Below are 144,179 nucleotides of genomic sequence, written 5' to 3'. Positions count from 1 at the left end.
TCTCCATCTTGGCCACCTGCCTTGGGAAATATTGTGACGCCAGCTAACTCTATAACCTTGGACTTTTTATCCATTATCAGTTGGTTCTCAAAATAGTCTTTATTCCTAGACTTCCTCTTTTTTGAGATACCAAATTTTCTCCCATGCTTCCCCCCCCCCCCCCCCCCCCCCCCCCCCCCCCCCTCCCCACGCTTTGGTACATGTACTGTCCCGGTCTTTTCGCCAAAACTATCTGTAGCCTGAGACTGACCCTCTTCCAATAACCTCCAGGAAGTTACCCTGTGTAATTGATCAGCAAGTCTTGCCTGTTTAACCTTGAGCATCTCTTCCTGTATATACCTGTGCATCTCTTCCGTAAGCCATAGTTCTGATACTTGAGGCAGGCTTTTTGTTTGGCAAGTTCATAACCACTAATAGGAAGCGGGCATTTAGGTAACTCCATTGAAAAGAGATGTAAAACTAAATCTGTGTCTGGAAACAGAAGAGAAAGAAAAGATTTATCCCTCGGTATTAAAACTGCAAAAATAAACATCATGTTTTCTATCACACCCAAGAATGAGGGGGGATATGCAAGTCGGTTCAATAATCAATCCTCCTACAACTAAAACCACTACATAATGAAGAAACTAGGCCATGCGACGAGAGACAAACACAGGACGTCATGTGTGATTCAACAAAAACAAAAAATCATATACTTGCAAACTATAATGTGAAGTGTTGGGTTAGTCACACTCTAGCATTCATGCAAACTCAACAGGAATCAGCCACCAGTATGGATGTAACAACTAAAACCAAAAGAAGCACTAAGCATACTGATGCACACATATAATCCTGGTTGATACTTTTTTATAAGCTCAGGTTGTAACACCTTGTACCACTCTCCATTTTGGACACAGCAAATGAAAATTAATTTTAAAAGTATCTTTCAACAGTGAGGAAAAAACATATTTAAAGCATAGATCGAAGGTTGACATCAATCTGTGCTGGATCATGTATGTATAGCAATTATGAGATGGAAATCAATCAATAACAACATATATGTAAGTAAACATATCGAATAAAAGATCATTCTGGACAACAATACGAAACCCTAGAAGTAAAAATTAGGACGCAAATTAGGGGGGGAGAAAGAGAGGGGAAAAGGAATTAACAAAAACCAGTTGCAGCACTTATATGATATACATACCTAAATCGGTAATCAGAAGAGAGATCTCATGCGTATCGTCGCGTCTTGCTCTCAGCAAGAGGGTTGCAACTTTCCCTCTTAATTTTCTGCTGAAAAAAGAACGAGAAGCGGAAGATTGGATTAATAGAACACGCAATTAGAGTGGGGATATGAAATGGTATTCCATCCATAGAGTCCTGTTAAGGGGTGTTTCTTCGGGGACGAAATTACTAAACCACCCTTTAAAGGAGATAAAAGCATAAGTCTAAAAATCATCTATTTCTCTCAGGCCGAGCACTATGGTCGTCAATTTCCCTTCCCTTCTTAAACGTAGGATATCCCTTCTCTACAACTAAAAATGGATCAGATCTGATCCAGGTAGTAGGGAAGGGAAATATCATGGAAACTCAGTTTACGTGTAAAATTGTGCTTTACGAAAATTGAGTATCCGTTTGGCAGATGAAACAGATACTCAGTTTCCGTGACATATTACACATAAATTGAGTTTGCTAAATATTTTTTGTTTGACATTTTTTCGTTTACACTTTTCTCACACCCGATTCTAACCATCCATCATTCACAACGGCTCTATCTTCTCCATCGTCGGATACCAACGGTTTAATTGATTTCTTATTCAAATACAACTCTAATTCTCTATTAAAATCACTCCAAATCAATTGAGTTTAGATGATTTCTTATTTCTCATTTCTATTATACTTCTTTGATTTTTTTTCTAACCTTCTACCACTCAAGTTCTTATATTTTAGTTTGATTCAAAATGGTTAATAATTCTTTACAACGGAAAGAGGTTGATCTTAATGTTGCATATATTTATGTGATTTGTGATGAAGTTGTAGGTGCGCAACAAAATACATATTTATTTTGGAATCGTATTCACCAAATTTTCATCGAACGCAACGGCAATCTTAATGGAAGGGATTTCAGTGCCTTAAAAACAAAGATAAAAGCGATAAAAAAAGATGTGAAAGAATCTGTGTCGATTCTTAACGCTATATATCGGCAAACTAAAAGCGTTGCGTCACACGAAGATTTGGTAAGTTCTATTAATTTATTAAGTTTTTTTTGTTTGGTGATAATAGTAATTAACTAAAAAAATTACCAAATATTTTAGACACGAGAAGGTCGGGAACAATTTCAGAATCAAACTGGACAACCATGTATGATGCATGTTATGAAATGTTTAGAGAAAAGGTCCCTGGGTTTAATTATGAACTTATTGTTGCCTAAAATAGTTAGTTGTTTGACAGTCATCGTAATTTTGTACCATTCGAAGATGGGACAGATGTATTACCTAACAGAAAGACTCATTGAAATTACATGTATAATGCTCGACTTATAGGAACTAAAAAAGCCAAAATGCAAGCTAGACTGAAGAAGGATCTCGAGTAAGGTATATTCATAGAAGTTGATAAGGAGAGTTCTTCGGTTAAGATAGAAGAAGAGAAGATCTATCGACAATATTTAAAATATCCACCTATAAGTCCTCTTACTGAAAGTGATTGTCTATGGACAAAGTCGAGACAATACTAAAAATCGGTATTCACACTTTGTGTGATCGTCTATGGATACGAGATTGAGACAATACAACAATCAAAGTGTGATTACTTGATACTAGGTTCAGACTTAACCAAACTTTATAAGATCACTATCAAGTAATACGGAGTTAACGTTTGTGTAATTTACTTTTAATTATAATAAACAATTATCATTGCTGAAATAAAAAAGTAAAAGACACAGCAAGATTTTGTTAACGAGGAAACTATAAATGCAGAAAAACCCCGGGATCTAGTCCAGAATTGAATACTCTCATAATTAAGCCGCTATACAAAATCTAAACCAATTTCGTATAGTTGAGACCAAGCAACTAAACATAGTTCACTTAGTTTCTTCAGTATCCATGCGCTTCCGACATTCAATAAGTGACTCAGTTAACGAAAAACAAGATGAAAGACCAGCACCTGAAAATGACATCTTATATGAATCTACTGAACAATCTGATCCTTATAATGTAGATTCTGATGATTGGCAAACTTGCCTTGAAAAACAACTTGATAAAATTTCTGAAGATGGTGACTCAGAAATCGATCAAGATGTTGAAGAAGATATGTCTGAATTTTTCTCATTACTAGGTGTTGTATCTAGAAAAAGACTATCTACCTCAGATGTGATTGGACTCCTTGCTCCTCTTTGTAGATAAAATAGGAAACTAAAAAAAATATTCTCTGGCTTGTTTTATGGATGTCAGAGTACCAGATATCTTCTTAAGGACTGCAAAGAAAGCCTGAACTCAAAAATTCTAAAGTTTGAGAATCTCAGCAGGAAACATTATTTTTTTAATAAAAAACTTGTTGAAACTGAAGCAAGGATTAGTTCTCAACATTTAATGAGTAAGGAACAAGATGAGTCTGTTTCCTTCAAAGAAAATCCACTTGAGGTCAAATTAGCTAACGCTCTTGAAAATATCAAGGTCTTGGAGGAAGAAGTTGCAAGGCTAAAAAGACTCAATGATAGCACAATCAATTTGTCTTCTATTTTGGAGGTAGGAAGAAATCATGGCGACAAATGAGGATTAGGTTATGATGGTATCGATACTTCTTCAATCAACAAAGAAGTAAAGTTTATATAATTCGTAAGCTCATCATTTTTATAAAATCCACCGAAAAAAATTGATGCTCCTGATCCACCTAAGAGATCAAGTGAGATTTTAGCAGAAAACATCTTTGAAAGTAATCAGAGTAAGTTACCAATTAAAGATCAGCATAAGGACAAAACATCTCACAAAGGTAAGACTAAAACTTTTACTCCTTTAAATAAACATTGTTATTTTTGTAGAGATAAAGGTCATATGCAAAGGAATTGTAAAATTCGAAAGATGCAAGATGCTCTATCTTTTGTTTCAAAAGAACTGATTAAATACCCCTAAAAAATATTCAGATCACCAGTGTCCTATCTTGAGACAAAAGAATTATTTATGTAATTAGAATTCCTATCCTAGAAGGAACAGTGATATAAAGGATAATACCTTTGTTAATAGGAATATGAGATCTGATGCTTCAGCTTGGAAAAATGCAATGTTGCAAGAGATGAAGAATCTTCATTCAAAATCCACTTATTTGTGGATGCCAAAGTCTGAAGTGAAAACAAAAAGTGGGTCATCTAAAACAAGGTCTAAGAAAAATAATCATGTTGTAATCTTAGATAAAAATTATTATGAAAGTCTAATTTCTAGACTCAAGAAGGATTTAAGAACATCCAGTGATGTTGACACATTGGTATCCTTCAATAATCTGCTACAAAGCAGAAAACAGAAAAAGAATGTTCGAAAACACCAAGATAGATCTTGCTCCCAAAAAAATTGTGAGCCATCAAGTGTTCATTTCAACAACTAAGATTGTTGATCAGAATTCCCCAAACTCGTGCTTTATCTAAATAAATTGTAAGAGCACTGAAACTTGTGAAAAGTATAAAAATTGTACTTGATCTATCTACATCATGAATAACTTAAGTACTTTTTTTCCTCTAAAGTTTGGAATTATATTATAAATCAAGAAATTACTTTCATATTAGGAATGTTCATGATAAAATTGTTCAAGAAATGCAAATTTTCCTGACAACAATATTTTCGAAAAATTCCTCTGATTCGGTTTCCGAATGTGCATAGAGTTATAAAAAGAATACCCGACTAGGTATTCCAAAAAGGGAAACTTGGAATCAGGTTTTGGTTGACATATAAAAACCATCTATAGAACGATACTTCCTCCACAAAAGTCTGCGGTTCAGAATGGGTGAAAGTAATATTGATATTGACTCTCAATTAAGAAAACTTAAAACCTTTCAAGTTGAGCTCAAATGTTATTTCTCAAAAGAACATAAGAGGAAACATATTTCTTTTGATCTCATGCTTATGATGATGGGAGATTATGAAGTTACTCATGAACTTCTAAAAACTTCTGTCTTGAATGAAATGATGCTCAAGTCAAATCTTTTAAAGCTGATTCTGGAGGTAAATCTCTTGAAGAGGAGACGCAATCATCTGAAACAAAAGAGAAGACTCAAGAATCAAAACACTGAAGAATCTTCAGTGAATAATAAGAGAACTTCTATGGATTAAGTTATATGTTGTAACACTTAATTCAAGAAGAAAAAAAAGACATCAATTTTTGATTTATTTCAATTATTGTATAAGGTATATTACTGAATAAAAACTATCTATTATTAATGAATAAAATTATTGTTTTATAATTTTTCTTATGATAGTTTTCTGATTACATAGCATGTCCTTGAATGCTTAATATTATTACTATGTGTTTATGGGATGTTTGATTTCGGTATTCATAACCTTAATATTCGATCTCATATGAAATCAACCCTTATGCTTTGTGTGGCTTTTTGATTTAGCGGGATTAAGTTATAACCCATGTTGGTAGGCTTTATCAAAGGATCATAAGGTGTTCTGATTGAGACTCATATGTAAAAAGTCAAATTGTGTTGAATCAATTTGTGTTTACATGAGTTGTGTTTAGCATAAACATATGTGTTTTGGGTTTTCAACTTTTTCTATTGGCACACATTAGTTAAAACCGATTCAACCTTTCTATGGTAAGGTTGTTTTGTTGTTGTTCTTTTGTTCTTGGGAGAGGATGACAACATAATGGGGGAGAGTTCTAACTTGAATTTGCGCTTAATGACATATCTTTCTGGGATAAGAGGATGCGGAATATGAGGTAACGAATTTGTTAGTTAATCATTTTCCTGTTTAAGAAAAGCCTGATTTTATTACATATATTTTGCTTTTTCTTAATAAAATTTTGGTACAATTGATGTTTATTCCATTATGTGTGTATGGATGTGTGTGTGTGTGTGTGTGCGTATGTATATGTGTGATTCAATTGTTTCCGGTTAAGACAAACTATTGTTTGATATCTTCTTTATTGTTTGGTATCAGGTGTTTTTGGATTAATGAAATTTCGGTGCAATCGCGGTGCAATAATGTATATGTTTTTTTAAATTACTTTCGGTTAAGATAAATAATTATGCAAGTCAATTTACTTGGTTTATATGTATTGTTTATGGATTAACAAAATACGGGATCATTTGTTTAGTGCAGTTCGATTCCGGATAAGAGAAACTAAGTTAATTATGATCTTAGTTAGACTTATCAAATATTAGGATTCGGTTATTCAAGTCTAATTGAATGCCTTGACAAGAAATACTATTTAACTAACCTATCACTTGTCTTGTCTAAAGTGAAAGGTCGAATTTATTGTCTGGATAATTAGAACCTGATGAGAAAAATAAAGTTAATTCTGATCTTTATTTTGGTCTTATCGAAATAAGCGATTGTATTTGTGCAATCAGTTTAGCAAGGGAACTAAGTTTCTTAGTCAATTTGTTAAACTATTAGGGAAAATTGCTTCTGACAATTGTTTCCTTGATAACATATTAAAACCAAATTACTTGTAGTTTCAAGGGAATACAGATGAACCAATTTTGAACTTGTTTGGAAGTGTGGTATAATCGATTCCAAGATTTTAAATATGAAAGAGGATTTATAAAGAAAAGATATCAACATACTTTGAACATGATCAGTAACTCTTATATTTTATTGCTCAAAGATATTCCTTAATAACTCAAGGAGATCCCGGTCCGAAATAAATTAAGAATCTTTTAATTAAGGTTGTTAGTTTTATATGCTTTAATTACTAGCAATTAAATGCATATCTCTAGAGAATAAAAATTAGTAATGTGCATTTACTAATTGGAGATTTTCTATTGAGAGATTTCAGAAATATTGGACAAAGCATTCCCAGGAATTATGAAAACCGATTTTGGGCATTTATTGCATATCTTGAGAATATTCGGTTTTGGAAATTCCTTGGTATCCAAACATCTTTGGTCTATAAATACATAAGTTTTAATCTCTAGCAAACTATCTTAAGAGCCAGGAAAACTTCATCTTTTTGTTGTTTCTGGTAGAGTCGTCTATCTGGAAAGGAAAGTACCCTAATTAGGCGAAATCTCTTACGACCGCTCGTTTAAAGACTTTTGCGGGATCAAGAAGCTCTACGAGTACCGTTGGTGGCAAACTAGATAATTGCAATTTATTTTAGTTTTTAATTGATTTGATTGACTAATGGTTGTTGAACTTTGATTGCACCTAGTTTGTTTATTCTTGAGAATCTTCTCTTCTGATATAAGATTCACTCAAACTAGATCAAAGTCGACGGGATCTTTAGAACTGTTTGTAGATCTAAAGACGTCTTGTGATAATCCATTGTTAACAGACTCCGTTCTGTGCGTGATTTATCACAAGAAATTCAAGTGGTGTTGTGCAGGTGTTTATGGAAGATTAAGAAATTTGAAGACAAAGAAGATTTCTAATTTGGTTTTTATATATTTGGGTATGCACAAACCTTGATCGATTGGGATCCAACTAGAGTCGGATTTATTCGACTGATTAGTTGTATGAGATCATCATCACCTTATAGTTTCTTGTTTGAATCTGAATTAATTGATTGCAAATATAAACTCTGCTACTTCGGTAGTTGTTGGATAGATTGATCTAACCATGCAAAGGAGTTTATTGATTAAACGGAAAAGCCTTTGCATATGAATTGAGATATCTTTATCTGAAAGAATCAAGAGAGTTGTTACCAAATATATTTGTTGTTCCTTTACTGTTTGGAATATGATCCAAAGGAATTGCTCCAGTGCGTGCTCTTATTGAATGCCGGAAGCGCAGGGATACTGAAGAAACTAAATGAACTAAGTTCAGTTTCTTGGTCTCAATTATATGAAGTTGGTTTAGATTTTGTATAGCGGCTTAATTCTGAGAGTATTCAATTTTGGACTAGGTCCCGGGGTTTTTCTGCATTTGCGGTTTCCTCGTTAACAAAATCTTGTTGTGTCTATTACTTTTCTATTTCCGTAATTATAATTGTTTATTATAATTAAAGTAAATTACACAAACGTTAACTCCGTATTACTTGATAGTGATCTTATAGAGTTTGGTTAAGTCTGAACCTATTATCAAGTAATGACACTTTGATTGTTGTATTGTCTCGATCTCTTATCCATAGATGATCACACAAAGGGTGAATACCGGTTTATAGTATTGTCTCGACTTTGTCCATAGGTAATCGCTTTCGGTAAGAGGACTTATATGTGGATATTTTAAAGATTGTGGTGTATTTGGGTACCCTCGTATTTTCAGAATGATTTGTTACCAAGGTAACATTGATTGCAAACTCTAATTTGAAGACTATATAGGGGAGAATCTAGCAATTGGGAAACCTAATCCCCACACCTCCTGTATGATATAATTTGTGACTAGGTTAACGAGTCAAAGACTTCATTGGGATTGTGAAGCCAGACCCAACTATTTTCTCTGTAGTTGCGTATTCTGATCTTACTTTGTTCTTTCGTATTGAGTATTATCTTCTCTAAGATTTGCTCGAGATTTATTCTCCGATAGGTAAGATAAAAAGTAGTCACAAACTTCTTTGTCTCATCGTTTGTGATTCCACAATATCTTGTTCCGCTACCATATGGTTAAGATTATTGTGAGGTGATTGATATTACTAGGATGTTCTTCGGAGACTATAAGTCCGGTATATCAATTGGTTCCTTTTTACCTTGATTTATCAAAAGACAAAACTAAACTTATAGGTATTTCTGTGGGAGATATAATTATCTATTCAATAGACTTTTCCATGGGAGACAGATTTGTTTATCAAGTCTTCGAATTTGGGTCGTAACAAGTCTTAGTTATGGGTGACATCAGCTAAGGGAATCAAGTGCGAAGAATCCGACGTGATTCTAGAGGCGTAAGGAACGCGACTGTAGCTTGATCAGTGTGAGATTGGTTAGGCCAATATTCTAGTACGAAGTTAACTTGCAGCAGGCTAGTGTATGTAGCGGCTTAATACAGTGTGGTGTTCAAATCTGGACTAGGTCCCAGGATTTTTCTGCATTTGCGGTTTCCTCGTTAACAAAATTTCTGGTATCTGTATTATTTCTTTTCCGCATTATATTTTTTTATATAATTGAAATGTCACAGGTTGTGCGTGGTTCAATCAATTAGATAATCCAACCTTTGGTTGTTGATATAAATTGATTGACACTTGAACATTGGTCTTTGATACCGTTCAAGTTGTTTCTCATAATAATCAGGCTCACGAGTTTTATCTGTTTGATTTGCTGATTACATTGAGAAACAGAGATACAACTCTTGGGTATATTTCCATTGATTGAGTCTGGTTGTCTAGTTGATTCTCTTGGAATTATATTGGAGGTTGTCCATACAGATTGCCTGAACGAAATATTGGGTGTGGTTGTTAGACGCCCGCTTTTTCAATTGGTATCATAGCAGGCAAACACGTTTAAGACCTCATAAATCTGTGTTTGTAGCAATATGTTTTTCTGTGGATAAAAAATTGTCTCAGTGTTGCGCACACAAATATCTTCCAAATTTTTTGATTATGCCAGATGTCTTGTGTTAGAGCATAGCTGGGTTGAACCCACCAAGCGTTGGTATGTCAAGTTTGGTTGTCATATTTTAGTAAATCAAAACTCATCTAAGAGTTTCTTGATTATGTACTAGAGACAACTTCGAATAGGTTAGACTAGAAAGTCTAGGAATATGAGACATACAAGTATTACTCGAAGACCGAAGAATGTGAAGAAGTAACGAGCTAAAACAACGACATCATCCTTCCTCTTGAGGTTAGTGAAAAAGCGGGGGTATAACAACCACACCCAATATTTCTCTTAGCAATATGTATGGACAAACTCCAACATACTTTCTAGAGAATCAACTAATACAGTCAGACTCAATCTAGAGAAAAGTATATCAAAGAGTTTATATCTCAGTCTCTCGATTTGATCTTTACTCAAGCAAATATAAATCTGCGAGTCTTTATCAAAGAGAGATAACTTGGATGGTACCAAAGACCAATATTCAAGTATCAATCAATTTAAATCAACACCCTAAAAGGTCGGATATTCTAATTTATTGAACAACGCACAACCTGTGATATTTAAATTATATAACAAAATATAATGCGGAATAGAAATAACACAGACACCAGAATATGGTTAACGAAGAAACCGCAAATGCAGAAAAACCCCGGGACCTGGTCCAGATTGAACACACATTCTATTAAGCCACTATAGACACTAGCCTATTACAAACCAACTTCGGTCTGGACTGTAGTTGAACCCCAACCAATCTCACACTGATCCAAGGTACAGTTATGCTCATACGTCTCTGATCCTAGAAGGATGCTACGCACTTGATTCCCTTAGCTGATCTCACCCACAACTAAGAGTTGCTACGACCCAAAGTCGGATACTTTAATAAACAAATCTGTATCACACAGAAAAGTATACGGTGATAGATAAATCCGTCTCCCACGCATATACCTATAAGTTTTGTTCCGTCTTTTGATAAATCAAGGTGAACAGGAACCAATTGATAATATGGTCTTATATTCCCGAAGAACAACCTAGTATTATCAATCACCTCACAACAATCTTAATCGTGTGGTAGCGAAACAAGATGTTGCGGAAACACAAACGATGAGACGAAGATATTTGTGATTACTTTTATCTTGCCTATCGGAGATATAAATCTCAAGCCAATTATTACAATTGTACTCGTACGATAGAAACAATAAGATCAGATCACACAACTGCGATAAAGTAACATCGGCCTGGCTTCACAATCCCAATAAATTCTTTAATTCGTTAACCCGGTTTGAGAAAAGAAAAACCATAGGTTAAAGGAGAATCGACCCTAGCTTACAACCAGTATCACACGTAAGGTGTGGGGTTTAGGTTTCCCAAATGCTAGAGTTCTCCCTTATATAGTCTTTCAAATCATGGTTTGCAATCAATGTTAGCTTAGTAACAAATTATTCAATATTCACTGTTATATGAAAATCTAATTAGGTTCAAGATAATACTTATCAACCGTTAGATCGAAAACATAGCTTGTTATACACAAATGAAATGCACGTTTCTAGGCTCGTGTAACTGTACCCAAACTTGTATATTAGTTGGTTCAACAATAGTTAACCAAATGGTTAGCCATATGATCACTTTCATATCAACCATATTCTTCTTCACCATAACTAGTTCAAATGACTCAAATGAACTAGTTAGAGAGTTGTTCAATTGCTTAGATCTTATGTAACTTCACAAGACACAATCGAAGCAAAAACGATTTGATTCACTCGAATCGGTTCATGAACTTTATATACACGGTTTGCAAAAGCATTTCTTAATCAATATAAAGATGAGTTCAATAACAATCGTTTTTAGATATAACCTACTCAAGTTCGCGGACTGGGTTCGCGGACTTAACTTCCGGAAAGAGTTTTCAAACTCCAGCAGAGATATTCTCGGGTCGAGAACTATCATCAGTTCGCGGACTGGGTTCGCGGACTGAGTTTGCTTAGTGAGTTCTCAAACTCCAGCAGATATTCTCGGGTCGATAACTTCCGCCAGTTCGCGGACTGAGTTTGCAAGCTGTGCAAACTTCCGGTTCCCTTGATAAACAAAGTTCACAAAATTTGGTTCAAGGAATATGACTTATACATATATGTGTTTTTCCACAACAATGCTTATATCCATCAATGGTTTTATAATCTAAACTCTCATTTCAATCATTAAAACATTCTCAGAGAACTTTATATAGTTTTTATTCACAAACCATTTTTCGTCAGAGCAATTTTCAAAGTTATTGAAACATAACATGACTTTCGTCACTAGGTAAAGATGAACTTGGTTAAAGCGAAATATTACCAACACATATTTCGAGAAATAGATAGGCGAGATAAACTCGGCTCGAAATATCAAATGTGTATAATCTAAGTCTATATAGCAAAACGACTTTTGTCTCAAGATAGAAGATAAATAGACTTTTGAGTGATAGATAAGTTCAAGTCTCCATATACCTTTTAGTCGATGAGGATACACCAGTTCCTTGAGTAGTCCTTCGTCTTGTATGATGATTTCCATGGAGTTTTTGAGCTCAACTAAACTTTCTATCCTAGTCCGAGACCTTAGCTATAGTAGACTAGAAATCAAGACTTATAGTTTTGATCACTAACATTGACAAACATGCTTGAGATAGCAACGCATGCGAGTTCGACCGAGAAATGCTCTAACAATCTCCCCCTTTGTCAATTTTAGTGGAAAAATTATTAATACATATGGAATACGAAAAAGATAAATACATTTTTGAAGCTCCTATTCCACATGCCTAATATTCAACATTACTCGAAATCTTCTTCACTTCCAAGTACCCAATGATCCCAAAGGTTGTATGTTTAGCATCATCGTTGTTGAAAATCCTTAGTTATAAAAATGAGAAAACAGAGTTCTCGATCATTGTTATACAGTGACATAATATCATTACACAGTATCAAAGTTTAATTGTATCACAACTTTGACAACAATACTATGGTGATATGTATCACTCCCCATTAGTCAATACTTCATCTCACATGGAAACCACTCTCCCTTACATAATGATCTGAAAACCATATGTATTTGTAGTGTGAACTACTTATTAATTCTCCCCCTTTTTGTCAATAAAACTGGCAAAGGTACAAGAATGGGATCCTAATGAAATTTCCTAAATAGATATTTCATGTCCAAAAGAAAGCATATATCAACTTGTTCTTTAGATGCAATCATAAAGCCGAAGCTAAATGCATTCATTAAGGAGTTTAAAGATACAAGATAACCCAAATAATATTCCACAGCCGCACTCCCCACAAAGATTTGACAATTAAGCACAAGTTCAATTAAGAACTCTCCCCCATAAAATGTCATTCCTGAAAGACCAACAAGAGCGACCTTAATTTCAAAAGAAAAGAAGGATTTCTTTGTACATAACAAATGACATACGAATATGAATTTGAATCCAAAAATACTCAATTAAATTAACCACAAGAGAACCCATGGTTTATTTAATCGGAATACACAATCAAACTAATCACAAAAGTAATCAATTTAATTGATCATGCTCGACATAAGAAAACTTATGGAGACTCAAAATTACTCCATTAGATTAGCCACAAGAGAACTCATAAATAATCTAATCGTAATACACAACCAAATTAACCACAAAAAGTAATCAATTTAATTGGTCATACTCAACATAAGAGAATCTATGGAGAAATGACTAAGTTAATCGTGAGAAAACAATCAACCCAGTCAAAAATGCTCAAACATAAGGAAACTTACGGAGCGATAACTGAATAACCAAACAAGATGATTATGAACAACAACTAAGCTAAAACAATAACTCAGTCGATAGAGATCAACATGAGACACTTTATGGAACAACACAGTATATACGCAAAAATGTGGATCGGACATCGACCTAATACCGTGGAATAATCAAGGACTCATTATATTTTCCATCACTATTTGCATAACGACATACAATAGACATAATCCTTGCAAACAAAATATTTTAACCTATCTTCCATCAATAATTGACATAATAGGCTTAACTTTTGTATTTGTCAAAAGTCCATTCATTCTTTTATCAATACATGCATATGAACATACGAAAGACTTTATTTTTGACAAGGTATGGGACAATCATAGTTCGCGGACGCAAACACACATACCCCATAAAAAATTGCAATATATAAAACCATAAAGATTAAAACTGCGAAAATCATCTTCCAAACAATTTTAGAATTTAAACCAATAAATCTAAGAACATGAAGATGAAAACGCTGGACATAGCTATGTGTAATCACAATAATGGCTATTACAAACTCTAGTAATCCTTCTCAAAAAAAGAATAAATTCTCATAAGAAGTTTCTTAGGCATCGAGACAAACTCGTAATGCACATATAAAATGATTTGTCCTTAGAGGGTAGAATCAATCTTTATCGCCCGGATTTACGGCAAGAATATCTACCAAAGGCGTATAAAAAGATTTTCTTAACAAGGAAGAACATACAAAGTCAATAACGACTATGCACCATAGTTCACAAGGGATGATTGTGAACATTCAAGAATTCCATTGCACTGCGTACTACTTTCCATTCTTGAACTTCCTTCTTTGTGTTTCACCAACAATATTATTGTAAAAGCTACAAATTAGCTTAGAATAGTAGTACTCCAAGAACCCCAAGTGCCCAAGTTCAAGAGAAGTGGAAAAAGTGCAACGAAACGGAGCAAAATACTTAAAAACAAGAGACAGGACAAATACCAATCTTAACTCATTCAAATTCTAGGTTTCTCAACTCCATTTTGAATAAAATTTAAATAGGAAGAGATTTCAAAAAGAATGAGGTAAATCCGAGTTCGGACGAAGAAGTTACGTCCAAAACAAGTTTACTGAATATCGACGTCAAGTATGCATACAGGTTTGCAAACGAATTTTCGTACCCTGGAGCAGTATGCAGACGGGGTTTGCGAACTTAAACCCCTGGATTTTGGTTTTAAATGATGTTATGCATACTTGGTATGTGTACCATGAAGTCCAAACATCTGGAACTAATGTTTTCAAACCTAATCATTTAAGAACCTTAAACACAGATCAAGTTAGGTAGAAATGAACAATAATCAAGGTACATGGATCATTATAAATACTCAAAAAAGTAAAAAAACATGAAACTTTCTCAAGTTTATAGACATACATTTTTATAAAAGTCCAACTGAATTCTACAGCCTTACCGAATATAATATGTACGCCCCAGTTGTTGTGTTTCCATCACCTTATACATAGCAGGACATTTCTTGTTGAGGATGCACTTTCAACACAAACAAGTTGTGTTGAGGTGAACAATGTCTTGCTCACCATGGCACCAAGAAATAGTTTCTTTCCAACAACTCTTAAATATTGTAGTGTTAAGAAACACCCAAGGAACTGTTTTTATAAGTCTATCAAAGAACTTCAAGAGAACCCAAAAAGATTTGTGTTTCTAATTTCTTGTTTTCCAACTTATAGAAAACAGTTTCTGCAGATAGTTTTTAATACTGCAAAGGGAAACACTTTTGATAAAAAGAGACGTCCTAGATTCTTCATAAAAGAAGACAATACTAATATCTTGATAGGAAGTATCAGGAATTGAGAAACTAATCAATTCATGCCTTGAGGTGATACACTCAGATGACATAGGTTTAAACTCCTCTTGTAATTATTTTAGTTTATCACAACTAATTGGATTACGCAGAGGAGGAGCATTGCTCTCACTGATTAGTAAATCAATATCAACCTCAACATGAATATTATTCATCATAACTTTATTTAGCCTGTCAAGAGATTCTTGCTCTTTCTGGAGGTATAACTCAACATCAAGAGATAAGCTCTCAAGCTTCTTTTCAAGCCCTGAAAACACTTCGAGGGATTTTAAACCTGGTGGAGGTTTAGATAGAATTTCTTCAATAGATTTTATTAAATCAGTCATGGAATATAATTCTGAAATCCCTGGATCTGGTGGTGCATTTATTGAGATAGCACTACTATCCAAAGAGTCAGATCGCTACAAACACAAACTTGTAAGGTCTTGAATTTGTTTGCCTGCTCTGATACCAATTGAAAAAGCGGGGGTATAACAACCACACCCAATATTTCGCTTAGAAATCTGTATATACAAACTCCAGTATACTTTCTAGAGAATCAACTAGACAGTCAGACTCAATCTAGAGAAAAGTATATCAAAGAGTTTATATCTCAATCTCTCGATTTGATCTTTACTCAAGCAAATAGAAATCTACGAGTCTTTATCAAAGAGAGATAACTTGGATGGTACCAAAGACCAATATCCAAGTATCAATCAATTTAAATCAACAACCTAAAAGGTGGATATTCTAATTGATTGAACAACGCACAACCTGTGATATTTCAATTATATAACAAAATATAATTAGGAATAGAAATAACACATATACCAGAATTTTGTAAACGAGGAAACCGCAAATGTAGAAAAACCTCGGGACCTAGTCTAGATTGAACAGACACTGTATTAAGCCGCTACAGACACTAGCCTATTACAAACCAACTTCGGTCTGGACTGTAGTTGAACCCCAACCAATCTCACACTGATCTAAGGTACAGTTATGCTGCTATGTCTCTTATCCCAGCAGGATGCTACACACTTGATTCCCTTAGCTGATCTCACCCACAACTAAGAGTTGCTACGACCCAAAGTCGAAGACTTTAATAAATAAATCTGTATCACACAGAAAAGTCTACAATGATATATAAATCCGTCTCCCACGAATATACCTATGAGTTTTGTTCCGTATTTTGATAAATCAAGGTGAACAGGAACCAATTGATAATCCGATCTTATATTCCCGAAGAACATCCTAGTATTATCGATCACCTCACAACAATCTTAATTGTATAGTAGCGAAACAAGATGTTGCGGAATCACAAACGATGAGAGGAAGATGTTTGTGATTACTTTTTATCTTGCCTATCGGAGATAAAAATCTCAAGCCAATTATTACAATTGTACTCGTGCGATAGAAACATCAAGATCAGATCACACAACTACGAGAAAGTAGTATCTGTCTGGATTCACAATCCCAATGAAGTCTTTAAGTCGTTAACCCGGTTTGAGAAAAGAAAACCATAGGTTAAAGGAGAATCGACTCTAGCTTACAACTAGTATCACACATAAGATGTGGGGATTAGGTTTCTCAAATTCTATAGTTCTCCCTTATATAGTCTTTCAAATCAGGGTTTGCAACCAATGTTAGCTTAGTAACAAATTATTCAATATTCACCGTTAGATGAAAACCTGATTAGATTCAAGCTAATATTTATCAACCGTTAGATCGAAAACATAGCTTGTTATACACAAATGAAATGCACGTTTCTAGGCTCGTGTAACCGTACCCAAACTTGTATATTAGTTGGTTCAACAATAGTTAACCAAATGGTTAGCCATGCGATCACTTTCATATCAACCATATTCTTCTTCACCATAACTAGTTCAAATGACTCAAATGAACTAGTTTGAGAGTTGCTCAATTGCTTAGATCTTATGTAACTTCACAAGACATAATCGAAGCAAAAACGATTTGATTCACTCGAATCGGTTCTTTATATCCACGGTTTGCAAAATCATTTCTTAATCAATATAAAGATGAGTTCAAGAAAAATTATTTTTAGATATAACCTACTCAAGTTCGCGGACTGGGTTCGCCGACTTAACTTTCGGAAAGAGTTTTCAAACTCCAGCAGAGATATTCTCGGGTCGAGAACTATCGTCAGTTCGCGGACTGGGTTCGCGGACTGAGTTTGCTGAGTGAGTTCTCAAACTCCAGCAGATATTCTCGGGTCGAGAACTTCCGCCAGTTCGCGGATTGAGTTTGCAAGCTGTGCAAATTTCCGGTTCTCTTGATCAACAAAGTTCGAAAACTTTGAGTTCAAGGAATATGACTTATACATATATGTGTGTTTCCACAACAATGCTTATATCCATCAATGGTTATATAATCTAAACTCTCATTTTCAATCATTAAAACATTCTCAGAGAACGTTATATAGTTTTTATTCACAAACCATTTTTCGTCAGAGCAATTTTCAAAGTGATTGAAACATAACATGACTTTCGTCACTAGGTAAAGATGAAATTGGTTAAAGAGAAAGCTTACCAACACATATTTCGAGAAATAGATATGAGAGATAAACTCGGCTCGAAATATCAAATGTGTATAATCTAAGTCTATATAGCAAAACGACTTTTGTCTCAAGATAGGAGATAAATAAACTTTTGAGTGATAGATAAGTTCAAGTCTCCATATACCTTTTAGTCGATGAAGATCCACCAGTTCCTTGAGTAGTCCTTCGTATTGTATGATGATTGCCATGGAGTTCTTGAGCTCAACTACACTTTCTATCCTAGTCCGAGACCTTAGCTATAGTGGACTAGAAATCAAGACTTATAGTTTTGATCACTAACATTGACAAACATGCTTGAGATATCAATGCATGCGAGTTCGACCGAGCAATGCTCTAACAGTTAGTAATATTGACTTGAATTGTTTTATTCCTAACGTATCTTTCAAGTCGTGTTATATTGAGGACATAAATGCGAACCTGTGAATGATTATTTTACTCTAGTAGTGAGACATGATCATATGATCATAGTATTAAGGAATTAGACTACGAAGTATAACTCTTATCTTTTGAACTTCGTATATATGACATCGACATAATTGCATGAATGCTATTGTGATTATGTGTATCGGTAAAAGGTGAAGATTTTATCCTATGAAACGATTTTTACATTTGTTTAAAGGAATGACATTCATGAACTTGTTTTATGAATCAAAAGCGAAATCGCTAGGCTTATTGGTATTGTTATTCATTGCATATCTTTGGATTACCAATATGTGTGAGTTAGTAGAACCGATTATAACTTGTTATGTATCTCGGTATAACTAATCACAATGCCTGACTTATGATTTGGTATGACTAGTTTTTATTAATTAGTGTAGCCGATCCTAAGTAATCTCCTGAGATGGTATGATCTATATTTGTAATTGGTGTGACCGATCCCTGTAATTGGTGTGACCGATCACAAAAGAGTTGTGTAATCGATCATTGTAATTGGTGTAACTGGTCCTGGTAATTGGTGTAACCGATCCTGGTAATTGGCGTAACCGATCCTTGTGACTTGTGTGACCGATCACAAGCAATACCATGAGTATATGGTAACTGGTCCTGTTAATTGATATAACCGATCCTGGTAACTGACATAACCGGTCCTGATAACTTGAGTGTCCAATCACAAGTAATCCATATTAAAGTATAAAGAATCCTAATGATTGGTAGAACCGATTGAACCCATGATTGCGATTTGATATTTGATCAATCACATAGTTGTCTTGGAATACAGATGAACCAATTCTAAACTTGTTTGTAAGTGTGGTATAATTGATTCCAAGATTGTAAATATAAAAGATGATTTACAAAAAAAAAATGTCATCATACTTTTAACACGAACAATAACTCTTATCTTTTATGGTTCAAAGATATTCCTTAATTACTCAAAGGAATCCCGGTCCGAAATAAATTAAGAATCTTTTAATTAAGGTTGTTAGTTTTATATGCTTTAATTATAAGCAATTAAATGCATATCTTTAGAGAATAAAAATTAGTAATGTGCATTTACTAATTGGAGATTTTCAATTGAGATATTTCGAAAAATATAGGAAAAAGCCTTGGAATTATGAAAACCGATGTGGGCATTTATCGCATATCTTGAGAATACTTTCATTTTTGGAAATTCTTTGGTGTCCGAACATCCTTGGTCTATAAACACCTAAGTTTTCATTTCTAGCAAACTATCCTAAGAGCCAGGCAAACTTCGTCGTTTTGTTGTTTCTAGTGGCGTCGTCTATCCGGAGAGGAAGGTACCCTAATTAGGCGAAATCTTTTATGACCGCTCGTTTAAAGACTTATGTGGGATCAAGAATCTCTACGAGTACCGTTGGTGGGAAACTAGATAATTGCATTTTATTAGTTTTCGATTGATTTGATTGACTAACGGTTGTTGAACTTTGATTGCACTTAGTTTGTTTATTATTGAGAATCTTCTCTTCTGATATAAGATTCACTGAAACTAGATCGAAGTGTCGACGATATCTTTATAATTGTTTGTAGATCTAAAGACATCTTGTGATAAGCCATTGTTAACTTACTCCATTCTGTGCGTGATTGATCACAAGAGATTCAAGTTGTGTTGTGCAGGTTTAATTGAAGATTAAAGAAGATTCGAAGACGAAGAAGATTTTTTTTTGGTTTCTCATATCTTTGTGTAGCACAAACCTTGATCGGCTGGATCCAACTAGAATCGGATTTATTCCATTAATTAGTTGCGTGAGATCGGTAACACCTAATAGTTCACTTGAGTTCTATTTTGATTGTCACAAATCCGAATCTTATTACTTAGGTAATAGAGATTGGATTGATCTAACCATGCAAAGGAGTTTATTTGTTTAAATGGAAGAGCCTTTGCATATGACTTGAGATATCTTTATCTGGAAAGAATCAATAGAGTTGTTACCAAACGGATTTATTGTTCCTTTATTGTTTGGAATACGATCCAAAGGAAATGTTCCAGTGCGTGCACTTATTGAATGTCGGAAGCGCGGGGATACTGAAGAAGCTAAGTGAACTAGGTTTAGTTGCTTGGTCTTAACTATACAAAGTTGGTTTAAATTTTGTATAGCGTCTTAATTCTGAATTATGGACTTGGTCCCGGGGTTTTTCTGCATTTGTGGTTTCCTCGTTAACAAAATCTTGCTGTGTCATTTACTTTTTTTCCCGTAATTATAATTGTTATTATTATAATTTAAAGTAAATCACACAAACGTTAACTTTGTACTACTTCATAGTGATCCTATAGAGTCTGGTTAAGTCCGAACCTATTATCAAGTAATCACACTTTGATTGTTGTATTGTCTCGATCTCGTATCCATAGACGATCACACAAGGTGTAAATACCGATTTGTCGTATTATCTCGACTTTATCCATAGACAATCACTTTCGGTAAGAGGACTTATAGGTATATATTTTAATGATTGTGGTGTATTTGGGTACCCTCGTCTTTTCAATTGGTATCAGAGCACGAAAACACGAAAAGATCTAACAATCCGTGTTTGGTGCGATCCAACCTATAAGAATGGAATCTAATGGATGATTCAGTTAACATTATGGAAGAGTATGAATGGTCAAATGTTAAAGATGCTCCCACTTCGATAACACATGATCCGGGAGTCACGAAAGCATCTGAGTCTATCTCTGATGGAAAAGAAGATGTTGATAAAGAGTTGGTAAAACTCCTAAAGCCTATAAGATCTCTGTCTTCAAGGATGCTAATATTAAAGATGGAATATAATCTTCTTAAACAAGATATCAGAGAAAAGGACATTCAACTAAATATTCTAGCCAAAGAGAATACGGATCTCAATGTCAAAGTAGAAGCTCTTGGTAAATCTCTTAATCAAGATAAAAAGATTCATCCTTTGACTCTAACTAATGATTCTATTTTAATTTCTTCTGATGAGGAAAATAAAAGTCCTGGCTCGAATTTTACAGATCATGATAACAAGACTTTGATCACATCTGAAACAGATAATGATGATGGAAAGTTTTCTAACCACATCAAGTCAGAAGAGAATGAAGAACCATCTTCTACAACTACTGATGATCAAACGAAATCTTGTCCAAAGGAAACTTTGAACCGATTCCGTGAAAAAGATCTTAAGGAATATAACTTTCAGTCACTTGACATGAAACTTATAGTTCTTCAAAATATTTTAGTAAAAGAATTAAAGGAAGTTTCTTGTCTTAAAAAAACTTAAATATCATTCCTCAGTAGAAAGACAGAATATATCCCAAACTGATAAGATCAACTTAAAAGAATCATAAGTAAGAATTGATAATCACTTCTGTAAAAAGGTTCCTCCTCACTCATGTTGAAACAGACTTTGTTTACATGAAGAACGACTCCAAAAGAAAGGGAAGTAGAGAGTCTCTGCCAAAGGAAACAATCAAGAATTTTCGATAATTGTTTCAAATAATCATACTGATGTGCATAATAAGGAAATCCTTAGAATGAGAAAATCTTATGAAAATCGCATTGACAGAATTAAAAGAGAATTATCTATCTCTGAAAATTCTCACATCAGTATAGTTTCTCCTAATGATCATACCTTTAGATCAAGGAAGGATCATCTTCTTGGGAGAAAATATTTTGGGCAGAAATTTCCAAAGAGAAACATGAACTATGTTTCTGATACTCGTTGTAAGCAAGAAAAAAGGCTTACTCCGATACAACCTAGTTATATGGAGATTGTGTACTCTCATCCTAGTTTGTGCTTAATTTTTGGATGAGAAAGCACATAAAACGAGAGCACAATTTTATCAGAAAAATTATATGACAATTTTTGGATAGTTGCGAATCCATTTTTGTCTAAAAATTGTTCATTTTCATCATGATCTTCCAAAAATAGGTTTTATTTGAAATTTTCGAATTTTAATAAACCTTCCAGCATGAGAAGTTCGGACATACGAAACAAAATATATTCTCTATATATTTTCGGAATTTCCTGAGTATTTTCGGTCCGAAAGTTGTCTCTTGTTAAGAGAAACTTTCTCTTGCTTGTATTGAGAAACCCTGATTAATTCTTATTTAAATCCCTGAGCATGCCTCCAATAACTCGCAGTTTTACAAAGGCCAATAAGGAGGAAGCTCAAAAAGTTAAGGATTGTCAAGGAATTAATACAAAAAGGAAGAAAAAAATCATATCGAAAATCACGTCTGACTATGATTCTGATAGTTCTAATGGATCTCAAGATGGTCATGTCTGTTTGCTTACAACCTTCAAGATCCATCAAAAACCAAGTGGATACCTTCTGATAATATGATTGACTATATCCATGGTTTTGATGAACTAAGAACCAATCTTATAATGAAGGTTCGAAATCAAGATTGGCTCAAGGATAGAATTGAGAAAACAAAAGCTGATCTTGCAGACATGAAGGTTCAAGTTGAAAAGCTTGAAAAACAGGAAGTGGTTGCAGAAAAGTCTCTCGAGACATTCTTCAAGAGTTTGAACACTGAAGAAACCTCAGTGAACAATAAGAGCACCACTAAAGATTAAGTTATATGTTGTAATACTTAATCCAAGAAGTATCATTGCTATGTGTTTAAGGTTTATGAGATGTTTGATTTCGATTATTGTATAAGTTCTATTTTTGAATAAAACTATCAATTATTTATGAATAAAATTATTAGTTTATAATTTTTCTTGTGTTAGTTTCTGATTACATAGCCAGTGCTTGAATGTCTATATCATTGCTATGTGTTTAAGGTTTATGAGATGTTTGATTTCGGTTTTCATAACCTTAATATTAGATATCATATCATGTGAACCCTTATGGTTCGTGTGACTTTTTGATTTAGCGGGATAAGTTCTAGCCCATGTTGGTAGGCTTTATCAAAGGATCATAAGGTGTTCCGATTGAAACTCATATGTTAAAAGTCACAATGTGTTGAATCAATTTGTGTTTAACATAAACATATGTGTTTCGGGTTTTCAACTTTTGCTATTGGAACGCATTAGTTAAAACCGATTCAACCTTTCTCTTGTAAAGGTTGCTCGCGTTGTTGTTATTTTGTTCTTGCGAGAGGATGACAACATACTGGAGGAGAGTTCTAACTTGAACTTGCGCTTAATGATATATCTTTTTGGGGAGAAGAGGATGTGGAATCTGAGGTAACGAATTTTTTAGTTAATTGTTTTCCTGTTTAAGAAAAGCCTGCTTATATTGCATATACTTTGCTTTTGCTTAACAAAATTTCGGTACAATTGACATATATTCCATTATGTATGTATGGATGTGTGTGTGTGATTCAATTGTTTCCTGTTAAGAAAAACTGTGTCAATTTATTTGGCTTATTGTTTGGTATCTTCTTTATTGTTCGGTATCACGTGTTTTTGCTTAATGAAATTTTGGTGCAATTGTGGTGCTATAATGTCCATGCTTGTTTCAATTGCTTCTGGTTAAGAAAATAATCGTGCAAGTCAATTTATTTTGGTTTGAATGAAATTTTTATGGCTTAACGAAATACGAGATCATTTGTTTAGTCCAATTCGATTCCGGATAAGAAAAACTAAGTTAATTTTGATCTTTGTTAGACCTATTAAATTGAAGGATTCGTTTATTCAAGTCTAACTGAATGCCTTGACAAGAAATACTAGTTAACTAACCTAGTACTTGACTTGTCTAAAGTGAAAGATCTAAGTTATTGTCTGAATAATTCAAACTTGATGATAGAAATAAAGTTAATTCTGATCTTTATTTTGGTCTTATCGAAATAAGCGATTGTATGTGTACAATCGGTTTAACAAGGGAATTAAGTTTCTTAGTCAATTTATAGCTTCGGGCAATTGTTTCCTTGATAAAATATTAAAACTAAATTACTTGTAGTTTCGGTTTTAATATTGGTTATCTAAAGTGGTATGTGAAACCTTTGTGCTTAACTCTTATAGGTTGTACAAGTCTTTTAGATTTGTAAGATCCTTTTGGCTTGACCTTTATTTTCTCGTACCTTTGCCATTTTTTGACAAAAAGGGGGAGAAATATATGGACTAAACAAGTTATTTTCAATCACTAAGGAAAGGACCATTGTGCTTAAACGTTATATCTAACGAAATAGTAAAGCATTGACTAAGGGGAGAAACATATCATATTGTTGGGTAGTTATCTTAACTACAAAAGTGGAATAACAAAGATGTTCGGATTAAAAATATACCTATCTTACCTTTAGGGGGGGGGGGGTATAAGCTTTGTTATTCAGATGTTAACAACGACATTTATTAATTGAATATATGCAGGTTATTGTGATGTTGAAACTTGAAAGCGTATGTATAATGAATTTTTGTAATTTGTTTATCCATATGTATTAAGAGTTTTGTCACTAAAATTGACAAAAGGGGAGATTGTTAGAGCATAGATCGGATGAACCCACCAAGCGTTGTGTTAGAGCATTGCTCGGTCGAACTCGCAAGCGTTTCTATCTCAAGCTTATTGTCAAGTTTAGTTTCCAAAACTATGAGTCTTGGTTTCTAGTCTACTTATAGCTAAATCTCGGATTAGGATAGAAAGTGTAGTTGAGCATTAGACTTCATGACATTCATCGATTGAAGACGAATAACTACTAAGGGGATCTTGTGGAACTTCATCAACAAAAGGTATGTGGAGACTTGAACTCATCTATCACTCAAAAGTCTATCTACTCTATCTCCTACTTGAGACAAAAGTCGTATAGCTATATAAACTTCATTTATACACATTTGATATCTCGAGCTGAGTTTAACTCGCTTACATATTTCTCGAAATATGTGTTGGTAAGCTTTCGCTTTTACTAAGTTCATCTTACATTCTTGACGAAAGTCAAAAGATGATCATGTGAAAATCGCATGGTAAAATCTTACATGATTTATGTGAGACAATCATTTGATGTAGACGCGGAATGTTTCGTATTGATCATTCGATCACTTGAAAATTGCTTTAAAGCTAATCGTTTGTGTGAGACAGCTATTCTCGTCTTCCGAGAATGTATCAATGGTTTAAATGAGAGTTTAGAACAATTGTATTTGAGCATAGTATGCGTGCTTGCATATATGTAATCCATGTCTGGGACCATGGTATGCATACCCGTATGCGTACCTGATTTTTGAGAAAGTCCGGGAACCTGGTATGCAAACCGGTACGCGTACTGGCGTAAGGTTCAGGTCCGGGAATTTCTGCTGAGTTTGGATGGTATACGTACCAGTTCGCGTACTGGAGAAATCCAAACTTGGTCCAGTTACTTAGGTACGCATACCCGTACACATACCTAAGTAGATGATGTTCTAAAATCGGTTTGTTCATGAACTAATATATTTGTATAATAAGGAATGCAATCTTTTGCAAACTGTGTCTATAATGTTCATGACTTGATTCATGTGAATCAAAATCGATTTTGCTTCAATTTTATATTGTATACTTCTATGAGAATATAAACAATTGAACAACTGTATAACTATTTTCATTTGAGTTATTTGAACTAGTTATGGTTAAGATGAATGAGGTTGATATGAAAGTGTTCATAAGGCTAACTTCGGTTAACTATTGTTGAGCCAACAAGATGTACACGTTTAGGTACGGTTACTCAATCTTAAATGAAGGTACATTTTATTTGTGCGTAACAAGCTAAGTTCGATATAACGGTTGAAAGATATTATCTTGAGTCTAATCAAGTTTTCATCTAACGGTGAATATTGAATGTTTTGTTACTAAGGTAGCATTGATTGCAAACCCTGATTTGAAGAATATACAAAGGTGAACTCTAGCAACTGGGAAACCTAATCCCCATACATCCTATGTGATATTAGTTGCGCCTAGAGTCGATTCTCCTTTAACCTTAGGTTTTTCACGAAACCCTGTAGGTTAACGACTTGAATACTTTCCTTATTTTGACGAGTTGGACCCCTTATAATCCGAATTAGTCTTTGGTTCATTCTACAAAGTTATGGATACTCATAAGAATGATCTAATGGACTGTAGAACCAATCCAATTGAATTAGTAAATCTTTAGATGTGCTAAAGATAGATAATGAAAAGGTATATAACGATAAATGGGCTTAAAACCAACTTAGCTTATAACTAGAGAATTGTATGAATTATGTTATGAGACTTGTGTGAGCCTTTTGGATAATCTCTTAGAGTACTTATGTGATTAACAATTAATCTTTACTAACAATGATCGATCTAAAGAACGAACCAGTAGATTGTGGTTCTCGAGGTAGGCGAGGCTTGTCATCAAAAGAGGTGGGAACTCTTGTAACCTTCTTGTAATCATTAAATTTATATTTAAATTACGAGTATGATGTGTCTTTACTATATGTCAGCATGTTTGATGTACAATTGGATGAGTATGAGATGTAATATGCGTTGTTTAATTTCCCCGCGAGGAGTGCCTGTGTATCCCCACAGATCCTTGCTAAGTTAAGTAGTGCGAGATGTGCAGTATTATTAGTAGCGCGAGATGTGTAATATTCATTTACGTATTTTATATTGCCTTAAGTAGCGCGAGATGTGCGATATTATTAGTAGTGCGAGGTGTGCGATACTATATATACAATATTCTATCTGGGGAAATTACGCAAGTGCATGTTATGTTTGATTGATTGTAGAAAGTGTAGCATGAGATTTCATTATGTCTTTTCTTCTTGATTTCATATTCTCGATGTTGTGATTGTTTTTTGGTGTATGTTATGATCGTTGTTTTCCTACATTGTTGTACTTAATTTGTTTATCATTTTAGAGTTTCTTAAGTGATTACTTGAGAGTTATATGTTTCCAGTGATCACCCCTTGGGAACGATGTGCTCACTTGTTTCCACTTCAGTTTCAGTTTCCAGAAGAGATGGTGTACGTGAAGACATTCGTCTCTTAGAGTTGTCGATACAGAGATGTAGTGTACCTTTTATTATATTGTCTTTCTTTATTCCGTAAAACAACATATTATTATATTCATATCACTTGAGATCTTTTGATTTGTATAATATCAGAGTGTTTGGGTTTATCTTGCGATTAGTTTATGTAATTATGATTCCTAAAATAGATAGATAATCTAGATTTGATGCTTCAATTAGGTTGTAATCATATTACCCAAGCAAGTGATTAGGTTGGGGCATGACATAATCAATCCCACACAAATCAAAAAAAGGGAGAGAAAGTCATAACCAAACACACAAACAAGCCACTGTTTCAAAACTACCCACAAAGAAAGAAGTCAAAATTAAACATCTAAAGTGGCAAGCTCCGCTCTCTTCTTGTCAAGACGCGCGTGAACCTCTTCAGCAGCATTCCGGGCAGTCTTTAGCTCAGCAGTAGGACGACCAACATTCGCCATCATCTCATCATACACCTCTTTCATGGCCAGCGGACGCGTATATTTTTGATCTAATTCATCGATCTCCCTGGGAAGCACATGGTGCGCGTTGTGACTCGTTTTTGCCACATCCAACAAATCCTTCAGCCATTGAATTGGGAATTATAGAAGCAAATATGTATGAATAAGACTTTCCCACCGCCTCGGCATAGTCAGATCAATAGGAACCTCCCCTGCATGAGCAAGACCATCCATTATATCCAACAGATCCTCATTCGTCACGACCAAATCACTAGCATACATCTCCTCATGAACGCACATATGACCAAATTTATCCACTATACGACAATAATTAGCGGCTTTGGCAGAAGAAACCAGAACCCGTGCACTAGCACAAAACGACCATCAACACCAGCATCCTCCGCCTCAATAACACGAGGATATCGAAACTGGGGGTCCTCCGAAGTAGCCATTAGCTCAGTATCAGCATCCACCCTACGCGAGACCTTAGGAATTATCTTTGGGGAAGGCTTTTACCGTTTTTCATTATAATTTTCCGATTCGCTACCTTTGGCATGTAAGTTCGAGCCGCTTCCCTTATAGTGCACATTTTTCCACTTTTCCGTGTCTTAGAAAAGGGAAAGAAAGAGAAGGAATAAACAAACATTTTTTTTTCTAAATGGGGGTAAAAGAAAAAAAAATGGAGAACATACATACCGGATTAGAAGTAGAGAGGCGATTAATAGGAGAACGAACGGAGAGATGAAAGGATGACGAAGAACTCGACGCAGTTGGCTCCGGGTGACCTAATAAAAAATGAGAGCGAGAAGGAAAAGAAGAAGTAAAATAATATATCAAAGAATATGAAACCTATAAGGATTGTAAGCATATAAATAGGTCAAAAAAATCATTAAATAATCACAACAGAATATTTTGACTGGCACTTGTCAATTCTAAAACTAACAATTTCCATAAAAGAAATACTCACGAGATTCGGAGGAAGAGGAACTCTGATTTTCAGTATCGTCCTTAGCATCACTATCACCCGAAGAATAATCATGTACGGAATGATCCGAGCCGGACATACTCATCGTGCCCAAAATGTCAGAAGGAGTATGAAGAGGATGTTTAGGATCCGGTACCGTTTTCACAACCAAAGGATTGGTAGAATGCAGAGTCATGCCGGGAGAAATCACCTCAAAACCACTTTTTCTAATTGGTCGACCCAACTGACGCTCGACAAGATCAATGAATGAGCTGAAAGAAGGCGACCCCACTTTTGGAGCCTGTGGAGAAAGCGTAGGGGAAATATTAGCAGAATAAATGGAAGGTAACCGCGGAATAAGTAGTATACCAGCGTCTCGTTTCATCTTTTTATCTAGTTGATTAGCCCTCCACTTGTGAGAAGGTAGACTAATGTATTCTTCAATAAAAAGGGACCTAGGTTTCCAGCCAATAGGCCGAGAGCTCTAAAAAGAATATAACACAAAACCAATAAAAAGCAAACTGATGCAGAAATCAACCAAAAAGAAAGAAGGAAAAGAAAAAAAAAAAAAAAAAACTTGGCAGGTGGAGATTTGACAGGAATCTCCAATTGCTTCAGTGTGGAAGGTCGCTTTCTCTTCTTTGATCCGGATAAAGGAGGCAGAGAACCACCTTTTTTTTGCCTTTCTGAGGAGATTCATCATCCGCGAGGGGATCCCAGCTAGTTACTAAGGATTTAAGGGGACGACCCTTAGTACTTGAAAAAAGCTTATATTATTTGGCGATTTTATCGCTCAGCTTCACTCGACCCAACGCATGAAGTTCCTTGAAGTCCGAACTGGTTAAGGTTGGAGGAGGAATGGCTTTTCCAAGAAGAGAATTCAACATTTTCTGGTTAACACCATCACGATCCAAAAGCCACTCACTGGTAACACTCACCTTATGATTCTCAAGAGGCTGGTAGAAGTCGAAATGAGATTCCCAATCACTCATCTGAAGGCCCTCCTTAAAGACAAAACGATTAAAGCTCTTGCGAATTTCCAATTCCTCGTCAGAAGAGGCTCGTGGCGGATCATACGGAACTCCCTGATCGAAACCAAGTTAACAAGCGACATGAATAATATTATATGCCTCAGACGAAAACCTACCCCCATAAAAGCCAGAGAGACGACCCGGCAGTATAGATAGGATGATATCAAAATCTTCAGAATTAACCTCATCCAATGAACTAAGCCTCCGAGGGGACTTGATTACAAAATTATAATGCAAAGGACCTGAACAACCATCACGATATGACAAAGTATTAAAATCACTACCCCTGTCCATATTGTCCTTAAGCTTGTTCTTAGGAGGAGAACCCTTCTTGTGATATAAATCCATCCGGGGATGAGAACATGGCACATTTACTAGCCGTTTGGTACCATAATCTTGAACAATTTCTTCCCTCTTTGAGAGCGCAAGAGGATTTGGTTGAGGCTGTAGATAGGGAAACGCTCCCAAACCCATGTCTGAATAAGGTTAGCAGGAACAAAAGTTTCCAGTTCGTGAGCTCCATCCACGCGACGAATGTCACGCGCCAGCAAATCCAAATAACGAAACAAAACACCCAAAAACATGGGGACGAGCGGAAAAGAAACGCCACGGGACATCAATACCGCCAAAGGGATCAACTCGTTTTTACTAGTATCCCGAGGACTGTGTTTGAACACATCATGACATAACCAGAGAAGACGGAAGTCTGTCAATTCTTCCCGGTCTGTTTCCTCTTTACGTGGAGGAACGCCCTTTCGCTCGCCAGAAGTCAAGGATCCCAATACTTTATCCATCATGATAACGAAGCACGACATTGCCCGGACCTAGATTTTTGACTAATTTTCTCCCCCTCCACTTCTTGCACATCGTCAAAATCCTCAGTCATGGCCCCCTTCGAGTAAGCTTTAATAGCAGATGCCATGAGTTTAGGCGTGGATGAAGTATTGGCAACAGAATCATGTGCAACGGTCATGGAAGCTTTACCTTTATTCTTGACCATTGACGCCTCCTCAACCTCCCATTTTTCCGGAGCTCCAACATTGATCTCATACGGAAACTGAAAATTTATTGACTCCGTCTTAGCTAGGATTAAATGGTCGCGGATCAGAGCTTTATCACTCGGATTCATAGCCTTGAAAGCGCAACAGTTAGCAAAATAAGTGTCTCCATGGATGGGAAGCCCAGTGAGCGCAACCACGTCCTCTAAAAGTGGGGTCACTTCGCCCCAGGAGAATAAAAATATGTGAGGATCAATCATCCAACGAGCGAACAAACGCGATAAGACGAACAGACCTATACTTTGAAGCTTCTATAGCAGCCTCTATGCCTAAAGACCGGAGAGTTCTCCTTTAATAGGGATTGGAGAAAATATAGTTCACCCACGGATCCCAAGCGGTAGGAGACTCAGCGGACGACGGAGAACAATATAAGGAAAGATGTAATACCCCCTATGAGTCGCCAAGCGAGGTAATTCCTCTGAAGCGGCAATTGGAGATACATCCGCCTGAGGACGAATGAGCCAACTATCGGACGAAGAATGAGAGAAAGGGTTCGAGTTTAACATGTGAGGAACCCAGTAATGATCCGTTGGGAAAAAGATGGAACCATCCGCTTTTGTAGGTGATCGGAGGAGATCTTTAAGCGTTTGACTCCTCATTTCCTCGAGTGTGTGAGCGGTCCTGTTAGGCGGATCCCTCTCAGGCGACTCTTCAGCCATAACGATTAGATTGTTTAAGGAAAAGAATGAGATGAAAGAAAGAAACAGAAAGAGAATATATGAAAAATAGAGAAGTGAGGCCTCTCTTATTTATAGAGGGGTAAAAAGGCAGAAATACTTACTGAATGGTTTAGTAACCGCTGCATCCCAAGGGTCGTGGCTATAACTTCCAAAGAATCTTGTCAGACCCAACCATTCAGGGGTACATCAACATGACTTTTGACCGGAAAATAATCAACTTAAAAGGGGATAGCCCCCTAATCTATTAAAGGTTCCCCTTTAAGGGATAAGGGGAATAGGCTTCGCCGATAGGATAATGGGTAGGTCTAACCCAAAAAAGAAGGGTCTTAAGTTAGTTGGGATTTGGTCAATTAAAAGGGAAAATACCTTTCTCCTAAAACCCTAATGACTTGGATAAAAGGAAACGGCAATATTTAAATTCTATGGGTACTTATCCATAAGTAGGGAAAGATTATTATAAAGGGGGAAAGAAAGTATACCTAGAAGACACAATTAATTCACCTTACCTCCATTAACCCTCCATCCTCTTGGGAGTACATGTTGTGATTATGACTAGTTCCTGCTCTACACATTTACCCCATCAACACTTACAAACACGTATTTCGAGAAATATGTAAGCGAGTTAAACTCAGCTCGAAATATCAAATGTGTATAATCGAAGTCTATATAGCTATACGACTTTTGTCTCAAATAGGAGATAGAGTAGATAGACTTTTGAGTGATAGATGAGTTCAAGTCTCCACATACCTTTTGTTGATGAAGTTCCATAAGCTCCCCTTAGTAGTTCTTCGTCTTCAATTGATGAACGTTGTGAAGTCTAATGCTCAACTACACTTTCTATCCTAATCCGAGACTTAGCTATAAGTAGACTAGAAATCAAGACTTATATTTTTGGCAACTAAACTTGAGAACAAGCTTGAGATAGAAACGCTTGCAAGTTCGACCGAGCAGTGCTCTAAAAATCTCCCCCTTTATCAATTTTGGTGACAAAACTATCAATACATATGGATTATAAAATAAATAAACTTTGTCACATCCAAATGCTTGATTTCCTTGGTTCTTCAACATTACTCGAAATCTTCGTCATTTCCGAGTACCCAGTGATTCTGAACGTGTTCAACTCAGCATCATAGTTGTTGAAGATCCGTAGCTATAACAACAGGAAAACAGTAGCTCTCGATCATTGTTATACAGTGCCATAGTATTATTACACATCATCAAAGTCCAATTGTATCACAACTTTGACAACAATACTATGGTGATATGTATCACTCCTCCTTAGTCAGAACTTCATCTCACATGAAAAGCACTCCCTCTTACATAATGATCCGTAAATTATATATATTTTTAGTGTGAACTACGCATTACTTCTCCCCCTTTTTTTCAATATAAATTGGCAAAGGTACGAAAACTAGTGGGATCATAATGAAATTCTCATAGAGATACTTCATGACTAAAATAAAACATATCAACTTTGTTTCGATGATCTCATAGAGATACTTCATGACTAAAAGAAAACATATCAACTTTGTTTCGATGATTTCACATAGTCGAAACTTAGTGTATTCATTAATAAGTTTATAAAGATACAAGAAAACTCCTACAATATTCCACGGCCGCACTCCCCACAAAGATTTGTCAATTAAGCACAAGTTCAATTAAGAACTCTCCCCCATAAAATGTCATTCCCGAGAAAACAACAAGAGCAACCTTACTTTTGCAAGAAAATAAGGATTTCTTTGGACATTAACAAATTACATGAAACATGAATTTCTATCCACAAACTCAATTAAATTAACCACAACAGAACCCATGATTAATTTAATCGGAAATGCTCAACATAAGAGAACTTATGGAGCCGCACAATACTTTCACATAGAAATGGATCAGGGAAAGATCAATACTGCGGAATATTCAAAGATTCATTCTATTTTTCATCAATATTTGCATAAAGACATGTACTATACTTCATCTTTGCAATCAAAAATTCATCCTATCTTCCATCAATATTTTCATAATGACATAATAGGCTTAACTTTTGACATATATGGGACAATCATAGTTTACGGACGCAAACACACATATCCCATAACAATTTTTGCAATATATAAAACCAATAAAGATTAATACTGCTAAATCATCTTCCAAATAAACTTTAGAATTTAAATAAATAAATCTAAAAACACAGCAAGATGAAAATTGTTGGCAATAGCTAAGTGTACTCACAATAATTGTTATTCCAAACCCTAGTTATCCTTCTTAAAACACAAGAATAAATTCTCATAAGAAGTTTCCTAGACAAAAATCAAGTATCTTTCGTAACATCATACCTTTGAAAGGGTCCATCATAAAAGGTACCATTGATAGAGTAGTGTTGTCCCGCGCAGCTGCGCGGGACGTCAAGGTAAGCAAGCAGGCCATTTACCGTCGGATTTTGTTATCTACGGTTGGATAAAATTCAGTTTATCTATCCTTAAAAACTACAGCTGTCAAATACTAGATATTAGAAATTAGTCCCTTGAGTGTATATTTATTTATCTTTCTGTCTCGTTAATTAATCCACTGCATACATTAGATACAGACCTACTAGAGAAAAAAAAAACATTTCTTTCTTCTCCTTCTATTGTCCACGGTTCTATTATACGTCAAACTATTTTTTTTTTAATTTGTTTGATTTTCTCTGTTCCGGTGATGTTAAGATTTCTTTTTGATTGGTTGGCGATGTTAAGATACGATTAACCTAGGGAAGCAATGATAATTCTTTTGAAAATCCAATAGATTCAGTGATTATCATCTCATGGACTGATCAAAATGCAGTAACTTTTTTGATTATCATACTGTTGAACATATATTATGCCAATTGCCATGGACAGTGAGAGCATATTTGTCTTCTTACCTAGAAATTAAAAGATTCATACAGAACTGAGATTGGAAGTTAACTTGATTTTTTGGACCAAAAAAACCCACTAATTGAATAACACAATAACATACTCAGATTTTGCCAATTTTTCCCTAATTTAACTTCTTCTTCTTTTTGCATAATCACAAAATTAATGTATCCCTATATCCTCAAGATCAGATTACCCCCTAAATTTTCCCCAACCAGAACCAATAACCCAGATGATCGGAATAACATAAGTACATGACTAACCAAACAGGCAGAAAATCTAATGGTTATCTTCATAATCATCATCATCTTTAATTCTATTATAATCTTCTTCAACCATATAATATTTATCCCACATTTTTGGTATCGGGTAATCTCTTAAAAATACTGTGAACCGAGGAGGAAAGGTTTATTTCAAGGAAGAAACCTTTGATTTGTGGATGATACTTAACGAGAACAATTAACATGTCGGTGAGGATTAATTTTATTTTGTATTATAAAATAAAGGACCTATTTTTAATATCAAAAGTTTATATGTTGTAGTTTTCAGGGAAAGATAGACTAAATTTTATTCAACCGTCGATAACAAAATCCAACGGTGAATAGCCTGCCTGCTTATGTTGATGTCCCGCACAGCTGCGCGGGACAGCACTGCTCTCATTGATATCCTTGATTCTTTTGATCGTAGAGACTCCATGTTCATGAGTTAGAACATTAACTTTCCGATCAACAATGCAGCCAAGATGCCTAGCTTTGACATAATCCATGATGAGTTTCTTCAGATTCTTGATCAAGATCTTTTGATTAACAAGGATTGTGGTCTGGCCATCAATAAGATGATTTATTTGTAGTTGAAGATTTGCAAATTCGACCCTAGAGTCATTCTGAAAAGAATTAAATCCTTGACAGATTCTCCAATCCAGGAGTTGTACTCTATCCTTTCAAGTTTCAATCATATTTTTCAAGACAAGTTCTTGAACAGAATCACATCCTTTAATGTCTTCTTCCATCTCAAGATTCACCACTTCTTGAGGTTTTGAGAGTTCTCCAATTTTTTGTATTAGGGAAGGAAAAAACAATATACTATATATATGTTTACAAATAAGAGAAGGACACCCTTGTTATGGAAACCCTTATAATATACTCCCAAGAAAGACACGGGCGTTCATGGGCTAGGTATGAAAAGGAAATGGATCAGAAAAGATCCAAGAAAAGAAATACTTCTCTATTTTCAGATATCTCTTACCATCATGGCTCAATAATTAAAATATTTAATCGGAGTCATAAGGAAGAGATACACTAGTTACAAGGAGTCAAGAAATGACTCAACCTTCACAAGAGAAGAAAACAACTAAATAAAACACAAGACAAATGGTAACATACAGTAGACTTGAGCATCTCGCAAAAGTCATTCTTGCAACTCTCAAGTTAGATACAAGGATGAAATTACCTAGAGCTAGGTAAAAAATTGAGATGTAATCCCACCATGAGTATTGAGAGATGAGTTGTAAATACCATCTGAGAGTTTGAACCCAGTATTCCTTACCTTCCTTTGGCTATTTCTTATTCCATATGAATTCGATCTAACCTTTTTAGAAGATCCATCAGAGAGATTTTTCTGAGGGTTTAGTCAAGGAACTCTAGAAATCGGTTCCATAGGATTAGAAGAGAGAGATCTCCACCTTATAGACTTATATCTACCAGACTTATTCTCATAAACACTAGGAATGTGTATTTTTGTGGTGTAAGAATTTGCACCATAAGGTGAAAAACGATTCATGTAGAGATTTCGATATGAGTGATCATTGAAGTCTCTTTTATGAGAGTTCTGGTTTTCTGCATGAAGGGAATCCATTGTAGATGTCGTCAGATAATTTACTCTGTCGACAATAAAAAGAAGTAGATTTTGAAGATCAGAAATCTGTTTCTTTTTAGCAAAACAATGTTGAACATAATGATTCCTTTTCCCACAAAAATAACATGTTCATGGAAGAGAAACATCTGAAGGAACCTGTTTTAAGTTCATAGCCCTATTAGAAGACTTCAAGTTATGAAAACAATTCTTAGCAGAAACTTCCTTTGGAGAATTTCTTCGTGTACTAAAATTCCGACTGAGAATTAAAGATTGGTACATAACATTTTCTCATTAAAACAGAGTTTTCCTTTTTCAAGGATTTGCATTGTTCCTGGGCTAGAAGAAGGGAAGCAACCAATTTTTCCTTTTCAACACGAAAGCTGTTTAGATCAGTAGAATGAGTCTCGATCAAACGTTTTTCTCTAATTGAATCTTATTTAACAATATCCTCAAGAGAAGTAATCTTTTCACGTTGTAGAGTAGTTTCTTGAACAGATTTTTGATATTGTTAGAGAAGGACTCAACTATGCTATAGAGTTCTCGTTCTCGACCAAGAAACTTCTCAAGATCATCGATGAGCTGATCATGTTTTTCTTTCAAGGGCCTTTATCTTAGCTCCTTGAAAATCAAAAATCTCAGCAATTTTTTTTATAGTTCTGGTGAGTTCCATTTCAGCTTCAGGCATAGTGTTAAATGTCATATCATAGGGAATGTTAACAGAATCTGACAGTAACAAATTCTACTTCGGAATTCAGAAGAATCAGCAAAGGAGTTATCCTTGGAGGTAAGCCCGAGACATTTAGCATAATCAAAACTTTTTGTGTGCGCGAGTTTGAGATAAACAACTATCCACACAAATCAGATTGCCACAAACACGGACTTATGAGGTCTTAAACGTGTTTGCCTGCTCTGATACCAATTGAAAAAGCGGGGTCTAACAACCTCACCTAATATTTCGTTTAGCAATATGTATGAACAAACTCCAATATAATTCCAAGAGAATCAACTAGACAATCAGACTCAATTAATAGAAATATATCCAAGAGTTGTATCTCAATTTCTCAATTCAATGTGCAATCAAACAAAGAGGAATTTGCGAGCCCGATTGAATATAAGGAATACCTTAGACGGTATGAAAAACCAATATCCAAGTTTCAATCAATTTAATCAACAACCCAAAGGTCGGATTCAAAAAACTGATTGAACTTACGCACAACCTGTGATATTACAATTATATAAACAAATATAATGCGGAAAGGAAATAACACAGACACCAGAAATTTCGTTAACGAGGAAACCGCAAATGAAGAAAAACCCCGGGACCTAGTCCAAATTGAACACCATACTGTATTAAGCCTCTACAGACACTAGCCTACTCCAAGTTAACTTCGGACTGGAATGTAGTAGAGCCCTAACCAATCTCACACTGATCAAGGTACAGTAGTGTTCCTTATGCCTCTGAATCCTAGAAGGACTCTGTGCACTTGATTCCCTTAGTTGATCTCACCCACAACTAAGAATTGCTACGACCCAAAGTCGAAGACTTGATAAACCAATCTGTCTCACAAAAAAAAAAATCTACTAAATAGATAAATTTGTCTCCCACAGAAATACCTAGAAGTTTTGTTCTGTCTTTTGATAAATCAAGGTGAACAAGAACTAATTGATACATTGGACTTATATTCCCGAAGAATAGCCTAATAATATCAATCATCTCACAATAATCTTAATCGTATGGTAGCGAAACAAGATATTATGGAATCAAAAACGATGAGACGAAGATGTTTGTGGCTACTTTTTATCTTGCCTATCGGAGATTAAATCTCGAGCAAATCTTAGAATAATACTTAATCACGATAGAAAATAATAAGATCAGAATACGAAACTACAGAGAAATAGTTGGATCTGGATTCACAATCCCAATGAAGTCTTCAAGTCGTTAACCTACAGGGTTTTGGAAAAAAACCTAAGGTTAAAGGAGAATCGACTCTAGTTGCAACTAATATCACACGAGAGGTGTGGGGATTAGGTTTCCTAGTTTTCAGAGTTCTCCCTTATATAGTCTCAAATCAGGGTTTGCAATCAATGTTACCTTGGTAACAAAGCATTCAATATTCACCATTAGATGAAAACCTGATTATACTCAAGTTAATATCTTTCAACCGTTAGATCGAACTTAGCTTGTTACACACAAATGAAAATTGACATCATTTAGATATGAGTAACCGTACCTAAACATGTACACCTTGTTGACTCAACAATAGTTAATCGAAGTTAGCCATATGAACACTTTCATATCAACCTTATTCATCTTAACCATAACTAGTTCAAATAACTCAAATGAAACTAGTTTTGGAGTTGTTCAATTGTCTATATTCTCATAGAAGTATACAAGACACAATTGAAGCAAAATCAATTTTGTTTCACTCGAATCTATTCATGAACATTATAGTCACAGTTTGCAAAAGATTGCATTGCTTAATATATAAATGTATTAGTTCATGAACAAACCGATTTTAGAGCATAACCTACTCAATTATGCAAATGGATACGCATACCTAAGTGGCCGGACTAAGTTTGGGTTCGCCAGTATGTGAACGGGTACGCATTCCTTCCAAACTCAGTTAAATCCTGGAACTTGAAACTCATGCCAGTACGCATACCGGTATGCATACTAAGTTCCCGGACTTTCACTAAACCAACCAGTACGCATACGGATATACATACTATGGTTCCCGAACTTGGAATAACTTGCAACAGTTAGCATACAAGTATGCATATTGTGATATATCCAATCATGGTTATTTTTTCTAAACTCCCAAATCAATCATTGGTACATTCTTAGAAGACCCTAATAATTGTCTCACATAAACCATTAGCTTCAAAGCAATTTTCAAGTGATCGAATGATCAATACGAAACATTTCGAGTCTACATCAAATGAATGTCTCACATAAATCATGTAAGATGTTACCAGGCGATTATCACATGATCATCTTTTGACTTTCGTCAAGAATATAAGATGAACTTGGTTAAAGCGAAAGCTTACCAACACATATTTCGAGAAATATGTAAGCGAGTTAAACTCAGCTTGAAATATCAAATGTGTATAATCGAAGTCTATATAGCTATAAGACTTTTGTCTCAAATAGGAGATATAGTAGATAGACTTTTGAGTGATAGATGAGTTCAAGTCTCCACATACCTTTTGTTAATGAATTTCCACAAGATCCCCTTAGGAATTCTTCGTCTTCAATCGATCAACGCCGTGAAGTTTAATGCTTAACTACACTTTCTATCCTAATCCGAGACTTAGATATAAGTAGATTAGAAATAAAGACTTATAGTTTTGGAAACTAAACTCGACAACAAGCTTGAGATAACAACGCTTGCGAGTTCAACCGAGCAGTGCTCTAACAAATATCATATAAATAAGTAGTAGAATAACAAAATGGTGAAGAATCACTAGTAACAAAAATCAGGAGATTTCCAAAAGCAATAACAGATAAACGTATTATTCTTCTCTCGATCCATCTTTTTATTTTATGTTTTTATGTTCTATGATGATATAACAGTGTATAAATATGCTAGAAAAATGTTGTTTGTTTGATTTTTCATATGTGCAATTGAAGTTTCTTTTATGATCCTAGAGTGCAGATAGCATATACCGTGGCTATTGTATACATTTTATGTGATTCTTTACATATTCATCAAACGCGGTTCATCAAAATATCAAAACACCTATGAGGGTGCAAAATACATAAACTATATTAATTTTTATGTTTATCTAATATTTTAACAGTATAGATTGCTCATACCGTGGTTGTTATAAAGTAGTGGTTTTTATTTATGGATGAAAAATTATAAGAAACTGGTTGGGAGTCTCGCGACGAACTGAGCTACTACTCCCTTCTGAATAGCAACACTCAACCCATGAGAAAGAGAACCACCAACTTTGTTGTTTATGTCATGGCTTGTCAAGCAGTTTTTAAGCCTTTTCAAAATTACAACAACATCGTCACTAAATTCACCAATAGTGGTAAAAGCAAAAATGTTAAAACCATAGTCGTGGGCCAAGCATTTATATGTTTCGTTTTTATACATGTGATGGAATAGTACATGGAGAAAAATGCCTGCCGATTTTTTTCACATGATTAATCATACCTCATTGTATGTTTCGCCTATACAAATGTTACTTGTTTGAGTTTTGAGACATGCAGTGGAAGTTTCTTATAGGATCATAGAGTGCAGATACCATATACTATTTTTATTTTTGTATGCATATGAAATATTTTAGCAGTAAGGTTGGCTATGAAGTAGTTAATACGTTTATTATTGTATCTTCATCAGTGCATATACCATATACTAGACATCTAGTTTAGGTTGGTATTAATATTATACATTTATGTCTTATTTTGATAATTAGAATAGTTTTGAGACTTATACCTGTGTGATTTTTTAGAAGTGCGTATTGGCTATACTACAGTGATTATACACAGTAGAGATGCAAAACTATTCTGAGTATTATACCTATATGATTTTTTATAAAGCGCATATTGAATATACTGTAGTGATTTTATATATATATTTCCAGAAGTGAAGATTCGGCTATATTGATTCTACACCGCTGAGATGCAAAAAGAAATAATTTATTTTCATATGTGATTTTAAGAAGTGCATCTTGAGTATACTGTAATGATAAGGTAAAAAACTTTAGTGCATCATTTTTGCATTGGTTTTTCCTTAGTGCATTATTTCTGCACTGTGGTTTTTCAAGAATATGTAGTTTCGTTCTATGGCTTTCCGAAGTACATAGTTTTCTGCACGTCGTCTTCTGGAGTGGACTATATCGTTATTTTTATCATTTGTCGTGGTTTACCTCGTCACTCGGATTCAAACTGTCTCCTTTTATATTTGTTAAGAAGGGAAATTCTTGTATTTAATTGTGCATATATACAAAAATGAAGATATGGAAATCTTTACTCTGTAACTTATTCTTGTCAAATTTATTCTAATCAAGAAACCAGATTTATAATATTGAAAGATAGAGTGTAGTTAGGCTGCACTGATTAATTACAAAACGAAGTAGTGCTATTACAGAGACCCTGCTACGGAAATGATGCAAAGATAAGATTATGGAGGTTTCCAGCCAGAATTGCATATCAAGAGTCCATGATAGTGCAAATCATAGTTCACAAGTAATTGACATTCCTCATGGCCTCGTGATTAGGATATTTAATTCTCCATGTAAGGAAGAAACCTAGCGCATGATATGGACAAAAATAACCTGTAGTACAACCAAAACCTCCCTATAATAATCAATCTTCATTTAATATTCAAATATAAAACTCTTTACAATATACAATTTTCCCCAAACACGCACCTCAAGTAAAAGGTCCCAATCCATAATCTACCTACATATACATAATCAAGAGAACCCCAGTCTTTCAAAAAAATCTAACCTTAGTGTTTTCTTTTTACAGTAATTAAGTATCATTGGAACGAATTCTTCAAATACTTGAGCATAGCTAAAATGCATTATTAACATAAACGAGTGTAGTTAAAATGCACCGTGACATTTTTTATGCAATAACTTTTCATTGTACATTTATGCTATCAAACAAGACAAGTAGGAATCTAATAAATTATCTAAAGTTTTCAGGTATTTTATTCTAAATCACAAATGTTAGTACAAATAAATAAGATAAAACAAAATTCAGGAAAATCTTTTATAGTGCAAAGATTCTTCTAGTTTGTCTTTAGAATTAGCAGCAACTAAAGCTTGGTTCATATGGAAAGAAAGGTGTGATAGAATTTTTTCAAATAAATCTAGTACTAGTATTAGTTTGTCGATCCAAATTCAGAGATATATTCAGTTTTGGACCCCCTATGGGATGACTGATCTACCTACTGCAAATATGATCACTCCAAGTACAGTTAAGCCTTTGCCTAATAGAGGATGGGGGAGACCTTTAGGCTGTACTTCTAAGATCAATGTGGATGCGACATGGATATCAAGTGTTACTAATACAGGGTATGAGTTGATTTTTAGGACTGCAACAGGTTTTGAAGGAGCGAGAGGAGGTCACTGTAAGGCTTCTTCAGCTGAAGAGGCGGAAGCACTAGCTGTTTTCGAAGGCGCGAAATGGGCGAGAGAAAGATCTTTATCAAATTTCTCTCTTGAAGGGGACTGTAAAAAAGTGATGGATTGTTTGACTGGATATGAAACTTCAATCTCGTGGCAGGTTCAAAGGTTATTAGAGGAGGTAAAAAGAATGATGGCGGAGGTTACACAAATTTTGGGCTTCCAGTTCATTCATCGAACTGGTAACAATTCAGCGGATCTTCTCGCAAAGGAGGCTAGGCTGTATAGCTTTTTTCAACAAACGTAGGTGTAAATTCCAGAAATGATTAGGCGATCTTTATAATCTACATAAAAAGATTTGGAATACAACAGTATTGCCCTCTACTTCTGCCAACATCTGGAAAATAACAAGAGAAGCTTGTGCAACTGATGAAAATCTGACTAAAAAGAGCTTCAATATGGTCTCTAGATGCTATATTTGCCAAACTGATAGTGACTCTATGAACCATATCTTATGGAACTGCAATTTCAACAAGTGTCTATGGAGCTGGCTGGGATGTATTTTTTATTTTATCAATCCACTTTCATTTGAAGATGTTTTAAAGAGCAGCAAAACTTCTAGTCCTATGGTAAAAGAGTTATGGTCTATTTGCTCTTATACTCTCATTGTTGAATTGTGGTTCTTAAGAAACATCATCTGTTTTGAGAATGACAAACCAAATCTTAAAAGGATAAAACACAAAATCATGAGAACTGTTCAGGATTTTAAGAGAAGAATGAAAGGTATGTTGTGGGGAGCTGATATTGAAATCCAAATCTTGAATTTCTTTCAGATTCATTACTCTAAACTAAACACCATAAGAATTATTGAAACTTTCTTTTATATCCCTAATATGGATGAGACTCTTTTATGTTGCGATGGTGCTTCAAGGGGAAATCCAGGTCGGGCTGGATATGGTTTTTTAGTTAGAATCCATACAGGTTCTTTTATATATGCTGAATCAGTTGGTTTGGGGATTCTTTCAAATTACATTGTTGAATTTATTTCAAGCATTATTGCTCTGGAATGGGCATTGAATAATCAGAAATTCAAGGTAATTTTGCAGACTGATTCTAAAGCTTGTGTTGTTGCTTTGATGAACAATAAGATACCTTGGTTTCTGGTAGGTAGATGGCAGAGAGTTGTTGCTGGTCTTCATTCCATTTGTTACAAACATGTTTATAGAGAGGTGAATTTCTCAGCAGACCATTTTGCTAAGAGGGGAGTGTACCTTCCTAAAGGTCATGTCCAGAGATATATTGAAATACATACTTCTCTTACTCATATGGAATTCCTTGACCAACCTAACTATATGTTTGCTTAACTTTCTTTTTATTGTTTAGCTTTAGTTTAGATATTTGTTTCTCCTTTTTATAATGGGCCTTGTTTGGTCTTGTATTTCTGCTATTTGATCTTTAATAAAAAAGTTTTTTTTTTAAATAAAAAATAAAATAAGAGATCTTTGTTAATTGAATAGTTTAATGAAATATCTTCCATTTCTATTTCTGAAACATCTTGTAATCTTAAAAACTTGGTTATTTAATTGAATGAATGTTTCTGTTTCTAAAAAAAAAAGTGCAAGGTTATGTAGCGTTTATACACTACACCAAATTTAGTGTTTAGTAACAGCCAGCTTCAGTTGCAAAGAGGTGTTGCAACAGTTTGAATCTGTTAAGAAAGTCGATGTTGCAATTTTTCGCAACTGCGCCTAAGCCGTTGCGAAATTTTGGTTGCAAGAGTTTCAAACTGTTGCAACCTAAAAATGACGCAACAGTTTGAAATAGTTGCGAAAGTTTATGGTCGCAACAGTTTCAATCAGTTACAAAATCTGGAACCAGTTTTTTTAAAGAACGGACAATTTTATCCGAACCGGCTATAATAGTTCCGATACGAAGTTTGCAACAAAATCTAGCAGTTACGAAATTTTTGTAACATCAAAAAATATAGTGTCAGGTCTATTTGGCCTGGTCAAAATTAGTTTTCTTGCAAAACAGTATCTACTGTCTAAACAGAGTTTTGCTGCAGGTTTCTCAGTAAAACACATCATTCAAGTAACAATTTCTACACCACACCATTTGTGTAGATTGAACATAGAGAGGAGAACTTAGATAAGCAAGCGTACAAGGATTTTCTTTGCAGTTTATAAAGAATGAGAAAGGATGTAACTAAGCAAACATAAGACTCATTTCCTAAGTTGTTCAATTTTCAACTAATGACAAGTAACAACAAAAAAGCAGAACATGTAAGTAACATTAACAATGCTCTTCTCATATTCTACATCCTCAACTTTATCCAGAAAATCTAACTCAGAATATGTGATACCCAAGAGAACCTTCACAATGAAATCCCATTTATGAGATACAATCCATGACAGCTAATATTACGAAGATAAAAAGTTCAAAATATGACATACCAGTGAGCAGTGAGTTTTTCCTAGTTCATTCTCGGACCTTGGGTCACTGTATAAACATCAAAAAGTAAGACGTAAGTTCTTCAATAGAGATACATATACGTTGGATGAGATTAACATTGATAATTCAACTAACTGAATTGTGTCACACCCAAAAAGTTACAATTTCATAATAACCAAATACAAAGTAACAAGTAATGTTACAAGGTAAAAACTGTCACAACGGGAAGTTTCATGATTTGAACAGTAAGCAGAGTAACCAAATTATTCACCATGATCCTCATACTACGTAGTAAACCTGTTGGAACTAGTTGTCTTACGCTGACCATAATTCTAGTAGTCATGCTCAAGATAGTACAAAGGAGCCACTCAGTGTCCACTGGTTTTGTGTTGGAAGCCTAGACATCTACCATTTTTTTTCTTCGAAAAGGCACATCCAACATATAATCAAACCTCGTCCTATACAAGAATGGTTAAACCAAGAACATGTTTAACAGATACGAAACATCAACTGCAGTTCACATCTCTATTACAGAAAAGACTATTAAAGGAAAATAGGAAACTCAAGTACACAAGGAATGAAATCATAAGACATACCAGTGAGAAGTGAGTTTTTCCTTGTTCATTCTCTAACCTTGGGTCATTGTTTAACCATCAAATGAAAGACATAATTTCTTCAGTAGAGATAAGGAGTTGTGTTTAATGACTCCTAAAATCAATTTCAGAATGGTAAAGAAGAATTGTACCTGCACAAGTTGATGCTGATCCCACAACAGTTCACTTCTCACTCAGCAAAAATCAACATTCAGCACAATACCTCGCAAGTAGATAGAAGATCAGATTCCATAAACATAAACTTAATAATATAAGTGCAAGCAAGTGGAGTACTTACCAGAGATTGATATTTCCCCGGGTGGCTACTAGTGCTTCAATTGACTTTAAATGAAGCCCCCTGCAGAATCACATACAATAGAAAGACCACCCACATATACATATATACAACAAATAGAAACAAGGCAATAAAAAGTAGATATAATTCATAAACCGTTTCTGTTCACATACATATATCAAAAAGATCAGTTGTTTCTAGGTGTAGTTAAATACTTCTTATTCGCAACTGCATATAAGTTTTCCTTAAGCACAATAGGATAAGACTCTTCCTCATGCACAAATGCATAAGAGTATGCATATTAGTGAGTTCAGCATACATACAAAAGTGTGAACAGAAGCAAAAAACAAAAAAAAAAAGTAAAGCCATGTGTTAGCTAGACATTTATATAAGTGATGCAAGATGGTTGAGATATCCATGAAGAACTTCATATCTTATCTCCAAAAAAGTAGTGAATTCATCTTAATCATATGTGACGGTGAACTTCTTTGGATGAACCACAAAACCTCCAACTCCAATATCTCCAAAGGTCGGTGCGAACGTGTTAGCTTTCACGGTTTTTTCATCTTGCAAGAGAATGTCGTCAAGCAACACCTTCAAATGAGTAACAGGTACAGGTGAGCCATGAGCCATAAGTGCTGAAACACCAGTACAAACTTTACCAGTTGCAATTATATCATCATCTATGTTCAGCAATGAACACTGCTGCTGCGGCATATCACCAACTGCTGATCGAGCTGGTGATATGGCATGACTAGGTGAACTTGTGTGAGTATATGGTGGTATGACATGACTAGGTGAGCTTGTGTGAGCAACTTAACCTGGTTGAGGTGAACCATCATGACCTTGTTCACAGTTCTCACCACGTGAAGTGCTACACATGTTTGAGCCAACAACTGACGGCATTGAAGCTTGAATATCCTTCACTGTGTAGCATAATGTTTTTAAGCCTTCAATAAGAACTTCCATCTTGCCACCTAAGTCTTACACCTTCCTGGTAATAACTCCATCTTTAGACTTGAGTTCAGCTAATTTAGCACGAGCAGGAGCAGAGAGTTCAACTTGCATACGAGAAACAGGACCTGCAGCACGAACACATCCTCTTGAATACTTCCCAAACAACTTAGTCACTGCACAAGTTTCTTCTACCGGAGTACCTGCATCGAGTTTTTCCTTGATGCCTTCTAGCATATGAGTAAGTTGTTCCTGTAGTGTTGAGCATATATAATAATCACTTGCTTATAATACTGATCACTAACTAGTATACATATAGTTAAAAAAGACTACATATAATTGAAATGAATCTGAATCACATAGTATGGTTGTGCACTAGGTAAAATTACCCCACCCTCCTGTGAATGAGCTTTAATCCACACATCAGAGGTAGTAATTTGTACTTCAGGGTTCGCAATCACATGCATTTACAAATACAATGAGTATGAATCAATCATTGCCCACAACAGTTTCAGGTATGAGGTAAGTTGCATCATTGAAATGAAAGACCTACCAGTTCAGCTCTCACTAAACAATGAGGCTTGCGGCCGGAGGTATGAGAGTAGTCATATAGTTCTCTTTTCCTCTTATTGGCAGCTCTTTTTTGTTGGACTGAGTCATCTTTCTCATTTTCACAGAATTTTATCCAGTCCTCTGATTTGACACCTGGAGGAGTATTCGTAATCGCAATCCTTTTTTCATGAGTATCATATATATCATAATAGTCGATTCGCAGCTCAGACTTGAATCTCCTCCACGGATCAGACATCCCCTTCAACATAATGGGCTTGGAAGTCCCAGGTAAATCAAATGATCTCTGAAAATACAGAGGTAATCGGTGGGTTCCTAAATGTGTAATCCTTCAAATAAAGTAACTAAGAAGTAGAGCAAAAAGCATTTCATGAGGTAAAATTTGTACCTTAAGTTCAGTCCAAACATCTTCCTTGTACTTATCAGGCACTTTCCTCCAGGTTTTGTACGAAATAGGAACATGGGTACGAACCAATGCGCCCTTCCTGTGGCCTCCTTTTGTTGCATTGGCAGAAATTGGTAGTCCATATTCATCGACCTCCACTGCTGCTTCCATAATAACCTGTAAAATACCAAATATATAAGATTAAGATCGTGTAGGTGAAAACAAAGCTAAAAAGGAACATCAATAGAACATAACCATCCACATAAGAAAACAGAGAAAACTTCTCAAATAAATACAAAGTATTAAAATAGTGCAAGTCATCAAACCAAACAATTCAGAAAAAGAGCGCATTCACAAATCCTTTAAACTACAGAATCAACACAAATAAGATTTTTTAAACTTTCATTATCAGTCAGAGCTGAATGATAAACTGTGGGAAATTCAAGCTTATCTACTGCGGGCGTTAACTTCTGAGATGAATGCAACACCACATACCATCTCTGTGGAGAAAAAGATCCATTGAGTAGAACACTTGGGTTGCTTCAGATGCGAGGATAAACGGCTCATCAACCACTCTGTTGATACTTTTCAGCTTAGACAAGTTAACCTTTATCACATTTGAGTTTGCATCAACTCGGCACCCATTACTTTTATCTTCAACTCTGACCCAATCACAATAGAATACTATTTCTTCAAATTCCAAGTAATTTAATTTGATGATCTCTTTAATGACTCCATAATAGGTAATTTCATCTTCTTTGTAATTTTTGTCCGTCGACTTAGCTTTATGACTTGTAATAGCTTTCATCGACACACCAATGTTTTGTGATACCCGCTTCACATCACAATCTTGTGGGGAGAAAGTAAAGCCATTGACTTGGTATTTTGCATATGATTGTGCTTTGAAGAGAGGTCCTTGCACGAGTCGCCAAAGAACTGAATCAGTTTCATTGGCTTCTAACAACTGTAAAAGAACATGTTCAATTTAGTTGCATAACCAAAAAAACAATTGATTTTAATACAAACCAATCCTGAAAACCTAACACATTACCTCGCCGCGCAACCATAAATGAAAAGTCTTTGTGGTCTGGTTGGACGAATGATTTCTCTGACTATGAGACTTGGCATGGTCAACATAGGAATCATAATTCCTACAATCATATAAAAATTCAAGCAATATTAGATCAATAACCTCAATTATCAACAGCAACTCATCGTGTAAAACTAATACTTTTACCTTTGCAGTCATCGATTCCTACATACTTAGAAAGTATCCATTTGCGAGCTTGTTCAAACTGCACTTTATTTATAGTAATGTCCTTGGCATTACTTAAAGGCATCTCATCACCAAACTCGCCAGCATCATCCAGAAAGGCCTGTCGAGTATGTTTACGAGTACCATCACTATCTTTTGATATGTCCTCCATACAATATAAGCTAGCTTCTCGCTGCGTATAGCCTCTTTCAATGCACCCGTCAATGTATCTTTTGTTGCGCACCAATCCTTTGAAACCTTTCATTAACCGGAAGAAATCAGTGACAAAACTTAATTAGCTCTAGTAATGCAGTTAATTAATACCAATTGAACAAGTTATAAATCAGAAAGCCTGATCATGTGTGGCTCATAAAAATTCTAAAACAGCAAAGTGTTTCTCAGTACAAGTTATATATATATATATATATATGTGTGTAAAACTTGAAAAGTCATTAACAATATAAAAGTTAGTCTCTTATATGTTCCTCAGTACAAGTTTAAATGGGACATCTTTCGCTGAATATCAATGCACATCGAATGTGGCAGTACCGAAACACTTGGAAACCTAGCATGTATTGATTCGATTCACTGTTCAAAATCTACACAGATTATGTATTTTTGCACATGTCAATGCTAGCTATGCTCTTAGCTTATGTATTCACAGCAGAACATGGACTACCCCTATAATAACAAAACAAACGATAAGAAAAACATGATATTTCTAACTAACAAAGTAAGTTGCGGTAGTTACCTCTCAAAGGGGTACATCCACCTAAATCTGACAGGACCGGAGATTAGTGCTTTATCCGCTAGATGCACCATCAGGTGAATGCTAATTACAAAAAATTATGGAGGAAAATGTTTTTCCAGTACACACATTGCTTCCACTAGACTTGCCTTTGCTTTTAAAAGATGTTCTCTGTTAATGACCTTCGCACACATGACTTTGAAGAAGATACTTATCCGGTGAAGTGCAACTCGTAGATCTTTAGGTAGGAAGGTCGCGACATGAACCAGCAAAGGAAATAGATGTTGCATTAGAACACGGTAATCATGAGACTTGAGGTTCTTTATCTCCGGAGGATTGATGCTGACGTTGTTTCGAAGATTGGAAGAGAAATTTGAAGGGACCTTTAAGTTCTTCAAAATAGTACAAAAAGTAACTTTCTCATTTTTCGTCATTGCAAAACTACCCTCTGCCATTGATGTCTTACCAGTCACTTCATCTGTGTGCAGCCATAACTTCTTTTTAATCCCCATAGCCTCCAAATCTTTACGCGCATTAGCACTATCTTTTGACTTACTACTCCCCATTACAGTATTTATAATATGTTCAGTTATATTCTTCTCCGTGTGCATAACATCTTTGCAATGCCGAATAGAGTTTGAACCCCAATTCGGTAAATCATTTAGGATTGATCTTCTTGAAAACAACTGGTAGTCAGATACCTCTTCTTTTTCATCAGCACCATGTTCAGATCCTCTTTTATGTTTTTTTGCTGGTTGTTTTCCTTTCCCTCGTTTGCATTTCAGATTATGTACCATCTCTTGAACCTGCAACCCTGTCAGTGGCCATGGAGTTGCACCGCGTTCTACCCCACCAGCAAAATTCAATCTATCATCTCTATACTTGTGTTTTGCTGGTGGCATCTACGGTGTCCCATGTAACAGATCTTCTTACTGAACGGCAGCCAATCAGCAACTGTCTTGTCTCCACAAGTCGGACACGCATAATACCCATGATTCACGCATCCAGATAAAGTACCCAAAGCTCGAAAATCATGGATAGACCATAACAGTCGCGCTTTCATCAGAAATTCAGTCTTAGTGGAGGAGTCGTATGTTATTACACCTTCATTCCATAAAAGTTTCAGTTCATCTATCAATGTCTCTAAATACACATCAATATCTTTACCCGGTGCTCTTGGGACATATATCAACAGTGCCAACATTGAGAATTCCCGCAACATACAGTAAGAAGGAGCAAGGTTGTAAGGCTGGAGAATTACCTGCTAACAACTATAATTCAGACCGAAACATCCATTAGGGTTGAAGCCATCCGTTGCTATCCCAAGTGTAACATTCCGTGGCTCCTTAGAGAACTCTGGAGAAAATTTATCCGCACACCGCCAAGATGCAGAATCAACTGGATGTCGCATCACATTCATATATGACTGCGCTTTAGAATGCCAATATATTGCCTTTGTTATCCATGGAGTACTGTAAAACCTTCTCAGCCTTTCAACAATTGGAAAATGCCTTAAAGTCTTTTGTGCAACTTGGGTCAGTTTCCTCTCATCATTGAAAACTTTTATATATCTAGGTTCTTCACAAATAGGACACTTCAACAATAGACTTTTATCATTCCAATACAAGACACAGTCATTTACACACGCATCATATGTTATATAATCCATCCCTAGTTCTTGAATCATCTTTTTAACTTCAGCAAACTTACACGGCAAAGTATTTCCTTCAGGGAGCAACTCTTTCATCAATTCCAAGACTGCAGTAGCACCGTTGTCTGAGATTCCATATTGGGTCTTTATGTTAGTCAGCATCATAGCAACGTAAAGGGATGTTTTTCCTTCAGGACATAGATTGTACAAAGGTTGTCTTGCACGCTCATGTAGAAATCGTCTTCTCTTACTCCTGCTAGTTCCAGCATTCTCATCAACTCTATCTCCAACATTCACATCTACACATTCTCCAACATTCTGATTTGCACCTTCTGTTGCAGCATTAACTGAAGGGCCGACAACAGGGTCCGCTGAAGGATCAACTACATGTTCAAAATTTTCAGTTGCATCTCCTACGTTGGCATCTACACCTTTTGTTAAATTATTACCCCTATGTGCTTGCTGCGCTTCAACCACAAAACTTTCACCATGAAAACGCCACATTTTATATGATGATATAATCCCATGTTTGAACAAATGGTACGAAATCTCACCAAGTGGCAGCGAGCCTTTACCATTGTTACAGCGTTTACAAGGACATGAAAACATAGTACTCTGACCACCATTATTCTTGACAAACTCTATAAATGACCTTACTCCTTGTATACTCTTCAGACTTACGAGGACAATCCATCCACCTCTTGTCAATACTAGACGACATATTACCCTTCAAAATACAGACTTTAAAAGATTAAATGAAGAAGTCTTAGTGGTCCAGGGTTGCCGAAACCCTGTCAGTTAACGACGCTACTCCCATCTTATAGAAGAGAGTATAAGCTAAAAGTAGCTTATGTAAAACCATTAGGACTATAGAACCACCATATACTTGGTTATTGACTACAAGATAGCAAGGATACACTTAACTGAACCATTAAAGCATATGGTAAATGTACAGAACTGAAGTAAAGACAGAGAGAGAGGGTTCTTGCAGTTTCCAAAATCTTTTTATTTTTTAGTTTCTATGTGATTTTTTTATATTGAAAATAATTCAAAATCCAAAATAAACAAACACCCAAATCTTAAAAACCTTAACATAGAACATTCATTTCATATCTAATTTCAGTTACCTAATACTATCAGCAATACTCTTCCTTACTATACTATCATCATACTTATTTCACAAGCACTTCTATCATAACCTTACAAAGCAATTAAAGATATGATTTTATATTACAATTAACAGCACCACAGTAAAGAAAGATACTTGATTATCTTGATACCCTAGTTCTATGTGATTTTTTTTATTTTGAAAAAAAAATCAAAATTGAAAATAAACAAATACCCAGATTAAAGCAGCTTAACATTAAACCAAAACCATCATTCAACCTCTGATTTCATTTATCAAACCCTCAAATCTAACAGACAAAGCAACTTACCTAATATTGATATCAAAAACCCTAAATTTTAATTTTGCAGATGACAAGAAAAAATTAGAAGAAACCTTACCTAAGATTATCACGATTAATTGCGGTTGAAGATTAATTATCCCAACTGCAGCAGTACAAGTGAAATAAGTTAGACCTAACAATCGAAAAATAAAGATTAAAATCAGACCTAACAATTACAGATGAAGTTATTTCGGTTGATGTACTTACACGGTGAGTTTTGTGAGATTTTATTGTTGTATTGAGGTTGAGTTTTCTTCTCACTCAATTTCTAGATCTAGTTCACAGAGGGAGGAAAGAGAGGGCGAGAAAGAGAGATAGATAAAGAGAAAAGAAGTGGTGGAGAATGCGTCGTACAAGAAAAGAGGGGGAAACTTAGGAAATATCCCGCCCAAGTGGGGTATAAACATCGAAAGGCAATTTCTATTTGGGTGGAAAAATTTTGGAAGTGGGGGATGGCATGGTGACGACTCGCACGCGTACAACTCAAAAAAATTGTGAATCGTAACTAACTCAAACAGTTACGAGTTTTGTAATTGAAGTGAACTGTTGCAAAATTTTCGCAACTGAAAGTTCTCAACAGAAGCAATGCAGTTGCGAATTCTAGTTACTAATCCTTGAATTTGGTGTAGTGATATATTGTGATTTTATATTAAATTAACAAACAAAATTAAAAGATGTAAAGTAAACGAGCACAACGTGCTATGTCGAGCAACAAATACAGACCTCAGATGTCATGAGCCTTATGCGAATACTTTCTATCAGCAAATCTCAGGGTAAATAAAAAATGCTCTCTTTCATAGTATGTCAAAAATACTCTTTGCTAGTTATTTTTTCCCCGGACTTATAAAAATTGACTGAAAGGATGCCGCTTTTTTACATAAAAACTCTCTACTTCGAAAAGGTTATGCTCGAAGCTGGTATACAGGGCAGTCTACATAATATATAAACAAAAGAATATAAGCTATGGTCCGGGGTTCTGGAACCGTGTACAATGATGGTTCATGGTGGCTCAGTAGTCTTTCAACCCATAACCATAGTTGGTGTTCAATAACAATCAAGACTTAAACCATGATTCACAAACACAAATTAATTTACTAAACAGTTTTCTTAGAAGTTTTTATGACATTTAAACCATTGCCAAACATATCTGTGAAAATAGTTTATGAGCATCTGCATAATTCAGAACTGGCTAGGTATGTGTACCTAGTATGCATACCTATGGGCAATCGACAAACTCAGGCTCTTGTGGTACGTGTACCAGGTATGTGCACCCTTAGCCATTTGGAAACTCGGATCCCAGGGGTACGTGTACTGGGTATGCATAACTTCCCCACAACTAAGAACCATGGGGTATGCGTATTGGGTATGCATACCTATCCCATTTTGGAACTCATATCACAAGGCTACGCGTACCGGGTATGTGCACGTACTCTGTGTCAACAATTCAATATGTTCTGCAAACTCTATTTAAACAATTTGAGATATTCCCAACGACCATAAATAATAAATATCATTGCTTGGAAATTTTCCAAATGATCAAATTGAAACAAAAATAGTTCATACACAATAAATTGTTCTTAATCAAGATTGTTAAGGATTTTCGAACATCCATTGTTTGAATCATATTTCGAGAGATTTATAAAGACATGTGTGACTCATAATTTGTTCCTTGTAATTTTAAATCTACTAAAACCATACTACATTTTATCATAAGATAGAATGGTAAATGACGTGAGTAAATAGAATGCTTCAGTCTTCACATACCTCTTTGTCGATGCAATTCTCTAAATGTCTTCGTTTGTTCTCCAATATTCAACCTTCGAGGATTGTTTAGTGATGTTTGATACTCAACTACCATATTCTAATTCTAATCCGAGACTTGGATTTAGTATACTAGAAATCAAGATATAGTTGTTTTATGCACCTAACATTGACAATAAGCTTGAGATAGCAAAACTTACGAGTTCTACCGTGCAATGCTCTAACAGTACCCCTGGAGTAGCAACATATCATTAACTCGATGCTCTATCAATATTGTAGATATGTAATCTTAGCCTCAAACTTAAGAATCCTACATCTCATTCTTTACTCTCTCAATCACCCCAACTTGAAGATTTTATCAATGAAATGCAAGTTCTCTCTTTAATGTCTCTTTACTTATGTTCTTAGCTTAGTAATGAGTTTGATTCCTCTTGGGTGCACTATTATATTTCTAACAACTACATGTTTCGTACTTCCGAGAGGTATAGGAGATCAACACAATATGAAATTTGAGCCACACCTTCCTCCAGTTCTACGAAAGTTTGGAATTTGAAATTTTCTAAAGCCAAAGCCACCCCTACTAATGATTCTCAAGTTGTTTGTGAGTTTGTGAAGGAATATATTTTCTCTAGACATGGTACACCATGAGTGGTTATCAGTGATAGAAGCTCGCACTTCAAGAAATCCTTCCATGCTCTCCTCAAGAAGTACAACATTATACACAAGATTGGTACGTCGTATCACCCACAAACTAGTGGGCAAGCTGAAATTTCAAATTGTGAGATTAATTCTATCCTTGAGAAAACCGTTAATACTACACAGAAGTATTGGAGTTATATACTCAACGATGCACTTTTGGCGTATAGAACAACAAATAAGACACTGATTGGTATGTCTCCATATCGATTGGTTTATGGAAAAGCTTGCCATCTCCCAGTTTAACTTGAGCATAAGGCATTATGGTCGGTAAATATGTGCAACATGGAGAATGATAAAGCGGGGAAACATAGGCAACTACAAATCAATGAGCTATAGGAGATGCGTAATGATGCTTACGATAGTTCTCGTATATACAAGGAAAAAACTAAGCTTTTCCATGACAAGATGATTTCTCGGAAGAATTTTGTTGTGGGACAGAAAGTTCTTTATTTCATTCTCGTCTTAAGTGATTTCCTGGTAAGCTAAGGTCCAGATGGATTGGACCATATGTTGTTACTAATGTTTATTCTCATGGTGCAGTTGATATCACTAGTCTTAGAGATGGGACTACTTATAAGGTCAACGGCCATAGATTGAAGCCATACTACAAAAACATCGCTTATGTGAATGTGGATGAGATAGAGCTTCGCGATTTTCTCCCTCTGGAGGATTAATAAGGAGAATGCCAACTCGGGCTGACGACTTTAAACCAAACGCTTAATGGGAGGCAACCCATAGATTTTGTATCTTAAACCCTTTTATTTTTTGTTTTTATTGTTTTCATATCATATTTGCATCCCCGTGTTTAATTTTATTGAGTCCGGAATCTATCTTAGAAGAGAATTATGACGAATACTTTTTCGTCAGAAAAATTCAGACTGCGTGTAGTTCAGTCCAGAGACCATAACTGTCAGAAAGTTTATCAAAACATTGTTCCCTTTTAACACTATGTAGAAAACACGTTTATGAACAACTTTTGTGAAATGGATTTTTTCCAAATTCCTTACCAATTTGTACAGTTTTTGCGTTTTATCTTCTGTTACGTCAGAATTTTCGGTTTTACACATTGAGGACAATGTGAAGTTTAAGTGTGGGGGAGTATTTTGCATATATATTTTTCATTTTTTTGTACATATTTGCATGAAAAGCACCAACTTGTAGTTAGTTTAGAGTCACATAGTATACATGTCGCTAAGATTACATCGAAATTCTCACAAGAGTGACTGAACTTAAAGATGACAAAGAACAGGATCGGGTTTCTTTCTTGTTTGAGAGTTAAAGTTGGATTTAACAATGCCAGTGGAAAATGAGGTGCAAAATGAATTCGGTATTAGAATTTTGATCCCCTATAGTGGAGACTACCTATTGTTACATCATGTGAGGCACCAGACCAGATTTCTTTATAAATGACTAAAGAGCTTTCTTGAGTGTGTGTCACCGTACGTTAATTCCGGGTAGAATGGTGAGATACCCAACCTCCCACCAATATAATCACTACTTTGATATCTTGAATTTTATTTTATCAATCATGATGGTGACATCGAATTGCTAACTTACATACCACTTGTAATCTTGTTCGCAGTTAGCACCATCCACTTTATCTCTCTCTACACCAACATGCCCATAGAAACACATCGTCATCAACAAGATGAGCGACATCAAAATCTACAAGGAAAGTTGAAGACGTTTAAGGTTTACAGGCAACGGTACAGAATTGAGCAGATTTCAGATTCAAGTAAAGCAACAAGACAAGGAGCAGAATTTCTACATGTTGAAGACTTATGTACAAGAGCGAGAATTATCAAGATGAGAGTTCAAGAAGTTTATGATATCAAGACATACGAGTTGTGAAGAATCAAGCGCTAAAGTACTTACACCATGGCCTTTGTACTTACATTTTTATTTTATCTTTATTTGTATTGTTTTCTCTTGTTTTCAAAAAAAAAAAGTGAAAAAAACGAATAAATAAATTGGGACATGGTTATCATTATGCTAGGTCCCTTATCAAAAAAAAAAAAAAAAAAAAATCTTGTTAGGTTCATTATTAATTTTGTTTTGTTTTCATTTTGTGTATTTGTGTATTTTTCTTGTCTCAATAAAGAAAAAAGAAAAAGAAAAAAGAGACAAGAAAAATGTGTTGTATCATATTTTGGTTTGTTTTTAGGTTTGTTCTTTCAATAAAGCCAATGGAAAGAAGGAATATCCATAATGAAGTTTCAAGCATCAAGGATTTGAAGAAAAAGAGTTACATTGTGAAGATTCTACGAAGTTCAAGAGTTATCATCAAGAGTTGAAGACTGAAGACGATGATGAAGACAAAGTTTGAAGACCAAAGACGTTTCTATGGATGTTGTGAGAGTGGTGCTAACTGCACATCGAACGGATAAAGAGGTAAGTAAGCATATTCCCACCTTCGCTAAGAGGTTGATTTCCTTTCGTAGAGATCGTCAGACAAATGGGTTTTTCAAAACAATAAAAGATGTGGGTTTTCAAAACAATTCAGAGGGTTTTGCCTTCCTACTATTCAACATGTCGCAGGATTCTCTCTTTATTCCTACCTGGACACATGTGTGACCCATAAAAAAATTGTTTATTATTGAGAGAAACTTCATAAAACCCTTTCTGGTGAGGCAGAGTCGAGACTTTCGATCACTCTCGAACCTGGATTCTTTCGAGAAGGGATGGTTATTTCTCTCTCAACTTTTAAGGACGAGATTGTGTTCATATATATGTCTAACTTCTTATGACTAGTGTGCAGAATTTTTATGTCTTCTTAGCGCGTTGGATGATATCATTTCGGGAGAACTAGTAAGTTGGAAAAGTAGGTTTTGTGGGTATATCTCTAGTAAGCCATCATGAGACTATAACTCGTCCACTAGGGACACCTAGGGGTTTAAAGGCTTGTTGCGCATGCTAAGTGCAACTGTAACTTCGACGACAATGAGTTGTTGTATTTTAGATAGTTTGCTCGAGGACTAGCAAAAGCCAAGTGTGGGAGAATTTGTTAAGTGCATCTTTTGCATATATTTAGTGCCGAATCCATGCTAGTAATTGCTTAGTTTCTTACAAATTATTGTATATTACGTTTGTTTTTCTCTATTTGTGTTTTATTAGGTGAATCATCCAAAAGAAGCGAATTGTCTCTTAATTGTGCAAACAAAAGAAGTTAGCTACAAGTGGAGAAAGGACAAAGACCATGGAGCTCGCTCGAATCTAGGAGTGCTTGCTATCATCTTGAAGATGGCAAAAAGACGAAGCAAACGGCGAAAGAATGGAATCATTCTGACATCGTATGAAGATTTTATGGGCGTTTGAAGCAAGTCAAAGTTGCGAAAGGTGTCAAAGCACAGAATTACTAAAGACACCCATTGTTTTACTATGGGCAGCCCATGTCACTATTCAGAGCAGCTGTATTTAGGCATCCTTACTTCTGTTAAAAACTGCCACCTTCTTCCTCTTCAGCTTTCACGTGAAAATGAAGACCGTTGATCCGGACATTGATGGTGAAGATGAGCTCGAGTAACTCAGACGATAATGGTTAATTGGCAGTCGCAGCTGTTCTAAGGCTGTGATGATCATGGTGATCGACGGTAACAGAGAATGAAAGAAGAGTTTTCCGAGAGAGGAGTTTCAACTGATGTTTAGGGCAGCAATGACGAGAAGCTGATGGAATGGCAGTGATAATGGTGAGTTGGAGCTTGACAGTGGCATTGCTGACAGTTCAAAGAGAATGGTGATGGAGTTTTCAAGAAGATGGTGATCGGTGAAGCTCAGTTAGTTGAATGGAGCTGTGATACTCGAGATTGATCACGGAGCTGGTGTTGCTGTTATTCCGGGATAATGAATGATGGTAGACGAGATTGGTGCTGGGATTGAAGCTTGAGCTTGACTGTTATAATAGTTCAAGGAAGAGAACAGAGTTGTGGCGATGGAATAATGGAGTTGGTTAGTAGCAAAGAAGAAACAATGGTGCTCTGTGGTTGTAGCGGTGAGGCGATGAATACTAGAAGAGAATACTGGTGATTGAACTCAAGCTTGGCAATGGTATACTAAGATCGGAAGGAAGACGAAGTGGTGTAAGAAGATGGTGATAATGCGCTGTTGGTTGCCGTTGTTGAATTGGTAATGAGAAGCTGAGGAATCCAGAAGAAAAGGAAATTCTCGGAGGGCCTGGTATACGTGAGTTACGGCCAAAAGGAAGAAAAGTCAGGGAGTTTAAAACCTCACGGCAACCAGACTGTCCGCGATTCTTCCGAGCGATAATAAAAAGTCAGGGGAAAAATATTCTCACGGCGACTTGTTGGTCCGTGATTCTGGCGGGATGAAGTTAAAAATCCAGGGAAAAAAATATTTCACGGAGTGTACTGTGTCCGAGGAAGTGAAGAGAATTCAGAGAAAAATATAACTTACGGCTAGGTGAGTGGCAGTGGTTCTATCGATAGGAAAAGAGGAATGTAATGTCAGTCATCCGAGACTGACAGTGAAACGAGTTTATGGGCTGGACTTCACCAGTTTTGTAAACAAGTCCAATAGCTGTTTGAGTTGGTTTTGACGCGCCCAAACCTTGGACGTGAACTCTCTTTGGACTTTTGGTGTGTTTTTTTGGAAAGTCTTGGCGACTATTTGACCGGGTTTACGTAAGGGCACATCTACACTTTGGATATATCTATATAAGAGATATTTCTTCTATATTTTAATCTTTTATCAAGCCATTGGAGAGACGAACTCAAGAGAAGAAAAGCTAGGGTTTTGGAGCGAATCATCACCGTAACTATTTCTTATGCTTTTATCATATGTATCTCATGGGTTTCATTAGTACCATGAGTAGCTAAATTTCTTAGTGATTGGGGATGAACTCTAAGTTTTAGACATGATTTGAATTGTTATATAAATCTATTTTGAAGTTCTTCACATGATTTTTGATTGTTTATACTAATTAGAATACTTATAATTGATTGACAGATTGTTTAGGTGGCCAACTGAATTAATTTATTGATTCAATCAAATGCTAGTATTGAGTTAGGAGATAAGTAATAGTCGAATAATTCATACAAAAGTAGAAAACACAAGAACTTGCAGAGGTATTCTGTGTAGCGATTATGTGTATAAACAACACTAGAAAGTGGACCTTGAGTTAAGAGTCTAACTACTAGGATCAATCTATAATTCACAAAAGATAAAGCATTCAGACAAATTACACCTTGAGTGAGCTACTACTAGGTGGTTTAGACGAATAGAATATGGTATTGGAGAGCTTTCGTACCCAGTGATATAAGAAATTTAGGGGATAGCACTGAGCTAGCTGTTATTCCACGGTTGGTAATAATCTGTGATTAATTGTATTAATGGATGAATATAATAACTTGATGAAGGTTTAGTAATGATGAAGGATTCCCTGATCATATTTCTCTCCATTGCTTGCAACTTAATTATTTTAATTTCTTTGATTTTACTTTGAATCTAAAACAAAATCCCCTCATTGTGACATTTTTGACAACTAAAACTCTCTACTCTTCGTGGGAACGAACTTGACTTCCATTATATTATTTTTAATTGAATGGAAATAAGATATTAATTTGATTGCACCTATGACACGCATCAAATGTACTTTCCAACCTACTCGTTGAGTGAAATTTCTTAAATGGGTCGGAATTAATTTTTTCTTTGTCGTGTAAAGCTTATTTATGAATAATTGGATCATTGCTAGTTATGAGGGTGTACTTCCCATTTTTATATTATCATACCACGTGAATGTGGTATTCGTCGGTAATTTAGGAAACTCTCACAAGCAGAGATTTCCATCTGAGGAAAGAGCTTCATTGATGATGAGAAACAATTAAGGTGTTCTCGGGCCTTCCCTCGATCGTTTTACGTCTTGAACTTCAGAGAGGTGTAATCCTCTGAAATTGGTAGTTGGCTACTTCTATAAAGTACAGAGGATCCACTGAATCATAAATATCATCATTTATCACGCAATAATTTGCTTATGAAAACTTGGCGATCGCGTCATCCGAAATTCAGCATGAGAGACTTTGGTTCGTTATAGCCTTCCCATCACTAGCTTTGCTTGAGGGGACGAATCTCAGTGAAATCCCACCTTGGAACTATTCTTGCAATTGCTTCATCAGTTTGAACATCTCCTGTTGTTGCTGAACATGACTCTCGAGTTTATTATGCATGTCTTGTGGACTAGGGCGAGTTAACACCCTCATTTATTGTTTTCTTTCCCTATATGGACGTTGCCTCTAGTTCTGACATCGGCATCCCCTGTAATACGAGCATAGTGACCACAATGCACGTTTGAAACTCTTTCTAACTACCTTCGCTCCATTCATGACTTCAAATATCTTTATGGCTTTGTAGGACCTGTCGTTACCGCAATTGAGTATTCAAAGAAATTTTTGTTTTCAGACCAATCATTTGGTGCATAAAAAGAAAGCTTGGATACTTTGAGGCCTACCATTAGAATACAAAAAGGGACATTTTGAAATAAAATCAGAAACCTTTTATTAAATTATTTTTATTAGTAACTAATTTTTCTCTAATTAATTAATGTTAGTTTGGTTGTTTACCAGTAAAAAATCGTGTTAGATGTGAAATTAACTAGTATTCGGTAATCATCAAGATAAAAACAAATTTGAAAAAACTTGACCTTTTTTAAGAATATAAAACCAGAATAGGTAGACGTTCATGCTATTGTAGGCCGATTCTGCGTTAATGTTCCCCATTCACAAAGAACTTTAAGAATCAATAGACATTTATTTATCTATGGTACGGATATAACATTCAACGAATGTGGATTTTATTTATAAACCGACTGTGACATTTATTTATATAATATTTGATTGTAACAATCTATATATGTGGATGTTTACTATAAACTAAATGTGTTAGAGCACTGCTCGGTCGAACTCGCAAGTTTTGCTATCTCAAGCTTGTTGTAAATGTTAGTAGCAAAAAACTGTAGCTTGATTTCTAGTCTACTAAAGTCAAGTTTCAGATTAGGATCAGATTATGGTAGTTGAGTATCAAACATCATTGGATAACCCTAAAAGATTTAAATCTTGAATATGATTTAAGTAATAGTCGTTCACATACTTGACAAACTTAGTTAAGAACAATTTACTATTTATAAACTATTTTTGATTCAAGTTAATTTATTTGAAAATACCCCATGCAATGATGTTCATCATTTATGGCTATTGAGAAAATTTTAAATTGATTAAAGAAAGTTTATAAAACCACTGAATTTTGGATACATGTGTTGATGGTAAAAACGATTCGTTAGTTTTTTGAGGAAAATTGGAGAGTCGTGCGATTTGAGACTCCTCAATTAAGAAAATTGCCTAAACCTTTAACAGATGCACTGCACGGGAGTGATTTGAGTTTGAGAGATTGATCTGTATGACTCCGGCCTAAACCAAGAGAACGGTCGTTCCAGAGTCAATTCAGTCACTAAGAGGGATGAGGGTTGATCTGAAGAAGGGAAGCCGAGAATTGTGTGAGATCAATGATGATTTATGGATTGTGGAAACTTCTGCAAATTTAATGGATTTTCGGTAAATCCTAATCAAATTGATTGATTTCTTTCAATTAAGTTCGACTGAGGTTCGTTGAGTTAAGTTGAGTTATCAAATCATAGGCCGATGAACCTATTTATATTGCAGAAGTAGTTAACACATTGATCTCCAGTAAGTGTGACGGTTGCAGAGGAGTGAAAAAGAGAAGTGGGAAATCATGGTTGAACCAGCTTCACATTGCGCGAGAGACCTAATTGATTGTCCACTCATTATTTTGCTAATTCCTTTAATTTCTAGCATGACTTACTCACAAATCTCATCGTGGATGTACTGTTACATCGGGTTTGTTGTAGGCCGATAGACCAAAACCCTGGTAAATAACCCCCCATGGGACATGATTGATGTCTTATGTACGTAGAGTCTACATGGTAGATGTGTATTTAATTGGTCAATTATTGACTTGGATAAACCGTGATTCTTAGCCTTGATGAGTCGAGCATAACTGTCGAATATGATATGCTCTGTGACTCATGGGTTGAGCATAACGTGTCTGTTGGGATATCAATAATGCATAGACGTCGAATCTGATGAATTGTGATATATCATTGTAACGGCTGAGGCATCAATGATACTCTGATATTTTGGATTGATAAATCTTGGTCTAATGAGGTTGCTCAATCATGAACCTATTCTTATATGTCGAGTATTTGATAGGAAACTGCTGAGTTATTATAGAACACCCAATCCACCATGTCATGAGTTATCGAGTGACAAAGTAGGAATTAGAGTATTAGTAAGTATTAGACTCGACGTCCGTCCAATGAAATATTGGATGGTCGCCCAAGTGGATGGTCGTCAAATATCATGTTGCTTCTTGGACAATTGAGCAACAAAAATATTGGTAGGGAACCAAACATTAAATATTAATTAAAATATTGATAGCTGGATCAATATAAAAATTATTGATACTCAGACTTAATCAAATTTGTTATCGAGTCTGAAAACCTAATTTTAGGAAACCCTGGATCCATGAGATGGAGGACTGTTCAGGGTAGTGGAGGGACCGGCTATGCAATGTACGGAAGATTTTCCAACTGATGGAAAGAGGATTGGAGGATTGTCCAAAATACGGATAAGGAATGTGGGACCGGCTGGCCATGGTGGTGCACGGTCCACCATGTCGACGACCGTCCATTCCTGAAAATTTTGGTATTTTTGTCTGACGTTTTTGCAACATTTTGTATATTTAGGAAAGTTTGATCTTTACTGAAACTTTCAATTTTGCTTGAGTGAGCAAGTGGGGTTTTGCTCAAAAGTCCAATATTCTAGAATATTGATATTGTAATGTTTATTGGTGAAAAAAAATCCCAATGATTGTGGGACCAATTGATTTGTAGGCTTTTTGAGATTTGAGCGATATTTGACAAAATATGGAGAACCGATGGTTCGCTCGAATGTGGGAGTCAAGGATTATGAAATAATAATAATATAAAATAAAAGAAACAGAGAGGTGTGGGACCGGCGCTATGGCATAGATGGCCGGCCGGTGGGACCAGTCCCATGCCTCTATTTTTATTTTCTTTTTCCTATTTTGCATAGCTCTTCATATCCTCATTCGTCCATATTATTGGGTGCTCGTTTGTTCATTATTACTAAGTAAAAGAAACAGAGAGGTCTGAGACCGGCCGGTCCCGTGCCTTTTTTTTTCCTTTTCCTATTTTGCATAGCTCTCCATATCTTCATTCGTCCATATTTTTGGGTGCTCGTTCGTGCATTATTACTAAGTACACCCGCACTATTTTCTCGGGCTTACTCGGTGGTGACCCATATGCCCGAAAGATAAATATTTATTACTAATCCATGGAATTCAGTTGAGAAAATCCGTCAATTGAAGTAATAAAATATTATGATGAAAATAGAATATTATCTAGGAACTCAATTGGAGGATGCTGCACTAGAAATAATTAATTTATGGCTCTAACTAGCAGTCAATCTGTCCAAGAGCATTTGATTTATTTGAGAGTCGAGGTATGAGATGTAGAGGCGTCATACCCGTTTTGAACATTTATTAGCATAGTCAGGGAATATTTGTGACATCTTGAAAACATTATTGCTCTATACTAGTAGTTCATTCATCTAGGAGTCGTCCAATCATTCTCGATTTATATAGAAGTGCATACTAGAATTTCTCAGTATAAATGATGAAATATGCAGAATATTGGAAGCTCAGCAGAGAGACTTTAATAGTTACATATTCATGCATGCTCTGAAGAGGCTACACAATCAATAAGAGATCATACTGGCATGAGATTTCATGCCGTTTGAAGCTAGGCAAGAAACTAACAAATACTATGATTTTACAATATTAGCCTTCATCAAAAATCCACCATCAACAACAGGACAATACGCGTACCATCGTCATCTGAGTTCCGAAATAGAGGTAAGTACGCGTACCCTGTACGTATACCTCAAGGGCCCGAGTTCATCAATTTCCTAAAGGTACACATACCTAGTACGCGTATGTTGGCCATCTGAATTCATGAACTGGTCCATAAGTACGCGTACCTTTGCATACTTGTCCATTACAAACTTAACAGATGCATTCAGACTATTTTCTAAAACACGTTTGGCATTTCTATGACTCTCATAAGCACCTCCGAAATATCTTGATTAGTAAAACACCTTATGTATGTGCATCATAATTCAATTCTTAAGTATTTAAATGAACACAACTTTGCTTATAAGTTAGAAAGGCATATTTTCCAAGAACTATCGTTGCACACGGTTCCAGTACCCTGGACCATAGTATATATTCTTCTATGTTATTTCAAGAAAAACTTCTTAACTCCTAACAAGAGTTTCATCTAAACAAAGAAAATGTTTGTTTGAATATCAAGTTATATTAATTAGCTTGAATTTTAAGCAACCTGGTCTTGAAAAATCTATAAATAGACAGACTCAAACAACAAAGAAATTTAATCTCTTGTACTTTTGTGTCATAGTTGTTTGCTAGATTCGTCATCTATGAACCTAGGTTTCCTCTGAGATTCATAATTAGGTTTACAACTTAAAGACTTCACTTAGGGATTCGTGAAGCCGGGTCCGATTATATTTTACCTTAATAGTTCTTGTATCCTCATTTTGTTTATTATGTTATCAAAGTTTTAGTAGTCTCTTTCGGGAACAAGAGAGATAAAAAATCCCAAACTTCTTTTCGTCTAAGACTTTGTGATTCCTTAAGATAGGTATCCAAATTCTTCTTAATTGATCGACTTAAGATTCTTATTGAGAGGTGGTTAATTATCCAGGCTTCTCATATAACTGAGTGTATGTGTTCCAAATTCGTGAGGTTTGTTATGTTTGCTATTGCAAACAGATTTCCAAGCATGGATCCAACGATCTAAAGGGACATCAAATAGACTTATCTGTTAGGGGCAGATTGGTATTGAAAATCTCCACTTAGGCCGAAACAACTCTTATGATGTAAAGGGAACCAGCTAAGTGAATCAATTGCGTAAAGATATAAGGAGCACGACTGCAACTGAATTGCGTGAAGGGTGAATTCGGTCTCAATTACATTCTATTCCGAAGTCTGATAGTAGATTAGTGTCTGTATCGGCTTAATATTGTTCGGTGTTCAAATCTGGACATGGTCACGGGGTTTTTATGCAGTTGTAGTTTTCCTCGTTAACAAAACTCATGGTGTCTTGTGTTCTCCTTTCCGCATTATATTGTTTATCTTTATAATATGAATAACACCAGTAGTACATAATCAATTCTAGTAGATAATCCCTTCTTAATTGTGATCAATTACGAGACTCGTTCTTATAGAATTCGTATCTTGAAAGATAGATAACAAGTTTCATACTTGGAAGAATTCAAATTAAATTATTTGGATACGACTAGATTGATCTTGGTTATCGATTTTTGAGATCGTCCAAGTGTTATTTTGTACAATCAGTTTCACAGACTTTGTTGTCTTGACGTTCTGATTGTGAAGAGGTAAAGATACAAACTCTATATACATATTGTTCAACGATCATTACGTTGTTCTACTTGCAATTGTATCAGGTCTTATTCATACCGGTTGCCAAACAAAAAATTGGTGGTGTACTTGGTATCCTCTCCTTCTCGGATTGTAATAGTCGACATATTTAGAGGTTTATATTGGCCGATTGTAGTCTGTAAAACATGCAGAAAAATTGGGCATTTTCTTTAACCAGAATCGATCTATATGAATGTCCATAATGACAGATTCTGGGTTGAGCTCGGGGAACGTGTATGTGCATATTAGTCGAGTGTTTAGAATCGGCTAATGTGGATATTCATATCATTCGATTCTTGATAAATTCAAGGGAAAAAACAACGAAATTTCTAAAAATTTCAAGGGTATAATGCGTTTCTTACCCATTAAAGATTGCCAATTAAAAAAACCTCCCTTAGAGATTCGAGATTAACACATCCTCCTATCTTTAAGTTATCTATTTAGATTGCAAATGAATTTCACGTAAACCGTGTATGGATGGCATACTTCTGGGTAACTGGAAAAAAATGATATACCTCTCAAACTATCCAGAAAGAGAGCCTAGTGATTTCCTTTCATGAGGTTAAGTCTATGGTGTTCTAATCTAGCATCTAGATTGACAGCTAAATCCTATATGGAACAACGAAAAGTAGATGCGCTGATTGGAAGGACGAAAAGTAGAATTAGGTTGCGCTGAGTGGAACATCGCAACCATCTCAGCCGTCAGATCAAAAATAAATCAATGTTCACTGAACCATTTTGCGAAAAGGTGATTTTGGCTGCGCTGAACTATTCAGCGAAACTATCTCGTTACTAGTTCACATGCGAGCTGGGTTGCACGGACACGGACGTGGTAACGCGGACATGAAACGACACTGACGCAGACACGATCAAATACTGAAAATACTAGGACGCGGACACGTATATATAAATATAAAATATTATAGAGGTACGCAAGTATAAATTTCATGTCCAAAAAAATAAATAATATGTAAATGTTAAGAAAATCTAAACTAGGATGCGACTAATCTTAGTAATTATTGAATGCAATAATGTAAACCTGACTAAATTCAAATATATACAAACAATACCAAAAAAGCAGCGCTGGTGCGTCATACGCGGACACTCCATCAAATCCTGCGCGTCCGTGCATCCCAGCATATCTAGAGAGAGAAATAGTGTTAACAAATAGATAAAATTTCTTTTTAATATGCAACGTTTTTTTGGCTAATCTAGCAGCCAAATCTAGCCAATAAGACTTACACCATGTTTATTTGCATCTGATCCGCGATCTGGATCTGAGTCAACCCCTAACTCGTTGCGAACCAGATGTCAGTACGTTTCTTTTCCATTTTGAATCAGATCTGACTCGACCTCATACCTAGCCCATGATTTGGACCCGTTTGAATTAGGTAACAACATATTCCGGACTCGTAAGACCAAACCACAGACTCATATATTTTTGAGTCAGTCGAGTTAGATCTGACTCAAATCAGGTGATTTCAATCAGATCCAGACCACTTAGATCCACATGAGTGAGGAGTAAACGTTAGTGTGAGTGCGTGACCCCGAAAGAAACTCTACCTTAGCTGTAGGATTTGCTATATCGTATGAGATACGGTAAACCTCCAATCCCTTTGGTTCATGTGCCCAGTTCCTTTTTTCCCTCCAAAATTGGCATAACTTCCTGGTTTTCCCTCTAAATCTACGACATTGTTCTCCAAGATTTTGCAGAGAGAGAGAGAGAGAGAGAGGAGGGTTTTAGATTGAGACTGCTGGTCTAGGATTTCATTCCTTTCTCGCTCTAGTTCACTGAACTTAATCACCGTGGGTAAGTTCTTCCTCTCTTTCTGGGAATTTATTTTTTAGACTCTTTTAGATTTATGAGTATATATAATAAGATTGTGTTCATATTCATTGTATTTGTTCAAGTTTATTCCTCTTTTTAGTTTGAATCGTGGTAGAAGTTTGATATTGCTATTCCGTTTCCTAGGGTTCCCAATTGAAGGGGTTCGGTAGGGTTTGAAACCCTTAATATTGGGTGATAGTTAAAAAGGAACACATTTTGTTCCGTATTATCTGATTCAGTTGGCTTTGGAACGCATAAAATTGATTTTTGGATACTCGTGGATTCTTGGATTAGTGACTTATACCAGTTAGCACTTAGTATTTCATTTCTGTTTTCTGTTGGATAATGAGGATACAATATTTTTCTATACAGGATGGCAACTCAAGAAGAAATTTATTCTCAGCTTGATATCTCTATAGAGGTATGCTTTAATATACCTTCATTGCCTATTTTTGACATAATTGCATCGAAAAATCCCCAGGAGGTTGATGTTTCAATTGTTGTTTTACAGGAAAAAGATAAGCTTGTTGCAGATGTGATACATTATGTTCTCTTTAAAAACCACCAGAGTTCTGGTTGTCCTATTAAAAGAGAGGAACTTACTTCCATTATAACTAAAACTTATCGCCAGAGAGCACTCCCTGCGCTCGTAATTAATGAGGCTAGAGAAAAGCTTTCAAGCATTTTCGGATATGAATTGAAGGAGCTTCAGCGTGCTCGTCCTTTATCTGCGAATCAGAACCGGTCTACACAGCAAAGTAAGATTGTCAAATTTACTTTTCTCTGAATGAAGATTCCACAATGTGATTGGTGGGGGTTTCTCCCAGCTCAATATCCATGTGACTGATCAAGGCTACCTAAGAACCTCATATGCACATGTTTGACCTTGGTGGTCAGTGGCACAATTGCAATGGCTTTCGTTATTTCAGAACTCTTATTATGACTTTACTAATCTTTACAATGCAACTGATCCAGGTCAAGCAGATGTAAAATCATATGTTCTTATAAGTAAGCTACCTCCCGAGGTGTTTCAGAAGTATGTCGAGGATAAGGGAAACATGCATGTGACTGGTTTTACTTTTATAGCTATTAGTATTGTTCATCTTGCTGGGGGTCAAATATCTGAAAGTATGCTATCTGATGTTTGAGTAATTTCATAATTGATATCTCATAGGACAATTTTCCAGAGCAAACTTCAGGTGCTGCATTGTACCCATAGGTAGTAATATAAGAATGACCTCATTGAAGATGCTAAGCATGGACATGTTAGTCATTCAAACAGTATCCAGGTCTTTTAATGAGAATGAGCATGTTCCCTCGGTACATGTTGTTTGATTATCTGAATTTTGCATCATGATCCCCTGAGACTGAACTCCTAACCAGCTACTGGCATGCTCATTGGATTTCAGGTCAGCCATATCTGGTTTCCATCAAAAAATGACATAATTTGCTCCTAGATGGTTATGATCATCATATGAAGATTAGCTTCTGTCTATACTTTCTAGATCTGACTGGCATCCTTGTAGTTGCAAGAGTACACTTCTCTGTTTAGTGCCACTATGTCTAGACTGTAGATTCAGCCTTTTGACCATTCTATGTGGTGAATCCCAGATTTTGTGACATTTGTATACTGGAATTATGGAAACTGCAGAAAATTTGTGGCAGCATTTGAAGCGTCTGGGACTCTTCGAAACAGATCAAATGCACCCAGTCCTTGGAGATGTCAAGCAGGCATTAGAGTCGCTTGTTCAACGGAGGTTTGAGCATATCCAAGTATTGTTAGTAGAAAAACGAATTTTACCAGATGGGATGATGAATTTCTAAAATAAAATCCGATGCACTCGCTATGGTTAACATTTTGCAGGTATTTGCAAAAGAACAAAGTTAACGGCCCAGAAGGAAATATTTTGGTATATGAACTTGCAGAGAGAGCATTAGACAAAGCTAATTTTATTTTGGTTAATGCAAGGATGAAAGAATACATATCACAGGTTTGCTTTTCATAGGATAATTTTATTTTTTTTCCTCAAAATAGATAGGTTCAACTCAGAACTAGATATACTAGCTTCGAGGAAAAGAGAGGCCCGGCACAAATTCTGACTATGGTTAGGACTTGCTGCCCAAAACACACATAATCTTGCTAATTTTGAATTTTATTTACTGACAAACACGGCATGAACAGATCAACAGAGTTTGTAACTTCCTTGCTTTCTTGTAACTTCTGTGCAAAATAGTAATCTTGTGAACAATTTTGTTTGAGCGGCAGAATGCGAATAAAGAAGTTCAAACTGGTGAAGATGACGAGGAGCAAGAGGAGGATGACTGATGTGCATCGCCAAGTATAGTTGTACATAAACGAAACTACACTTGTTTCTAAGTGACTTTTGCTTTCGATTATTTTTACTCAATATGTACGAGTTTGTCTTATAGATTGTAGTTTGAACTGAAGTTCTTGCTTCGTCCTTTTTTGGGGTCACACATGTGTCAAAGTCTTTTTGGGTTGGTGATAAGAATTTCTAAATAGATGATTTCTTTTTCTTTCTTTGAGTGCATGTATCTCTGGGTACCGACTACAAGCAGTCACTTCTGCTCAAAATCAAAATTCTTGGGGGAAATGATAAGTCTTCCCACATAATACTACCTGCCCCACAAAAAGTTTTTAGGCAATATTAGAAAAATGAAAGATTCATTTTCTGAGGGACTGAAAGAGTATGGTTTTAATGAAGCAGAAAAAGAAATTTAAACTGGATATAGATAGAGTTGTTAAATACACATTGTCACACCAGATCACATTATTTCAAAACCTTCTCAAGTTGTTTGTATTTCAGCACACAATCAAATGAAGTTTATCTATGTCAATCAGTTTGATACTCTATGTCAATCAATTGTGACAAAAGAAACCATGGTTATTATGAAAAACAAATGAGTTAGAATCAGACTGCATTTGCTACACTGCAATCCCAAGGCCAAAACCCATTACATCTGGATCAATTTGGTCTAAGGACTTCCTTGGCAATAACAAAATGTTGTGAATGAACAACAGATAATCTAGCAAATCAAATAAGTGAATGGATAAATGGTGAAATCACCTTCTAAATCGAAGATCCAGACCTAAATCTGTGCAAATGCGCGCAGCCAAATAGTTTTAGTTTTCATTCATTTTCAGATAATCGAACAAAGGGTTTTCTTACAGATTAAATACCAATGATTAACCCTACTAAACATACAATGGATGGACAACATGTGTCGCCTATCTAACGGACATAGCTTCACCAATAGCTAACAACTGAAAATACTAAAGGCACCTAACTAAATACTTAGAGAAGCCACTGAGTTACATGTCACACTGTGACATTGCCTCCCCCAAAACACCATCCTTGTCCTCAAGGATAAATTTCGGGTATTGAGCTTTTATGTCAGACAGGTCCTCCCATGTAGCATTTTCAGGAGATGAATTAGACCATTGGAGTAGTATTTGTTGCACCAACCTGCGGCCCTGAAGGATGGTTCTGGTGCGAAGTATCTTCCCAGGTAACATTAGAATCTGACCTTCATGATCAACCACTGGGAAATATGGAGATGGAGTGTGTCTGAGGCCAATGTGTTTCTTCAATTGAGAAACATGAAAGACTGGATGAATATGCGCATGAGAGGGCAGTTGCAACTTGTAAGCTACGTTACCAACTTTCTCAACAACTGGGAAAGGACCATAGAATTTAGCAGAGAGCTTAAAGTTCTTCCTGAGAGACTCAGAGGCTTGGCGATATGGTTGTAGCTTAAGATATACCATATATCCCACTTCAAAGCTTCTATCTTTGCGTGACTTGTCAGCATAGAGTTTCATTCTCTCTTGAGATAAGTGAAGTGATTCTTTGAGAAGGTCTAGTAGAGAATCCCTATCTTTCAGATAAGTTTCAACATCTTCTACTAAAGTGGTTGCAGTGGTAGGGAAAGCTAAATGAGGAGGAACATACCCGTAGAGTGCTTGAAATGGAGACATTTTCATATTAGTGTGAAAGCTTGAATTGTACCACCATTCTGCCAAATCTAGCCATTGGCTCCATTTGCCAGGTTTATGACCTGTTAAGCATCTCAAATAAGTTTCCAAGCAGCCATTCACCCTTTCAGTTTGGCCATTTGTTTGAGGGTGATATGTTGTGCTTAAATTAAGGCTTGTACCCAAAGCTCTAAAAAATTCCTTCCAAAAATTGCTGGTGAAGACCTTGTCCCTATCTGAGACAATTGATGATGGCAATCCATGCAATTTGAACATTTGAGAGAGAAATTCCTGAGCAACTTAGGCTGTTGTGTATGGATGTTGGAGAGCCAAGAAATGTGCATACTTGGTTAGTCTGTCAACAATGACAAGGATGACACTCTTCTTGTTGCTGACAGGTAGGCCTTCAATGAAATCCATTGTAATATGTTACCATGGTTGATCAAGAACAGGGAGAGGTTGAAGTAGTCCTGCAGCATTGGTGGTGTCACTTTTGTTTCTTTAGAAAATATCACAATTAGAGACAAAAAAACACAATATCTTTATGCATTCTTTTCCAATAGAAGTGGCTTCTTGCTCTCACAGAAGTGGCTTGAATGCCAGAATGCCCTCCAATGGCTGAAACAATAGAGAAGATAAGAGTGTTTGTATCACATTACTCCCAGTTCCAATGTAAAGTTTGTGTTTATACCTTAAAACTCATTCCTTATAGGTAAAGTGTGGAATACTAAGAGGATTGAGGAGAAGTGAAGAAATAATATCTTGAGCTTGAGTGTCATTTGCATAATTACTTGTAACCCCAGCAACCCAATTTGGTGTTGATAATGACAAGGAATTACAAGAAACAGCATCCAATGGTCTTCTGGATAGAGCATCTGCAACCACATTGTAAGCTCCTTTCTTATACTGAATATTATAGTCAAAGCCAAGTGGTTTGATCAACCATTTCTGTTGGAATGAAGTGGTAAGTTTCTGCTCCATGAAGTATTTTAGGCTTTGGTGATCTGTCTTAATTGTGAATTTGTTTCCTTGCAGATATTGTCTCCACCTTTGAACAGCCATGACTATAGCAAGAAATTCCTTTTCATAAGTAGACAAAGCTGAAGCTCTTGGACCCAAAGGTTTCCTATAGTAAGCAATTGGTCTTCCCTCTTGTAATAAAACTGCACCAATGCAAGAATCACTAGCATCACTTTGAACCACAAATTGCTTAGTGAAATCAGGAAGTGCCAAGACAGGAGTGTTGCTCATTGCAGTCTTGAGGTTCTCAAAGGCAGTAGTAGCAGCATTGCTCCAATGGAATGCATTCTTCTTAAGTAGATGAGTGAGAGGTTTGCTGATGGAGTTGTATCTGTGAACAAATTTCCTGTAATAACCTGTGAGGCCAAGAAACCCTCTGAGATCTTTAATAGACTTGGGAAGTGGCCAGTTCTTCATGCATTCAATCTTGGAAGAATCAACACTGACTCCTTCAGCTGTGGTGATGTGACCCAAATAGTCTAGAGAAGATTGTCCAAAGATGCATTTAGACATCTTAGAAAATAGTTGGTGTTGTTTGAGGAAGGAGAAGACAATCTTAAGATGTTCCAAATGTTCCTCCATGTTGTGGCTGTAAATAAGGATATCATCAAAGAAAACTAAGACAAATTTCCTCAAGAATGGCTTGAAAATATGATTCATCAAATCCTGAAATGTTGTAGGTGCATTTGTAAGGCCAAATGGCATCACTTTAAACTCATAGTGACCCTGATGAGTTCTAAATACTGTTTTGAAGATGTCCAAGTCATGAATTCTGATTTGATGATAACCAGCCCTGAGATCTATCTTGGAGAAAATAGCATATCCACACAGCTCATCCAATAATTCATCTACAATAGGAATTGGGAATTTATCCTTGATGGCGATGCTATTTAGATTCCTATAGTCTACACAAAACCTCCAAGTGTTATCTTTCTTTTTGACCAAAAGAATTGGAGAGGCAAATGGACTATGACTTGGCTGAATAATACCAGAATGGAGCATCTCTGTCACTATTTTTTCTACTGCATATTTTTAAATATAGGGACATTTGTAAGCTCCGAGATTAACAGGTGTTGAATTTGGTTGAAGAGTAATTTTGTGGTCTAAATTTCTCTTTGGAGGTAACTCAGTAGGTTCCGGAAAGATATCTTGAAATTTGTTGAGTAAAGGAAGTAGGATAACAGGTGTTGGTGGTGCAGGAGAAGAAGAAATAGAAAATAAAGTACCCACCAATCCATGTGAAGTAGCAGAATTTTTTTTTTGTGATGGCTGCACTACTCATTTGAAGTAAGGATACTTTTGGAACAACACCTTGTAAAGTAATTTTCTGATTGTTGAGCTTGAAAGACACACAGAGCTTTGAAAAGTTAAACACTACATTACCTAAAGTTTTGAGCCAATCTGCACCAAGGAAAATGTTACATCCTCCTAGTGGTAGAGTTCTCAAGTTCTCCTTAAACTGATTCCCTTGCATACTCCATTGTAAGTTAGAACAAATGCCAGTGCTGACTGTTCTGTCCCCATTAGCCACAGTGACCATCATTGGTTTGGTTGCTTCAATGTTGTAGTTCAAGGAGTTGGCCAAATCAGAATCAATAAAGATGGTGGTGCTCCCAGTGTCAATGAGTATAGAAACCTTCGTATTGTTTATTAGACCAGGAATTCTAATTGTCTCTCCAGCTGCATTGCCTGTTAGTGCATGCAGAGAAATCTCAATATCAGATTGCACTGGAGATTCTTGTGCTTCCTCATATACATCTTCCTCCTCTTCAGTGTCTTGAGGTGCAGCAGTCTCCATATGCATCATGTAGACTTTTTGTCTCCCTTTACACAAATGGCCTGGTGTGTAAACAGTGTCACAATTATAGCACAACCCTTGAGCTCTTCTCTTGTCCATTTCCTCCTGAGAGAGTCTTTTGACAACGAGGTTTTGAGGATTGGTCTTTGGTGGAGGTTGAAAGAAGGATTTTGGGGTTGTTGGGAGGGACTTAGGTGATGTAAGAATTCGTTTAGGTGACACTGGTGCAGAGGAGTAGTGTCTGGTGGAGGAAAAAATTGGTGAGAAATACTTAGTGAATAGCTTAGAAGTTGTACTGGTCAAATGTAGCTTTTGCTCTTGTAATCTGGCTAAATTGAAAGCATCAGCCAAAGTTTGGGGATGAAACATTGAGACAGACTTTCCTATTTCATCTTTGAGGCCACTAAGAAAGCTCATAACAAAATATGTTTCAGTGAGAGATGGGTTCATATCAAGCATCAATGCTTTCAGAGATTCAAATTCTTCATAATAATCATCCACTGTGGTGGTTTGGACTAGTTTATTAAAACTTCCCACAAAATTTTCATCCACAGGGTTTTCAAATCTAGCACATATGCTCTTAGCTAAATCAATCCAAGTAATTCTATGCCTATTAACTTGAAAGTTTAAAAACCACTTTTCAGCCTTACCCTCAAGGTAGATTGCAGCTATATCCACCTTTTTGTGTTCTTCAATGTCATGTAATAGAAAGTATTTATCAGCTTTTTGTATCCAGCCACAAGGATTTGCACCATCAAATCTTGGAAAATCGAGCTTTGAAAAACGATTAGGAGGGATGTATTGACGATGATGAGCAAAACTCGGTTCCTCTGTATCATGACCATTAGATCCAGAAGCATCTTCAGTATGTTGTTGATGTTGATTATTGTAAGGTCGACTGAATAATCTCACTAGATTTCGATTGTTCTCCTGTAATGTGCTGTTAAGATTTGTTGCTAGGGAATCAAACTTAGTAGTGAGTTCAGAGGATAGGATATTGAAATCAGCTTGAATCTGAAATTGAGAAGCTTTTAAGTGAGCTACCTCTTCTTCTACAGCTTTAAGAGTCATTGGAAATTTTTTTTGATGGATTCAAACAACTCTGAATACCAATTGTTGTGAATGAATAACAGATAATCTAGCAAATCAAATAAGTGAATGGATAAATGGTGAAATCACCTTCTGAATCGAAGATCCGAACCTAAATCTGTGCAAATGTGTGCAACTAAATAGTTTTAGTTTTCATTCATTTTCAGATAATCGAACAAAGGGTTTTCTTACAGATTAAATACCAATGATTAACCCTACTAAACACACAATGCATGGACAACATGTGTCGCCTATCTAACGGACATAGCTTCACCAATAGCTAGCAACTGAAAATACTAAAGGCACCTAACTAAATACTTAGAGCAGCCACCGAGTTACATGTCACACTGTCACACAAAAATCTATAGAACGAAACAAAAGGCAAAGCCCCAAATTTTGACCTTTCTATACACAAATTCTAAGGACCATTACTTACAAATAACTGCATGAAGATATCAGCAGTATACTAGGTATCACACCCCAGAAACAGTATGTTAGCATACCCATCATTTTCTTTTCCTACTGAAGGAAATCACCTTTCACTCAAAGAAACTGACGCTAAAGATTTGGAAGCCCAGGACCTAGCATTCATTGCTCTTTCCTGCAAGTTGCTTGCCTTGGCAAAAGGTCCCTTAAGTGCATTCAGTACTTGTATAGATGTTAGAAGAGGATGCTCCCAGAAGTTGACTAAGCTTATGTCGTGGATATTGTACTTCATCCAAACACAATGGGCACATGAAAGCAGTGATGGATAACCTAAATATAGCAACCTCAGGATCACAAATGTGGTTGCCAAAGTCAAGTACATCTCCTCTTGAAACAGATTCTTAGGGAATCTTTCCCACGACAATGGGTAGTTAGCATCCTGCGCTGCATCCTCCTGTAGTTTTTCAACATCCGCTGTGTCCACAATTTTCTCCAAAGGTATCTGATCTTGCGATGCAGGCTTAATACCTATAAGACCAAATACATGGATAGTTAGAACCACACAGTTTGAACCATGGAAACAAGTCGTGGAACTATTTCCAAACAGCAAAAAGAAATGTTGTTCATTCCAAACAAATTGTATCCAAAAGAGCGACAACAGTATCGAAAACTAAAGAAAAAACAGGACGTACCAGTAACATCACTGTAGAAAGAGTTAAGCGAACTGATAGTACGAGACCCAGGATAACGAATTCGATGAGTGGAATTAAGGAGGAAAAGGGTCGGCAAACCACGAACTCCGTACCTAGAGAGCGTGCTGTAAAACACATTATGTAACATGTTACAACCAATATATGGATATACTGAGCAAATACAACGCAAAATCACTAATGCTTAGTTATTCTTTCCAAACCTTGGCTTAATAGAAGATTCTTTGACAGCAAAATGGTGGATTGAGGGATACAAGGATGAAAGGTGAGCAAAAGTCAGTCTAAACGTTTTAGAGAAATGACACCGAGATCCATAGAAAAGCAGAGAGACATATTCTTTACTGTTCTGATGAACAAAATTAAGTGCCTTGTGCAATGAAGCCTCATCACCCTGCAAAAACTAAACACGATAAATAACTTGTCGGAACAGTAAACAGTCCATCGACAAGTTTCAGCATCATTTGAGTCATGCCATTTTACAATTCCGTCCATACACACCCACTTTGTGTATAAGATTTACCTAATTAACCGCAGTTATTATCAACTACAAATCATCGCAATGAAATAAGGAAAATCAACTACTGTTTTTTTTTTAATTGAAAACTTTCTTATTCAACTTTCAAAAACACCAAAAACAACACAGTAGATGGGAAACATACCAAAAACAACACAGTAGATGGGAAACATTTTAGAGATATTGTATCTTCATTTGAAACAACAATGCCATCTAAAAGCATGGGCACCATTATAACCAACAAAACACAAAGAGCATACAAATTAACTATGTCAAATCAGGTATACTTTTATCATGAAAGATATCTACTTTGTGCAAAATCACTAGATAGAAAAAATAAATAAAAGTGTTTGCAATAATAAGTCAATTGATTCAAGCTCAATAAAAAAGAGATAATAAATTTGAGCTTTTTTAATAATAATAAATAAAAAAAAATCAGCAAATAATACCTCAGTAAGGACGCAATTTGTTCCTCCAACAGATTCAACATTGAAGGAGGAGTTGACACACACCTCCTCTTCAAAAATCGGGATCGAATCAGTGATAGAAATCACAGGACAAACAGGTGAGGATGAAGAAGACGTAAGGGATTTACCCAACGGTAGGCTCCCAAATGAAAACAACATAAGAATCCATGTAAAGCAATACCTGTTTTTCTTCATTAGGGTTTCACAGGGAGAGGGGAAAGAAAGTCTTAGATAGAGAGGATTTGGAAAAGGGTGGTGGTGGTGTTAGACAGCGCATGTTAGTACGGAGCAGTTGTAGTTAAAGACTGGAGGAAAGGTATTTATTAAATCATGGCTGGCGCCCGACGAAGATGCTACGAAGTACGAAGGAGGAGGAGGGGAGTCAAGGAGATAACACTAGTGTGCTGTAGCTAGTACCGGACAGCATTCACTCGTGCGCTCTTCTTTGTTATTTTGCTGTAGAATGAGATCTGGTACCAACTAACAGTTAATTTTTAATAAATTAAAACGAAAATTCTAAATTTGTGCATGGTAATTGAAGTTCAATTTGTGGAATACAAGCTCTTATTTCCGTGATTTATATGGGTTGATACCAGCTCTATTAGGAGCCGATATCAGTCCATATAGGATAAAATGATCCTGGCGATTTTGACCATTGGATCGATGGACTGGTATCAGTCCCTAGTAGAGTTGGTATCAACTCATATAAATCATGCTTATTTCGGCTATAGGTTTGAGTCTTAAAATTATTTATTTCGGAAGGAATGATGTTAAATCAAACGAAAATGATTAGCGTATCGAAGAAAAGGTACCGCAGTTTACAATGTGTGAGTGGGGTGGTGGGCCCACTCCTGCCCACCCCTATCCCAATGCACAGAACGCAAGGCTTGGACCGTGCAATCCCTCACAGTGTAAAATCCGGTGCGATTTTTCGGTCAACGTAGAATCATTCTAAATCAAAAGTGAGTGACTTGGTTGTGGATGGTGGATGGGTTATTCTTTTTAGAACTCGTAATTTGATGGATAAATGTGACACTAATGTTAATTCTCTTCCACTCATTGTTGGTGGAGAGGATTATAAATTACGGGACTTGGATAGCAAGAGTGTTTTCTCGGTTAAGTCTGCCAAGGATGAAATTAAAATCCCTTATGAATAATAGGCTGTAACAAAACTCTTCTCACGATCTGTTGTGCATCCAACATTAGTCGTGCAGTACTGGAAGATCTGGAGGAAGGAATTTTGTGTAACTAACGATCAGATTATTAAGAAGATGGGTAAGGAAATGCCAACTCGGTTCAGCATATGCAAGAAGGACAGTGAGTCTCTAAGCTATTTTATGGCATTGTAGAGTTGCTGGGAGATTATGGGCATGGACTGCTAGTATTTTTAATCTACATTCAGCTGAAGATATTGTGGCTTTTTATAAAGCTGCAACTGAAAGGAGTGGACTTGTGGATTGTTATTAATTTCACAATTAGCACAAAAATATGGAAATTGCGTAAGAAAGCTTTCTTTGAAGGCGCAAATGTTAATTGGCTTGAATTCTAGGGTAGAGTTTATCAGGTAATACGTGATAATTCTATTAGAATGAAGGATTTCATGTTTAACACTATGGATGATTTCCGCATCATGAATTATTTTAAGGTTAAACATAGAATGTGAAAGAATTCTACGCATGTCGAGATCAGTTGGTCTCCTTCGGAACAAGGTGAGATTAAGATTTTTTGTGATGGTGTTACACGTAGTAATCCTGGCCAGGAGGGTGAAGGTATCAATTTCAGGGATGCTAGCTCAAAGGTGCTCAGTGCTTTATGTGTTGGACTTGGATGGCAGACTAATATTTATGCTGAAGTGAGTGCGGTTATTTATGGCTTGATGCTTGCCAAGAGATGGAATGTTAAGTAGATTTGTGTTCGGTCGGACTCTATGAGTTGCATACAAGCTTTATAACAGGGAGCGTCGCCGTGGGAATTAACTCAGAAGTGGAAGATGGAGCGTGGATTTTATAACAATACATGTTATCTGCACATCTATAGAGGAGTAAATTTTGCCGCAGAAAACTTAGCCAAACGAGCTTGCTTGTTGGCTGAGAATATTATCGAGTTTTTGAAGGTAGGCCAATGTTCCTTTTGTCTGTGGAATATCATGGTAGTGTTTTTCAAGTAGCCTGTGTCAGTTTGGATGGACTTTTGGCTAGCCTTTCTTGCATAGTCTAAGCTTTGTAAAATTTTGTATTTTAATGAAGTTGTTATTGACCAAGTAAAAAAAACTATTAATCCCATCGAATGTGTTGTTAATTATTTATGCAGATGCATTACTAAACTTGTACACATATCGTGATGTAATCACACAACAAAATTTAAGAATCTTCAAGAGTTGTGATTATATATAGGTTAATCGGAATTGGCTTAGTATCCATGGAATCTCTTTTTCTTTGATTAAGAAAAAGAGCAGACTACCAGGAAGGTAGTTACTCGAAAGTTACATTATGGTCAGCAGAGCTGCCTCTAGCACCATGCAAAGACCTATGAGTTTCATACAGAGCAATGTCACTATCTAGTGTTTCTACTAGTTGAAGATAACTTAATAAACATTCCAAATTTGGTCATTTCCAATTAAAAATTCTAAAATGACTAGAATTCGTAGCTATATTAGCTAGGCTGACTGCCCTTATTTTCTAATCTTTAGTGACTTTGATCAGATCTCCAGGACAAAAGAAACTGTCTCAAAATTTTCATCTCTCATCTGGTGGAATCCCAGGTTAAAATCTTTCTTGAACTTCATTACTGTATTCTTTTTTCAATTCCATCAGAGTAGCGTCATCTTTAGCTTTAAAGTCGATGTTGGTTCTTTTCAACTCGTTGTCCCATCTTACTGCTAGTTCTGCTCCATTTCTAGATCTGTTGACTCTAGTGACACGGTCTTTGATGTTCCTTGCTCTCACATATTTTCCTACAAAATACATTGCAATTAAGGCATTGTTCGTATAGAATTAAGAGCTAGCATATCCTTCTATGTTAGGAGGTAACATGGAGCTGATACTGATAGTTATTCTAAATTTCTGTCTATGAGTTCTAACAATCATGTCCGCATTCTCCTGTTCATTTCTCTAGTGGTAGAGATTATTTAGGATGTGGCTTTGATAATGCATAAATCTATAGAAAGAGCAGAGGTGTTGTTTTATCTTGTTGGCAGTAGAAGCAGTCATATGTTGAACTTTCTGGAAGACAAATACATATTTGGATTTCCATGTGAACCGGCATATAATAGCAAATATGGGAATCCAGTTTTTAATATGATTTGAGATTGAAACGAAGAGTTGAGCCATTTAGAGAAGCAGGTAGAATATTGATGACCAAATAGAGTTATCCAGACAGCGGCATCATGGGGTCATGAGATAAGAGTATGAGTTATATCCTCCTTGGAACTTTTATAAAGACTACAGGTGGAGTCAATGTAGCTGAGGATGCTAGTTGTTTTATCATTGGTAGGTAAGATTCCGTGAGCACATTTCCATGCGAATATTTGAATAAAATGTGATGTGTCTAGTCTCTACATTCTTTCCAATAAGGATTATAGGTGCCTTCTTAGTATTTTTCATGACTTTTCCTGTCATATAGAGATTTGACAGTGAACTCTCCGTTATCAGTGAGGCTCCAAACAATCTTATCTTCCTCCTAAATATTGATGATGGTATCTTGAATTGTTTCGCGAACGTCTTTAGGGAACCAAAGAGAAATGAAGGACAGGTCCCATTCCCCCTAACATTGATGAGTTGATTGAATGTTACCAGATCATTGTGGCATATAATAGGTCTTGTAGGAATAATGTTAAACTTGTCGATCCATCTGTCTTTCCAAATTCTGATGTTTTGGCCATTTCCCATAATCCAACTGTAGTACTTCTGAATGTTTTACGCTCCTTCCAGGATACCTTTCCAGATCCAAAAATCATTTTTTTTGTTTGGTGTCCATTCTGTTGGCTTTCATGGTGGAGGACCATAAGAGATATGGTTCAGAGACAAGTCTCCGGTCTATTCTAGTGATCATGGCATTATTAAAGAACTTCATATTTATGAAACCCGGGACACCTACCTCTTAAGGTTTGCAAACAGACCCCCAAGGAACGAAGTATAGTCCTTTAGGTTTCTAAGGGTCTTTTATCCAGAAAAAAATACCTTTGAAGTTTATCAATATCTTGACAAGTCTTCCTTGATATCTTGAAACAATTCATCTGGTATATACTTGAGGTGGACGTGACACTGGCTATCATAGCGGCTCTTCCATTTGGAAATATTTTTTCACTTTTCCATCCATCTAATCTGAACGTTAATTTATCAATGCAAGGTTTGAAGGCTTGTATCTTGCTTCTATTTGTGAAGAGATCTAAGTATTCATCTTTGGAGTCAATCTTCAGGACCTTCATGAAGTTGTTAATGTTGTTGGCTATGTCAGGGTCAATATTTTTGCTGCAAAAAATTCCAAATTTGGAGAAGTTAATCATTTGACCTGAAAAGCTACTCAATATTTTCACTAGATTATTGCATGTTAGCCTTACAGAAGACTATACAATCATTAACAAAAAGGAGGTAACTTATTGGAGGGGGGGGGGGGGGGGGGTCCAGAGCATATTTAGGTACCATGGATCATACCAATCTGTTCAGCATTCATGAGTCTTCTTGAGAGAGCTTCCATACAAAAGAGGAATAAGTATGGGAAGAGAGGGTCCCCTTGTCTAAGACCTCTGGAAGGGTTGAAGAATTTATCATGAGCACCATTAACCAGGACATCTAGCTAGGTTTTTGGTAGGTGCGCTGATGAATGAGATTGTATCATTTGTCACTGAAACCCATCTGAGTCATGATAGCAATCAGGAAGTTGCAATCAACTCTATCAAAATTGTTGGCCATATCTATTTTAATTACCATAAATCCTTTGTCACCTTGTTTTACCATTTATGGTATTCATATATTGAATAATTTCATGAAAAATGGATATGTTGTCAGAGATTGGTGTGCCATGAACGAAGCAGACTGAAAGGAGAGATGAGTTTGGGTAGAAGGGGTTTTAATCTTTGGTCGATGAGTTTAAATATGATTTTGTAAGCGGTATTGCATAAGGATATATGTCTGAAGTGGGAGAGAGTGTGGTGAGGGTTTCAGTTTTGGGTTTGAGGGAGAGCTGAAAAAATGTTGAACCATGTTACAATATCCTTTCAAACAACATTCCAATTGGATTGAAAGAAGTTTGGTGGGAATCCATTAGGTACTGGAGCTTTGTCTCCATCCATACTAAATAAGACATTCTTGATTTCAGTGCTATCAGGTATTGACATAAGATGTTTATTTTCAGTAGGGGAAATGGAGGTAGGTATGAGGTTGATGATATCAGAGTTGATATTGATAGTATCAGCAGTTGCCATTCTCTCAAAATTGTTAGTGAAACAATTGGTTATTATGAACCCACCAAGCGTCGGTGTGTCAAGGTTGATTGTCATATTTTTGTATCAAAACTCATAAGTCGCTAGATTAGATTACTAAAGTCAACTTTGTTATGTTAGACTAGGAAGTCTAGAAATGTTGAGACATACAAGTACTACTCTGAAGACCTGAAGATTCCGAAAACATATCGACATCAACGATAACATCATCCTTCCACTTGAGGTTAGTAATACATGGCTTGACTTGTTTCCATTTCTATATCGTAAGCTTTCAAGTCGTTTATGATTGAAAATATAGCATGCGAAGTTATATAAATGAAACTCTAGTATAAGAGACTTGATCATCATATTGTAATCAAAGTGTCAAGGAATAATATATCAATAGTGATAAGTGCTTTATTATTGGTATACTGAATTACGAAGTATAGTTTTTATCTTTTGAACTTTGTAATTATAACATCAACATAATATTTGTAACTCATTACTAGATTATGTAGTGAACATAGTTTTGATTTCATACCTAGAAAAATAGGTTTAATTACATGAATTAAGGAAGTATACGTACAAACTTTTTTCGTAGTTGAAAGAAAATCAAGAGGATTGAAGCTTCGGTTTTCATTGAAGATCTTAAGGTTGGAATGATCCTTACCTATATAGGGAATCAAGGTAGAATCCATCCTAGATTATGTTGGGAGTCAAGGTAGAATCGGTCCCTACCTATATATTTGGAGTCAAGGTATAACCGATCCTAACTTTTTTTAGGAGTCATGGTCGAACATGTCCCAATAGGAAAAACCGCTTTCTCTAAGTCACGTACATTGTAGGGTTTGTGTGATTTGGAAATTGGGTTTGCAAAATAGGAATGTTCAAGATGTCGGCATAATGAGTAATTTGAACATGTGCTGAAATCTTATTTCTTAATTTTTCAAAGATATTCCTTGATACTCAAGGTGATATCCCAAACCTAAATAGTAGAGAATCTTTTTGAGATTTTCGAAATTAATATGTTTTGTTTTACCATCAATCAAAACATATCTCTGGAAAGATATATTAGTTAAGTACTAGCTAATTTTGAGTTGTTCATGAAGATTTCGGTTATACAGTTGGATATTGGTTGGAATTAGCTAGACAAAACCGAATTTAGGTGTTTTATTACATATCTTAAGAATATTTTAGGTTATGGAATTTCCTTGGTGACCAAACTACCTTGGTCTATAAATAGTGAAGTTTGTTCTTCTTACAAACTTATCCTAAGGAAGACACTTCATTTCTTAGTCACTGTTGTAGACGACTAATAGTATTTTCGTATACTATCTTGGAGAGGATAGTAACCTAATTAGGCGAAATCTCTTACGTTCGCTAGTTTAAATACTTCTTTGGGATCAAGAAGCGTCTACTAGTACCGTTGGTGGGAAACTAGAATTGCATTGTTATTTAATTTTCAATTATTGATTTGATTGACTTATGGTTTGTTAACTCTTTATTGCACATAGTTTGATTATTCTTGAGAGCCTTCTCTTCTGACATAATGTTACTCAAACTAGATCAAGAGATTAGCGGTAATTCATATTTGTCCTTAGACATGACGTTGACTTGTGATCATCCATTGTTAACAGATTCCATTCTCGATCACAAGTCAGAATCAAGTTTGTTATTGTGCAGGTACAGAAGACTATTGAAGATTTTAAGACAAAAAGATTGTTCTTATTGGTTTCGTATCTTTATGATTTGCTTCGTGCACAAACTTAATCGGCTAGGATCCGACTAGATCTAGTTTATCTTTTTATATACTTGTTATTGCTAGTCGTATTTATATCGACAAGCTATCATTTGGTGGTACTCTTCAGTATTCGAATCTAGTAGTTCTGTTTGACTCGATCTGGTTAACTTGTTAATCCTGATCTTGGAAGATTTAAACCCGACAAAGGAGTTCAATCGATTTTAAACAGGAAATCCTTGGTCACGCTCAACACAAATATCTCTTATTACTTTCCTAATATAAGAGAGCGGTTACCAAACATATTAGTCATTTACTGTTTGGAAGACGATCAAAAGGCTTAAGTGCTTAAGGTCTTCAGACAGGCTTAAGCAATTTAAGATAGTGGACTCTATCTTAGGACTCACATGTGTTGGAAAATTTGGTTGTAAGCGCAGGAATACTGAGGAAACTAGGTAACTAGGGGTAGTTTATTTGGTCTCGACTATACAAAGTTGGTAGTGTCTTTGTATATCGACTTAATTCTGAGAGTATTCAAAACTGTGGACTAGGTCCCAGTTTTTTTTTTGCATTTGGGATTTCCTCGTTAACAAAATCTTTTTGTGTCTTTACTTTTACTTTTGCAATTATAATTATTGTTTTAATTATAATTAAAATTAAATACAATGTATGTTAATCCCAGACACTTGAATTGATCCATGTAGTTTAAGGTTCAATTTCGAACTAGAAACAATATACCAAGTGTATACTTGTGGTTGCTATCTTCTTGACAGTTTATATCTATATTGGATCACGCAAGGTATAAGACTTATAATCTGATATCGAAAAGATTGTGGTGCACTTGGTACTCTCATCATTTCAGCGTCAATCTTATTTCTTCTCATCCTTTTTCTAGCAGAGTCATGAAAGAATTTGGTGTTTCTATGTCCTAGTTTAATGGATTGGTCTCTGCTTTTAGTTTTCCAAAAACTTTCTTGGATGTCATACCAATGCTTGATGTTTTCCTTAGATTCTCTGATAGCAACACCTCTAGTGTTGTCAAAAATATTCTTGGTAATCCAGTCAAGCTTAGCTTTGCAGTCCTCAGGATTAGTTTGTAATGCTGCCATAAACTTCTTTCTTCCAAAGTTGAACCTTTATTTTGACATCTTTTAGCATTCTAGCAATAATATAAGCAGAAGAGCCAGAGTGATTTTGTTTCCAACAGGTAGAGATAATATCCTCACAATCTTTATGGTAAAGTCAGGGACCAAAGAATTTGAAAGGAATATAACCAGGATTTCGTGTAGGATTAGTATTAAGAAGAATGGGGTTGTGGTCAGAGATGTAAGGAACACAATTATAACATAATTGCTTGGATGGTTAATTCATTCTCAGCTACATTCCAATCTGAAGTATAATAGTATGCTAGCGACTGTATCTATTTAACACAGTACGGTGTTCAAAGATGGAAGAGGTCCGGGGTTTTCCTGCATGTGTAGTTTTTCTCGTATACAAAATTCTGGTGTCATGTGTTTTTTTGTTTTCCGTATATTATTGTTTATCTTTGTAATATGAACAACACAAGTAATACGTAATCAATATCGATATTTAAGTCCTTATTGTTTGAGATCAAAAACAAGATTTGTGCTTGTTGAATTCATATCTTAAAAGATAGGATGTGGATCATCATAATTCAGATACAACTAGATTGATCTTGGATATTTATTCTTTTTGATCGTCCAAAAATATTTCTACACAAATAGGCACACATATATTTGGTTTATACATATTGATTCTGAAATAGAAAGATAAAAATTCTATATACAATCTTATTCAAGGATCTTTACTTTGACGTGCTTTTGATTGTATTAGATTATGTCCATACAGGTTTACGAACGAAAAAAAGTGATGATGTACTTGGCACCGTCTCTTTTTCAATAAAAAATCCGAACTTACCAGACTAAGAGAATCCACCAGCTCTTCCTTTTTGTTCATAGACACCCACTGGAAGGTACTCAACTAAAAAACCAGAAGGTCTACCTTCGAACCAATGTTAAAATCACATGCAACGACTAGTAGCAGACAATCATTCCACTTATATGGTTAATTCTCGAAGTCCAAGCATCCTACCTGTATTATCATTATTTCCTCCGTTAATCATGTTATATTCTCATCAATCTAGCATAGATCTCGTGCTATCTTTTCATAAATCTTGCAACATCCATAGCATAATATTAAATTTATTTACTTTTTTGATGGGTGAGAGACGAATTGCCTATAGCCTCCATTTATGGAGTGGTAGAATAATATAGCTATGCAGTATGAACTATAACTGCGTTGCCCGTATGAATAAACTAACTTTGCAGAACCTTTCACCTAATTAATTATGGTGATGTCAGCAATGGATTTGAAGGATCATCCATGTCATGCCAGGATTTTGGAATAAAGATTACGAGAGTGAGGTGAGTACACTACTATCATTCCTTGTTGTGTGAAGAAACTAAAAAAGCTCAATCCCAATGCATGTGTGAACCGAAATGATATGAGTGGATAGTTATCACTGGATTTGAGCCAATAAACACATAGTGGGCAGGTTAGTGTTTTAAGAATAAAACATCCATGTACGATAGTGTCATCTTTCCAAATAAAGAAAAAAGATGCTTGTGCACGCTGATAGGACTCGGCCACAAACGTGACCAAGGATGGCTTATTAGAGTTAGCGCGGCATTACTGGTCCATCTGCTTGGCTCAAGTGTTGGTTATTTATCGTGTATTTATTATCCTAGTCATGTAATATATTGTCCTGGAGTGTCTTGTAACCAGTTATATACCCAGTTAGAGCAACTACAATGGGACGATCAAAATCAAAGATCAAAAACTAAAACAAACAACCAAATTTGAGTTTAGTCTGTGAGGCTACGCTACGGTAGCAGAGTATATTTAGTCGAGCGTGGATATATCGTTCGCTTTCTAGTGAAGCGTGGATATAATGCTGGCGTTGGTATACTTTGCCTCAACGGGGCGTTGATATACTTTGTGCCTCAAATGGGGCGTTGATAATACGTGTGCCTCAATGAGGAGAATACACCTGCTTCATTCCAAGTGGGATCTATACCAACGCCTATTAATAAGCTAACGTTTTATATTCACTCGAACAAATTTGGTTTTGGTCCTGGATCAAGACCAAATATAGTCGGAATTATAGCTTAAGTCTTGTTTTTGATTTTTAGTACCTTCCACTGCGTCTCATTGCTGGACCATAAATTTGGTTTTGATCGTCCATTGTGGATCCTTTTAGGAAAATTGAATTATTGTCCCTCCTTCTGATGGGCCTTCACAAATATCCTTAACAGACTTTATAAATGTCCCTGATGGCATAATTGAAATTTTCGGTAAAAACACAATCTTTATGATTCCACTATTAACCTTCTTATCGTTCTTCCTTCGTTTTTCTTTCTTTATATCACAATCTCGAAGTTGAGAGAGAAATAAAATCCCCCACCGTTGCCTGCACCACTACCAACACCTTACCAGCTCCGCCACCTCCATCAAATTTATCATCAGCTCCGGCAGCACCTCTTAGTTTACTGTCTCTACAATTCTTTCATCAGCTCTTAAATTTCCACCAAATCCACCACCTGCAGCACCACCACCACCTCCTAAACAACCGCATTGGATCGATTTTCACCCGATTCAACCATAAAAGTCAAGGCTAGTGACGAATTAAAGAGAAACTAATCTTTATAATCTAATCCCAAGCATCAGAAGCGTTAGATTCGTATCGATTTTCAACTGAATTGTGCATGATTCCATTTTCAAACCCTAACTTTAGATTTCATTTTTCTTCAGATCGATGATTGATTCAGGTAATTTATATCTTTTTATTCATCAATTCTTAATTCTTAGTGAAGCAAGATTATCATTGATTAATATAAAGAAAATGGTATAAAGCAAGATTATCACAGAAAGACTGAAAACCAGTCAAGGAAATACATAAATTATGGAGGTTCAAAATACGCATGAGGTTATTTTCGGTCAGATTTAGAGCATTATATGCGATTCTGTGAAATAACTTCTTCACTTATTGTTTACTTTTGTTTGATTGTTGTTGATCTTTCATTTTCTTAATGTAAATTTAACCTAAATTGACTTTAGAAAGTTAGGTTTTGCTGAACTTTGTCTTTGATTTAGTGTATTAGTACTAAGTTGTTGGCTTCGATATTATTGAGTAGTAGTTGTTTTTAAGTTCCTTTTTGAAATGCTTGGGTTCTGCTTTATAGTGATCTAGTCTGCCAAATATATCTACTTTCTCTATAATGTGTTTCAGGTTTCTTTTGTTATTAATCAACCTCAATGTCATTTTGAACTTGTTTTGTCAAATATTTATTTTATTTTTCCTGTTTCTCCACATCTCTATAAGGTTTGGAATCATGAGATGCTTCACACAGTGTTACTCTTATTGTAAATTTCTTTAACATTTCAATGTCACACGCCTGAGTAGAATTTTGAAGTCAAATATGCCTGTAATAATGTTAAATAGGTTCCACTGGTTGCTAAGAAGGGTCCAACAACTAACCCTGTGTTTTGGTGGCTTTGCATACACAGCACTGGTAGTATATGTAGTGTTAGGGAGGTAAAGCACTGGTATTTGGAATTTTTTGCTATGAATCACATTTCACGAATTTACTCATGGGTGAATAGCATAGTTTACTTTGATTAATCCTGGCAAAGATCTTATATGAACGGATCACACTATATGGGATTTCAAATAATATGGCATCAGGCCAAAAGCTTGATATACATTTTACTTATAGATTTTTTTTTTGAAGCTTGATATACATTTACTTACAGATTTGGGTTGAACTTATGTATATACTTCGTCAATTTTGTTGTTTATGCTCTAGTACTTGTGTGATATACAATACATAACCTGGACCTTAACCTTACTGTGCAGCGAAGGAGATGGGGAGGCTGCTGGGGTGGAGATTGGGTGTGAATTTAGTTTCATTTGTTGATGGTGTTCCAGGTATAGCAATTGTCCTTTCGGTAAACCTACTTACTTCAGTTTTTACGGGATAAACTACTGTTATTGATCCAATTTATGGGATCAACTTCTATAGTTGACCCAATTTTTTACGGGATCAACTACGGTTGTTGATCCATTTATGGGATCAACTCTTGTTGTTCACCCAATTTTTTATGGGATCAACTACTGTTGTTGATCCTTTGAACTCCTATTGTTGATAATATTTTCTTGGATAAATATAATCATGCTTGTAATTTAAATCATGTAATTTTTTCCAATGTGGAACTTGTGGTGTAACGGTAGCATGACTGACTCCATGTCAGATGATGCGTGTTCGACTCATGCCAAGTTCACTCCATTTACATGGATCAACTTTCATTGTTGATCCAATTTAGTTGATCAACTACCATTTTTGATCCCCTAAATTGGATTAACTTCTACTGTTGATCCTTTTTTTTGGATCAACTACCGTTGTTGATCCCCTAAATTGGATCAACTTCTACCATTGGTTATATTTTTATTTGGATCAACTCCTGTTGTTGGTACAAAAATATTTGAACCAGTGGTGGCGGCGACAATGGTGGTGGTAGCGGCGGCGGACTAGTGGTGGTGGAGGACTGTATGTAGTGTAATTGTGGTGGTGAAGGAGTGGTGGTGGAATATTGGTGGTGGTTGTTGAACGGTAGTGGTGGAATGGTAGTTGAATGTTGGTTGTGGTGGTGCTAGTGGTTGTGGTGAAGTGGTAGAGGAAGAAATTTGTTGCATTTTGAAATAAAGAAAACTATTATATGGTTGAGGGTATTAAGGGAATCTAATTTTAAATGGATAAGGTTATTAAAAAGTAGGGACATATTTATTGTTGTATAAGGATATATTTATTGGGTGTCAAAAGCAGGGACATATAAATAATGTATCCCTTAGGGTATTAGTCTTGGGATATCGAATAGTTGAATCAAGGTTTATCCTTCATTTCTGGTCTGTCTGCCCCTTCCGGTAAGAACCCTGGCTAGGTTCTTATCAATTGGCATCAGAGCCGCCGCTGCCGAAACTCAATGAATAACGAAGTGATGAAGAAGCATCTACTAGATCTCACCAATCAGGTATCATCTATGGTTGAATCTAGCAATCGATTTATAAGAGTGTTAGAGTCTACATATTCATCTGTGAATACAAGATCCAGTGATAGAAAACACATTGATGGAGTTAAGAAATTAGTTCTTCCATTCTTCGATGGAACTGATCCTGAAGGTTGGATCTATAAAGCTGAATTGTATTTCGAATTTTTATGAAACACCGCCACTACAACAAGTTAAAACTGCAAGTTTTCATCTTGATGGTAAGGCTTTACAGTGGTATAAATGGATAAAATCAGTTGATCTAATACAAACTTGGGCAGGGTTTTCAACTGTTTTGCTTAAAATATTTGGAAGAAATCATTATGATGAACCAGCTGGGTCAGTCACAAAATTGAATCTAATGGGTTATATAGATGATTACAAAGAAGAGTTTATAGAAGCAACAAAGATTGAAGAGGAAATTGTCAGCGAAGAATTGGTAACACACTTAATTAACTCCGAGGTGGTAACAAATTTCAGCAGAGATTCTTCAATTCCGTCTGAAGAAAACAAGGATAATTCTCTCGACTTCGAGTTGATTCCTTCGTTTTTCTGTGATGAAGAGGATTTAGTAAGTCTAGACTCACAGGAAGCAAACCCTATCACTCCCTTGGATAATTCAAATGGAATTAGGGGTTCTCAAATTGAAATTGCTTCATGTAAGATGGTAAGAAGCTACAACAAGGAGATCCAGTTTGCAATTGATGTGAACAATTGCGAGTACTCGAAGGCGATAAGCAGCAACCACGTCAAATTAATCAGTAAGAAATGTTTCTCTCTTGCTCATGTTTATACTCGAATGTTATTCGATCGCGGAAAAGGATTTGATCTTATTAAGGAGTTTCCTCATTTTGCTAGTTATGAATTCTCTTTTAAGATAACTACTTCTGGTTCATTGGTATATATTGTGTGTTCAATCTTAAGGGTTGAATGCTACGGGAAGTCTGTTCGTAAGATAGTTCTTAATCAGGGGTATACACTAAATTTGTTGCTTATGCATTCCATCGCTTTGGTGTTGGTTCAAGATAGTAACACTGGTGAAGGGATCACACTCTGGCCTGCTGTTACAGAAGTTTTCCAGGTTAAGTTATTAGTAGGAATTTACGTTTAGTCCCAAAGTTAGTGGGCTTTAGACACATTAGTCCTTCCATCTCAAGCCTAATACACAGAGATCCAAATTAACCAAATTTCGTATGGGTTAATCCTTTTTCGACCGATTCAGTCCAAACCCAACTTTTCCTTGGGAAAAAATACCCCACAGCCAAATGTTCTTCATAATTCAGTTTCCAGTTTTTCATTTTTGTTTCATTGAAACAGCTCTCCTGGACGAAGAAAAAAATCATAAAACAAAATATCTTCGTTTCAATGAAGTTTCAATTTTCAAACCTAATCATGATAATCGAACAACACTGGATTCATCTTCAAAAAATCTAAATCGTCGTCATCAGTTTCTTTTCTCGAAGATTAACTCAAAATAGATAAATTTTAGCAAATCAATTTGAAGATTTCATCATCTGGAAACGATTTTAAAGATGAGAACATGTTCTTATCATTTAATTTGAGTTAATCTCCTTCCTCCTATAGGAAAGCAAAGAGAGAAACTCTTTAAACTCCTCTTCTTTTTCATCAGATCTGAAGATTTAGAGAAATAATTTTCGTTTTGGTTAATAGAAAATGGAGTTCATAGACAGATTACGGTTATGTTTCCCGTCGAATCTGCTCTCCTGATTTGATTTCTCAAGTTGAAGACGTTGATGTTCCTGATTTCCCTCGTGGTAAGATTTTATTTTTTTCTTAGCTACACCGTCAGTACATATGTTTTACTTGTAATTGCAATTATTTGCATTATTGAACTGTGTTTGTAGGAGGAGGAAGTACTTTGAGTAAGAAGAAAAAAATATAGCTGAAGATAATGATTTTGGTGATGACATTTCTGGGAAACTACCTAGACATATAAATATAATCACCTTGGAAGGTAATAAACTCAGGATTTTTTTTTCCAAATAGAATCACCTTATTTGATATATTCATCATAGACACCGTTAAATGTACATTAGTTCATGTAGACATGGGTACGTTAGTGGTTTAGGCCTCTAAGAAAATTGAAATGGATGTAGCTAGTAACTATGTGAAACCATGAAATGTTGTATTTGTAAATGTACAGTGGTTTAAGTAGGTCGTTAATTGTTCTAGTGACATTTGTTCTTACATGTACATTGGTCTCATAGGCTCATAAGTTCTAACCTCTTAACTTTGGTCGAAAAAGTATTATTTATGCTTTCGGTGATCACGGTCTTTAAGTTGATTCTTGTTCTCGTTACTTTTCCTTTGCAGTGGCATCTTATTTCCAATAACAATCACTTGGTGGTTTATTCATTTCGTGGATGGATTTTTCTCTCCAATTAATCTACGCTCATTTGTCAATTCATTCCCATTTTGTGTAGAGTTTGGGTTTATTTTACTTCTGTCAGTTTTGCATTTTTCTCACGGAGTGGGTTTGATATGTTGCATAGGCTATGATATATGGTAGAAGACCAATGCCAACAAGAATGTCAATGGTGTTGATGGGTCTGCCAGGTGGCTGAATTATTAATTGTCTTCAGTTCCTGAAATAGTTTAAAGTTCTCGGTGCAATTGGTGTACAACAACCTTGTCCACAACCCCTATTTTCTAGGAGAGATGATAGATGCAGTGGTTCAAGTAGATCACAAGGAATAGGTGGATACAGTGGCGGTGATAGGGGTCGTAGACAGAGGTATTACCCATATTTTTTCAGTTGCCGATTATCTTGACACTGTCTCTTGGCAGTCAGGTTACCATCCTTCTATAAGTGTACATATTGGTGCACCTGCAATGAAAGTGTACAAATTGGTGCGTTTGTAATATGGTGATTTAATTTAGAGGAGGATTTGAAATGGTTTCAGCCGAGACGAACAAAGAAGGTTGTAGCTTGAGCATCTGATATGATTGGGTTCAAATTTTTGCTGGATTTGGACTGATATGGCTCTCTGTAACTAGTTTGTGCACTTTTTTTTTTTGAATTATTAATGTGTACATATTCATACACATGTTGATTATTATGGTGTACATAGTTGTACACATGTTATTCTTTTGAAGTTGGGAATAACGTTGGAATTTACTTGTTTTTTGTTTATTTCTTTTTTCATCAAAGCAACTATTTAATGTGTAACATTTTATTTTTCAGGTGCGGATCATATCTAAGAGACGAATAAAATTTCAACAGTAGACTCACTTCCAATTTTAGCTTTTGTTTCATATCTATAACAATTTTTTTTCCACGTGGCTGAATGTCTCAAGCTACGAATGCATTTGTTTAGTGGACATACATTTACTGCTAATGGGTTTTAGAAATTGTAGTTGCTTATCGTTTAGCAGCTTTAAAAATTTTAGTAGCCTTTGGTCGTTTTTAATTGGTGATGCTGCAAGGATGATTCAGTTTGGAGATTCAGATGTAATAGTAGCTGGAGGAACATAATCCTGTGTCAATGCTTTATCAATAGAAGGATTTTGTAGGTAATGATCATCCAATTTGCTTATAGCATTTAAGTGTAACTTACTGATTTTCCTTCTCCCGTATCCACATGGTTTAGTAAATGATTAGCACTTAAGTGTAACCGTTTCCATATTTTACTATAGTTCATCGAACTTCTAGCTTAACTGAAGTTACTCATCATTTGATAGATTTGTACTTAACATGCTAGATGATCCCAAGGCCCAAGGGGCTTGTATAGATTCACATCTAGTTTATTGATATCGGAGCTTAGGCATCTGGATACATCGAATGCTTGTTTCAAAGTGGTCACTTAGTAGATGCTATAGTAAAATCAGAGTTGATGTTGGTCTTTGTCAAAGTGAGACAAAAATGTAGCATCTGATATTCTCTGAGACAATGTTCTATTGACATAGGAGCTTGTTGTGGTGTGTTCATTGGAAGTGAATTTTATGTAAGGCAATATGTGAGCCAAAGCTGTTAGTGTACACCGGTTGATTGCTAACGTGTACATAGTTGTACACCTGTTTATTGTCAATGTGTACATAGTTGTATACCTATTGAAATGTGTACATAATTGTACATTTGTTGATCGTTAATGTGTACATAATGTGCACCTAAGTATCATATTACGCTAATATCGGCATTCGGTAGTAACAAGTAGCTGCAATTTCAGAAATAGGGAACCAAGTGATGCTTTCAACTGTTAGGACATTTTAACTCATTTTTTGCGTACACATGATTTATTAGATGTGACTGAATATGTTATGAAGGATGTTAGCTATACTTGCATTTTTTAGACCTCTGTGTTGTGAATTGTGGATATGATGACATGGAGAAAGATGAGTTTAAGATAGGAGATCCATCAAGTTCTAGGTATACTCACTAGTGGAAAATGGCAGTTTCGCGACTGCCAGAGCAAGTCATTTAACTCGTATCTATGACTAGCTTTGGCGGTCTGGGAAAAGGTCGCTGTCTGAGCGTCTTTTTATCTATGACGTGTCTCTGCGGGTCGTTGAAAATCTTATATCAAGGACCGGTGTTAACTGTCAATATTTTATGACCGAGTTCAATAAGTCATAGATATAAATCTGAGTATAAAAAGAAACAGATTCAGATTGGCTGTCTGGCCTGACTGAATCTGACTAAAACTGAAATCAACACAAATGAAACTCAAATGAGAATCAAATGAAACTCAAATTAGAATTGAAATGAAAATCAAATCAAACTCAAAACAATAACCAAATCAAATGATAATCAAATCAAACTTGCACTGGTAAACTCAAATAATTTTTCCATTTAATATTCATTGATTCATTAGGTTTAAATTACACAAAAAAAGGTTTAAATTCCGAGTTCATACCAATATAAGTTTAAGTCCTAACTGACAATAAAGTTGGAAGACAAGTACAGTTAACCAGCAAAATGATTTACTCCATAGCAATTGCATAAAAATCATTCTCCTGGAATTCTGCATCATCAACTCTGGTTTCAGGAACACTAAGTATAACCTTGTTTCCTGAGAATTACATCTATCAGAGCACACCTTGAACAATTTTGCATTCATAGGCAGCAACAACCTTTTGAAAACCTGTTTCCGAGAGAACAATTTTCAGTTGCTTGTTGTTCATAGTTGTGAATTTATTTGTATGCTATGCTATAACGAATCTGAAAAGAAAGTATTCAAGAGATACACTTCTAGAGCTTTGCATTCTTATGGAAAACTATCTGATATTCAGTTGCAGTGAAAAATGCAATGACTAGAATTTTGATAGAACGTGCAAAGCATGAGCAGTCAATATTTGATTGGTTTAATGACAAAATGCGAAGGAGGATACAATAAGAGACAGTGAAAAGAACCCATATGGAATCATCTAGAACCACGTGTATCTGAACCTACATATATGAGACTTGTTTAATTCATAAATTTACATTGCATGACAAGTTTATGTAAGTAATCGTTATAAGGCCAGGGACAGGTCTCTTTAACATCATGAAGTGTGTTTAATTCAGAAAAATAAAACAAACCTGAGAACTGCAGTGTACTACATTTACATCCATTTTGTGAGTCTTATCCTTCCTTAGTTTATCAACCTGTAATGTGTCGCATATAAAAAAAATTAGGATCTGCATCACCTTCATCAGATGTACTGAAGGCATTGGTTGGGAAAATCAGACGACTAACAACATAAATGAAATGTATAACTAAGCACAAAAAAAAAATTAAAACCATAACTGGAAGTCAAAATCAATAAAAGGATCTGAAATACGATCTCCACTAGCAATTATCCTCTCCATGTGTACAGAAAAAACATCTCAATTTAATATCTTAAATAAAAACTGAAAGCAATTGACAAATAAACAATTGTGATCATACTTGCAAAACTAAATGTAAACCCTTTCTAGTACGGAAAAATGCCAACTAGAAAGAATAAGCCCCTCCTGCCATAATTGAAGCAAGGTAGAGTCCTTAGCAATTCGAATATATCACCCATATTCATCGTTCAAGAATAACAACAAAAAATTCAAACCCACATCGACCACATAACCACCAACAAAGGATGAAACCAAAAGAATATGCTTAATCAAATTGGATGAACAAAAATTCACACATATAAAGTAGCATCAGTAACCTCAGGGTGATGATCATCAAAGTTAAAGTTGCATAATTGCTATTAGCTATTGATATGATGTTGACATCAAGATCGAAACAAGGATCAGATTTGTGAAGTTATGAAAAAACAATATAAGGTGGATATAAGTATAACTAGACTTATATGTGTACTGAGTAGTTAACATAAAATGTGCATTTGAGGGTTTGAAAGCTTACAACAAGGGGAGTGAAAGCTATCCAGAAATATGTATGACTTGCACATGAAAAGAAAATCAGGTTTTCAGCCTTCCGATCCTGGACTAGCTTTCCAGGGTAATAATAAGAAGTCTATGACATTCCTAATGACATTACTTGACGCCGAACACCTCCTTTCTTTCCATCAGCACCTGCAAACAAGTCGATCTCAGTAATGCTCAACTCGATGCCTAATTCAGATTGAATACAAAATCAGTAGGGGACAGTGATACTTAGCTTCGCTTTTTGAAATGAGTCAAAGATTTTGCAGTTGGTATTGATGTTGTACCATTTTATCTCCTCTGCAACTTGGTACTCCGGTCTATAAGGAGCAATCACCTGCCACCAAAATAAAAGAAAGAAGATGCCAAATTTTAGCCTTTCGCTTCGAGAACCGACACATGATGTATTATTCAAATGATATGTTTCAGAAGGTTAAATGATGTAATAGCACAACTAACGAGAATAATCAAAAGAAAAGATAAATGTCACATAATAACAGAAAGATGTTATAACATATAATAATAGGAAGACGTAAAATAAGAGGGCCAGTTAGATCGAAACCTTGTCTTTCCCATTGTCGTCAGCGTTAACAAGCTTTGAGTAGTCTATATGAACTCGAACCTCCTTAAGAGTTTCATCAACAACAATGAAAGCAACTCTAAGAGCCTCGTGTAGCCAACTATGGCATAAGAACTACCAAGCATACAACATATGATATTTGTTACTGCCAAGCATATGTGGACACCACGATGGTACTACAGGACATACCTCATATACCATTTAGGATTCAAAGTGGTCTATCGGATCATGTGTTGAAGATGTAAAGCGGTATGTATATATACACAACCACATCATTAGTGAATGTCATGAGCATTTAAACCATCAGCAATCTAAACCTTTAACACGAGAACTAATTAACGACATGCTTGTATAAAATGAATTAGACTACATCGAACACCTGCGAAGCTTGGAAGGAATAAACAAAGCTTGGTCCGAGCAGTTACAAGGAATTCTTGATAGTCACCTCATGTTAGGATTTGAAGCTCCCTTAACCTCAGCCTCATCCTTTGACAATGTGGAAGACTCTACAGCTGCATTCCAATCATTCATTCATCATTACCTTCAGAAGTTATACCAGATTCTTCGTGGAGCGGATCCCAGTGTAGGAGCTATATGCTGAAACAGAAATAACAACAAGAGACGATCAGAACGCGTACAATTTGTCGGGAAAAAAAAACAAAGGGGAAATAGATAAACAAGCCTGGAAAAGAAATGAATTCAAATTATTTCCATGAGGAAAAACCAACAGAACTGGAGAACGGAGATGGAAACAATGAATATCCCAGCAATCCGCAACATCGAGATGCCACTGGTCCTGGTACGAAATTGGCATCAGCATCCAGGTAAATATGCCTCCATGTGCTGGCAGTGATCCGTAAACAAACAGAAGAGAGAATCTATCACCCAAATTAATATACTATAGGTATAGACTTATACCATTACATATCATATAAGTCAGATTCTTAGTGGAGCAGATCCCACAGTAGGAGCTCTATGCTAAAACAGGAACAACAACAAGAGATGATGAATATGTACAATTTGTTGGAAAAAAAACAAAGGGGGAAACAGAGAAAACATCCTGGAAAAGAAATGAATTCAAATTATTTATCATTGAAGATGACTTTCATGAGAGAAAAAACAACAGAACTGGAGAATGGAGACGAAGATAATGAAAATGTAGCGCTATGCTGATACTCATTGAAACAAAAAGAGAAACTTAAGGAAATAAAACTTAGACTCCCAGCCCAAACATACAAGTCCTAACAAGTGGAAAGGCCAAATGTGTAGCAAGTACATTAAAAAAACAATTACTATGCTATGTATGTCAACGTTGCAGACAACATAAAACCACAAAAGAAATAAAAAACAAACTCAACAAATGGTCCGCCATACCATAAGGCAGGCAATACATAAATTGATTTATATACAGTGATATTGCATTTTCTGTTTATCCGCAACTCCCTTCTGTGTGTAGGGCAACTAGCAGTATAAAAATGATATAGGGAAGTTAATACCAAATCCAAAAGACTAACACACGATCAGATTGCATTTGCTGTTAATCCGCAACTCCCTTCCGTGTGTAGAGTAATCAGCAGCATAGAAATGATTTTGTTCAAGATAATGTCGTGTATATGTCCTGTAACTACAAAAATTTGGTACGGCTGTTTCAAAATTTTGGTCTTTCATTTCCCGAAAGACCTACTGAAGGAAAAATAGACTGCATTAGTTTAATAGGCATAATGAGTTTAACATTAGTTTCAATAAACCGAATGCACATCTAAAGAGAAACATTTACATAAATGCCCATACGTAATAATAATACTCAATTACCTATGCATTGTTTCTACCATTGTGGTTCATGTACTGATCGCTGTTAATCGCTATATTAATTGCTTCTTGCAAGTCTTTTGCGGATGAAACAGATATAAGAAATGACTGACCATCAGTCCCATCTTGGATGTTAAGAACTGATAATCTAGCGGTTAACAAGATTACCAAACTAAACATTGACAAAATTATATGCGCAAGGTTGATAGTGGACTCAAAATACTAAATGACATATTCAGATTAAATTAATGTGGGATATCAACTCCTTGAAGAAAAATAGCAAGAAACAAAAGCTTGAATACCCTACAAATATAGCTCATAAGCGTGGCAAACAAGGCATAATACCAACCTTCATTCCAGATGATACATACCATTCAAGGGCACCTGGTAGTAGCAATATTCAATTGAACTTCAGGTGAAGGAGGTCCTGTTCTTAAACGATCATCAATCAAGACCAAAATCATAATAATATAAAATTCAATTCCCATCAAATAACACTCGTAATTCGATAATCACAGATTTACATGATCACAATTAACATCAACTATTAAACTAAAATCTTACCCTGGCTTGGCAATAGGATTTCAACTAAAATCTTACCCTGGCTTGGCAATAGTTTTTTCCAGGATCGAGGAAAATTGGCTTGAATTTATTACCTAAGTAAACAAAAAAGATTTGGCTGGGTGGCTTCAGCCAGACCTAGTCTGGGCATACTTCCCCCCTGGTAACAGGAAAAGTAATAAGTGGATAAAGAAGATAGAAAGAGTGGGGTTATGGCGTTCTGCATTTTCCGTGTGCTAAATATCTAATAGCTTTGTTAAATGTACATTAAGGAAATGAATGGAGAGAAAAAAGAAAAAGAGACACAAACATAACATAGTCCACATCAGATAAAAGCCTCCTAGGGTATCAATTGCTCAAAAACTATTTTGGTAGAAGATATATCTGGCAACACAAAATAATAAATTGATAAGAACTCCTTTAATACAATTAATAAGGATATGAATTCCTGAAAGAAGAACATATTAACATTACATCAATGCTAAAGAAATAGGGAAGTAGAACCTCTATTCTGTGAGAAAACATCCTGAATTATCAATAGCACTAAGTAATGAAATCATCTACTTACCAATTAGTCCTACTGTCCTAGAAGACAAATAGAAACCACCAAGAAAATAAGAAACTATACTCTTCTTCCATTGAGCACGATATTCACCACCACCAATATTAACCAAATAAGAACCAGTGAACGTAGTCCAACCTCATTTTCACTAAAATTAACAAGAATCTCTGTTTTTAATCTTCCATGCTTGAATTTTCTTACAAAATTTCAAATGAAACATGAGCATCTATAGTAGCATACTGAAATTGATCGATACTTAGATTCCTAGGTTCCAATTACTCCTACCAGTAAGAACATCTCATTTCACACCATCGAAACCAAGATAAGCCTTGACCAAGTTCTCCATGGAACCACTTGATGACTCACTTTCAAGTCTAAACTTACTCAGATTAATCAGTCTAGAAACAAATAATTGATGTTCGGACATCAAAAGCTAATTTTTTACCTTTCAAACATGAACATTAAACTGGAAAAAAAAAAGTAGGCATTTACTTCACCAGCTCAACGAGTTTCCCTCCTTATTTTTACTGACACAAACTGATGTCTTTTTATTTTCTTATCCTTACAATAGCAATAGAAGAAACAAAGTTTACCTGAATTATAATAAGCTGCTGATGGATATGCACCAGGAACATAGCACGTATAAGTAAAAACAAATATTAACATCAGATTCCTTCACAAAGAGAATTGCAATTTCAAATACCCGCTGATTTAACAGAGAATAGGAATTCATTACAATTTCAAATTACTTTCTTAGTAGCCTCTGGAGCAGCTTATACCTCTTCATCTGCAGCAGGAACTATTATTCCATCTCCATTTCTGAAAATTGAAGAAGACCCTTCTGCCATTTATAAAAATAGGATAAAATCAAAAACCGAAACCAAAAAATTGAACCAATAAATCAAGTCAAAATATATAAAATTGAAAACAAAAAGAAAAGTTATGAAAAGTTATAGATTGAGAACTTACAAGAGAAAATCACTAAAATGAAGAAAGAACTCCCTGAATATTTCTGAGTAAATCAGTTCCAGACCCTAAAACAAACACATAAAAATAAAATAAAATGAAGCATCTATCAATCGAATTGTTTATCTACAATATTATACTCTCAGATATAAAAACTTATTCTCAATCTTTAAATCGAAACCCTAGAAATCTATTGTTTCAAAAAAAAAAAAAAAAAAAAAAAAAAAAAATGAAATTTTGGGTGACAAAATAAGAGAATCACTTTCCTCTAAACTTTTTAACAGTAAAAGAAACCAAATCGAATAAAATCCTAATGTACCTGTACATGATGAAAATCTGAACTGCAACTTAAGCTGTTCAAATCCACCTGAAATCAACCAACAAAACAATAATTGTTAAACCCCCGTGACCAAATCGACCATTAAAAGAAAACGAAAACTTAAATCCAAAACCTAAATGTACCTGATGAAGAACTGCAACTAGAGCTGTTGAGATTTACCTGAAATCAACCAATAATTATTGTTATACCACCATGAAGAAAATCGACCATTAAAAGAAAAAAATAGGGAAAAAAATACTTCAACCAAAAACCCTAACTGTACCTTTACATGATGATTTTGAAAATTAAACCCAACTGTTGTACAATTGAGAGATGTAAAAGGTTAATCTTAGTGAGGTTTTCTGATATAAGGGCTTAATTAGGTTTCTATGGTGGAGTTCTGAGTGTGGAGGAGAAATTTTGGGTGGTCTGGTTTTTTCTCTACGAGGAGAGATAGAAAGGATGTGGAGGAGATAGCATCTATTAACGCTGGTGAGGAGAGATAAAGAGGATGCAGAGAAGAGATAACGCTGGTGAGAAAAGGAAGGTCCTACCTAAAAAAAGTAGCACTGATTTAACTAGGTAACGCAGTCGCGGTGTGGGTTGTTGACTCGGGGATATAAACGTAATTAAAAAATTTATACAACGACCGTTTTTAACACTGGTTGTGCTCCGCATTTTTATTAAATATAGGACCGTCTTGACCGGTCCACGGTCCATTGACCGCCACTGAGGTCGGGGGTGTGGGTCATTAAGATCCCCTTTTCCACTAGTGACTGTTTATTTATGTACTTCATTGATACTAGTATTCTATTAACTACCAAAATTTGCTTGCACTGGTTAAAACTACGTTATTCTGAATAACTGATTGACCACTGGGTCAAATCTTTGTAGGAAATATGATAGAGCATCGATGGAGTGTTTTGAAGAAGCTCGAAAATCATACAATACCTATGACACTTTTTTTGTTTGTCTTCTTACCCATGTGTACATAGTTGTACACATATTGATTTTCAATGTGCACATAGTTGTACACCTGTTTATTGATAATTTACGTTGATCGGGATACACATAGTTCTACAAATGAAGGACTTTCTATAATATTAAGAATTAGCTTACTATGTAACCTTTACGGGGATACCTTCATATACCATCATCGTTAGTCCCCGGATTCTTAATCATAATGTGAGAAGTTCTATAATATAAATTCTTACATTTTGGGTATAAACTGTACTGCTTGCTGGTCTAAATTCTTGCACCTCAGGCATATATTCATCTACTATAACTATAGGTTTAAAAGACTGAATACTACTTTAAATTACCCTTTATGTTTTATTTTCATGTAAATAAAACTATGTTACGTTGAGTTTTTGTTTACTTACATCGTTGTTGCTTCATGTAAAATATTCTTCTAATTTCATGTATTCTAAACAGGTTCTATCATCTCACATTTTGTTAGTTTGTGTAGGTTGGACCTAATTCAAGTTTCCTACATGTGAGGATGGTGGAATCACCCAAGGAGGCTGCTAACAATTGCAAATAGTGAAAGTTCGATACTAGGTAAGTTTTCTACTGCTCATTCTTCTGATGAGAAAATTTCTTTCTTAATGACCAATATCCTATCTTGTACTCGCTTGACCAATTTGGAAACAATTTGTAGGTTCTTAGAGGTTTTTCAAAACCATTTATCAACCATTTATCATGTTTTTGTATGTAGGCAATGCCAAGCATACGTAAGTTAATGAATGCCCAGTTCTAAATTTTTAAAAGTTTACATAGTTCACATGTTGATTCTTCATGTGTACATAATTGTACACCTGTTGATTGTTAATGTATACATCGTTGTACACATTTTTGTTTATGATATAGAACTGTATTATACCCGGATGCACCTTTGACATCAGTTTGTCTTGGTTTATGCATCTTATTTTAGGGACTCACAAACTCAAAATGGTAGAGCGCTCAAGCCTACCATAAGGTTTGCGGAGGTTGATGCTTCAAATCCATTTGAGTTTCCATGCTATGTTTATACAATATGTGTAGGTGCGGACACACTAGTGTACCTGTGTAAATACCATGAAATAGATTTGTTATTAACCGAATATGGTTGATTTTTTCCATGATGCATCAGTGTATTTTCCATGAAAAATAGGTCGCCTGTGGGTATGAATGGTCGATTTTATGCATGTTTTGTAGGAGTGTACATATTAGTGCACATGTGTAATTCCATGAAAAAGTAGGTTGTGTCTGGTTATGAATGATCGATTTTATGCATGTTTAGAAGGGTGTACATATTGGTGCCCCCATGTAATTCCCTTGAAAAAGAAGGTTAGGATGTGGTTATGAATGATCGATGTTATGCATGTTTTGCAGGGATGAACACATTGATGCACAAGTGTATTTTTCCATGAAAAAGTAAATTTGTGGGTGGTAGTGAATAAACGGTCTCATACATGTTTTGAAGGGGTGTACATATTGGTGGACAGTGTAATTCTCATGGAAAAGTAGGTCACGTGGTGGATATGGACGACCTGGACAAAGTGGTGCACAAGTGAAAAACTTACTGCATAAGCTTTTAAAAGTTTCGTGCATGTGCACTTTTTTTGTACATATCAAAATAAATTTTTTGATATGGGTACTTTTTTTGTAGCTATCGAAAAGAGCTTTCTGAATATATAAAGTTTGTGAATTTTGGATGAACGGTTCGAAAAATAAATCATTTTAAAATTATTTTTATATTATTTAAAGTTGGTGACGTCATCATATGTCACTGTGGACTAAACTGAAAATATTTGGATTAAACTGTAAATATCAAGGGTTATTAGTGTACTTACCATACTTCAAATAAATAAAGGACTAATTTGTACCTAGTTGAATGGGTGTGGAGTCTGTGGACTAACTAGTATATTTAGATGGGATTTTGGACTAAACCATATTTTTCCCACGTTATTAAGGATTGCAGGTGGTTGTCTTGACGAGCCTCCTGAGCTGAAGATTCTTTAGGAGGAGTTTATATTTCTTTTAGTGCGTATACTCTCAATTCCCACAGTTACTAGCATTCAATTTTACCTGTCCAGAATTGGGTTCTTCTTGCACTTTTATTTTCTCAAATCTACAACCTACGAGAGTTTTCAATTACGTGAGACAGTTTTAGTAACATATTGGTACTCCAAAATAATGGGTCTCTTCGCAATTGTTTCCACTAGATACTATCTTCCTTGTTACCAATGGGGTACTACATACTGGAATTCAGTGGTAACTCAGCTCTTGAAGAAATATGTGGTTGAGAAGGCCCAGAAATGGTTTGGTAAGATGAATGACAGTATTGTGTGCAATTTTAGTAGAGGTGCAGAATTCTCACTTTTGCGGGTTCCAAATGAGTATCATGCTAATATTAAACTTCCTAATGTTCAATCACTGAAGTTTAATAGTTCTGTTAATAAAATGGAGAAATATGGTTTGTTGAGAATCTTAATGAAGAGTTTACAGAGTAACTTTACATCTCATTCAGTTAGTACTGTAGCTACATTCTATCATGGGGTCTGTGGAGTGCACCTTAGAGCTTATCCTTATCTTGTGTTGCTACCTTGGATGATGTTTGTTTTGACCAAATTCTTAAAGAAGTTTGTATACCTAACAAGTTCTGCTCCAATTTTATGGATGCAAAAGCCACGACAACTCTTCAACATACATGCAGCAGTCTACAGTTAGCATACAGGCAGCAGTCACAACTCGAAGAGTGTTTCATGTCTCAAATTTGAGAAGAGCTCTATTTCTGACCACAACTTCGGTGTTGGCTGATCAAGCAACTTTAAACCTTGAGGACAAGGTTGGTCTGAAGGGGACAGGAATGATAGCAGTCGGCCACAAACGTGACCAAGGATGGCTTATTAGAGTTAGCGCGGCATTACTGGTCCATCTGCTTGGCTCAAGTGTTGGTTATTTGTCATGTATTTATTATCCTAGTCATGTAATATGTTGTCCTGGAGTGTCTTGTAACTAGTTATATACCCAGTTAGGGTATTAGTCTTGGGATATCGAATAGTTGAATCAAGGTTTATCCTTCATTTCTGGTATGTCTTCCCCTTCTGGTAAGAACCCTGGCTAGGTTCTTATCACACACATTAGTATTTCTAACTCAAACTATCATGTTGTGTCTAGATAGGTCACGGTTCCCATGAAAGAAGGTTGGGTTAGCTTTGCATTGGTTCCCATCTGCTTAACGGTACCTTAGTTGAATATTATGCGATTTTTTTTAAATTTTCTAGTAGAGAATTACGGCAAACCCCCCTAAAAGTCTTCTTTTATCACGGCAAGCAAGCTCTACAACGAAAGGTATGAACTTCTCTATTACGGTGGTGAAAGGTGACCACATCAGTTTACCTTCTAAGAACCTGTTGGCTATGGAAATACCACACTTTTTTTTTTCCCTAAGGGATTATATCCTAGTACTTGCTCCAGGCCCATTTATCCTAATATCATTTCACTTAACCAAGATAACTTCCATTGGCAATAACGAATCCTGAATCTATTAATGCACCTGATTCCAGACACCTTTCCTAATCACCGGTTCCCGAACATCCAAGACGAGCGAAGTGATTTTAAGAAGAGATACGGTTGTACCTCGCAAAACATATTTCAAATTCTAGGGTCTTAATAAACCGAAAGTTCATAAACCAGGTCCGAATTTTCCACAGTTAGTAAAGAGCTTCTTCACTTCGAGTCTCAGCATCAAGACTTTCTAATTTTCATAATCTCTAATCTGGCTCAGTAGCTAACTAACCCGGCAATGTACATTCTTCGTTATTATCAAAGCTCAGACTTAAAAGATACAGTGGTGCACAAAGCTCAGGAAGTCCAAGTAAATGGATCTTTTCTTAAAAATATCAGTAGGAGACCGACTGCATATATTAATCATGGGTTTTGTTGGTCATAATTTTGCATTTCCCCCTTTCATATCCGGCATAAAATTGGCTCAGTTTTCACATTCAACATTTCTCTGGTAAGATTGCGTGACTTTTCTTAATTTTTTGCTAGGGCAAGGAAATGACTTGAACATCTTAGAGACGGCCATGAAATGAGCGTCAAAAACACTCATTCACTTAGCAAATCCAATCAAAGACTAGATGTAAGAGTATTTTCTGATTGTGGGGGCTATTGTAACACACTAAGAGGCTAATGTTCAGAGGCTTGAACGAAAACCTACTCTTGGACGGCTGAACATCGACATCTCCCTTACATTCATGCTCCAAAACAAAAATGAAAAAAAAAAAAAAATGAAATTTTGGGTGACAAAATAAGAGAATCACTTTCCTCTAAACTTTTTAACAGTAAAAGAAACCAAATCGAATAAAATCCTAATGTACCTGTACATGATGAAAATCTGAACTGCAACTTAAGCTGTTCAAATCCACCTGAAATCAACCAACAAAACAATAATTGTTAAACCCCCGTGACCAAATCGACCATTAAAAGAAAACGAAAACTTAAATCCAAAACCTAAATGTACCTGATGAAGAACTGCAACTAGAGCTGTTGAGATTTACCTGAAATCAACCAATAATTATTGTTATACCACCATGAAGAAAATCGAACATTAAAAGAAAAAAATAGGGAAAAAAATACTTCAACCAAAAACCCTAACTGTACCTTTACATGATGATTTTGAAAATTAAACCCAACTGTTGTACAATTGAGAGATGTAAAAGGTTAATCTTAGTGAGGTTTTCTGATATAAGGGCTTAATTAGGTTTCTATGGTGGAGTTCTGAGTGTGGAGGAGAAATTTTGGGTGGTCTGGTTTTTTCTCTACGAATGACTTTCTCTACGAGGAGAGATAGAAAGGATGTGGAGGAGATAGCATCTATTAACGCTGGTGAGGAGAGATAAAGAGGATGCAGAGAAGAGATAACGCTGGTGAGAAAAGGAAGGTCCTACCTAAAAAAAGTAGCACTGATTTAACTAGGTAACGCAGTCGCGGTGTGGGTTGTTGACTCGGGGATATAAACGTAATTAAAAAATTTATACAACGACCGTTTTTAACACTGGTTGTGCTCCGCATTTTTATTAAATATAGGACCGTCTTGACCGGTCCACGGTCCATTGACCGCCACTGAGGTCGGGGGTGTGGGTCATTAAGATCCCCTTTTCCACTAGTGACTGTTTATTTATGTACTTCATTGATACTAGTATTCTATTAACTACCAAAATTTGCTTGCACTGGTTAAAACTACGTTATTCTGAATAACTGATTGACCACTGGGTCAAATCTTTGCAGGAAATATGATAGAGCATCGATGGAGTGTTTTGAAGAAGCTCGAAAATCATACAATACCTATGACACTTTTTTTGTTTGTCTTCTTACCCATGTGTACATAGTTGTACACATATTGATTTTCAATGTGCACATAGTTGTACACCTGTTTATTGATAATTTACGTTGATCGGGATACACATAGTTCTACAAATGAAGGACTTTCTATAATATTAAGAATTAGCTTACTATGTAACCTTTACGGGGATACCTTCATATACCATCATCGTTAGTCCCCGGATTCTTAATCATAATGTGAGAAGTTCTATAATATAAATTCTTACATTTTGGGTATAAACTGTACTGCTTGCTGGTCTAAATTCTTGCACCTCAGGCATATATTCATCTACTATAACTATAGGTTTAAAAGACTGAATACTACTTTAAATTACCCTTTATGTTTTATTTTCATGTAAATAAAACTATGTTACGTTGAGTTTTTGTTTACTTACATCGTTGTTGCTTCATGTAAAATATTCTTCTAATTTCATGTATTCTAAACAGGTTCTATCATCTCACATTTTGTTAGTTTGTGTAGGTTGGACCTAATTCAAGTTTCCTACATGTGAGGATGGTGGAATCACCCAAGGAGGCTGCTAACAATTGCAAATAGTGAAAGTTCGATACTAGGTAAGTTTTCTACTGCTCATTCTTCTGATGAGAAAATTTCTTTCTTAATGACCAATATCCTATCTTGTACTCGCTTGACCAATTTGGAAACAATTTGTAGGTTCTTAGAGGTTTTTCAAAACCATTTATCAACCATTTATCATGTTTTTGTATGTAGGCAATGCCAAGCATACGTAAGTTAATGAATGCCCAGTTCTAAATTTTTAAAAGTTTACATAGTTCACATGTTGATTCTTCATGTGTACATAATTGTACACCTGTTGATTGTTAATGTATACATCGTTGTACACATTTTTGTTTATGATATAGAACTGTATTATACCCGGATGCACCTTTGACATCAGTTTGTCTTGGTTTATGCATCTTATTTTAGGGACTCACAAACTCAAAATGGTAGAGCGCTCAAGCCTACCATAAGGTTTGCGGAGGTTGATGGTTCAAATCCATTTGAGTTTCCATACTATGTTTATACAATATGTGTAGGTGCGGACACACTGGTGTACCTGTGTAAATACCATGAAATAGATTTGTTATTAACCGAATATGGTTGATTTTTTCCATGATGCATCAGTGTATTTTCCATGAAAAATAGGTCGCCTGTGGGTATGAATGGTCGATTTTATGCATGTTTTGTAGGAGTGTACATATTAGTGCACATGTGTAATTCCATGAAAAAGTAGGTTGTGTCTGGTTATGAATGATCGATTTTATGCATGTTTAGAAGGGTGTACATATTGGTGCCCCCATGTAATTCCCTTGAAAAAGAAGGTTAGGATGTGGTTATGAATGATCGATGTTATGCATGTTTTGCAGGGATGAACACATTGATGCACAAGTGTATTTTTCCATGAAAAAGTAAATTTGTGGGTGGTAGTGAATAAACGGTCTCATACATGTTTTGAAGGGGTGTACATATTGGTGGACAGTGTAATTCTCATGGAAAAGTAGGTCACGTGGTGGATATGGACGACCTGGACAAAGTGGTGCACAAGTGAAAAACTTACTGCATAAGCTTTTAAAAGTTTCGTGCATGTGCACTTTTTTTGTACATATCAAAATAAATTTTTTGATATGGGTACTTTTTTTGTAGCTATCGAAAAGAGCTTTCTGAATATATAAAGTTTGTGAATTTTGGATGAACGGTTCGAAAAATAAATCATTTTAAAATTATTTTTATATTATTTAAAGTTGGTGACGTCATCATATGTCACTGTGGACTAAACTGAAAATATTTGGATTAAACTGTAAATATCAAGGGTTATTAGTGTACTTACCATACTTCAAATAAATAAAGGACTAATTTGTACCTAGTTGAATGGGTGTGGAGTCTGTGGACTAACTAGTATATTTAGATGGGATTTTGGACTAAACCATATTTTTCCCACGTTATTAAGGATTGCAGGTGGTTGTCTTGACGAGCCTCCTGAGCTGAAGATTCTTTAGGAGGAGTTTATATTTCTTTTAGTGCGTATACTCTCAATTCCCACAGTTACTAGCATTCAATTTTACCTGTCCAGAATTGGGTTCTTCTTGCACTTTTATTTTCTCAAATCTACAACCTACGAGAGTTTTCAATTACGTGAGACAGTTTTAGTAACATATTGGTACTCCAAAATAATGGGTCTCTTCGCAATTGTTTCCACTAGATACTATCTTCCTTGTTACCAATGGGGTACTACATACTGGAATTCAGTGGTAACTCAGCTCTTGAAGAAATATGTGGTTGAGAAGGCCCAGAAATGGTTTGGTAAGATGAATGACAGTATTGTGTGCAATTTTAGTAGAGGTGCAGAATTCTCACTTTTGCGGGTTCCAAATGAGTATCATGCTAATATTAAACTTCCTAATGTTCAATCACTGAAGTTTAATAGTTCTGTTAATAAAATGGAGAAATATGGTTTGTTGAGAATCTTAATGAAGAGTTTACAGAGTAACTTTACATCTCATTCAGTTAGTACTGTAGCTACATTCTATCATGGGGTCTGTGGAGTGCACCTTAGAGCTTATCCTTATCTTGTGTTGCTACCTTGGATGATGTTTGTTTTGACCAAATTCTTAAAGAAGTTTGTATACCTAACAAGTTCTGCTCCAATTTTATGGATGCAAAAGCCACGACAACTCTTCAACATACATGCAGCAGTCTACAGTTAGCATACAGGCAGCAGTCACAACTCGAAGAGTGTTTCATGTCTCAAATTTGAGAAGAGCTCTATTTCTGACCACAACTTCGGTGTTGGCTGATCAAGCAACTTTAAACCTTGAGGACAAGGTTGGTCTGAAGGGGACAGGAATGATAGCAGTCGGCCACAAACGTGACCAAGGATGGCTTATTAGAGTTAGCGCGGCATTACTGGTCCATCTGCTTGGCTCAAGTGTTGGTTATTTGTCATGTATTTATTATCCTAGTCATGTAATATGTTGTCCTGGAGTGTCTTGTAACTAGTTATATACCCAGTTAGGGTATTAGTCTTGGGATATCGAATAGTTGAATCAAGGTTTATCCTTCATTTCTGGTATGTCTTCCCCTTCTGGTAAGAACCCTGGCTAGGTTCTTATCACACACATTAGTATTTCTAACTCAAACTATCATGTTGTGTCTAGATAGGTCACGGTTCCCATGAAAGAAGGTTGGGTTAGCTTTGCATTGGTTCCCATCTGCTTAACGGTACCTTAGTTGAATATTATGCGATTTTTTTTAAATTTTCTAGTAGAGAATTACGGCAAACCCCCCTAAAAGTCTTCTTTTATCACGGCAAGCAAGCTCTACAACGAAAGGTATGAACTTCTCTATTACGGTGGTGAAAGGTGACCACATCAGTTTACCTTCTAAGAACCTGTTGGCTATGGAAATACCACACTTTTTTTTTTCCCTAAGGGATTATATCCTAGTACTTGCTCCAGGCCCATTTATCCTAATATCATTTCACTTAACCAAGATAACTTCCATTGGCAATAACGAATCCTGAATCTATTAATGCACCTGATTCCAGACACCTTTCCTAATCACCGGTTCCCGAACATCCAAGACGAGCGAAGTGATTTTAAGAAGAGATACGGTTGTACCTCGCAAAACATATTTCAAATTCTAGGGTCTTAATAAACCGAAAGTTCATAAACCAGGTCCGAATTTTCCACAGTTAGTAAAGAGCTTCTTCACTTCGAGTCTCAGCATCAAGACTTTCTAATTTTCATAATCTCTAATCTGGCTCAGTAGCTAACTAACCCGGCAATGTACATTCTTCGTTATTATCAAAGCTCAGACTTAAAAGATACAGTGGTGCACAAAGCTCAGGAAGTCCAAGTAAATGGATCTTTTCTTAAAAATATCAGTAGGAGACCGACTGCATATATTAATCATGGGTTTTGTTGGTCATAATTTTGCATTTCCCCCTTTCATATCCGGCATAAAATTGGCTCAGTTTTCACATTCAACATTTCTCTGGTAAGATTGCGTGACTTTTCTTAATTTTTTGCTAGGGCAAGGAAATGACTTGAACATCTTAGAGACGGCCATGAAATGAGCGTCAAAAACACTCATTCACTTAGCAAATCCAATCAAAGACTAGATGTAAGAGTATTTTCTGATTGTGGGGGCTATTGTAACACACTAAGAGGCTAATGTTCAGAGGCTTGAACGAAAACCTACTCTTGGACGGCTGAACATCGACATCTCCCTTACATTCATGCTCCAAAACAAAAATGAAAAAAAAAAAGAAAAAGAGGAAAAAAAAAATCAACATCTCCCTTATTTTATCTTTTAATTAAAAGAATGCAACATCTACCAGTTGAACATTAGTCGCTTTCCCTATTATAATTATTATTATTATTATTATTCGATAAAGAGTATTATAAGAAACTAGTTGGAAGCTCAACAAGCTGAGCTTCAATAGCGCACTACTATATTAGTTGATCATGTTGTCGTGCTAACCTACCAGCGAGCCTTATGATTATGTCCCAAAGGGGACAAGCCAATTTTAACTTGCATGTCAAATTCTGTCACAACGGGGGACTTCCTAAAAAGCATCAAATTTTTGCGGAACGTGGATGGCCAGCTGAGCTAGCTACCGTTTTTAATAGTAAAATTAGTAAAAGGCCCACTTTAATGCTTTGGAGGCTAATTATCTGCCGCTCAAAAGTTTTTTCTTCCAAGTGACTGATGTTTAGCTTCTTCATCGCCACCATCACTCATTCTTATGAATGAGTATATGAATGAGTTTGGGTGAATGAATGAGTGTTCACATTCCATAGTAACACCTCATTCGGTCTTCCTTTTTATCAAACTCCTTCGCTTTGAATGAGTATTTTCATCCCATAGCCATTGCTCTTAAGAGTAATCTAAGAGTATATTTGATTTACTCAATGAGACGGAGTAAAGCAGTCCTAAATGCCAGGTCCCGATTAATCCGAGACCTGGCCTATACGAAAAGGATGCAGGCCTAGAGCTGACATTTGATATAACAAACAGTGATTGCAAACGACCTTTTGAGTTTCTAAATAGTGATTGCAAATGCAAAGAAGCAAAGGCTGAGGAGGAACATATCATTGCGAGTTGCAGCCTGAACATTGACTATACAGAAATCGTGATAAAACTGAGGGAATTCTAAAATGATGTTGAACTATTAGCATAATCTTAAGATGATTCTACATAACTTGATAACGATAAAGCTTTTTTTTTTTTTTTTTTTTATCAAAATAACGATAAAGCTGGGTTACATGATACGTGGAGGATTGAATGCAAAGATGACCAATCTAAAGGTCATTCACACAATATAACCCGCGAAGCGGGTGCCAGCACAGATAATATGATGTATATACAGAGATAATCATATAATATAGTACTTAATATACGAGTATACTGCTGTTTCTAATGATCCAGACTGGATATTTCTCTATAAGGCGAGTTCTGTTCAAAGAAGAAACTCCCAAAATACAACAACTTGCCTTGATATAATGCTACAAAAGACACAATCAACTACAACTATAACTACTTGTACACCATAGTAAAATAGCAACACTACCAATGGGCAACAATTCATTTAACTGCTGAAGGAAATTTACACTGAAACACCCTAAATCAAGTAACAGCACCAACAGAGTTACCTATAAAGATAGAGGACAAAAGTGTCCTAAACTCCTTGTTTTCTGGGCAAGTCATTATAGATGCCCAGAAATCTTTGCCTTGCAGGAAGGACACATATAACCAACAGAATTATACTCAGTTGCTGAGTCCGTAACATCGATGTTGAATACCAGCGCACACCAAACGCAAACAGTGGGGGTGAGCTGTGGCCTATTTTCCATATTTGGTAACATTGAAGCCCAATCAAAGCTAATAGAATTTTCAATATCTGTTAAACCTTGACCCATAAAGCTGCTAAACCTTGAAGATTCCATGTCATCCAACCTCAGTTCTTCAAAATCTGATACCTTCTCAACCTGCCTCGAGTTAACAGAATGCATATTATTTTCTCCTTGTTCCTTAAATTTAAACAAAATAATGTAAGAAATGACTTTCAGAAAGAACGCTAAAATTTATCATTTTTTCGACACAGCTATTACGAAATCATCTACAGCTACAGGAAAGCTAAATACAGTAATAATAGTTTGCATACTACCTAACAACCTTATAAAAGTTTGACTTTATTACTGCACAACCATGATGAAACATCCAACACCCACAAAACATAGGCTGTAGAATTCTTACAAAAATGGATCACTGGTAGAATTATAGAATGATGTGATTTCTGCGGCATGATTTACAAGGTGACAAGATCACCGCTAATGGGAATCATCCTTAGAATATAATCCATGTGGACCCTTTAGACAAGTCACATACCCCGAAGAAGTGTAAAATGGAATGATAAAAACAAAACAGTCTTTATCCACCCAAACAGAATTTTTTATATTACTTCACCATGTAATATGCAAGACAAATAATGGAAGTACTTGTTTATTCAAGGATTCACAATTTGTTTGGCGATAGCATACCTTATCCGAAACCATATTGAAAGTGGGGAAACAGTTAGATGATTTCCAATTCCAGGTCTCAAGTAAATTCCCTTCGTCGATACTCCCAATAGTTAATACATCCTTCCCGCGCGCAGAATCCCTTGAGGCGAGAAAAATCTCCTGGCTCATTATTGTCAGATTCTTTGACTTCAGAAAACTGGGACCCCTTTGGTAGAGAGAGAAAACCTCATCGACACTAGCTGCAGCATCGTTAATTTGGTGACCAATTGACAGAGAAAGCCAACAGCTTTCAGAACCGGCTTCCTGCTGAGGACCACACTTGTCATTATGCCCACTAGCACTTCCATAGACATTATTCCGCATTAGAGGTTTAGATGTACCCACTCTCTCGATAAACCTTTCTGGTGAAGTCCATATCTGTCACTTTGCCCACTAGTGCCAAAAAAACATAAATCTCCAGTAGAAGCTTTAGATGCGCCCGCCTCTCACTAGGTGACATAGGTTGCGAATACAGAGAGTATTAAATGTTCCGTACATGTTATTACTGTGGTCATGGATCTCACCCAACTTATTTGCGCGTTGTAGCATAATACTCTGCTGCTTATCATAATATCCATCAGCCAAAGTTTCATTCAATTTATCAGCCCCACCACCTTGTTGCTAATGAAGAAGCCAGATGTAATCCCCAATTGGATTTGGCAGTAGAAGCTCCTGAGATGGATTCTGTAGCTGGCGTGCAACTAGGAGCTTCAACATTCATCTCATCAAAGTAAGATTTGGCATTCAAATTTCTCAGAACAGAATCCTTAAACGGTGCACAATGAGGGGGAGCCTCAGCACTCAAACCACCATAATTAAATTTGGCACTTGAATTTCCTGGAATAGAGCCAGTAAATGCTGTGATACGAGGAGAAGCTTCGTGATTCATCTCATATCTGGCACCAAAAATTCCTTGAACGGGATACCTTATAGGAGCACTTTGAGGAACACCGACATACACATCCTCATGATCAGATTTGGCATTTAAACATTCCTAAAAAAGAATCAGTTAGTTGCACTCACAGGAGCTCCAACATTGACCGCATCAAGTTTACATTTTGCCTAAAAGTTGCTGAAAATAGGATCTGTAACTCGTGTGCTGTGAAGAGCTTCACCGCTAATTTTTCCATCGCAATAATTGGCATCTGCAGCCACTGGAACAGATTCATTAACCGGTACATTATGAGGAGCTTCAACACTCACCGATCACAGTTAGGTCTGGGAATCCGAGCTTCGCAAATAGAATCCATGTCTATTGTATTATAGGGGGCGTCCACATTCATCTTGTCCTGGTTGGATTTGCCACTATGAGAATCAGTAACAGGAATATTATGAGGAGCTTCATCACTTGCCCTGTCACGTTTGCAAATAAGAGTTTCAGGAGCAATATCCATGTCTGGTGTACCATAACAAGGAGCTTCCACATTCATCTCGTCAAGGTTAGATTTAGCACTACCAGGTCCTCGAACAAAATCCCTATATGGTATCATTTGGAGCTTCACCATTCCTTTCACATAGTTATATCGCGCATTGTGCGTTTCAGGAGCAGAACCTGCAACTGCTGCACTATGAGGAGCTTCAACGTCCATCCCATCAAGGATAGAGTTGGTCTCAGAGATACTTTGAACGGGATCCTTACCTGTTAGTAAGAGGTTCTTCTATGAGAATCTCAACATTGCTACATTTGGAATTAGAAATTTCTGGAGCAGAATCTAAAACTGTTGTACTTTGAGGGGCATCTACATTCATCTCGTCATCATGAGACTTGGCATTAGAAGTCTCTGCAGATTCCAGAACTAGTTCACTGTGATGCTTTTCATCATTGCCAGGCTTCGCATTAAGAGTTCCTGGAGAGGAATCTGCAACTGGTGCACTATGGGGTTTTGCAACATTCAGATCATCACAAGCAGGATTGGAAGGAAGACTTTCTGTAATAGAATCGGTACCTGATGCACTACGCAAATCCTCAACATTCATTTTATCACAGTGAGTTTTTGGCATTCAGAGCTTCTGTAACAGATTCCACAACAAGAATGCTACGAGGAGCTTCGCCATTCATCTCTTCTTTAGGATCCCCAAAAGCCTGAGGTATAGAATCCCTGTCGTGTCAAGCATTTCGTTGCCCTTAAAGATCACGGAAGGTGTCACACCTAAGGGTGACAACTGTATCTCTTTGGTTCAGCTGCCTTTCCTGATGATTCAAGCCTCCTGACATAGGCTTTCACATGTTACCGACATGCCCATTGTAACGATGTTTCTCCAGGAAAATTTTGTGGCAGAATTGACATTCATATTTTCCATCCTTAATTATCACTCCATCAGAAATAGATGTGCAGAGTCTGGACTTGTTTTTACTCTGATGTGAAGTCAACAGGTGCTGCAGATATGCATCCTTATCAGCATAACTTGTGTTGCATTTGTGACAAACTAAATAATCATTCGCTTCAACCAATGGTAAGCTTTCATCCCGAAATGGGGTTGCTGTGTTCTCTTGTTCAGTAAATATAGGTGCCTGAATTGATGCTTGATGGCGAGTGAAATCTTCCTTAGTCTCTACATCCTTGTGTAGAAGATTTGCAATCTGAAACATATCACATAATCTTACGGAATGTGGCAGAACAGACAAATGAATCTTTCAATGGATGATAAAATACTTTTAGCAGAAAAACATTATATAGCATCTAACTTACCCTTCCAGTTGCCAAGTTTTTTCCCACACCGGTCTCAACACTAGAATAAGGATTTGGCTGAGTATCTTGAGTTCCAAAAACTGAATGCAAATACGAAGAAACTTCTTTCGTAGACAAGAATGATGTCCACTTGGGCTGATGGACATTAAAGAACGGAATCAGGGAATTAAGAAAAGACAGCAAACATAACATAGCAGAAAACTCATGAAATGAAAATGAAGAAAGAACAATATGGTTAATAACTTTGGCTTCGATTCTGACTGAAAATGGAAAGAAACAAACAAAATAAGTAAAAGCACGTTGAAGTGATGCCAAACAGCATCCTACAGGTGATGCATGCTACAAACTCTACAACGGGTAAAACAAGGAGCAAAATAACATCAAAACAAGTTTTCTTTTATTCAGGAATTATCCGCAATCTTGTTCTAGGGGTCAATGGGTACCTTACTTGACTTTCAAAGGGTTTGTCAAAACTCTATGGGCTTTCACCCGAAGCTAGTTTCTAACATTCAACTAACAATTGTAAAGGAACAAGCAAACCAAATACAACATATTTTAAAGAAGAAAAAAGGAATCGTGATTGCACTATCCTTCCGGACGCTTTACTTGACAAGTAGGAAGGTCATCACATTGCTTGTGTTCACATACACACATCAAATACACTCATAGAAAGAAATCAAACACACCACATGCTGTACTGAACTCGAAATAATCAGAACTAGGATTCAAAAATAATACTAAAAATATTAGTCAATTGTCAAAATTAGCTGTGTGGAATACCAAAGAAACGGGGAGTTGTAACTGTATCCATTGAGGATCAAAACTGTTGCCGCACTTATAACTTAAAAGACCTTTGACGTGGTTACGATGCATGAGTACTGAAGCCTGAGAAATAACTTCTGAAGGTTGTGTTTCATAAACAACACAGTTCTGTATCTGCTTAAGATCCAAAATTCCACAAAATTGGTTGCTCGAGTGACTCAAATGCGTAAAGAGCCGTTTGCCATTGATGTACTTCAATACGATACACTTCCTTGTAGCCCCCCCACCCACCACAGAAAAGAAAAACACACACAGACTCACATAAACAAATCTAAATCCCCAAAACCTACAAAGCAGCCTTAACAACTATCCTTACCACTTAATATTGTCCACATCCTCGTTTGACATTTTGAAATAAATCTCAATAACATGGCCATTTTCTTAATTACTCTCAAATAAGGATGTAAACAACATAGTTATAGAATGCGTTAGTTGCGGGATTTGCAGTACGTATGCACTAATTAGTCAACAAAGGTATCGAAAGTATTCGAATTTGAGAGGTGGGGCATGCTGATGATGTGGAATAATCACGAGATAAAACCAAAAGAGCATATGAGGAAATACCTCATGGATAACGAGGCCAACTTAAATACAGTGGCTAATAGATTTACTAATTCCACTTAGTTTACACAAGCATTTTTCAATACAGATAAATGCCAATATACCAAACAAGATATTACACCGAAGTTTTAAGCACGTATAAGGTAGATTTATAGAGGATGTTATATGCCATTATATGTGGGCCTTTCCTTTCATATCGTTTGTTCGGATACAGCCATCTTCAGCTGTGATATTTCCTACTCTGCAAAGCAGTTGTATTTTGACATTATATAAAGTTGTGGATATTCTGGTTGACTTTCTGAAGTAAAGATATGCACATCAGGAGGACTAATTCTAGAATCTATACACGGCGTTTAATCATAAACCCGGATAACAAAAGATAAAAAAGATGATAAAATATTAACCCATATTAAACTTGAAGAAATAAACCAAAAAGCAGGAAAGACAGAGTCTTCATATATAACAAGCAAGAAAAGAAAAGAAAAAATTAGCCCATATTAAACTTATTTGTATAGTGCCTCGAGATCGAAATGATAATGCTTGCTTAAGAAGTAACCAGAATTGTGCAGTCTTTACATAAGTAGTTCAACTCAACCGGTGATAGTTACTTGGTTGTCCATGCATAAAAACTCCATATCCAACAGTCAAGGCTATCAAGTTGAATCCCTAAAGCTAGTCCATGCCCATTAGTATTTAGACTTTCCATACTGCTAAAGTACTAAGTTAAGCACTTAAACTTTCTACGACTTGTCAGCAATTTCTACCAGGTATATTCCGAAATTTATAGTATTAATGCGGTGGTCTCTAATATATGACCCCTAAAGCAAATGGTTAACAAGTACAACAAACATCAATGGTTCTACAACCGCACAGACGAAAAAGCAGCCAATTAATAGCAAAATTCTACGTGTACAACACCTAAATCTAATTCCATGATCTCTGAAAGGATATTAATTAAAACCATAAGTATAAGAAACTGAAAATAGATGAGCAATAAAAACAAGCAGAACCTTATATCGGCGGCAATACACCCACACTCGTCCTTCTTTCCTCTTCAAGCTCAGCAGAGAAGTTTCCATCCTTTAGGCAAATGGTCCCCAAAATCAGAAGCATCAACAATCTTTCTCTTCTTCCTAGTTACTAGCCACTGTCCATCTAACGCTCTTAAAACCCTAACAATTCATCATCTGTCTCCAAACCAGCAGTTCTATTTCTCAATTCTTGACCAAATGGATCATTACTAGTACCCAATGCAGCAACATCAACAACATCCCCATTCTTATTCATAATCTCCCTATCCATTATGCTCTGATCACCACCAGTCCAAGTAACAATCGCTTTACTTTCATCCAGAACTTTCTCATTTGATTTCTATTCCGGATTGGTTCATATTTTTTAGGTCTCCCTCTTTTCCTTTTCCTTTCTCCATCCTCAAACCCAAATTCTTCTTCTAACACAAACCCGTTTCTTCCCTCCTCCACATTCAATGCTTCTTCATATACAACCAATTCATCAAAAGATTTACTCTGATCACCAAATGAAACTAATTCATCTTCATTCTAGTTCCTTCAACACTAAACCCAAACAATCCCCTAAGATGATTAACAATTTGTTTATTCTCTAATTTCTCGTAATCATAAACATAATTAGGGCTTTCAAAATTAGGGTTTTGTAAAACTAGGGTTTTTAGGGAGTAATACGACAGCATGAAGAAAAACGTCTATTACGTAATAGATTGTTGCTGTGATGGTCAAGTTCATGTTCAGGAGGGCGAAATTGAGACGAGAATAAGTTGTTTTTTACTACTGCGCTTTCATTGAAGACTGATCGATCAATTTTAGGGATGATAATGTCATCACAACGAGTAAGATCAAAAGTATGTTTGAAGTACAAAGAGATAACGAGTTTTAATTCTGATTGTGATAAGATCTTAAATCTATTATAGGTAATGACTCTAGATGTAAGGGTTTTGATACTGAAGATATAGAATCAACAATCGCCATTACTGGATTTCGGGAAGAGTTTTCGGTTTCTTTTCCCAGACTTTGTTTATGTGAGAATAAAATCCCACACACCACACCACCACTCCCACACTCTGTTGTTGAAGTGAGACCGCGTGTTGCTGTGAGAAGAAGGATTTTATAGCCCCGTAGTACACGAGACACTTTTGTTCTATAATAATTAGGTTGCGTGAATGTGCACACTCAACATCAAAAGATTCAAAATAAAAAATAGCTACACCCAGCTTTCAGCCTTCAAGTCCGTATGGGAATTTTTTCTTTTCCGAAAGATGGGTTTTAACAACCCGAAATTTACTAAATTATCTCATTAAAATTTAAGTTTGAAAGATATATAATGGTGGAGAATAACCATTCCACCAATCGGAATCAGTAACATCAATATCAATTACATTATTAGAAAACAGAAAGAATAACCTAGTACTAAATTTACAGATTTCGAAACTTAAGAAACAAAAAACTGAAATTGTATTGATTTACATTCCGTTGACGAATTGACATCCTTCTAATGGTCATTAATTCAAACCATTTTGATTCCTGATTTTTTGATTCTTGATCATTAACATCGTATATGTTAAATGCTTCCATGGAAAGGAAGTAATATGCCCAAAATAATATCATCACTGCCAATCTTGGCCTTGTTTTCTGAAGAAGATCATCGCCCATGATGTAATTGATAACAATGTGTGTACACATATATCTCACTATCAGACACGTGGATACAGAAAGGTACGTGGAAAGCATGCAAGCCAAGACATCAAAACACGATGCGTCGCGAAGCACCAAATAAACCCCTAGGAGTTGCTTTATCTCATCCCCAGAAGAGGAGCTAAGATCAACGGTGGGGAGAAAGTCAGCTGACACGGACTGACAGGGGCAGAAGACACTTGTCTGACACGAGCAGACCCCTCAACCACCCGCATTAAACACTCTGAGCAGTGCACGTGTCGACCGACCTATGGAACGAGCGAAGATGCCTCCGCGGGATCGAGGGGGAAACGCAGACCTCTGCGTGATGGACACAAGACACTAGAAGATAAGGTTCCAACGGTCTTCAGAGATGGGTCCCACATTCCTACCTTATAAATACCCAATCTCCACAAAGGGGGAGGGGATCGAAAAAACATCAGAGAGAGAGAGAGAGAGAGAGAATAGCAAAGGTAAGGAATCCCATAGTGGAGAGAAATATGTAAACCCCAAGTCATTCAACTATTCGTGTAACCGTGAATAATATAGCAGAACAACAAACCCCGTGGATGTAGGCCTTAGTGCTGAACCACGTAAACCTTGGTCTTATTTACATTTCAGCACTTTACATTCATTTAGTTCCGCATGCATTTGCTTATATATGTTGTTTTCCTTTTATATTTGTACCCCATGCATAATCGCTACGCATGGGGAAGTTGGAGGAGGCCATGATAAACCCGTGGGTTTTGAGCCAATGAACCCACATCAGGGTATCATCATCGTAATCTCTTTAGACTTTAACAATTGATTGCGGGCATTCGGACCCCGCGTAGTTCGTGTGTCCACAATTTGGCGCTAGAAACAGGGACTTCGTCCCGGTAAAAGATTTATCTTGTCCTGTGATTTCATTCTAATTTGGCATACGATTGCTCCGATTTTATCAGCTCTGACTGTATAGATCATTCGTCAACAGTATTATATTCAAAAACCCACCTTTTGCCTTCGATAAGAGTTAGTGTTCCAAGCATGGGTTATTGTCCTAATCCGTCGGATTTACAATTTTCATAGTTTTTTTTATATACTAAAGATCGCCTTTAATAAACCCGCTTTTGAAAAATTGTATTTCGACAACTAACCCGCTTCACGCGGATATTCCCGTTTCTGTTTGAATAAATTTATACAGAGAGAACGTGTTGTGAGTAAAGAAGGCGAGTTTACGCTAGATTTCGTCAACAAAAAGGCACGTGATGGAGAAGACGCAGGAAGCAGGAAAATCCAAAGCTTTGTCAAAAGAAACACCCCGGACAACCCCGATCATCACCCGAAGCAAGCAGAAAGGAGATAAAACTAAAATGACCAATCGAAGGCAGGATACACTGAAATCACTTCACCCATGAACGCTAATTCTGTGCAATGGCGGCTCTCAGAGCAGCAACGATAAAATACGGGGAAGCCGCGGTAGTCCCGAAGGCTGCGGAGGCTAGCAATACCTTCGCCATGAGTCAACTTAACCAACCAAGGGAAAGGGTGGATGAATCCAGAACATTCCAACCCGCGCATCTGCTAACCTTTGGAATGCCGCTAACAAATAACCAGAATCAAACCATACCGGCGGCTCGGGCACCGCAAGGGGCGCTCACTCCAATTTGGAAACACCAGCAACAGAAGTTGAACCCCTGCCACCTTTGTACAGACCATGGAGGAGGGCGGCCACGGCTGTAGCGGCACGTGCGGGGACTCCCAATCAGGGGTCCAACCAATCACACCAACTAATGGCTGAGCTCGAGGAACTGAGAAGGAACCAACAGGTTTACGCAGAAGCTGTAGCACTTTTGGCCAGAGAAAATCAAGATTTAAAGGAGCGGATTGCTCTAAGCACAAAGACCAACCAACAACTTGATGAAGCAAGCTCCAAAGCACCAGAGCCAAACCAAGACTGCAGAGTCGTCCTAGCGACTAATGAAGACGCACAAGGAGACATAGCGTATCCGACCCGGATTATGACGATGGAGAATCAAACGGAAATGATCTGAAGAATTAGAACACCAACGCGCAATGGAGGAACTGCGAGATGAGATGATGGCAGAGATCAGGCAATTGAAAAATAAACAAGGAGGGGGAAGGTTAGAAGAGGTTATGAGAGAAGCTAACTCCACGCCCCTGACGCATCGCTTGGCCAACACCCCTATTCCCCTGAAATGCCCTGTCCCGACGTTCGAATGCTATGATGGGTCCAGCGACCCTGCTGCACATGTTCGGTACTACAACCGCGTCCTAGCAAGATGGGGACAGAACGACGCCGTACTCTGTAGATACTTCCCGTCAAGTTTGAAGGGATCGGCGTTATCATGGTTTGATAATCTGCCACCAAACTCCATACACTCATACGACCAACTGGCAGAGAAATTCTTAAGAACATACATGTACAACAAGACTGTAAACACTGGGATGGATAAGCTTTTTTCACTAGCAATCGGCTACAAGGAAACCACGAGAGAATACACAAACAGATGGCATAGGATCTGCCAAGCCATAGGAAGCGTGGACCCAGTGGTAAGCATCAATTGCTATAAGTGGGGCTTGGACCGAATGAGTCCCCTATTTGTTGAAATTCACGGGAGCGTGCCCAAGACAGAAGGCGATCTCCGAATAATTATCGAGAAGCACGCTCGACTTGAAGAAATTCAACGGGAAAACCCGAGGGCATATCCGCAGAGGTCTCACCGCACCAATTCAGCAGAACAAACCAATGGGGCCAAAAGGGGTTCCTCAGATGAGAGACCTCACGAAGATAGAAAGGAACGGAGGGATGAACGAAGAACAGGCGACCGAAAATTCGAAGACCAAGTTTACACGAAACTCAACGCTAGCTATGCTCGTATCCTGCGGGAGATCAAAGGGAGGGAAAACTTAGAATGGCCATGGTCTAAGGGAAAGCAGCCCCCAAGATCCGAAAGTCTAAAGATTACTGTGAGTATCACTGTTTCAACGGACACCACACAGACCGAAAAATGCAAGAACCTTAAAATAATGATCAAAAATTAATTGATGCGGGAGAGCTCAAACATTACATACGGAAGGAGGTTACCGAGGACAGATCCAAACGAACCAAGCCAGTCCAACTTCCGGAAGAAAACCGAACAATCAACACCATCTCGTGTTCCGAAGCCACAGGACCCTCGCTCACAGCACAGATTGGAAAAAGGTTACGGAAGCAATTCGAAGATCGCTGCGAGTTATATAAGGTCGATGGGATAACAGTGGACGAACATGAAAAATGGATGGAATTACCGTCATCTTCGATGCCGAGGATATCGAAGAAGATATGGAAGACCATAACGATCCCTTGGTCCTGACATTACCAATAGCGGGATGTAACCTCAAAAAATCCTCATAGACGGGGGAAGCTCTGTGAATGTCCTATTCTATGACGCATTCAAGCGGATGAAGCTCCATGATGAACAGTTGATGACCTCTTATCACACCATCTACGGATTCAATGGAGCGGCCACGAAGCCCTTGGGAGACATTGTGTTACAGGTTAACGCAGGGCCCATGAAACTGGATACCCGATTCAGTGTGGTGGATACCCCTTCCCCCTACAACGCCATTATTGGACGACAGTGGGTACACAAGCTCAAAGGAGTGCGGCAACATACCACCAGTACCTAATTTCCAACACCTGAGGGAATTATGGAGATCAAGGGAGATCGAATCGCTACACGAGAATGCCAGGCCACTCAGGATCATATCAACAACGAGCAAGAAGAACAGCGAAAAATCCGAAGAGTAAGAAATCAAGAAACCACGCAAGAGAAAGCCGTAGAACTATTCCTTAAGGAAACCACAGGAAAAGGCTTGACGAAAGGGTAATGTCCGAGGCTCGGAAACAAGTACCTCAACAATCAACAAAGAGCAGAAACACGCCAAATAGCAATTAAAGAGCGCCCCAGTCCTCGGAAACCCAAGGCCTATGTTCACACCCGTGGAACCCACTAAGGAAATCAACATAGGAACGGAAGAAGACCCAAGAGGGTCAAAATCGGGACCATCATGGGCGAAGGGAGAGAACATTCCTTAACCAAATTACTTAAGGAATATGCGGATGTGTTCGCCTGGAAGTTAGGAGATATGCCAGGGATCGACCCAAAAGTAATCCAACATGAACTACGCATCAAACAGGGCACACCCCCGTTCAGGCAGAAAATACGAAAAGTGGCTCCAGAATATCATGAGGCGGTAGAAACAGAACTTCGGAAGCTACTAGACGCAGGATTTATCAAGGAAGTCAAGTATCCTACCTGGATATCCAACATGGTCATTGTTCCTAAGAAAAATGGAGGGGTTAGAATATGCATCGACTTTACTAACTCAACAAGGCGTGTCCAAAGGACAGCTATCCCCTGCCGAGCATAGATCAACTGGTTGAAGCAGTTGAAGGGTACGAGGAGCTGTCGTTTATGGACGGATACTCTGGTTACAACCAAGTAGCCCTGGCAGAAGAAGATCAGCAACACACAGCATTCTATACACCACATGGCCTTTATTGCTATACCAGAATGCCTTTCGGGCTCCGAAACGCAGGGGCAACATACCAAAGGATGGTCGATGCTATCTTCAAACCATGGATTGGAGGAACCCTAGAAGTCTACGTGGACGACATGCTCGTCAAAAGCAAGCTGCGTAAAATCACCACCAGGACCTGAGGAATATTTTCAATGCAATGAGACAACATCACATGAAAGTAAATCCGGAGAAATGTACTTTCGGTGTCACCTCAGGGAAGTTCCTCGGTTATCTGGTGACGAAAAGGGGCATCGAGGTAGACCCAGCTAAGATTCAAGCCATAGTAGAGATGCCGTCACCAAAGAATCTAAAGGAAGTGCAGAAGCTCAATGGGTCCATAGCAGCGTTGGGCAGATTTATTGCACGGTCTTCGGACAAGTGCAAACATTTCTTCAATATTCTTAAGAAAGGAGCAGGTTCGAATGGACCGCCGATTGCGAGGAAGCATTCCAAAAGATCAAAGAACATCTAGCTTCGATCCCTATCCTGCAGAAACCTGACCCTGATGAAGTTTTGGCACTGTACATAGCAGCAACGGAGGACGCAGTCAGCGCGGTATTAGTCAAAACCAATACAAAGATAGAACAGCCTATCTATTACGTCAGCAAGACACTCAATCCCGCGGAAAGAAATTATACTAAGATTGAACAACTCATCCTCGCACTGGTATGGGCTACCCAAAAACTGAGAACCTACTTCCTAACTCACTTCGTCAGGGTACCATGCAGAGCACCATTGGAAGCAGTCCTCAAAAGCACAGGAAAAGTGGGCCGAATAGCCAAATGGAACACCCATCTGGACCAATTCAACATCATTCATGAAATTCAACATTCTCAGAAGTCCCAAGTTCTGGCAGATTTCTTAGCAGACCTCCCTCTAGACAACGACGAAGAGATCAAGGGAATACCAGAAGCCGAGGAAGCAATCAAGGATCCAATGGATATCCTCGAACCTGCGAGTCATAGACAATGGGAAGTCTTCGTCGACGGATCTAAAAATAAGGAAGGGGCAGGAATAGGTATTGTCATCATCACCCCAACTGGAGAAAGATCATACAGGCACTTAGATTGGAATTCAAAGAGCATACCAATAACATTGTTGAATACGAAGCTGTCATACATGCCCTACGTATAATAATAGAGATGGGGGTAACCGATGTAAGGCTGACAAGTGATTCGCAGCTGGTCATACGGCAAATCGCGCTCGAATATAATGTGTACGATGACACCCTTTCAGCTTACATGGCATTGGTCCAAACATTGGCTTCACAAATCCCGAACATTAAGTTCCGGCACTTATGCAGAAGGGACCTCAGGCATGCGGATGCCCTAGCATACATATCATCCATGTTGAGGGATAAAAATGCCGAAGGTATTAAAATAGCAAGGGTATACGAGCCTTCGATTGCATCTCAATTCTCCTTCGCTACCAATCAAGATACGATGGAAGAAGATATTGAAGACCAAGTAGGAGAAGACATCCATAACGACTTTGATGAAGAAGACATCTTGTCAAAAGCAAATCAAGACGAAGATTTCAGCAATGAAGATGACTGGAGGGTGACAATACATGCTTCCTCGACAAAGGAAGCCTACCTGCGGATCGGAAGCAAGCTAGAAAGACGCTCTCCAAAGTGGGAAGATACGATCTTCGGGACGGGGTCCTATATAGAAAATCTTTCCTCGGACCATTACTACGCTGCTTATCCCGAAAAGAAGGGCATCGAATTCTAAAGGATATCCATTATGGTGACGCAGGGAATCATAGCGGTATGAGATCACTAGCTGACAAGGCAAAAACGCAAGGATATTACTGGCCGACCATGATACAAGATGCTGCGAGGATGTCCCGACGATGCGAAGAATGTCAGCGCTTCGCGAAAAAAATCCACGCGCCGGCAACATTGCTAAACTCTGTCGATAGCCCGTGGCCATTTGCAAAATGGGGAGTAGACATCGTCGGGCCTTTCATCGAAGGATCCAGGAAGAGACGATTTTTGATAGTAGCCACGGACTACTTCAGTAAATGGGTGGAGGCTAAGGCCTTGGCCAGGATCAGAGACGCGGATGTGTTCACTTTCATATTCCAGAACATCATTTGCAGATTTGGTATACCTGCTGAAATTGTGTCTGATAACGGCAAGCAATTACAGGGAAAAAATATAGACATGCTCTTCGACACCTTTAAAATAAGAAAGAACAAGTCCACCCCTTATACCCTCAAAGCAACGGACAAGCGGAAGCTACCAACAAGACCCTCGCCCTTATACTCAAAAAACAATTAGACGAGCATAAGGGAAGATGGTGCGAACAACTGCACAATGTCTTGTGGGCATACAGGACAACACGAAGGTCCGCTACCGGAATCCCCGTTTCTTCTTACTTATGGAGCTGAAGCAGTCATACCTACAGAAATCCTCATGCCAACCACGAAGACTGAAGCCTGGGAGAAAAACCTAACAACAGATATGATGTTAGAAAGGTTGGACGACTTGGAGGGAAGAAGGGAAGTAGCATTGCAAAAGATGGAAAATTATCAACGAAGACTAGCAAGGGAGTACAACAAAAAGGTAAAGCTACGAAATTTTGTAGAGGGACAGTATGTGTTGAGAACAATCCCACGATATCAGCAAGAAAAGAAATGGGGAAAGTTAGCACCTACATGGGGAGGACCGTTTATGATCCACGACATTGCGGGTAATGGTTCTTACTACCTTCGTAATCTAAAAGGTGAGGTCCTCCGGCATCCTTGGAATGCTAAATGGCTCAAACCATACTTCCCATAGAAGCAACGCAGATTTGAATCTGCTGGGAATATACCAGAAGAAGAAAGGAGCCTCCCCGCCCAACATGTTTCTATCTCTGGAAGAGGAATTGCAGACCTCAACTTATCAATTAAACAAGCTTTCAAATTATCAAGTCTGTGGAATCTACCTACAATATTGGGGAAAGTAGTTAATCTACAATCTCTCAGGGCTCCCCCATCAGTGTCCATAAGTGTAGGACCAGGGGGAAGGCACCCAGCAGAAAGAGATACCCAACCAATCTTAAGGCAACGGGTCGACGGAATGGGTGCGTACATATTTTACGCCCCATATCCTAGAACGTTGCCCCGGCCCCCACCGTCTGGGAATCCTCTGGCCCAGGATTTGCCAGCGGGGTGACAGGTCTCAAGACGATCACGAAGGTACCTTCCTTTCGTATCGCACTCAAAAACACTTAACTTTTGTTTTGATTTTTCACAAACTTAAAATACAAAAACATTGTAGGTCTATCAAGAAGAGATTCATTTCATAAAGGGTGATTACAAGAAGTGAACGGCCAAAGCCAAGGATACACAATCAAAAAACATTCCTTTTACATCGTTACAAAAAGCACAATTATGCCGCGGACCCTACAGAACGCTGCCATCTCTACCTAGGTGGCGGTCCCGTCATCATTCTTCCGAGACTTGATGGGACGCTCCCACCAGAAGAGGGGCCCGAGGAGCTGGGCAATGCAGCAGGAACGGGACGACGAGGGTAGTTCTTCACGAGACCATGTTCATTCCTTAGGCCAAGCTCATCCTCTCCAGCATCTGTTCGTCTCCTCAGCCAATTGACAACGAGCCTTATGTTTAATAACTGTTGTCCGCTGTTGGGCTTGGGATAATAACGAGGATAGCCGATTCACTTCTCTGGAAGCAGCACCAACGGCCTCCTCGCGGGTGGCTGCTAAATTCTTGAAGTGATTGGTTTGTTCCTTTGCTGTGCTAAGGAAGATTGAGCCTTTTCAAGTTCTTCATTTGTGACGCGAAGCGTTCCTCGAGCCCTGAAAAAGACAACACCACGGAGTTAGAGTAGAAAACAAACAAGATCACACTCGATGAATTGGGATTATACCTTCGACACAAGCCGAAGCCTCTTCATATTCATTAACAACCGCATCTCGCGCTTCATCAAGATGATCATATTCCGCGGATAATTTCTTATAGTCTAGTTGAAGGTTGGTGAGAGTAAATTGACAGGCATCTAATTCTACCTGCTTCATCGAGTCCATATGACGAAGGTGGTCGACCTCTTTATTTATCTCTGAGACCCCTTTGCTGAGTCTATACATGCACACTTCAAGATTCCTCTCAGACTCAGCAAGACGGGCTACATCGGCACGAGACGCGGAAAGAGCATTGCTGAGAGCATAGACTTCAGCACGAGCATCATCTCGTTCCCTGGCAAGACCAAGCATATTATCTTGGACCCCTGAAAGAGGAATGGACCGCGCCGTCTGTAATTCTTCTTCCAATAGCTGAATCCTAGATTCCAACAAGGAAGTACGCTCGCGGGATTCCCGCAGATTATCACTGGTCCACAGCAGTGTGCCATCAAATAAAGCACGATCATGGTTGTACAGATTTTGCATGTCGACCATCTGAACATGCCGCGCGCGCCATACTTCAGCCCGAGCATCCCATTTCCTAGCCTCACTCTTAATCTTCTCAACCAAATCTCTAATACGAGATTTTTGCCGAGCTCTTTCGTTTCGAAGCCACCACGCTCGGGGATGCCACCCACTGGACATAGGGTGGGGAGACTCAGACAGAACAACTAAGAGAAAAAATGACGATAAACGGCGAGGAAAAGAACCAAACCTGTGAAAGTGGAAACTTGGCTACGAGTTTGCTCTAACTCAGCGCGCACTGCAATAAGTTCTGAACGAAGATCAGCCTCTGCTTCACCCAGTCTTTCTTTTCCTTAAGGCTTTTCTTCAGCTCTTCTATTTCCACCTCCGCCGCAGATAATTCCTTTTCCCGATGACGAAGCTTAGCCTCGAGCTTCAGAGATTTTGCTTTAAAGAACTGATATAGCACGTGGTTGCAATGCTCGCTCCTCATCATCTACACATCAAAATGACAAAACATTATTCAACCGAAGCGTCCTATTCTCACGAACAAGAATGTACGAAAATTTACCTCCAGCACGCTGTTGCGGGAAGCCATATTGATACCCGTCGGCAATAGCCATCATATCGGCAACAGAAGTAGGAGGCTCCGGCACGAGGGTAGCTTCGGGAACGGTCAACCTTGTTCCCCAGGCTTCAGACACCTGCGCCTTCGAAGACATCTCCATCATACGACGGGTATACGCGGTTGATTCCTTTTCCCCAACAACCACAGGAGCAGGATGAGAGACAAACAGAAGATTCTTCTCCTTAACCAACTCATGATGGCATCCTCACCCTCAGACATCGGCGACTGGGGAAGACTATCGGCGGGCGCGTCACACAACAGATTTTCCTTTGACCGAATCGACCCCCTCAGCAGAACGTTGGCATGTTCTCCCGCGCCTACATGCACAGCAGGCTCCTCCGCACCAACACCTTCTACAGCAGCATCACCATTACCATCACCACCAAGAACATCCCAATTGTCATTAGGGGAAAGTAAAGAGAAGTCCTCGGGAAAATCGAGGGCTTCGTCAAAGAACTCCCCGTGGAATACATCCGATCGAAAGAAAATTCTTGAGAAGGGAGGGTATCCATACATCACCAGCAGGGACGGAAACATCCTCGATGACAACATCATCCGCCACTACACCCTTGTTCCTTCCTCCATCACCGGGGACCAGCAAGACCTCTTCTTCGGCATTGATAGGGGAGGTACCAGTACGTTCCTCCCCATCTGTAATCTCGTCCTCGGCAAACTCTTCGTTCACAGGACTAGTAACTTCTTCTTGGGCCTCAACCTCACCCACCACCATAGTAGAAGACTGCTTCGGCCTAATCTTTGCTTCTTCAATACCTGAAACCGACACCACAAAGGAATTATTCTTCCCGTCCGATGGAAGTTATAAAAACGAAACACAACTAGAATCTGCGTACCTGAGCAGCTGAGACATTCTTCGGGGGAGTATAGCACCGGAACCATCCTCCTCGTCTCCCTCTACGACATCCAGGGCATAAGGAAAATTCATGCCCGCAAAGTTCAGACGCCAGGGGCAGAAATCTCCATAGCGAGCGGGAGGAGATTCGCGCGGCTTACTATTCTCGGTTGGCCGCCATCCGCGGGAACCGGGAATCCAACCATAAGCCCACGGACCTACTATCTCAATGACAGTGGCGTGCCACTCGTAGTCATGATCACGCTTGATCCTTTCTCGCGCGGGGAAGAGTTTCCGACGATTGGACGCCTCCGTGCCAGGAACATACTTCAGCTTGGCATCGCTGACCTCATTTAACAGACGAATCTCGCCTCGAGGAGCAGGAAGATTCCGAAGGCTGACACTCCACGGCTTGCGATTCCTGCTATTGACGTAATCACCGAAGGAGTTATTAAATTCTCAGGAGTGTACCATTCCTTCTCCAAGGGATTGGGGACGTAGCAGTCATCGACGTTTCCCCCTTACTCCGCAGATAGCATTCCTTCAGGCGCGGAGATAATTCCCCGATAATTGGGATACGGAACGGCTATGAGTATTTGTGGAAGAACCCTCACGACTAGCAGCACGTCGTAGTAGAAGGAATCACCCGATTTGTACAACGGCAGCATCAGACCAGCCTCGAAGGCCCCAACCGTCGTTAACAAGTGAAATTCATCGAATTCGTACTTAGAGATCAGCTCATACGTAATATCATCCTCGGGGCATAAAAACGAACCCCGAAGGCTTGGAGCTCATGTTCTCCTTGAATATTTCAAGATCGATATGCTTGAAGGTTACTTTTCTCCTGCTACAGAAACACTGCGTATCAAGGGAGCAGCCTCTTCCTCCTCGGCGGGGCCGGATGAACTAACAAACGCTTCAGACGCTTTTCTCTTCACGGGGGGATTCTTTGAAGATCCAGCCGCAGGAGCTACGCCCTTTGTATTCTTCCCTTTCAAAGTTGGAGAAGACCGTGGATGATGCTCGGGCACTAACGAACGTAAAGGAGGAACGTCAAAAGCAACAGCGCGGGGAGGAGCCTGCGTACTCCGAGTCTCTTCACGAGGACGCACCATTGAGTGATTAAATCTCCGTGAGCCAGACGGAATTATCGGAGGAATCTCTTCCCGAGAAGACGAGGCTCTCGCTCCGGAAGACACTCGACTCCGACGAACATCATCTGAGACTCTCGACGCTGAGGAGATCTCGACAACCTAGAATCAGGAGTCTCATAGGTAGGCCGTGGACGGTCAGACATGGCTGCGGAAAGAATAAAATCAAGAACAGGTTACACACAATAACCAAAAATCAAAAAACACATTCATAGCAATACAACCACGACAACAAGAACCCTAAAATTAGGATACAATCTCAATACTCCACCCTCGAAGTAATGGCTGCCTTAATTTAAGATGAAGAACAGGGGCAAACTAGTATGCAAGCATCAGAAAGAGTTCTTCATCACAAACAAGGAACAACAATAGCAGAAAATTCACAATTCAACAGTATGCAAGCATCGGAAAGAGTTCTTCATCGCAAACAAGGAACAACAAATAGCAGAAAATTCACAATTCAACACAACGGCATAAAACAGTGAAATCAAGAAAAGAAAAACTCACCGGCAAAAAACAGCAAGTAGAAGAAACGAACAGGGGAAGATCCCAGGTGCAATAAAGACTGACAGAAGATAAGATCACAGGTGCAATGAAGACTGACAAAGAATTTAAGGTCACAGGTTTAATGAAGGCAGGTAGGAAACTTAAAGGAAGAATGAACTGAGAGAGTGTTTAGGAAGAATGAAATTAAATTTCCTCTCCATCCTTAAAATACCCGAAAGAAAAGAGGAAATTAAGGGAGAAATAGGAAAACGTGCCCGTTACATAAGCAGTTAATGCACGAATAAAAGACGTGCCCAAGTATCTAGGAGAAGTTATTAGGAGTGAGAAGGATATGCGACGATAGTTTTTCTTCAAGGCACCCCTTAGTCAATTAAGCCTGAAGAAAAGGGGCAAATTGTGTACACATATATCTCACTATCGGACACGTGGATACAGAAAGGTACGTGGAAAGCATGCAAGCCAAGACATCAAAACACGATGCGTCGCGAAGCACCAAATAAACCCCTAGGAGTTGCTTTATCTCATCCCCAGAAGAGGAGCTAAGATCAACGGTGGGGAGAAAGTCAGCTGACACGGACTGACAGGGGCAGAAGACACTTGTCTGACACGAGCAGACCCCTCAACCACCCGCATTAAACACTCTGAGCAGTGCACGTGTCGACCGACCTGTGGAACGAGCGAAGACTCCTCCGCGGGATCTAGGGGGAAACGCAGACCTCTGCGTGATGGACACAAGACACTAGAAGATAAGGTTCCAACGGTCTTCAGAGATGGGTCCCACATTCCTACCTTATAAATACCCAATCTCCACAAAGGGGGAAGGGGATCGAAAAAACATCAGAGGAGAGAGAGAGAGAGAGAGAATAACAAAGGTAAGGAATCCCATAGTGGAGAGAAATATGTAAACCCCAAGTCATTCAAACTATTCGTGTAACCGTGAATAATATAGCAGAACAACAAAACCCGTGGACGTAGGCCTTAGTGCTGAACCACGTAAACCTTGGTCTTATTTACATTTCAGCACTTTGCATTTATTTAGTTCCGCATGCATTTGCTTATATATGTTGTTTTCCTTTTATATTTGTACCCCATGCATAATCGCTACGCATGGGGAAGTTGGAGGAGGCCATGATAAACCCGTGGGTTTTGAGCCAATGAACCCACATCCGGGTATCATCATCGTAATCTCTTTAGACTTTAACAATTGATTGCGGGCATTCGGACCCCGCGTAGTTCGTGTGTCCACACAATGAAGCAACATCGCCACAACAAAACACCAACTTGGCTAATAGATAACAAATCTAGATGACATGGAGAGGTCCCTGGCTTAAGACAAGGTGACTCTTTATCTCCTTACCTTATTCTTTTCTGCATGGAAGCTCTCTCTGGAACTCTCATCCAAGCTGAGGATATGAGTCTCACCACTGACATCAGAATTTGTAAGAATGCTCCCTCCATCAACCATCTCTTATTTGTTGATGACTAAATAGTTTTCTGCAAGGCCAATAAAATTGAGAGTCAAAACCTTATGGACATTCTACAAATTTTTAGTGGTATCTCCGGTTAGCTCATAATCTTCTGCAAATATGATGTTTTTTTTCAGCAACAATACTGACCCAAACTGTAAGGCCCCGAAGTTTTTCTCTGGTTTAGTTCAACCGATTAGAGTTAGAGATCATAAAACACTTCACTTGCTCAAGAAACCTAAGTTGGAGTGTTTTTAACAAAATGAGTCTGCCCAAGATACAAAGAAGGCTTTTAATAGGGTGTTTGATAGCCTCAAACATATGAATGGATGCCAAAGTATCTGTACATGCATCCTTCCACGTCACTGTACATGTGTCGAATGATTGTGAAGAAGTCAAAGATAAATTTGTAATTCGTATGACTAAATGTAAGAAAATAGAACTCTGGTTTTTCTTCTGGATTCTCGAAGGAGTATGGAGTACTGATCCTTCTCTTTACAAAAAAGGGGAAAATGAAGTGATAGAGAGCTTGGAGAGATTGTGAACTTTTAGCATGAAGAATTGTGTAAAGATGTGAAACTTCTCCTTTTCCCTATACTCTTCTCTCTAGAATGATTTATGATTCATTTTTCTTAAACCAAAATTGTGGATAATCCTTTCCATAGATTGGTGAGACTAGGGGTTAGAGAATATTCAAAGGATGATTGTTGAACGGTGGATTTGGTTCGCAAGTAACGAACAATAGGTAATTTGCAAGGAATATCAATTTCATGCATGAATGACTTGGTTTGAGAATTTTGAAATTAGGGTTCTTCATGAAGTTAAGGTTTTTCAATATCAACCATGTCGTTCAATGAAAACGTGGATTGGGTACTTTGATTTCTTGGTTAATTAGTGTTTAACATGTTTTTGGTAAGAAATTGCTTGATTTGATTAATTCAACTTTGTGAATCATAGAATCCATGTTTTAGTTTTAATAATATCTTTACATTCAGCCGTTGGAATATTATAAAATTTTAGTATGTTGTGGTTCACTAAGTCATAGAGATGCCATAAAAATTTCATGAAGACCAGGTTCCATTAACTACTGTAAAGATGATATAATCCCCGACTGTACTCTACAGATTCTGAATATTGAACAACCGACTGATCTTAATGCTTATCAAAATCCGTATCTCGGATAAAGCTGAAATTTTGATATGTTATTTACTAGTGTATATGTAGCTTACTGTAAAATTCTCATGAATTTCTGACCACGTTAGGTACCCCAAAGTGTTGGGGAACCGTAACTGAATGTTGTGTGCTGATACTGAAAGCAGCCACGTTACAGTGCGTATATCTTTTTTAATAATCGTTGGATTGTGCTGATTTTTGATTATGTTGCAGTAACCTGAGCTATAATTCCACTATAAAAATTACAACATGATCCGGTAACATTAGCTACTGAAAATGTTGAATAAATTGGGACTGGTTTCTGTAAAACGAAAATCCTCCGCAGCCCCTCCTTCCTTCATTATCTCTTCAGGTGATCATCAGATTGAGATGAAACTTAATTTCATAGTTTGTTTTATGTGTTTATATTAGTATTCAGTGGCATTATTCGGGCGATGATACCTTAGCTACTCAACTGGTTCGTTTAATTAGAGGGTAAGCGCTGGGTAAACTCTGTTTTCGTTTATGGTTATTCTTTAATATGAAACATGTTTTGAATTATGTTTTTCGTGGTACCCCAAATCCTTCTTAATTAAGTCTACCGTGTTCAGTGAAATGATTTTATATTCCTTTAGATATAGTTATATCCCTTGCATATCAACACTTGTCATAAAGGGGCTGGCTATCGTGTTACTATACAAGTGACGTATGTGTGCAGTTACCACGGACACAAAGAAAGTATATTGATATTGTTGTGCTGATAATCATTCGATGGGTTGATATGATGGGGTTTTTATGAATTTCATGTGCTTAATCCTTCTTATTGTAGGGAAACTTAAATTATTTTGGTTATCAATAGCTTGGTAACCGTCTCATATGCATGTAGTTAATTGAGTATGACCATGACAGTAATTAGCATTTGTGTATGCGGTAGAAAGTGATGCTTGTATACGGTGAAAGTATCTTAGAAGTGTGTTTGTTCTTTTAGTGGGGAATTAACTTAGATTAGGCTTTGGGATGCCGCGATTATCCAATGAATATACATATATATAGGTCCTTATGAATTGTGTTCAAGATTTAACTTTGAATTCTCAGAAGTGAAGTTTTGGAAAGCTAAGATAGTATGTGTGAACCAAATAGTTAGTTTTGAGGTGGTGGCATAGTTTATGATGCTAAACAGTAGTAAAATTTGAGATCTGAAATGATGTACTGTCTATTGTCCCTATGTTAGAGGATTCAAGGAAGTGTGTAGTCATTCGTTGTAATGGCCTGCCCACTTTGCGTTGACCTCATGGTGTTGTATGTTTGGTACTATTAATAATCATATGTTTAGTTTCATTGTGTTTATTTAGAAGAAAGGCTAGGGCTAAGTGGTTATAACAATAGGGAGGACATTTTCTCATGGAAAATATGGGTTAGCTATATGTATACACTTTAGTGATATCCTTTTGTTTTATGGACCTGCTAGGTAATTAGAGCATGTAGTTGTTGCCTAGCATATGTTTCTCATTTCATTTGGATTTTAAAGTTGATATATTTGTGTAAAATGAGTCATGCTTGAAGCATTATATTTTGTTATTAAACAATTGATTTTAAGTGACATGTACAATCATTCGGTATCCTTTATCATTTTTCCATTAATTGCAATTTGCTGAGGTCAAGGGGTGGTTGTTGCTACGCAATTCATATCATCCACGGTAAGAGATAATTACTACCCTTGAGGATAGTTCATATTATCTAAATAAATAATGACGAACTACGGTCGTGCTTGATCCCTTCGAGCAACGGAAAGGGTACATAGGCAACTGTTATGCGGTTCAACACAAATCTATAAGGTTGTTCATATCATCTGAAAGTATTGGTTCCTGCTTTGGAAGTTCATCACATCTACTCGGAGATGATTGCAATCTTGAAAAGTATATATCATAGGCAACTGGCCAATGATGGTTGGTAACCAGAACTACCTTAATTTTAGCAATGGGCCGTCTGTTAGTGGCAACTGGCCGTCTGTTAATTTTGGCAATGGGCCGTCCGTTAGTGGCAACTGGTTGTCTGTTAGTTTTGGCAATTGGACGTATGTAGTGGAAACTGGTCGTATGTTAATTTTGGCAACTGGCCGTATGTTAGTCGTGGCAACTGGCCGTATGTTAGTCGTGGCAACTGGCCGTATGTTAGTGGCAACTGGCCGTATGTTAGTTAGTGGCAACTGGCCGTATGTTATATTTTTTTTTTTGGAAATTGGAACTCTTATGGAATTATATGAGTATTATGGTATGGGACACATACTCATAGAATTCTAACCTTGAGACCAATGAGATTTATGTTCAGCAGGATCTCAAGTTTATTGTTCGGTAAGAAATGATGGTTACCTGATTTTTTACCTACTAATGTAGGGATTTCATCAGTGAACATAATGTTTAAATTTTCACTTGAGTGGCGTTTCAGGGAGTCGGAGCTTGCTTAGCGGGCTGAAATCCGGTTTGTTGGAAGTCCAGATTCTCCGATCCGTCACACAAACCTTATCTCCACCATCAGCAATAATATGGGAGTACAAGTCTTTCACTTAAATGATAAGTACCTTGGTTCCCCTCTTTTCACCCATAAAAGTAAGATTACATCCTTTAAACCCCTGGGTTGATAAACTCGAACTCAGACTAGTTAGTTGGAAGAATGAACCTCTCAACCTTGCTGGTAGAAATGCTCTCATCAGCTGCCTCACTTCCACTACCAGCATTTACTAGATGAATTGTTTCAAACTCCCAAAACAATCATGTCAAGATCTCAATAAGGTTCAACGAGATTCTGGGGAAAAAGTTTATACAACCCCAAATGCTACTACCTAAAATCATGGACTGTTGTTTGTAAACTCAAGGACACGGGAGGCTTAAGCTTCATGAACATGGAACACTTCAATAGTTCTATGGTCACTAAAATTGGTTGGAGATTGGAGAAAGACAAAGACTCCCTTTGATACCAGCTCATGGATGTTAAATACCTCCTTGAAAGAAATGTCCTCAACATGGATACTAAACCCAAAGATGGAGATTTTTGGATATGAAAAGTCATTCCGGAAGGCATCAACAACATCCACGATCATAGCTCTTGGAAAATTGGAAATGCCAAGAAAAACATAATTTGGGAGGATATTTGGATTCCTACAATATATTCTGAAGTTCCTAAGCCTGCTAATTGCCCAATTGATCTCATCATGATTGAGCATCTTTTTCTACCTAATGGGGATTGGAATGCTCCTCTGAGCAATATTTGGTTTAACGCTTAAAATGCGGGGGTCTAACAACTACACCCAACAATTCGTTTGGCAATCTGAGAGGACTTACTCCAATATACTTTATAGAGAATCAAGTATGACAGTCACACTCAATCTAGAGTAAAGTATATCAAAGAGTTTAATATCTCTGTTTCACAATGTAATCAGCAAATCAAGTAGATAGAAATCCGCGAGCCTGATTATTATGTGAAACAATTTGAATGGTACCAAAGACCAATGTTCAAGTGTCAATCAATGTAAATCAACAACCAGAGGTTGGATATTCTAATTGATTGATCTAAACGCACAACCTGTGATATTATATAACAAAATATCATGCGAAAAAGAAATGACACAGACACCATAATTTTGTTAACGAAGAAACCGCAAATGCAGAAAAACCCCGGGACCTAGTCCAGATTGAATACAGTATTGTATTAAGCCGCTATAGACTCTAGCCTACTACCAATTAACTTCGAACTGGACTGCAGTTGAACCCTAGTCAATCTCACACTGATTCAAGGTACAGTTGTGTTCCTTACGTCTCTGATCTCAACAGGATACTACGCACTTGATTTCCTTAGCTGATCCCACCCATGACTAAGAGTTGCTACGACCCAAGACTTGATAAACAAATCTGTCTCACACAGAAAAGTCTATAGGATTGAATGAATTTGTCTCCCACGGAAATACCTAAGAGTTTTTGTTCCGTCTTTTGATAAATCAAGGTGAACATGAACCAATTGATACACCAGGCTTATATTCCCGGAGAACGGCCTAATATTATCAATCACCTGACAATAATCTTAATAGCGAAACAAGACATTGTAGAATCACAAACGCTGAGACGAATATGTTTGTGATTACTTTTATCTTGCCTATCGGAGAAATTAATCTCGAGTCAATTATTTCAATTGTACTCAATACGATAGAATCGGGAAAGATCAGAACACGCAACTACAAAGAAAGTAGTTGAGTCTGGCTTCACAATCCCTTTGAAGTCGTTAACCTACATGGTCTCGATAGAAACCTAAGGTTAAAGGAGAATAGACTCTAGTTATGCAACTAGTAACACACAGGAGGTGTGGGGATTAGGTTTCCCAGTTGCTAGAGTTTTCCTTTATATAGTTTCAAATCAGGGTTTGCAATCCAAGTTACCTTGGTAACAAAGCATTCAATATCCACCGTTAGATGAAAAACCTGATTTAACCAAGCTAATATCTTTCAACCGTTAGATCGAACTTAGCTTGTTACACATAAATGAAATGTACCCTCAATTAGGTTTATGTAAATGTACCTAAACGTGTACCCCATGTTGGTTCACAAATAGTTAACCAAAGTTATTCATATGATTACTCTCATATCAACCTTATTCATCTTAACCATAACTAGTTCAAATGACTCAAATGAAACTAGTTAAAGAGCCGTTCAATTGCTATATTCTCATAGAATTATACAAGAACACAATTGAAGCAAAATCGGCTTGATTCACTCGAATCAATACATGAACATTATAGCCACGGTTTGCAAAGATTACATTCCTTATTTTATAAATGTTTAGGTTCATGTACACAACCGATTTTAGAATGTAACCACTTAAGTATACGTACGGATATGCGTACTTAAATAACCGGATTTGAGTTTGTTTTGGTTTTCAAACTCAGCAGAAATTCACGGACGTGAACTTTCCGTAGTATGTGTACGGATACGCTATTTTGGTAACTGGTTTGAGTTATTTTTGATTTCTAAACTCAGCAGAAATTCACGGACGTAAACTTCCGCCAGTATGCGTACGATAGGTGCATTATTTGCACTAGTTAGGTACTCAAATGCTTTACTTTCTTGATAGTTTTGTATCATTATGCTTTGATTTGGTTTATTTTTGAGTTTCTTAGGTATTTGAGGCTATCTTAACCAAAAGGAAGTGGAACTCGTCCATATCGAAGAGTTCTTGATATCATCGTGAAAAGAACGAAAAGACGAAGCCAACGGCGAAAAAATGAGGTCATTCCGACCTTGCACGAAGAAGTTAGAAGCAGTTGAACCAAGTCAAAGTTGTCGCAAAAGTGAGACAGCGCAGAACTGTTAAAGGCAGGCGGCACAATTACTCAGGGAAGCCACCTGTTTGAAGCTATTAAGGTTTCAGTTTGCAGAGGCAGTTGACGGTGATGGTGATGAACTCAGGTGGAGCTCGAGAGGTACAGTGAGAGTTGAGCACTGACGATGAGTTTGCTGTCAGTAATTCAAGGCATAGAAGGAAAGAGTTGGCTGTCGAGTTTGGCATTGGTGGATCGGTGTTAATGGTGAAGATGTATACTGCTGCTATGACTATTTTGGCTAGAAGTTGACGGAAGTTGGACTGGCAGTGCTCAGTGATGGGTTATGAATCTGTGGTTATCGAGTGGCAGCAATGGAGAACTGGAGTTTAAGTTGCTACCAGCGACTGGTGAAAGTTAACGATGAGAGGTGTTGTGGCTGCTGTCTAGGTGATTGGCAGGAAAGATGGAAACTCGAGTCTTCTGTGGACTATGGGTTTAGCTCGAGTCTGTGGTTATCACTGGTGTTGTTAACAGGCTCGAGTAGACAGAGTCAGTGCATTAACGGACTGCTGATCGATATAGTTGGATGCTGTGATGATGAACTAATGGTGATGCTGGAAGTATATAATGCTGCAGGAGATCAGAACTCAAGCTGGTGATGGCAGAGGAGTATACGGACTGAACATTTGACTTTGTTAACGCCAGTAATGGCAGTGATGTCGAGAACTAGTTGCTGCTAGTTTCGATGAATACGAAACTAGATGGGTTTACTGAAGATGATGGTGATGATGAGACGATGTTGACGCTGGTGATGAGAGGAGCGGTAAAGCTTGATGATATTGATCGTTGCTGGTAATGGAGTATGAGAACTGCAGTCATAACGAGATCAAGGGACAAGGAAGAGTTGTGTTGCTCTTATTAGCTTCGATGGTCATTGATGGCATTAAGAGTTCGCGACGGAGAGGTTTTGCAGTTTTCTGTGTTCGTACGAGAGATTGCTTCTCGAGTTTGAGAAGTTGAACATTGCAAGAGAACTGTGGTCGTTGTCTCTGGATGATACAGATGAGCATAATATAACCCGAGCTGGGTTTTGTTCGAGCTGGTTGTTACTGCATGGGAAGAGCTCAATGGAGAAAGTTGGTTGCTGCTGATGCTGAGAGTTTGAAGAGATCAGGGAACTGCAGGTGATGTTCGAATGATGGTGTTTAGTTGCTGTTGCCATGAAGCTGGAGAACGAGAAAGAACTGAAGTTGAATGCCAAGTCAGAGAAGTGGATTTAATTTCACGGATAGCCTGGTGTACGTGAGTTACTGTTGGAGAATTAGAAAAACTCAGAAAATATTATTTGTCACGGAGGGAGAGATGTCCGAGGAGGAGGTACTGCCGGAGTTGAATTCCAGGGAAAAAGAAAAGTCACGGAGACGTATCTGTCCGTGATACTGACGAGAAGAAATCAAATTTCAGGAAAAAAAATAATTCACGGAAGCTCGTATGTCCGTGGGAAATCTGAAGGAATAAAGGAGAGTAAGGCTATCAGTTCCAGCAAACTGACAAGCCAAGAACGGATATGGGCTGGA

At 37.0% G+C, this 144,179-nt stretch overlaps 4 protein-coding genes and 5 long non-coding RNA genes across 20 annotated transcripts; 4 read left to right on the top strand and 5 right to left on the bottom strand.

The window, feature by feature from the left end:
- Nucleotides 1-68,214: 68,214 nt before the first annotated feature.
- On the top strand, nucleotides 68,215-70,932 carry LOC113353115. Of its 3 annotated transcripts, none has more exons than XR_003361083.1 (7): nucleotides 68,215-68,393; nucleotides 68,784-68,832; nucleotides 68,923-69,169; nucleotides 69,387-69,539; nucleotides 70,063-70,184; nucleotides 70,276-70,402; nucleotides 70,678-70,932. XR_003361083.1 is itself a non-coding variant. In XM_026596823.1 (7 exons), the coding sequence occupies exons 2-7, from the start codon at nucleotides 68,785-68,787 to the stop codon at nucleotides 70,735-70,737; spliced, it is 621 nt and encodes a 206-aa protein (XP_026452608.1). In that variant the 5' UTR covers nucleotides 68,215-68,393; nucleotide 68,784; the 3' UTR covers nucleotides 70,738-70,932. The 3 variants fall into 3 exon arrangements, 2 of the variants coding, with proteins under 2 accessions (XP_026452608.1, XP_026452607.1); XM_026596823.1 differs by having other exon boundaries at nucleotides 69,387-69,419; nucleotides 70,063-70,168; XM_026596822.1 differs by having other exon boundaries at nucleotides 70,063-70,168.
- A 5,514-nt stretch (nucleotides 70,933-76,446) lies between these two features.
- On the bottom strand, nucleotides 76,447-78,837 carry LOC113347348 (5'-adenylylsulfate reductase-like 4). Its single transcript, XM_026590984.1, has 4 exons — nucleotides 78,415-78,837; nucleotides 77,655-77,842; nucleotides 77,434-77,558; nucleotides 76,447-77,269 (listed from the first exon to the last, which is right to left on the bottom strand). The coding sequence occupies exons 1-4, from the start codon at nucleotides 78,625-78,627 to the stop codon at nucleotides 76,848-76,850; spliced, it is 948 nt and encodes a 315-aa protein (XP_026446769.1). The 5' UTR covers nucleotides 78,628-78,837; the 3' UTR covers nucleotides 76,447-76,847.
- Nucleotides 78,838-96,497: 17,660 nt separating this feature from the next.
- Nucleotides 96,498-103,294, bottom strand: LOC113347345. 9 transcript variants are annotated; one of them, XR_003358912.1, is made up of 10 exons: nucleotides 103,154-103,294; nucleotides 103,014-103,050; nucleotides 102,871-102,918; nucleotides 102,555-102,619; nucleotides 100,150-102,426; nucleotides 99,387-99,449; nucleotides 98,636-99,250; nucleotides 98,054-98,410; nucleotides 97,252-97,317; nucleotides 96,498-96,814 (listed from the first exon to the last, which is right to left on the bottom strand). It is a non-coding gene; the product is annotated as an uncharacterized LOC113347345 (long non-coding RNA). The 9 variants fall into 9 exon arrangements; XR_003358908.1 differs by having other exon boundaries at nucleotides 99,387-102,426; XR_003358910.1 differs by having other exon boundaries at nucleotides 98,636-99,449.
- Nucleotides 102,867-105,611, top strand: LOC113347347. The gene is made up of 2 exons (XR_003358916.1): nucleotides 102,867-104,430; nucleotides 105,244-105,611. It is a non-coding gene; the product is annotated as an uncharacterized LOC113347347 (long non-coding RNA).
- Nucleotides 105,612-108,216: 2,605 nt separating this feature from the next.
- On the bottom strand, nucleotides 108,217-109,099 carry LOC113347346. Its single transcript, XR_003358915.1, has 3 exons — nucleotides 108,520-109,099; nucleotides 108,380-108,416; nucleotides 108,217-108,284 (listed from the first exon to the last, which is right to left on the bottom strand). It is a non-coding gene; the product is annotated as an uncharacterized LOC113347346 (long non-coding RNA).
- Nucleotides 109,100-109,175: 76 nt separating this feature from the next.
- Nucleotides 109,176-110,993, top strand: LOC113353114. The gene is made up of 2 exons (XR_003361082.1): nucleotides 109,176-109,812; nucleotides 110,626-110,993. It is a non-coding gene; the product is annotated as an uncharacterized LOC113353114 (long non-coding RNA).
- Nucleotides 110,994-114,613: 3,620 nt separating this feature from the next.
- On the bottom strand, nucleotides 114,614-115,839 carry LOC113353113. 2 transcript variants are annotated; one of them, XM_026596821.1, is made up of 2 exons: nucleotides 115,801-115,839; nucleotides 114,614-115,248 (listed from the first exon to the last, which is right to left on the bottom strand). In XM_026596821.1, exons 1-2 carry the CDS (start codon nucleotides 115,813-115,815, stop codon nucleotides 114,967-114,969), a joined length of 297 nt encoding a protein of 98 aa, XP_026452606.1. In that variant the 5' UTR covers nucleotides 115,816-115,839; the 3' UTR covers nucleotides 114,614-114,966. The 2 variants fall into 2 exon arrangements, with proteins under 2 accessions (XP_026452606.1, XP_026452605.1); XM_026596820.1 differs by having other exon boundaries at nucleotides 114,614-115,290; nucleotides 115,801-115,836.
- A 1,963-nt stretch (nucleotides 115,840-117,802) lies between these two features.
- Nucleotides 117,803-121,007, bottom strand: LOC113350838. The gene is made up of 4 exons (XM_026594947.1): nucleotides 120,908-121,007; nucleotides 118,512-118,651; nucleotides 118,047-118,402; nucleotides 117,803-117,920 (listed from the first exon to the last, which is right to left on the bottom strand). Exons 1-4 carry the CDS (start codon nucleotides 121,005-121,007, stop codon nucleotides 117,803-117,805), a joined length of 714 nt encoding a protein of 237 aa, XP_026450732.1.
- Nucleotides 121,008-136,509: 15,502 nt separating this feature from the next.
- LOC113347344 lies at nucleotides 136,510-140,640 on the top strand. The gene is made up of 2 exons (XR_003358905.1): nucleotides 136,510-137,790; nucleotides 139,741-140,640. It is a non-coding gene; the product is annotated as an uncharacterized LOC113347344 (long non-coding RNA).
- The last annotated feature ends 3,539 nt before the right edge of the window (nucleotides 140,641-144,179 follow it).

Source organism: Papaver somniferum, chromosome 2, assembly GCF_003573695.1.
Source record: "Papaver somniferum cultivar HN1 chromosome 2, ASM357369v1, whole genome shotgun sequence".
In the NCBI taxonomy this organism is placed as follows: Eukaryota; Viridiplantae; Streptophyta; class Magnoliopsida; order Ranunculales; family Papaveraceae; genus Papaver; species Papaver somniferum.
This window is presented reverse-complemented; position numbering and strand designations above follow the sequence as displayed.

Coding starts and splice junctions, on each gene's coding strand:
- LOC113347348 (XM_026590984.1), bottom strand. CDS start 78,627: ATGAAGAAAAACAGGTATTGCTTTACATGGATTCTTATGTTGTTTTCA. Junction 77,559..77,654: donor GAATCTTCTATTAAGCCAAG/GTTTGGAAAGAA, acceptor TGTGTTTTACAG/CACGCTCTCTAGGTACGGAG. Junction 77,270..77,433: donor TTTCTACAGTGATGTTACTG/GTACGTCCTGTT, acceptor TTGGTCTTATAG/GTATTAAGCCTGCATCGCAA.
- LOC113350838 (XM_026594947.1), bottom strand. CDS start 121,007: ATGCTTCTGATTTTGGGGACCATTTGCCTAAAGGATGGAAACTTCTCT. Junction 118,403..118,511: donor AAAACTTGGCAACTGGAAGG/GTAAGTTAGATG, acceptor GATATGTTTCAG/ATTGCAAATCTTCTACACAA. Junction 117,921..118,046: donor AATGGGCATGTCGGTAACAT/GTGAAAGCCTAT, acceptor TTGACACGACAG/GGATTCTATACCTCAGGCTT.
- LOC113353115 (XM_026596822.1), top strand. CDS start 68,785: ATGGCAACTCAAGAAGAAATTTATTCTCAGCTTGATATCTCTATAGAG. Junction 68,833..68,922: donor AGCTTGATATCTCTATAGAG/GTATGCTTTAAT, acceptor GTTGTTTTACAG/GAAAAAGATAAGCTTGTTGC. Junction 69,170..69,386: donor GAACCGGTCTACACAGCAAA/GTAAGATTGTCA, acceptor CAACTGATCCAG/GTCAAGCAGATGTAAAATCA.